The following is a 140735-nucleotide window of genomic DNA, read 5'->3' on the forward strand; positions in this document are numbered from 1 at the left end:
TTAGTTGACCCCTGAACAATGCGGGGATTAGGAGTGCCAACTTCGCATGCTGTCAAAAATCTATGTATAACTTTTGAGTCTCCCCAAAACTTTACTAAGAGTCTACTGTTGACAGGAAGCCTTAATGATGATATAAGGAAGAGAAAATACATTTACTATATGTATTGCAAAGAAATCTACTTATTAGTGGACCGACGCAGTTCAAACTCATGTTCAAGGGTCAGTTGTACTGATTTCGCTCAAAACCTTCCTCTGAACTATGACCGGCTGCTACAGTCAGTCCTCATTCCATAGCCTGGATTCAGACCCGTGGTCTCCCTTGCTAGCTCTAGTGCCACCTTTCACAACCCCTCCGTGTGCCCTGAAGCTCTGGCTACATCAGGCGGTTTAAGGTGGCTCTAGGCTTCACGCATGCTTCTCCTGGCACCTCGAGTTGTCATATGTCCCCATCTAGTGACAAACCTTCCCACTGCAATTCTTTTCTCTATCTCCACACAGCCCTCAAAACTCGACAGAGTAAACACCTACCACTGGTAGTCTGGCTTCCATTTTCCCACATTTTAAGCCAAAGTTTCCTATATTTTCTTTGAAAAATCATCCCTTCCATTCTTAACTGTGTGGGTTATGGGGGCTTAACTCTACACACGGCTCCAGGAGTAGGCCCCGACTGACTGGCTTTAACCTACTGGCATATCCCCTCCCAACCCCTTACCCCCACACAAAATAATTGGTTCAGGGATGGAAACATGACCCTATGCAGGGATACGGATTCTTTCCCCAGTTCATGGTGCTTTAGAACTTGGCAGTGCTAAAGGCATATTTGCTAGCACAAAGAGAATCCCCTTGGGAACGGAGCCTTCACAGGAAGCAGATGTGAGCAAGCTTAGGATGCTATTGAGTGCTAGATCAAGCTGAGCCTGAAGACCAACTTCTCTGACCATTTAAATATGCTCTGTAAGTATTATTTTTTACAGAGTATATTTATTTTTTCCTAAGCATATTTGTGTTAGGTTTTCTGTCCTTTTGAAAACATTTGTATCCCACCAGTACTCTCAATCCAGTAACGTTTCTGGCGGCTCTCCCAGGGCTCTCTCAGCAGGCTCCGGCTCCCCACCCCCTTCTGAGGGCACCTTACAGAGGAGGCTGTGTCATCACATAGAGGCTATTCAGACTTAACAAACATTGGAGGCATAAGGAGACAATGTACAGAGAAGATCAGCACCAGGGAGCAGTAAAGTGCATTGTCAGCACACAGATGTCTGTAATAATTCTACCTCTCTGGTGGACGTTTTTCTTGGCTGCAGTTCTCAGTTCTCTACACTCGCATGGAGCCTGCTGGGTAGGAAGCTTAGAGATGCATGTAGAGCCAGATATTATCCAGAATTAATAAACAAAATTATAATACAATAGAAGAGAAAATGATATGAGTCAGTATTGCTTTATAAAACTTTTAATTATAGAGATACATAAACATATATGTACATTAGGTCACAATGAAAATGTACTCCTTAGTGCAGCTGGAAGTGAAATATGTTTGAAAACCATTGATCCAGCTTCCACCTGAGACAATTCTATAATACAGCATACAAAAGAATAGACACAGTATATGACCCTTAGGGTACTTATTTTGTAAAACTACTTGTTTACTCATACAGACATATATAAACATATGTACTGACACTGTGAAATGTATTTCTTCCTGTAGGTGGTAGCCAAAAAGACTGAAAACCACTGATTTACTTTTCTAAGTGAGGCCAGAAATATTACAAAACGGTATGATTGCCTGAGCTGCAAATGTAAAGAGAATGGAAAAGAGCCCACAATCGCCTCAGCACTGAGAGCTATGCAGGCCCGCAAATATTTTTGTAGAGCGGCTGCTGGGCTTCTAGGCAACAGGTGAAGGCCACGCCCCCGGGCCTGCTCCCGGAGCCACGGTCGGCGCAGGGCTGGGCCAGCCCCACGCAGGTACCTTTGCATCCCGTTTCCACGCCCAGCTCTTCAAGGTGCTCCCTTTGGAGAGGGAGGCTCAACATTCTGAACTGCTGCCCGCCTTTAGCTTTTGGTCTAAAGGAACCCCAAAAGGTACCCTGCAAAGAACCTAACCTTGGGAATCACAGTGATAATCTACCGGAATCTGTGCCTGCTTACGTCATCTGGAGAGTAATAGTAACAAAAGCCAGGTGTCTCTAAAAAGTAGGTAATTTGCGTTTTAAAAAAAAAAAGTTTGCTCTTCTCATGTTTTAAATTGTTCGTCTCTTGTCTTCTATATTTATTTTTAGATCATGTTGGTCTCTAAATGTTTAGCACTTAGAGAGTGTTATATTCCTTTGACTACTTTTAGCTTTATCTTAATCTTCCTTTAAAATAAATTGTTTTAGCTACCCGGCTTACTCTTTGTATCTCATTTAATTTTTCCTTTCATTACTTTCATTTAAAAACATTTATGTTCCCTTTTTCTGCTTTAACTTCATTCACCACTAGGTACTTGAAATTCTAAGCTTTTGATTTTAACACCTAAAAAATTCTATTTCTTTATCTCATTGCCCCTAGTTATGCTTTATAATTTCTGACCTTCTGGTTTTGATTTTTGATCTGTTTAATGTATTATAATATATTATTTTTACTCCTTTAGTTTTACTGGTTCATAAGTATATTTTCTTATTTGTAATTTTAATTGTATAATAAGCATTTATCAAGCTGACAAGAACAGATATGGGAAGCTCAGGTTCTTAACCTCCGTACTATTCAGCCTTCTTAATCTGCAAGCACTTTTGTAACTAACCAAAGAAAATATCCAGTCTGCCTTTAAAATGTTTTTTTTTTTTCTTTTCCTTTTGATCCATCTCCACTCTTGGCAGGGTTACAGGAACTCTCATTGCCTGAATCTTCCCACGTCCTTGTGCTCATAATAAGGAGCAAGGAAAGTTGCGTAAAGCCAGAAGAATCCAGGGTTTTTAAAACAGAGTCAGCAGGACCCGTGGCGGAGGGCGTCCAGGCAGTGTGTCCCCTGGGCCAGCTCCCGCGGCAGACTGTCAGGGGAGGTACTCCCTCCATCTCCCTCCGTTCAGTGGGAGTCTCGTGGAGAAGGCTTCAGAATTAGGGGAAGGCAGTGAGAAAGGGCTCCAATCCCTGCCCTTCCTTCTGGGGGAGAAGGGCGTTCCTTTGAACCCAGAGGCATAATCTGAACAATGTAAATGACTGCGGATGAGAATCTTACCACTTAATACCATCTTGTCTCTGTGAGAAGGTGGATCAAAGAAAAGGTCCAGTCAGGAGACAGAAATCACTTAGTAACCTGACCAAGGAATTAAAACAAGGAACAATTTGCTAGTAAGAAAGAGAACTCAAAAGAACAGAGGGTTTGGCAGGGATCAGGAGCAGCCAACCACCACCCCTCAGACCAAGACAAAAGACCCACCGAGGAAGCCTCCCCTCCCAGTGCTGAGGCCCAGACGTAGTTGGAGAGGGTGCAGCAGGGCTCACTGACAGCAGAGGAGTTCTCTGAACTGTTGGTTCGGTGGAACTTGCTTGAAAATTGCTTTCTGGAGAGCTAGGGGAGCCGTGCAGAGAGGGAAGCCAAGCCTCAGAACTCATGGAAGAGCCACCTGAAGGGTGTGGGGAAAATTGTTTGCGGGGAAGTGCCCTGCCAATAGCACCCCAGGGTGGACATGCCTGAAGAGGAGTGCTGGGGGAAAGCGCCCTTCATGTATGGTTCACGGCAAAGCTGCTGCAGGCAGCTTGCCTGGGGCATCCATGGATGAGGAGTGGTTTGCTGGCAACTCTCTGCTATGAAGCTGCCCGTGGAAAGGGGGCTTCGGGCACGCGCGCGCGCGCGCGCACACACACACTTACACACACTCTGCGGGAGACCTATGGGAGGAGCGCACCAGAAGTAGGAAGAAAAGCTCCTTCTTCCTGCCATGTTCTCCCAGAACCCTCTATCGACAAAGCTTCACGTCATGTTCACTGTAAAGAAGTTCTGCAAAGAGTTCAACTCCATTATCACAGATCAGTAACAAGTGCATTTCGAGCTAAAAGACAATGAATTGACAATGGGAACAGTACACTCCTTTGTTTACTCAGCTTCCATATTCCCTCTTCTACACACATCGAGCCCTGTAAAATAATGACTCAACTCTATATTTTCATCAAACATGATGCTACCATTCACCTTATAAGTGAAGAAATTCTCATCCTTCACCAAAATAAGATGCACAGTCCCTACGGGCACTGTATGCTAGCTATAATTATTCCTCAAATTCCATCAGCATCCTAATGAATATTTTCTTACATAAAGACTATATTGTAAGCTTAAGCACCACCAGCTTGCATCAGATAAAAGCGGGAGAAAAGAGAGAAGCAGCATAGACACATAAACATGTAACAGGCAAAAAAAAATATGTGAAGCCACTCCAGTCCTCGTTTCAGTAGTTGGCATGAGCTGAATAAGTGGTCATCCCGCCTTCCTACCTCCCTCCACCTCTTGCACATTCCCCTTGCTCTCGGGCAGAAGCTGAGTTGGTCAGTTCTTTATCTGGTGGAGTGACCTAAATCTTCATTCAGAAAAGTCAGTCCTCGATCATCCTGTCTTTTTTTGATCGCTGCAGTTTCCCATTAACATTTGCTGTGGTCATGGAACTAGGAAGGAACACCTTAGGGATTCCCCTTGCTGCACAGTCCTCCTTGTCTTCAATGTGCAGCAGCTACTCAATTTCCCTTTGGTAACTTGGATCAATCTCTCCTGCCAGTAGAATAATTCCTAATTCGTGGCATGTTGGTTCAGTGAGATAAAGAGCCCCAAATGGCAGCGTGGAAATTTTCTCTTCAAATCCAATGGAACCACTGTCGTGTCCCCTGAGGAAATCATTCCTCTCTGTACTGGCAAAGCCCAAAGGTGCCAGGACAGGAAGCAAAGATTCTGTGAGTAAATTGTTAGATATAACGATGAAAGGAGCCATTTTGGTTTCTACTCCTTGTTCCCAGATCTATGTGTTCTAGCTGGGGGAGTGGGGCGGGAGGGGGGGAATAATGCCATGTAATGGTCTCCGATTCAAAGCCTATACCATCCTACTGGATCTTCCCAGGTCTGGTAAGGCCAGCCCTTTTCCCTTGGCTACTAGCGGCCTCATTACAGTTGTTTGCCTGTTTTTAGCCTGAGGCTAATTTGCACCTCCAAATGACCCTTTTTTACTTTTGGGCTTCAGTGCTGTGGTGAATCTATAGATATGATAGTTTCTGAATGCCACAGTTACTGGGTATGAGGAATTTTAGTCTGCTCAGCAACCTGGTCACGCTCTCAGGTGGCTGTGGCTCACAGTAATTATGGTCACCTGGTAGAACAAGCAAACCAACCCACAAAGCCTATACCACACTTCGTCAAAGAGAACTTCCTCCTTTCAGAATGTTGTCTCCCAGCCACAGGCATAACTGAGGCTTCAGTGAGTGAGCCAATCAGTGTTGAATTAGACCAGCCAGTTCCAGATTATGGGGTATGTGGTAAATTTGATTGATTCCATGGGCGCAACCTCATTGCTGCACTTCCCTTGCTGTGAAATGAGTGCCTTGATCAGACTCAATACTTTGCAGAATGCCATGATAACGCATAAGTATTTCTGCAAGCTCATAGAGGGTGATGCTGGCAGAAGTTTAAAGAGCAGGGAATATAAATCCATACACAGAATATGTATATTTCAGTGAGGAGCCACTTCTACCCACTCTATGATGGTCAATGTGATCAACCTACTACCAGCCAGCAGACTGGCCCCCTGAGGAATGGGGGCAGCAACCCGGTTAGCGGCTGAGTTTTAATGTAGGTCTCTGCTGTTGCTAAACTAGGCACTCAGCAGCAGCGTTAGCCACATCAGCCTTGTTAAGGAGAAACCCAGCCTGTTGAGCCCGTACATAGTCTTCATCTCCGCCACTATAGCCACTGTTTTTTGTGGACTGTCAAGCAAGCACCGGAATGGCTGGGGAAAAAAGCCAGCTGACTTCCACAGAGTCGGTCACTTTGCCCACCTGATTATTAAGAGCTTTGCCTGCAGAATGAATGCTCTGGTGAGCATTTACGCGGTGCACAGCTATCTGCACGGGGTGTACCCGTCCAGAGAGGATTCAGAATATAAAATAAAAAGAAAACACAGAAGGAAGAGCTGGGTAATGAGGTGATAAGGAGAGATGATAAGTTCGGCTTGGGGTACCCTGAGTTTGAGATGTCTGTGGGGTTTTCAAGCACAGAGGGGCACTTCTGGAACTCAAGAGAGATACTAAGATACAGAAATTTCACTGTAAATGATGTAGAGGTAATAGTGGAAACCACAGGCAGGGAGGAAATATTCAGGGCCAGAGGTGAATTTGACGAGTTGAGGAAGGAACTGTGCAGAACATCTGGAGCGGCTGTCAGAGAAGCACTTAGAGAAAACTGAGAGTCCCTTAGGAGAGAACCTGAGCCAGAGCAGCGCCACGAGGGCAGAGGGGAATGGCTCCTAAAAGTGAGAGTAACCAATGATTGTTCCATATGAGGGAGAGATAGGTAAAATGCAGGCAGAAAAATTCCATCGGATTTGGCCCTTAGAGCATTGTTATCCATACAGAAAATCGTTTCCGGTGAGTGATGAGAGCAGGAGCTAGATTCGCAAAAGGGTTCGCGAATGAACGCGAGGCAGGGAAGCCGAATCAGTGAAAACCACCCATTCACCCAAAACAAAGATTAGGGAATGAAGTAAAAAGAGCTCTATCTAGCGTTTCTATATTAGCCCTTAAAAGGGATGATCCAGAGGTTTTAAGATGAAAAAGTTTGAACATTTTATAAAATGAAAGGGAAAGCACTTCTATGCAAATAGCATCATTGCAGAACAAGAAGAGAGACAGCATCCCAGGGAAGGGACCAGATACCTGCCTCATTCTCTTTGAACAAACTCGTGGGTGCAAGGATAACAGATTGGGGGCGGCAAATTTGTAGGAGGTAAGGAAGGAAATGGAGTTGGTTACCTTCCCCCAACTTAACTGTCAGACTACTAAGTATGTGCTTGTCATGACAGTAAAATCTAAGTTTCTTGGACAAGACTGACGAATATTTATAATTTTGGGAGAACAATAGTGGGAAATGAAAGGGGAAGGAATAGAGCAATCTAATTCAAACGCTCAAATTCCACTTCTTTCCCAAAGTCTTCTCTGCCACTTCCTCTAAAAGTAAATACAGTATTAATAATGCATTTATATAGCAATTAAAAATAGTTCCTTTTAAAATCCCTATTCTATCATCTTAAATGGCACTTGTCATTTTATGCTATGCAGTTATGTCATCTTTTCATATGTGTCTTTCAAGAATTTGTAACTCTTTTAAAAAAGAATCCTGCTTCTGTTTATCCCTTACAGCATCTACTATGCTGGGTAACATATTAACACGGTATTTCAGTAATTCTCCCTGTATAACAAATCATGCTAAACTTAGTGGGGTAAAAACCCAATTTTTTTCAAATTATTATTTCTTACCATCCTGGGAATCAACTAGGTGGTTCTCACATCGGGGGTCTCTCCTATGGTTGCAGTCCAGAAACATCTGGAATCTGCCTCCCTCCCTCAGATCCCTGGAGGTTGACATTGAATGTCACCTGGGACCCAGGATGACTGTGGGCAGGAACACACATCCCTGGCTTCCTCTGGGGATGGTGGCTGCGTTTCCAGAATAAGTGTCCTTAGAGAGCCAGGCAGAAGCTCCATCACCTTTTAGGGCCAAGCCTTGGAAGGCATGCAGTATTATTCTGCCACATTCTATTTGTTAGAATTAAATCACTAAGGCCAGCCCTATTCAAGGGAGGGGAATTTAGATTCCACCTCTTGATGAGAAGAGCGTCACAAGAATTTTCAGATACTACATACAGTAAGTGCTAATTAAATGTCTGTTTAAGCATTGAACGGGTTGAAAAAGCCTCAGAGGAAAAAAAAATAAGAATAGTGCACGTTCTTAAAGTTCCAAACAGAAGTCAGTAATAATGCTAAAGAGGCAATTAACCCATAAAACATGCCACCCATGGCTACCTGTTTGACAGTGAGTCCTTGTAACCTTCTGCACGCTCCTTTTAGGGGATAAAATTGAGCTGTTTAATTTAGGACTGTGTAGTAGCACCTGGGGATCTTGTTAAAATGCAGATTCTGTTCAGTAGGCGAGGTGGGGTCTGGCATTCTGCATCTCTAGCGAGATCCAGGGCGGTGCTGCAGCTCATGGACCACCCACTGAACAACAAAGTCGGTAGCAAGTGTTAGTAGGAGTGGCTGCCTGGCTCCTGTGAGCGCCTCCTTCTCTGGCAGGGGCCCGAAGAGACGGGCAGGCCGCCTGAGCTCTGGATGTGCTTACAGGGCCTCCGCCCTCTGACCAGTGAACCCTTGACACAGTTAATCAGTTCTTCCGCAAGGTTCAGGACTGGAGATAAAGGAAGAAGTAACTTTCCTCTTTCTTGCGGTGAAGCACAGGATATGAGGCTCTGGAGTTACCAGGCATGTGACAAAATCAGTCTCCAGGAGGCATAAAGGAAACATGCAGAGAAGAAAATCCAAGTAACATTCGAGTCCCTTCTTCTCCTAGGACCAGCTCCACAGATTTTATTCTTGTTCTGTTACAGTTGTCCCAATTTTGCCCCGTTGCTCTCCCCTGCCCTGCACTCGCCACCCCGCCAATCCCCACCCTGTTGTCCATGTCGTGGGTCATTCATACTAACTAGGCCCTTCCCCTTCTTTCCTCCCTTATCTCCCTTCTCCTCCCCTCTGGTCCCTGTGAGTCTGTTCCTTGTTTCCATGCCTCTGGTTCTATTTTGCTTGTTTGTTTTGTTGATTAGGTTCCACTTACAGGTGAGATCATATAGTATTTGTCTTTCACCACTGACATTTCACTTAACATAATTGTCTCCAGTTCCATCCATGCTGTCACAAGGGTAGCAGTGACTTCTTTCTGCTGCACAGTATTCCATTGTGTAAATGTACCAGTTTTTTATCTACTCATTTACTGATGGGCAGTTAGGCGGTTTCCAGCACTTGGCTATTTTAAATAATGCTATGAACATTGGGGTGCATAAGTTCTTTGAATTGGTGTTTCAGGATTTTTAGGGTATAATCTCAGCAGTGCAATCACTTTACCAAAAGAAGTTCCATTTTTAGGGTTTTTTTGAGGAAACTCCATACTGTTTACCACCACAGTAGCTGCACCAGTCTGCATTCCCACCAACAGTGCACTAGGGTCCTGTTTTCTCTGCATCCTCACCATTTGCTGTTAGTTGATTGCTTAATGATGGCCATCCTGACCAGTGAAGATTATGTGGGATAGCTTACTGTCCCTCCAGCAGATCCCCCTCTTGGACTAAAGTTGTTTTATTTGAGTTTCTAACATTGGATGCTTAAAAGTCCTGACTAACGTGAGGTGGGGAGGAACAGGGTGTCTTCTCCTGGAAGTGCAGTAAACACTGTGATGGAAGAATAAAGAAATTCAGGCTGGATTGTTATCCAGGCATCCGGGGCCTGCAATAAGAAAGACTGTCCATTAAATCATGCTAAAGGTATGTTTCCAACAAAGTGGATAGACCAGTGAGAGAGAAGACAGTAAGAAACTAATGTTGAAGGAAGACTGAGAACAGCCTCAACCTATTCAAGCAGGAGGAAAAAGTAGAAGAGACAAGAGGGTCTGTGGGTTGAAAATGAACAGCATCAGAAGAAGGAGTAAAGAAACTGTTACCCCAAAAAGGAATCAGTTAAACACGGGAGGGAACAGGACAGTCTTGGAGCACCAAGGCAAATGTTCTTTAAAGAGAAACCTCCGGGCCTTAGTGGAGGTTGCAAACGAGCTATGCAGAGCTCTGTCCGGCGAAGGCTAAACAGCTGCAATCTCCCTGTGTGCCAGGCATGTACAATGTGCTTTGCATTTATGACCTTGTTTAATGACCCCTAAGGGAGTGTCCCATACTGTTCCGGCCAGCTGTCCCTGAAACGTAGCGCAGTCAGAGCTGGCCCTTCCATGGTCAGAAGAGATCACTGAACACGGGTCACACTGTCCGAGCCCCGCCGCCCCCGAGACCCCGTGACTGGGTATTCCTCAGGCAAATCCGAAAGTCCTCTGAAGTCCCTGAGGCTGCAAGCAACCCAAGGAAAGAAGAATGACAGTGACCACCTTGCCACGTTTGAAGTAATTGAATGTTTAATAACTGGTTTCTCTGTCACACCTTCATCTATTCAATCCCATTATTCAAAAGTCTACACAGTTAAATCAACAACTATTTCATAGCATATTCCCAAAAAAAGTAAAATCTTTGCACCGAAAGAAAAAAAAAATTACTCCCAACATGTACTGTCCATGAATTGAAAGATTTTTATATTTACGCGGCAGGTACATGCGCAGGTGGGACAGGCGGCAACAGAACAAGACATGAGAAGCACTTTCTTTGTGATAAGTGCCCCCGGGTAGATGTGGCAATGAGGTAATGAGGCTGATTCCATAAAACAAAAATGGATAACCAACCATTTTAGCCGTACCTTGTGGTATGTTTATAAAATATTTCTTTCACAAGTTAAAACAGTATCTGTTACAGATGGATTTAATTTTGGTAAAATCAATGAAAAAAGTTCTATGTTAATGCAACATTTGTTGTAAAGATTCCAGAAACATATGAGTCAAAAATTCAAATTATGATTCCCACAGTTACTGTAACTCTGCTATACAGCATACATAATGGAAGAAATGTTAGCCACATATACCACAGTAGAAAATACTCAGTAAGCAGAAACACGCTGAGTTATGCTTGTTGAGGGAATCATCATTTTCAACTAGCTGAGGATATATAAAAATTGAAACCATAAATGCATGCATTATTTTATGTACTTCATTCAAATTTTTCTTGATCCAATTTAATCAGCTTTGCATCCAAACTACATTTGCCTTTCATAACTGCAAATGAATGTCTTCCATAATTTTAAAATCCACATCATTTGGATTCTTTTACTCGTGTTGGCTGCCTTTGCAGAATGGCATCCATATACCGTCCCTCCCCGCAAAGGTCAGGACATGTCTGCTGGGATCCATTCTTCTATATTCCTTTTCTCCCTGAAGGAAATTCATAGGGGCAGGGGAACAGAACACCAAAGAGACAAGAATCACACTGAGCAGCTTAGAAAGATAAATAAGTGCAACAGAAGAAGGGGCACTGGCACAATGCCCCTTGGCACCTTCCTAAGCAAAAATAAGAAAAATACCACTACCGTATATTTACAATTCCCAAAGTGGCTGGTTGTAACATAATTTACCTGATCCACACAACAAGACAAAAATAAGACCTTTTGGTTGTTAGCTCTTTGTGACTAAGTAGAATACATTTAAGGATGTGCTTTTATGTTATCATTTAAAGTCTAAGCCATTTAATTGCACTGAGACTATTACCCACTTACTATATGCAGAGGATGTACTTATTATATTGAAGGCAGAATATACTTTATGTAAAAAGATTACGGTTACGAGCTAAACATTTAACATATTTAAGTTTTTTACTTTAGGTATATTCTGAATTCAATAATGAAACAGAGATACACCTGCCTTTTGAAACTCCACCTGGGCAAAATTAATCCTGTGTATTATATCCAGTACCACTTTCCCCAGTTTGGTTTAAATAGAAAGGGCACCTTGCCCAACCTCAGAAGAGGAACCCTTTTATTTGCCAGCAGTCTTTACCATCAGGGCATTTTTCATTATATTCAAACTAAATTACTTTGGTTCAAGAACAGTCATATTTCCTTTACCCCTCTAAGTAGCTCCGCCCCACCACCGTGTTCATGACCTTGTGGGTTTAGAGGGTGAAATGGTTAACCTTTTTGTCTCTTAGCATGACTGCAATGAAGCTATTAGAATTTCAGTTTGTTTTCATTTATGTACAGAAGGATCCTTTTCCATATAATCAGGTAAAAGTTTTTCCTCCATCTATCTTAGTGTACCAACGATCAATGAAAATGAAGACTCAGAGCCTGGCAGAACGCCTCGATATCATTTGTTCTTACCTGGGAGATGACAGTTAATCCTCTGCTTGTAAAAAGTATGACTGACCATTTTACATATAATTAAAGGGTAATAATTAAATGCTAAAAGAAAAACAAATCCTAAAGAATATAAATTTTAGGATGCTTTATTGTAGAGGAAGAGTTGTCTTCTTAATGTTACCTGCAATTATACGACAGGCCTTGCGATGAATAAAGGTTTACACCCAAGTTCTCAGACAAAACATAAAATCCAGAAAGGTATCCCCTGGGACATGAATTGCAGGGTTGTCCCCCCTTAACTGTGAAGAAACAACATCCGGGGCGGATAGCAAAGCACACCCTGAACACTGTTGCCAGTTATTAGATAGTATGAAGATGGCTGGTAAGTGATGGAGATACTGAGCCCTTGCATGTTGCCGGAGACCAAGAAAGGGGCTTATTTGCTGCCTTATGTGACACGATACGTCAGTCAGACATTGGGGCAGGGCTAAAGCGTAAACTCTCCATCCAGTCCATCCACTTTAGGGGACTGTTTCAGGAAAGCTGTGGGTCCAGCAGAGAGCAAGGTTTACCTTAAGCAGAATTAAGAATTGACACTTTGAATATGGAAGCTGAAGCAAAAGTGACCAATTCTAGAGAATCACAGAATGAATGAATGCTTAGAAATATAAAATGATAGGGTTTGTTTCTCTTGAGCAAACAGTATGTGAATTTTCCAAAGGTCTTAAGTTTTCCATATAAACTGACAGCAAATAAGGTCCTAAAGACGGATAGTACCATAGAAAAAGAAACTGATTTTCCAAATTTACTAATAATTAAAGCTACAGAATTCCAGTAGAGACTGACAGTAAAATATTCACACAGTAAATAATGCAGCAAAGGAAAATTTTGGGAACAAGGTAAGTGGTCCAACAAAAGAACACTTAAATAAATGACGGTAGGTTCATAAGAGGGGTGCTCTGCAGCCACCCCCAAGTGTTCCGGAAGACGATCTGAGGGAGGAAAAGGGCTGATAACATACTCTAAAATGGTGTGTTCTATATAGCCTCTATTTTAGAAAAAAAAAAAAGTACATAGAAAAACAGACTGGGAGAGCATACACAGAAATACTATCAGAAGTTACCTCTGCTGATTAGAATTTAATGTCTTCCCTTTTTTTTTTTTCCTTTTCCAAATGAAAGGGGGCATTTGGGAAATTCTTATTTTCAAAAAGAGTCAATGACTATATCCTGATGTCTTTGTACCACCTTTTTAATAACACACCAAAGGAAAAACAGAAATATATTTAGTGCCATTTAGCACTTGAATTAACAATTATTTAAGTTAAAAAACAACAGTTCATCAAATTTACAGTTTCCTTATACTGTTTGCTAATTCACACAAGAGCAATGTATTTTTTAAAAAGAAAAGAAAAAAAAATTTTTATCCACAGTTGTAGTCTTCCATGCAGTCTTCTTTACACATCACCACGTCTAGAAAATGAACTTCATGTGCTTGATTCCGTAAGTTTTGAAGAAAACCATGATAATGAGTGCCCACAAACCCAGAATAAAACCCCCGGGAGGATGCCAGTCTTTCGGCTTTGGTTTCTGCAAAACAAGGATGACATGGTAAATTTAACAAGGGGTAAATAATTCAACAAAGGGCAAAGCAAGACTGATGGAAAATAGAAATTTAACAAGTTGTGTTTCAAGGGGGAGTAATTTAGCTAAACTGTCTTAGAACAGTACAATGGTAAAGACCTTAAACAAGATAAATATCTCTAAGTGGCTCTTACAAATATCAGTTTCAAATGATATTTTGTTCCTCAAAAGGCCTACCCTACCCAATCATCTCTCTCCAAACAAGCTATTCATTAGCCTAACAGTCCTCACTTTGAATTTACATGTTCATTAGTTTGTTGGTTTAATCTGTCTTTCCTCTGTGAAGGGCATCTCATTGTACTCCCCACACCCGCCTGCACAGGGCCTGGCATGTAGGAAACATTTATACGGTATACCGGGTACATCAGTAGATAAACAAAAGCTGCCCGATTCCATTTACTCTGATATTCAACAAATACTTGTTTGGGGCCACTGTCTTCGATCATGTTACTCCCTGGGGTAGAATGTTCCTTATTCCACGATGCCTATTGAAAACTCGCTCACTCAAATGCCAACTCCTCCAGATTTTCCCAGCTGATATATTCTGTTCTTTGATTCTGTAGCTCCTTCTACTTTTACTCCTATTTACTATTATAATTACTTTTATTGCTTATCTCCCTGCAAACTTTCAGGGGTCAAATTCTGGCTGAGCACATTTTGCACGCCCTTCTCCATTCCCGATGCCTTGACACTGAGCCAAGTGTCTTGTATGTTTCCTTGCCCAGCAAGGAACGGCAAACCAGTCTTCCCCCTTCGGTTGTCATTTCAGCAGTTACATTATGGCCCTGGCATTGGAGGTCTGTCACTATGATCTCTTTATGAGTTCTACTGCCTGAATTAGTAGCTATGATTATAAGGATAGTTATGATGAGAATCACATTTTAGAGTAGACTAGAGTGAAGAGAAACTGTAACATGACGTTTGCTTCAGTCATCATGTAAACTAGATCTAAGAAAGGTTCATAAATCTCTTTGCTGAATCCACATCTTAGTTTGGCTCGCCCTTACATAACCAGGCCCCGATGCTCTTCACTCAGCCTTAGCTAATCGCTGTAACTTTCAGGTGGTGTTTAAAGCAAGTCATATTGAAAATAAAAAAGGTGAACAACATTTAAGTTCTATGATTTATTAGAGATTACTTAAATAACATTGAAATTATTTAAATAATAAAAATCTTATTTTTGCAGCTGTAGAAACTCAAGTTACTTGTCAATGAGATGAATTTTCTGTGTTATAATTTCACCATTTGATTTTAAATGGAGTAGCCAGAAACAGTTGCCAGAGATAAGGTGACTCTAGTGTCTTTGGAAGTAACTCCCAAAGATTGGATAGCTATTTTGATCTGTTATTCCAAAGACAGGCTCGGAGAATTCGGGAGGCACTGCTTCCGGCCTCCAACGAGATGTGCCCCACATTTGCTCCACTGATGCCCAGGAGAGGAGCGGGAAGAGAAGCAAAGTGCTAGAGCTGTGGTTTCCCAGCAGCAGACTTTTGAAAGTAACAATGGAGGACTAACAAACATGTAACTGCTTCAAAATTATAATGAAAGGGTGTGTGTGTGTGTGTATATATATATATACACACACATATATATATATCACATTGTAACTTGAACAAGCTAACAAAAGCAACAAATCTCAGCCTTTTAAAACTGCCTGCAGTTGCTATTTTTTATTGTATATCCATGACATACTTTTGATGAACAAAAATTGGAAAATGAATTATTAATTAATTACTGCTTGGACTCTTGGCTTAACATGGCATCTAAGTAGAATACCCAGTGCAACCTCTCCCATCTTCTCTGGAAAACACGAAAGCCCGGAAAAAGACATCAGAAAATGACACAAAAAAATTAATTTAACCTCTAAGGATAAAACATAGACACTTTCATTATCTGAACGTCCTAGAAACCAGGTCTAGAAACAAATTAATGTTGGCCCAGTTTTATGATGAGTACACAAGAGGCAAAGTACCACTCTGCTCTGTGAAACAACAATTCTGTCAGCTCATTCCCTTTTTCTCCCTGTAGTTTAAAGACCATGTCAGAGGCACAGGGCTAGTAATGTTGGTTCACTACATCTGAGAAGCTTCGATATGCACATGAGAAGGTCTGCAGAGAAGGCAAAATACAGGGAAAAAACTCTTTTAGTAGTGCATGTTAAGAAATGTGGTTTTTTTCATATACTTCATCTTTTTGAAGTGCCCCCAAATCAGGTATATGTAGCATCATAGATGATCCTAGTTTAGTTTAGCAAAACCACATTTGATGCCTGCCTGCCAGTCACTGGGAAAAATGTGACCAACCACCTATACTTCAAATGTAGATCTGAGAACGCTGTTCAAATCTAAGTAGACAGTGAGAAGGATCCCAATGCTCTGCTGGCAAACACCAAAAAGTGTTCTAAGAAAGAGGAAAAAACAAAATGAAATCCATGAGTAAAAATACTCTCACATTGAGTAAGAAATATTCTGAAGATACAGAGAACATATCACTGAATAAGATTTAATAAGGAAGTAAAATATAATTTTAGAAAAATTTTATTTGGCATGGGCTTGAATAAAGATGCGCAAGGAACTCCCCAAAATTTAAGTGGTATAAAGACAAAAATAATTCAAGACACAAGAACAACAGGCTAGATAAAAGGGAGCTGGATCACATAAATTTTATAATAGCAAAATATACTGATGAAAACGGTAAGTGCCCTAAACACATCTTTGAGTCCTTCATTCATCTAACTGTGATAGACTGAGAGCAAAAAATGACTCTAATTCTCCCACTTCCTGTGTCCATACCCTTTTACAATACACTGCTTTACAGAGCTCTCATCGAGAGGTGGAATCTCTATACTTACTCCTTGAATCAGCTGACCGTGTGATATCTTTCGGCCAACAGAACACACACAACAGTGTCCTACTTCTAAATCTAGCCTCAAGAGGCTTGGGTTCCTTCAGCTCTGTCTCTCAGACCTCTGCAACCACCACGGCAAAAAAATCTAAGCAAGGCTTCTGGGGAAAAGATGCCATGTGACAAAGAGGTCAGGTCTCCCAGCCACCAACGAGCCAACGCCCAGAAGTAGAAACACCCAACCAATCTAGGGTTGACCACAGATTCATGAGCTCAGACCATGTTCTCATGGGCTGAGAACAGAATTGCCCAGAATTCAGACTAAATTGCCAACCTGTAGAATTATGAGCTAAATAAATGACTGATGTTTAGAGCCGCTAAGTTTTGGAGTGATTTGTTATGCATCAAAAGCTATGGAATACATCCACTGAAGTGACAATGTGGAAGGAAAAACCCTGAAACTTGATTTTCATAAGAAATTTAAGTTCCCATCTACACACTTGTAGCTTCATGTTTCTGCAACAGTGGTGTAAATAAGAACAGAGTGAAGGGCAGCTAATCAACCCCTTGTCCACAATGAACTTCGTTCAGGTTGGGGAGGTCTGTCAAGATAATCCCCTCTGACCCTCATAGAATGAGAAATCCATCCCCATTAACTCATCTGAGCTAAATTTCATAAAGGAGGAATTTCAACAACCACTTGTTGCATCTGAACAGGATCTACAGCCAGCCTCTGTTAAAGCTATCCAGGAAAAATACAGCTATACTGTCTCCTAGAGGTAAATTTCACAAATGTGCTTTGCCACCCACCGCCCTCACCCTAAGGGAACTGCGGGGAAGCTCGCTTCTAGCTCTCTGGTCCAGCCTCCCTTGAAGCAGACTGACTTCACTTGTCACCATGCCAGGAACTGTTCTCACAGAAATGAAGTAGGAGAATCTAGAGACTAACTCCCTTAGCTTCCCCCTAGCCCTCCTCCTCTGCAATCTAGATCTGAGGTCTAGCTCAATTTGGAGTCAGCAATTAGTGTTAATCAGACGTTGTCCCCTTCTGGAGAAACGAACATCTCCCAGGATCTCGATGCACCTTACCCAAGGTAAATTTGCAAAGCAATTATTCTCATCTAGGATAATTAAAAATGAGTTGTTTTCAACTGTGATTTTATTTTTAATGGAAAGTGAAATGTGCTTTTTCCTTAACGATGACTTAATTTTTCTGTGATAAGAACAACCGAATATCCACTTTTAACATTATTAATATCAGTCTGGAATTTCTGGCCAATTCAGACATAACATTTAGGAAGGAGAAGTAAATTTTCATTATTTGCAGATAGTTTGATTAGTCATCAGCCAACTCTACAAAATCAAAATTATTGTGAATAAAGAGCTCAGATATGAGATAAACATATTTTAGAAATATACTTCCAATATGCCAGTAAAAACAAGTCAGAAAATAGAATCGAAAAAAATTACATTCACAACAGTAATGAGAAACATTAAATAACTAGGAATACCAATAGCATGGGATGTAAGGTAAACAATTTATATATAGGGAGCGGTAAGCAGTCCTAAATATCAAAAATAATATGATAAAGCTAATTTATAATGTTGTTCTGATGCAAAAACACCAGTGCAACAGAAAAGAAAGTAGGTAATCAGCCCAGTATCCAAGAATTTAGTATACAATAAAAACTATTACAAGTCAACAGGCAAGGGAATATTCTTACTGGTGCACTAACAATGTATTAACATTTGAAAAAAACTCAGTTCTGTTTCTAACCCAACACTATAAATCAAAATACACTAACATGATTTAGAATTAGGTGGAGAAATATTAGACTATTAGATGGAAAAAAACTGTTTAAATTACTTTTGTACAGTGGCACGTAGGGACACATCACAATGGAAGCCATGTTAATCTTACAGGTGGAGAGCAGTTAAAAAGGAGCTCATGTGGAGGGTACAGCACATGAGTCCCAGGGCCAAGAAGCTGAGGGGACTGTCAGGTGGGTGGCTACTCAGGAAGGACTTGGAAGAGCTGGCTATGGTGGTGAGAAAAGCCAGGCATCGGGAAAGGGTCATGTCCCAGACTTGCTGGAGGAGGAATGTGATAAAAGCTGCCTCCAAGAGGGTGGAGATTTGCATCTGCTTTGATTACTGCAGAAGCCACAGGACCCTGTCGCTTAGGAAATCCTGTTGAAAGAAGTAGCAAGTTTAGGGGTAGTGAGCATCAGGCCAGGAACAGCCATTCTGTGAATGTCCAGCTGTGTGTTGGGACTTGACACAGAAGCCTCTGAGAGCTGAGCCAGTGACCAACCACAGGTGAATGGGGGGAAAAGATATAAAACATAGGAAAATCTGCACAGTAAAGGGCGATACAGAAGTTTAAAGGCAATGAATAAAGATAAGAAGGAAAAGGTAAAGAGATTTTTTAATAAAAACTTCTGAAAAATCTGCATTTTGCAAAGTGTATAAATCAAAAGGTAAATAAATAGGATAATATGACAGAAAAAGGGGATGAATTCAGTACATTAAGATATCCCAAAAATCAGTAACACAAAACATTTCCTGTCAAAAAATTGGACAGGAAAATTAAATTTTTCAGAAAAGAATAATTACAAGTGGCTAACTACATTAGAAAAAATTCAATTTTCTTGATCTTAAAAACAAATTTAAAATGACATATTATTTCTTCCTCTTAAAATTAAACTAGTAAATGTTAATAAGGTTGGTCTACTTTTCAGGAAACTAATTTATTACCATTTTCAGAGGTCTTTAAAATGTTTTTATGTTTATGTTTTCTTTTTTTAATAAATTTTTATTTATTTTTTTATTTTTTTTAAATTTTTTTTATGTTTATATTTTCATTTCAGAGACCTGTTGTACCCCTAGCTAGGATCTCTATATTAAGAAACTCAAAAATAGTGACAAAGATTTCACACAAAGGTTTTCTTCCATGTTACTTCATTATAGAAAAACACAAAATAATCTATATAAATAATGAGAAATATTGTATTTCCACACAATTAGTCATAAAAACATTTTCAAACAATTTTAGTGATTTGGGAAAATACTGTGTAATAATTAGAAAATAAAAGCAACATGTAAACTAAGTATTAAAATATGATCTTTTTTTAATCCTCATCCTAGGACATTTTTTTCATTGCTTTTTTAAGAAAGAGAGAAATATCGATACGAGAGCGAAGCATCTATTAGTTGCCTCTTGTACACAACTGGATTGGGAATCTCAGTGTCTTGACTGGCGATCAAACCCTCAAACTTGCAAACCCGCAACCCAGTGTGCAATCTGACTGGGAATCAAACCCACAAACTTCCAGTTACAGAACAACATTCCAACCACCTGAGCCATACTGGCCAAGGCTGATATTTATTTCTATAAATATTCAAATGAAGAAAATATACTAAAGTCTTAATAGTATTTCTCTGGGAGAAGCAGGATTAGAGGTAATTTTAATCTCTTCTCTCTATACGTAGCAATATTTTTAAAAATGTTTTCTACAATGGATTATGAATGTCTTTATTTTGGGGGGAGGGGAATTTACAGGAAAAACTTGTTTTAAAAGAGACCTCCTAGAAAAATCTTCAAATATTCATTTTTTCCAAATTAGAGAGCTATGGCAAATATTGTTTAGTACTTGACATCTTACTTTAAGAAAAGGTAATAAGTAGCATGACAGGAACATAATATACTAAAGTGCTTTTTCAGTATATATTTAATGATATTCCTGGAGTACAATAATATTGCTATTTTTAAAACAACTATAGGTAATATTTTAGACAATCTAAAATGATTTTACTTATAATTCAGTGACAGATTTGTATAATTAATATTGCATTTTGTACTACAGCTGAATTTGAGGTAAGTTCATATTTAATTATAGCTTCTATTTTAATTTGTGTCCACATTAGAGCTTCTCATAAAATGATTTTGTGTAGTTGTCTACTGACTGCTATTAAATACACTTCTTTTTTAACCTTTCACAGTAACAGCTATAATACAAAGGTGAAAAACATACTTAAACACTGCAATGTGTCATAAGCAAACACTTAAAAAGCTTAAGGGCTACATATTATTTAAATGCCTAATATTTCAAATTAAAAAGATAGGTAGCTAGGCAACGCGGCACTGCCACTTGTGAACAGTATTCAGTCTCCCCTTTCATGTTGCTAGGACAACAGTACCACTGAACTTCAAAACTGTTAACAGCACAGATCTAAGTATTAAAATTAAGCAAAAAGAGAAAACTAGGATTTTTATAATTGTACATGTTTATTGGCAAGCAAATGAAAAATCTCCAAGATTTCAATGGGATCCTTTTCTTAAGATATAATGAGCATATCACTTCAGTTAAACTATATTTTAAGAAATGAAAAAAAAATCCACTAAGGTTACAATGATAATTACTTTAGAAAATAGCTGTTTTCAACTGTTTCGTAAGTGGTAGTATATTTGTATATTTAGTCTACATCCTCTCTTTAAAATTTGTACTCTTCAAATTGTTTTTATTCAATTTATTGGGTTGACATTGGTTAGTAAAATTAAACAGATTTCAGGTATCCATCATCTATATATTATATTGTGTGTTCATTCCTCTCAAGTCAAGTCTCCTTCCATCACTGTTTATCCCTCCTTTACCTTCTTCTACTTCCCCCTACTCCCCATCCCTCTGGTAATCACCATACTGTTGTCTGTGTCTATGAGGTTTTTTTTGTCTTTGCTTAATTCCTCACCTCTTTAACCCAGTCCGCAACCCTCTGCCCCTCTGACAGTTGTCCATCTGTTCTCTGTATCTACAAGTCTGTTTCTATTTTGTTAAATTTATTTTGTTCATTAGATTCCACATAGAAGTGAAATAATATGGTACTTGTCTTCTCCAAATTATATTAATATAAATCAATGCGTGGTCAGCAGAATTCTAAGACAGCCCCCAGCATGTCCTCTCCCTGGTGCATACATCCTATAAAAAAGTCCCTCCCCCACAAGTATGGATAGAACCTGTGCATATGATACGGTACCACTCCTGTGATTAGGTTACATTATATAGCAAAGATGAAGGGATTCTGAAGACGTATCGAAGGTCCCTATCATCAGTTGACTTTTAGCTAACCAAAAGGGAGATTACTTGGGCACAGGCCTTGACCTAATCAGGTGAGGCCTTTAAAAGAGGGTCTAGATATCAGAGACAGAAGTCATAGAGATAGATACGCTAGAAGCAGGCAGGATGCTCTGTTCTTGTGAACCACAGGAACAAATGGCAAGCTGCCTCTAGGAGCTGAGAGCCTCCGTTAGTCCACGACAGGAGAAACTGATTCCTGCCAATAACCAGAAAGCTTGCAACAGGACCCTGTGCTGAAGATGAGACCTGGCTGACACCTAGTTGAAACTTTGTTGGACCTTAAGCACAGGGCTAAACTAAGCTGGATCCAGGCTCCTGAACCATGAAAACTGTGAGATAATAAACGCTTTTAAATCACTAAATTGGTATGTTACACAATTACACAGCAAAAGAAAACAAACAAAACTTGAAACTATTCATTACATCTGATAATTATTATTCGGATTCCTTGGGGATAACAATTAATTAAGATATTAACTAAATACGTTTTTAAAAAGTAAATAGAATAAATTATTCTAGTCTAATTTCTCCTGCTCTTCCAATCTATTCTCTAAGACCCTGATTCAAATATCACCTCCAGGTGAAGCCTGTTCTTATGTCTTGGTAAGAATCTCTTCTTCTCTGGGTACCAATGATACTCAGTTTATATCTTACACTACAGTTAATTTATGAGTGTGGTTCTACTACACTTTGGTCTATTTGTGATATCTTGCCCATTTCTGCACCTTGTCAAGGTCGCAAGCTTTGAATAGAGCAATCAACTTCTTACATATTATTTTCCTCTTGAAAATAAGAAGTGTAAAATAGTCTAATACAAATATTAAATACTAATTTACTAGTTAATGCTCTTGGTTTTATGACTTAAGGAAAAAATAATTTCACTCATCAAATAATGCAATCCACTTGAAGAACCCCTAGAAACATAGTAACCCACTGTCCCCACAAATAAATGGTAAAGCTTCATTTATAAATAGTATCTATCTGTGTATGTTCGGAGGTAATCAGGGTTCTGCTTCTGCCAATGTAGGATTAAAAACTATAGCAATTGTTCGGGCCAGGGGCGCTCAGGTGACTGGAGCTTAATTCCATACACCAAAAGGTTGCAGGTTCGATTCCTGGTCAGAGCACATACCTAGGCTGAGGATTTGGTCCCCAGTCAGGACATGTACAGGAGGCTACCAATCGATGTTTCTCTTTTTCTCACTCTCAAGTCAATAAACATAGCCTAAAGGGAGGATTTTTAAAAAATTAAATACTACAGGAATTATCTGCCCATTCTGAACAGCTAGAAAATCATATAAAAGGGAAGAAACAATGGTTTACAGATTTTGGACAATTTGCTGCAGTTTTCTGGTCCTCAAAGGCATAGAAACAAATACGACGAAATAAATCCTTTAACTGCCCAAACGTATCGCCTGAGGGCAGTTTCCAAACTTTAAGCACAAGGAGCAGGACCCAAACAGAGCAGGACAGTCTTGCTGAGTCGAGGAGACACAGATTAAAATTCCGGAAGGTTGAGGTGGCTGGCATTTGCAGCACAGAACTACTTGAGAGGAGGGAGCTGAACAGAGACAGAGCTCTAGAGGTTTCCAGAGGTTGTCCTTGAATTTTTGGCAAAGTTCTAATCTGTGCATGCATACCAAGGAGCTGGTAGAGGGACACAAAACAAAATACCAAAAGCAATAGGCCAAACAATCCTCAGTATTCATGACTTGCAGAGCAACAGGTTACAATTTATAGTGAGGCTAAATCACAATAAACCAGAGACAGTAGGGCTTTCTCAAATAACAAAACAAAACTAATTAAGTAAACAAACAAACAAACAAACAAATAAATAATCTGCTTTGGATCCACCTACAACAACCTAAAAGCAATCATAAAGAGATCAAACTGATTCTGGAACAAAATACAATTGCTATATGAATAAAACAAAAATCCAAAATGTAGTTGCCAACAAAAAAAATTTAAATATATAGGATCCAATAAAAGAAAAAGAAAAAGAAACAGGCATAGAAAGAAGGAAAATACGACCAATAGCCAGGAGAAAAATCAATCAATTGAAACTGACCCATAAATTAAAAAGATGATGGATTTAGTAGACAGAGCCCTTTGGACAGCTATAATATAGTGATGTAAAGGAAAACACGAACATATGACCAGAGAAATAGAGTATATAAATAAATCTTATATAGGATTTCTAGAAAAAAAATATACAAAATGAAAAAAAATACATTGGATGGACTTGAGAGCAGATTAGACACCACAGAAGAAACAGCAGAGAACTTTTATGATAGCAAAAGAAATTACTCAAAATGAAGCACAGACAGAAAAAGAGCAGGGAGAAGAGTCAGCAGAGCCTAAGGGAGCTGTGGCACCATACCAGTCACATCTGTGCACCGGAATCCCAAGTGGGGAGGGAGAAAATTATCTAAAACAAATAATGACTAAAGTTTTTCCATCTTTTATAAAAATTATAAACCACTGAATCCCCAAAGCGAAACAAGTGTTAAGAAACAGAGAAAACCACACAAAGGAACATCATAATCAAAATGCTAAATACCAATGATAAAAATAACATCTTAAAAGCATTCAGATAACGAGAGATTTGTTCTCACAGAGCACTGGTTAGCAACTACCACATGGAAGCCAGCTGCACAATTTTATAAGCAAAGTTTGACTAGAACACAGCCAGTCATAAGCAACATAAACTATCCATTATGTACGCTCTACTGCTGCTATCACACTGCACCAAAGATGAGTAGTTGCAACAAAGGCCACATGACCCACAAGCCTAAAATATTTACTATTTGGCCATTTAAGAAAGTGTAGACCTCTTCTACAGAGAAACAAAGATAAGAATAATTAAAGAGTCACTGTCTGAAACCACAGAGGCTAGAAGACAGTGAAAAGATATCTTTAAAGTACTGAAAGAAATCCACTGTTAACTGGAATTCTATGGAAAATGTACAAAGTGCAAAAAAAAAATCTTTCAAGGATGAAGGTGAAATAAAAACCTCTTTCAGTAACACAAAAACTTCAAGAATTCAACAGGCAAGAACTACAGCATACCTATACTACAAGGTAGTACACCAAAAACCTATTCTACAAAGTATACCTATAGCAGACCTATACTACAAGAAATGTTAAGCTCTTCAGTCAGAAGGAAAATTATATCAGATGAAATGCAGACTTATACAAATAAATGAGGAGAGAAAAATGGTAAGTATGTATGTAAACAAAACATTTCTCCTCATTTTAAAATTACAAGATAATTGTTTTAAGCAAAAATGATAATAATGTATTGTGAGGTTTGTGAACTTATGTACAATCAAAGCATGTAACAACAATAGCACTAAGGATAGAAGAGACATACAGGGAATATATCATTATAAACTTCTAATGTTATATATGAAAAATATAATATTATTTTAAGTAGACTGTTTAAAGATGTTTATGATAAATCCTAGAGCAACAGCAGCAACAAAGTAGATTCACTAATAAACTAAAAGTGGAGATAAAATGAGATAATTCAAAATATTAAATGCCAAAGGCAGAAAAAGAAACTAAAAACAGATGAAATAGAAAACTAATAGCAATATGGTAGATTTAAAACCAAACAGATTTAATTTATTGGAATACTGACAATTACATGAAGTGAAAGGATTTTAACATTCCACCTAAAAGGCAGAGATTGTCAGGATGAATAAAAACAGAAAAAATTCAATGATATTCTGCCTGTAAGAAACCTGTTTGAAATTAAGACACAGAAAAATTAAAAGTAAGCAAATGGAAAAAGATACACCTCTCCACGGAAAAAGAAGGCCAGGCAGGCTATATTAATTTCAGAATAAAGTAAACTTTAGAACAGGGAATATTATAGAGGTAAAAAGTAACTTAATAGTGACAAAGGGACTGACTCATCAAAGAAATATTCTAGATGTGTATTAATTACTTAAACAGAGCTTTAAATACACAAAACAAAAACTGACAGAACTGAAAGGAAAATTTATAATTGCATATTTCAGCACGATCTCAAAATAAATAGGTGAAATGTCAGTAAGAATATACAAAACTTGAACATTAACAAATCTGATATAACTGACATTTATTTCTTTCTACCCAATAACAACAGCAATAAATTCTTTGCAGGGACACCGTAACAGACTAAATTGTGGTCTATAACACAAGTCTCAATAAATTTAGGACCAAAATCACACAGAACATTCCATACTATAGAATTAAACTAAAAGTCAGTAACAGGAAAGATACTTAGAAAATTGCCCAAACTGAAAATTAAGCAATACATTTCTAAATAACCAAAAAAGAAATCACATAGGAAATTGGAAAATATCTTGAATTGAATTAAAATGAAAATAAATTTCAAAATATGTGGATGAACATAAGACATGCTTGCAATATGTATACCTTTAAATGCTTGTATAAGAAAAGACATTTCTAAAATCAATGATATAAAATTCCACCTGAAAAAAACTAGAAAAAGAAAGCAAATGAAACCCAAAGTAAGCAAAAAAAAGAAAAGAAAAAAGTAAAATTCAATAAAAGGAAAAAGGAGAAAAATATCGACAACCAAAAACCTCCTCTTTGAAAGTTCAATACTAATATTTTTTAATAAATAAGAGAAAATGAAAGAGGAAATACACTAAGTTATACATTCAAAAGATAATAATAGGATAAAAATTAACTTTATGGCAATAAATTTTATAATTTATGCCTTGAAAGTTTAAGCCACAAAGTAAAAAAGACATATTTCTGCAGAGTCTACAAAAATATCCACATCCCTAACGTAGTTTGGAAAGGAGGAGAGACTCAGTCCAGAAAGGGGAAAGGGACTTTCAGTCAGAATGTGAGAACTGATAAAAAATGCCTAAGAAAGAACCTAAGAGTCAAGCAGAAACTGCAGACAATAACAGTGCCTAATATTTTCTAAATGTTTATTATTGCCACACATTATTTTAAGAATTTCAAATGTGTTAAACTCATTGCCTTTAACATAGCTAATATTATTATACCATTTTGCAGATGAGGAAAATTAATAATTGTTACAAAAACTACTACTACTACTACCCATAATCATGATTCTCATCAATGGAGTGCTGAACAAAAACTCCACTCAACAGTAAGAACTTCATATACATTATCTAATGTATACATTATACATAATTTAATTCTTACAACATTGTGACATAGTTCTTACCATCTTATTTTAAATATTGGAAAACTACGTGATTTTTTTAGGATTGAAACAAGGTTTAGTTTGATTTCCAAGTCAGTGCTCTTAACCACTATACAATGCAACTGAACTGCAGAATTCCTTCGTGGGCATGGGTCCAGACGGCTCCTCCTCCAGGCAACGCCCCTCACAGGTACTGTGGGACAACTAAAATATGCCTCACAGGTATTGTGGGACAAATAAAATAAGCACAAGACCAGTAAGCACGTATTGGATACAGTTGGTGTTATGATCTGTGTGTAAAACGAGGGAAGACGGGTTTGGAATAGCAGAGAAGAGGCCTGGGAGTGTGAGGCGTTGGCTCTCCTTCCCATTCGGGGTCAAGGAGCTAACGCAGCATTCGCGAACGCATCTTTGTTCTCAGGCTCCGCTCTAACTGGCACACAGAGACAGGCATGACGGACTGGAGCGGAGAGGTCTTTGTAATCATATGCAAATTTCATAATTTAAAGCAAGAAATATTTCCATACATGTGTTCTATTTTTGTCTACACATAAATGGCAACCCTAAAAACTATGATTTACCTTTTTTGTAATCCATGTAGCAGAAGATATTTTAAGTGCATAACAACAGATATATGGATAATATCTCATCATTTTCTGCACTTTTAATGTGTATATATCTATTTCCTATACATGAAAGTTACACTTAAAACATGTTTTCCTAATAGGTTGACAGATGTTTTCAAAATTCAGAAACGCTATTTTATTTTAAATCTAGAAGAATCCCTGTGTACTGTATTATTATTCTCAATTTTTTCTAGATTTTTCATCAATAATAAATTCACCAAATATTTCCTGAATGCCTGCTATGTTCAAGCCATTTTAACATGAATATGGTTATTCTTCCTTATAAAGTAAAAATGTATACAAACATAGCTTCTTTTGTATTTATATTCATAGGTCATGAAAAAGACTATTCCCAATTCACACTTGTACAGAAAAGTAGGCAAATTCTTACTTCCTAAATAAAATTAAGGTATATGTAAGTTTTATAAATCAGTAATGTTCATAAATATTGATGATGATGATGAAGAAATGATTTCAAGGAATTAGAACAGGGGTCTTTTTTCCTTTCTCCGCAAAAAGGCATAATAAATATTTTACGCTTCACAGGCCATACAATCCCTGTAGCAAGTACTCAACTCTGCCTCCTCAACTACACCTGGCAGTACTTAATTAGCCATAAACAATATGTAAACAAATGGAGTTGGCTGTGTTCTGATAAAATTTTATTTACAGAAACAGGTAGCAGGCTGGATTTGATCCATGGCCCGTTGTTTGTCAACCCATGCTGTAGAGAACTGCTGTTGAATGAGTTCAGAATATGCCACCCTAAATATGCCCTTGATTATTTTGAACTGAAGGTGCTTGAGAAATAGCATATGCAGGAAGAGTTCTTTGACCTCTACCTTTCTACCTAAAAGTAGATCATAAAATTTCCTATGAGAAAGGTGCCTTCACTGTACCAAAAAGAGAAGAACATTCTTATCACCAGAATCTGGAAGCCAACACCAAAATGAATCTATTCAAACCAACCTATTGAAATAAACCTCATCTTCCATTAGTTTTCCACATTCATTTCCTAGTCATTTCCCACAATTCACTGCCCCTAACCCTTGTCCCGCCCCTTTGTCCTGTCATTTCTCCACAAACTCACTGTTTCTTTATTAAAGTACATAAGCTCTCAGTCCTAATTGCTTCTTTGAGTTTTCATTTTCCTTACGGAGACACCCTGTACATATAAAAACATTAAATAAAATGTGTACGTTTTTCTCCTATTAATCTGTCTTCATGTCAGTTTAATTTTCAGGCCCAGCCATAAAAGCTAAGAGAGTAGAAGGAAGATTTTTCTCCCGTAACCATATAGTGATTTTCTTTTAGCCTGTTTATATTGACAAATATATATATGTATATGTGTATATACATATATGAATAAAGCACATACTCAAAAGAAGATAAAATGGTGTATTAAACCTCTAATAACTTCACAGCGCATATCAGCTTATTAAAGATAACCACAAGCCCTACAGTAAAGAAACATATATAATTTGTGTTTAGGCATTTCATTAACTTACACTATAAAGCCCTTTTCAACTTATTAACTGTTAACATCCTGTAGAACTAGTGTTTCAGGTGAATATACTAGGGAAAACTCAGAGTTAAGCAAATGTAAATCCTGTGGCTACAAATATGAATATAAATTTAAATTATACAGTAGAAATATGATATATAAACAAAATTGGATATGTGGAATCTAAAGAACAAAATATACGAACACGCAAAATAGAAACAGACTCACAGGTGCAGAGAAAAGACTGATGGTTGCCAGAGGGGTGGGAGCGTTGGGCTGGCAAGTTGAAAACGTGAAGGAATTAAGAAGGGCTAATTGGTGGGTATAAAACAGTCACAAGGATGTGGAGTGCAGCACAGGGGGTATGGTTAATAATACTGTAATAACTGTGTATGGTGCCAGGTGGGTACTGGAAATAGGCGAATCGCTATGTAAAGCATATGATTGTCTGGCCACTGTGCTAAACACCTGAAACATACAAAGTAGTGTTGAATATAAGCTGATTGAAACATGAAAATTTTTAAAAATAAAATAAACAGGTAAAAGTTTTTAAAGAAGAAATTGGGTATTTGGTGCACAGATTCCTTTTATCGGCTTGTTTGCTTGCTATTTGTATCTTTGACATAAACACAATGAAACAAGTGCATACTCTCAAAACTTTCAATTATTCAAGTATACCACTAGTTGCATTCCTGTTAAATAAAATTTTCTACATGTATTCCCAATTTTACCAATCAGTGGCATGGATCAATGGATTAGTCACCCAATCAAAATTAATGGTTATAGGGAAAGGTCTAAGTGTTGATTTATTCTCTCCTCCCATTAGTCAGTGATTCCTGCTGTTTCTTTACTTTAACTCATTCTCTGCCCCAGTAATAAACTGTGCTCTGAAATACATTATCCTAAGTTGCAGGGGGGGATGGTGGAAGAGGAGAAGAAGAGGGAGTGGACATTTGCCCAGAGCCAAACTTTGCTGAGTATTGGGATGCGCCTGGTGTTCTATATATTAGATTATCTTGTAAAAATTCTTCATTAAAGGTATTATTAATCTTATTTTATATCTGAAGAACTAGACCATAAGAGGTAAGTAAATTGTCCTAGGTAACAAAACAATTAATTAGCAAGCCTTGGTTTGAGCCTAGTCCTGACTCATTCCAAAGACCGCACTTTCCACTGTATCTATAGTGTCATCCTTAAAACAGAATCTTGGATAACTGAGAAAAGTAACAGCCTTTCAAATTTCTGATGATGATTAGCAGACAGAACCAGGATTGGACTTGTTTTAGGTAGCCTTCATTGCTAGAACTAAAATGAAGGGGCAGAAAATATGATGCACTGTTTTCGATTAGACATAAAATTTTCCGAACAGTAGTTCAAAGAACGGGTTGCTGTAAGGGGCAGGAGAAAACTTGTCTAGCAACTGTCCTTTACTGAACAACCGTTTGGTGGGATGCAATCTAAGAGATGTAGGAATTGGATGGATTTTTTAAAAAGTCTAGAAGATCTTCTAACATCGAGATAATATGATTCTACAAAAGCAGTGAGAAATCAGTAAACGCTTACATTATTTTTTTTATTTCAAGACAGTAGGCAAATTTTCTCGGTCTGATATGAGAAATGTCAACTATTTAATTATCACAGCAAGAAATATTCCCAAAAAGTACTTTTAAAATGTATTTTATATTGTACCAAAAGAACAAAAAAAAAACAAAAACCCCACTAATATACCGATAATGAATATTTTTGTCTCCAGTTGTACAACAATTTCTAAATAGGTAAATAAAGAAAATGATTTAAAGAATTACAGTAATGAACTTTTATTTTCCACTTTAAGGAAAAGTTAAATTCCAACTCCTTGTTTTTAGGCAGAATTTTTATAACTGCTTTACAGTGGGTCCCCCAAGAACATCATCACAATGCTTTGATGTGTTCAAGTCTGAAGACGGGCATTCTCTTCTGAAATATACAGTCTGAAAAACAAGTGAGGAAGCCTTCCTCTGTGCTTAACAGAAGTCATTCTTCAGAGACACAAGTTAATTTTGGTCAAATTAATTTTTTTTAGAACGCCATTTGCTTGTACCTAAAAAGGTTATAAACTAAACTTCTTTTAAAATAAATGATCTAAAGTTTGACAAAGTATTGTAGACAAACAAGTCTCTTTTAGTCATGGTAGTCATGATGAAAAATGTTTAACATATTTGCACAAAAACAAATCTTACAATTATTTACCCCATACCCTACTTGAAACATTCCTCCCCGTGGATAAAGTTCCTCTATCCCGTTTAATCAGCAACAGCGCTGCTCCGAAACAGCCCTTTTCTATTTCTATACTAACTGCAGGCAGCAGACTAAGGTTTATAGTCTGTGACAATTAATATTTTATTTTATTTGTAGCAGAAACAGCCAAATGAGGTGTGCTAAGAAAGAAGTAAAGAAGCCTGAAACTCATAAAAATTAATTGTTAAAAAAAAGTCAGTTAAATCTACTCTATCGCAAACTTTAACAATTTTAGGTATAGTAGACAAGAGCTATTTGGCAGGAAATAAATTAATTAGTGCTAACATTTCCATTCATAATTATTACATCTCTCTCTAGCAATCTACTAAGTTTAATAACACTACCTAAAAGTAAATGTTTATTCCACAACATTAAGATGTCTTAATGACACATTTTAAACTAGAAGCCTCTTAATCAAAATTAGGTAACATGGTTATTATTCTGTTTTCACAAAGTATTAATAACCTTGGAGATAGAACTGGTATATAAAAAAGACACAAGAACAAAATCCAACAATTAAATTCCTTGATTAGAGACTGATAAATATATTTGTATGTATATCAATGTAAAAATAACCTTTGAAAGAAATCAGTTCCTATCTAAAAGTTATTAGAAATTGCCCGGCTGGCCCGACCGAGCGCCAACCTGCGAACAAAGGGCCACAGCTTCAATGCCCAGGGCAGGGCGCACGCCGGGGGCGCAGGCCAGGTCCCCAGCAGGGGGCCTCCAAAATGCAACCACACACTGATGTTCCTCTCCCTCTCTTTCTCCCTCCCTTCCCCTCACTAAAACTAAATAAATTTAAAAAATTTTTTTAAAATGTTATTAGAAATTATACTTGAAATATACAGGACTAACTGCCCACCAAACATGACCTGTACAATAAAAGTTAATTCTGAAAGTTAAAAACCTGTTACTAAAGATACAGATTCCTTTATCATAAAATATGACCTTTTGGCATGCATGTCAGTTTTAAAGTAAATGACAATCTCAATGCTTATTGGGAAGCACATTAAGGTAATTTCAGGTCAATTTAGATGACAGATTAAATAACCCCTAGTTACACTATTTTGATCTGTTGTTTGTCAGTATGTAACTACTGCCAAGTATACAGCATGAAGCTGAAGGGTACTGTATTTTAATATGTCTATATCTAAACAGCCAGTTTCTCAATCTATATGAGAAGGGGTCTGCTTGGGATTCATTTTCTTTTTCACCTCCAAGGTACCTCTAAAACTGCTTTTGGTGAATCCCTGGGTTTAACCTCTGTCAAGTTTATTAGGATAGACATATAACAATAACAGCCAATTGATAAAAAGTAGGATGTATTTTCCCCACTTTTTTCTTTTAACTAAAATGGTAAATTACCATATTGTACTATAAATTAAAACCTTCCTACTAAAATCACTAAATGCACTGGGCATGAATTGTCTGGTTCTATTTTCTTCCCTGTATAATGAACTTTTCCTTCCTTTTATAAATTTTCAATCTTAAAGGTAGGTAGAAATATCTAGCTAAGAAACTAGCCAGGGAACACTTCACTTTTCCCTTTCCAGGATCTGGAGGAAGGACCATCACTTCCAGTACTGTTTGCCTCAACCCTGAGAAAGTCAACATTTAATCAAACACCAACACTCCTCCACCAAAGCACACTTCTGCTCCTAATATCGTGGTCTACACTTAACCCTTATGACAAATATATTTACAAAATCTAAGAATACACCAGAAGCTATGTGATACACTTTGATAAAATAGAACATAGAAAATGAAAACATCATTTATATTGGGTTATATATTTGTAACATTTACAAAGTTACAATGAATTTTAAAAGACCACAAATCAATTTAGAACTGCCTTCATGATTATATGAAGATAACCTGTTAATAACATGAAAATACATTATAAATGATATTAACAAGTCTCTTCTATTTATACAAAATGAATTTTAAAAAGAACAATTTTATCATGTGTTTTCAATGATGTACCAAAACTTTTCTGAAAGCCTTTGTCTCAGTAACTAAGATGATAAAGCTGTAATGCAAACAGAGTAAAGTTAACTACTACCAAGATCTTAATCTTAAAAGTAACACAAAGGTTCAATCGTCAAATATTCATTAGAGATTTTTTATTTCTGAATGTGATGAACTCGAAATTACTTGACTTCTGAAAGAAATGTGTACTTGTCTAGTTATTTTTAATTACTGATTGTTTACTTGAGTCATGTGTAGCTAATTCTCAAGTATTCAAGGTCCACTCATAAAAATTAGAGATCAGGGCTCTTTGACATTCATTTTTCTTACAACTTTGTACAAATCACTATCTGGCTGCCCTCAATGGTGAAGAACAGACAAAGAATTCGTACAGGCAAATAGTGAATGAGTTATATACCAGACGTGGTATTTATCATCACAGTTTTATGGAAATCAGAAAAGATATTCCTGAAATCATGTGACACTGTTAGGTTATCAGCATAGTTCACAAAAACCTCTAATTCCCTAATGTTGCCAAACTATCAGAACTAAATATGAATCCCCAGATTAGATGACTACATGGAAGGAACTTTCCTCTTGATTCAAATGAGTATACTATTGGTGAAATTTTAAACAGGCAAGGATAAGCTTTAGCACCCTCTCCTATCCACTCTTGTGCCCATATCCCTTCAGATCTCTCCCTTGTCTCAAGCCCTCATAGGAGAGCCAAGGACGATTAGGGTAGGGAAGGAAATGAAGAGGAGAATTGTAAAGAGGGTGACTCTATTTAGGACAGATTCTAAATAAATGGATACTCATGTGCTGAATATTGAGCTAGCTCTGTTGATGCTTAGTTCTTCTAAAATATGGTTTCAATTAACCATAACATGCATTATTACATCTGTTGACGCTTCATTTATCAAAGTTGCTGGGGACCAGTTCCTTAGTAAACATTTTACAATGGTCATAGGAGGAACTACAGCACAGTAGTTAGAGAAAGGGCTTGAACTCAGGCCTATATCCAAATTCTGGCTTTGCCACTTACAAGATAGATCTTAGGCAAATTATTTAAACTACTCTGAACTTCAATTTATCCACATATAAAATGAGTGATAACTTTTTCAATGGTACTATTTATGATGATGATTATGATTAACTATAAAATATGGTGTTTATAGGTACACAACTAATAAAAGTAGTAGATGAATGTCAGAAACATTTAAGGAATAGAATAAAAAGGAATTAAAACCAATTATAAATAAATATTAGGAGAGGGAGAGGAAGGGATGGAGAGTATAAAGGGGCGGGGGGGAGGAAAGTAAAGAAGGAGGGAGGAAGGACAGAGAAAGAAGAAAAAGTCCAAGAATTTGAACCAATATTGTTAAGGATACAGTGGCATTAAGATATAAAACATAACAGAGGAACCATTTAGTAAAGGGTTAAATTTTGCTTTAAACAATGTGGTAAAGATCCAGGTGGAGCTGTCTTACAGGCAATGAAATATTGTTCTGCAATCCAAGATGGAGATAAGAATATCTGGGGGTCACTGACAAGTGACAATTGAAAACCATTATGGTAGCTTCAACAGTAGGGAGTGCATGCTCAGTAGGAATTTGTATTTACAAGAAAGAGACAGAATCCTAAGGATAGGTTTAGGAGGAGATCAGCAAAAGTTCTTCAAAGAAGGAAATCAGAGAGGTAGGAGTAAAAGCAGTGTATGGTGATTGTCTAAGAGCAAAAAAAAAAAACAAAAACAAAAACCAACAAAAAAAAAAAACAATTCAGAGAGATTAATAGAGCGCAATACCACAAAGAAGTCAAAAACTGGGGTGATATGAAAATTGAGAAATTTTAGTATACTTTGCAAGAACAGTCAGAGTGCAGTTACTGAGATACAAACTACAATAAAGTAAATTGAGAAAAAAAGAGAGCGAAGAAAATAAGAGAGCTAGTTTACTTTTTTATTGTGGTAAAATATACACAATATAAAATGTACCATAGTTAATCATTTCAGTGTAGGCATCAGTGTTAAGTACATTCACACTGTTGTGCAATCATCACCACTACCCATCCCCAGAACTCTTCATCGTCCCAAACTGAAACTCTGCACCCGTTAAACAGTAACTCCCCAGACCCTCTTCCCGCAGCTCCTGACAATCGCTATTCTATTTGCTGTGTCTGAGAACTTGACTATTCTAGGTGGAATCATACAGTCTTTGCACTTTCGTGTCTGGCTTACCTCACTTAGCGTAACATCTTTAAGGTTCAAGCACATATCAATTTTTCCTTCCTTTTCAAGGCTGAATAATATTCCACTGATGGTATATGCCACATTCTGTTTATCCATTTATTCATTCATGGACATTTGGGTTATTTCTACCTTTTGATTATTGAGAATAATGCTGCTGTAAATACTGAGATACAAACATCTGTTTGAATCCCAGCTTTTAACTCTTTTGGGAATGTACTCAGAAGTGGCACTGGTAGACCTATCGAGATTCAGGTTTAATTTTTCTGAGGAAACACCATATACTTTTCCATAGTGGCTGTATCAGTTGACATTTCCATTAGCAGTGCACAATGGTTCCAATTTCCCCACATTCTCAGCAGCACTCATTATTTCCTGTTTTTGTTGTTGTTTTGGTAACAGCCACCCTAATGGATGTGAAGAGGTATCTCATTGTGACTCTGATTTGCATTTCCCTATTGATTAGCAGCGTTGAGTATCTTTTCATGTGCGTATTGGCCATCTGTATATCTTTTTTTGGAGAAACGTCTACTGAGTCCTTCGCTCGTTTAATTGGCTTGTTTGTTTTTCTGGTGCTGAACTAGTTTATTTTTAAAACATCAATAAGAGAAAAAGGAGAAAGTGAAGCTGGAAGGGAAATCAGAATTGAGGAAGACTTTTTTAAGGTCTAAAAACACCTAAGTCAGCAGAGGAGCGTGCAAAGACAAGAGAGAAATGCATAACTGATGTTCCTGGCCATAAGCAAGGTTATCTCTGGTACAATTCACACACTTCTTCCTTTGAGATGAACAGGAAAGATAAAGGCTCATAAAGACACAAATAAGTTGGAAGATACATTCAAAGTAATTAAAGGGGTTTTTGCCTAATTACCTCAATTTCCTCCAGACTTAGGAGGCTAAGTCATAAGCTAAGCATTAAAAGGGATAGAAGTGAAGTAGAGGTAAAAAACGGTAGCAAGTATTTGGAACACCTGCTATGGAAAGTTGGAGAAGGACCTAACTAGATATATCCAGCAGCATTTAACCCAGATGAAGCTGTCACTGTCTTCACTGTTATTATTGCTACTGTTATCATCGTCATATTTCCAATATATGACATGAGAAAGAGACTTGCCCAGAACCAGACAGTCATTAAATGATGAAGGTCAGATTCAATTCCACTACACTACGTTACATCATGCTGTTTCTTAAGAAATGCTATCATGACAGTTTTAAATGTAAATCTTTCTGTCCTAATCTAATCCCTTCTTTTGAATAAAGTTCTAGAGGTAGAATTACTACTATTATTTATAAATAAAAGCTACTTTTTGGAAAGGTTCTACTGACTTCCATTCCCATCAGTAATTTATGCACATGTCCATCTCACTGCCTCGTCACAAACATCAAATACCCTCACCTTTTAAATCTTTAAAAATGTGGCGAAAACTAACACCTGTTTTTATTTTTAGAATACTTAATTACTAGGAAGGTTCACACCTTTCATTTCTAATAAAGAAATTTAAAATATATGAAACTACGATGACAAATGTGTAGATGGACAAATTTTGCAAACTTACATAAGGCTGACAAAATAGTATTGAAATACTGATCACTATTTCCAAACACCATCCCAGTTTCATTAATCCCTTGAAAAGTGAGCTTTTGGGGAGTGACTGTTAGAAGTTTTGATAGCTGAGATTAATTTATAGAAATTTAAAACCATATCACAGTTGATATTAAAAGAATAGCACATGGCCTAAGTAGTTTAATTACTTGCCTTATAATTTGAATGAAAATAAATGAACAGTTATATTATTCTTCAATAGACTTCAGTTTTAAAGATGCTATGATTAGGAAAAGTTCTAAGACAGTTTAAAGCAATCTTAGTCCATAGGCAGGGGAGTAATAGTATTAATATCTGGATTTAGCAACCTTTTGATGAGTTTCTAGATATCGATAATTCAATAGGTAATTTTTTAAAAAGGTATCAGAGACTTTTTTACTTGATAGACATTTTAGTCACCCTTTACATATAATGAATCCGAACTTACTGCAACAGAAAAACATTAAAATGCCAAAATAGCTACAATAAAACAACAGAGTTATAAACAAGGACAGAACTGAAAAATTACCCAAATCCATGTGCACTGCTGGAATTGCAGTGTCCAAAACATCTCAGAGTGTAGAAAAGAGTGAGGAGAGATTCTCAGTTACAGAGGGTCCCCAACTTAAGATAGTTTAACTTATAATTTTTTCTACTTTACAATGGGGTGAAAGTAATAATAAGCAATCAGTAGAAATCATACTTCAAATTTGAATTTTTATATTTTCCCAGACTAGCAATACCTGGTACAATACCCTCTCATGATGCTGCACAGCGGCAGTAAGATGATTTTGCCCAAAGATGAATCTAAGTGCTCTTAGCATATTTATGGTAGGTGAGACTAAGCTATGATGTATATGATAGGTTAGGTGTACTAAATGCATTTTTGACAATGATATTTTCAACTTGAAATGCATTTATTGGGATGTAACACCACTGTAAGTTGAGGAACATCTGTATACTTGTTTATAAATGTCAGAATTACAATATTAAGAGCCTAGGCTACACAAATGAAAGGTTCTGTGGACGCACACTGCAAACAACTACCTGCAATGGTCCTCAACATAAGGTAACACTGCCCTCCATGGGAGGGGAGGAGTTCAGAAACGGTGAGGGCAACTATGTGGTATCACAATGACTGAGGAGTGCCAATGGCACTAGTTTTTGGAAGGACCATGGATGTCAAACATCCTGTAATACACCGACCGGTCATCCAGTCTTGCACAACAAAAGAACTGCCACACTCAAATGCCAAGAGTACCCCAAAGAGAAACAATGGATATATCAGGAAATTATACTAAACAGTTATACTGGGGGAAAAAAAGATCTCTAGGATTAAAGAGGTATAACAAAGCATTTTACAAAATAGCCTTCTATGTTTTAAGCCAGCGCCTGACAGATCCTCTCCCATGCGCTAAATTTTTAATGGATCCATAGCTCTAACAGTAATTTTTTGAGCGGCTTGTCTGAAGGAAAGAGAATAGTAAGGTTACACTGTATCATCACATATACTGTATAGAGGTACATTAAAAAAGATGCTGCAATCTACTAATTGTATAAAATATTAAAGGACTTGCAAGATGCCTTATAACTGAAATAGGGAAATCCAGAGAAAGCCTGGAATATGGATAACAGTGAAAAAAAAAAGTGGACAGATACCTCTGTCAAGGCAAAGCAATCACAGATAAATAACACTTGAGTAAGCTGAAACATACATGGGCATTTTCCCCCCAAATTTATTGAGATATTAAAGAATCTTTACTCTTTAACTTCTACACAGCTGTCACTCCAAGACTTCCCTTCACCATCAGCCTGGCGGCTTCATTAGCGTCTCACCTTGATGGATCAATCTCTTGTATCCTGGATAACTTTCAGGTGTTTTGGTTTTTCTCTCAATGAAACATACCTCCAGAAATTTCTTAAGAAAGGATGAATGGGAAAAAATATTTGAGACTTCAATCTCTCCTGCATCATGATATTTCAAGGATAATTTAGCAATGAATAAAAACTTAAATTGGAAATTATTTTCTCACATAATTTTGAAGACATCACTTCACTGTTTTCTTGTTTTAAGTGCTGCTGTTGAGAAGTGTGATAACATTCCTGTTTTTTTCATTTATTTTTATTTTTATTAAACTTACTGGAGTGACATTTGTTACTAAAAATTGTTTTAACTGTACAATACATAATGTGCATATTGCATTGTGTGTTCATCACCCAAAGTTTAGTCTCCTTCCATCACCATACATCTGATCCCCTTCATCCTCTTCAACCTCACTGCACCCTCCTTTCCTCTGTTAACCACCATACAGCTGTCTGGACAGTAAGATTTTTTTGCTTATTTGTTTTGTTCATTCATGTTGCTTTCTATTTTATATCCAATATATGAAAGAAATCATATGATTCTTGTCCTTTTCCATCTAAATTATTTCACTCGGCATGACACACATACTCTCCAGATCAATCTGTGTCATCGCCAATGGCAGTGCATCAACTTTTCTTATGGCTGATTAGTATTCTACTGTATATATGTACCACATCCTCTTTATCCAGTCATCTATAGGACACTTTTTTTGATTCCATGTCTTGGCTACCATGAATAATTCGGCAATTAACATAGTGACATATATGTCTTTACAAATAAATGTATTTAAAAATTTTCAAATAGATACCCAGAAGACGGATTGCTGGGTCATATGGTAGCTCTATTCTTAATTTTTTGAGGAACTGCATACTGTTTCCTATAGTGGCTGTACCAGTTTACATTCCCACCAGCAGTGAATGAGGATTCCTTTTTCTCCACAACCTCTCCATCACTTGTTATTACTTGTCTTGTTGATAATAGCCATTTTAACAGGTGTGAGGTGGTATCTCATTGCAGCTTTTACTTTTTTCCCTTATAGCTAGACAAGTTGAGCATCTTTTCATACATCTGTTGGCCATTTTTATGTCTTCTTGGGAAAAGTATATGTTCCAAGTCCTCTGCCCATTTTTACACTGGAATTATTATTATTTGCTGTTGAGTTATATAAGTTCTTTATTATATTGGATATTAGCCCCTTATCAGAGTATTGTATGCAAGTATCTTCTCTCATTTGGTTGGTTGTCTTTTTGTTTTGTTGATGGTTTCTTTTGCTGCGCAGGAGCTTCAGAGTTTTATACAGTCCCATTCTCCTATTTTTGCTTTTACTCCCCTTGCCTATGGGGTCAAATTTATAAAGTCCTCTCAGAGACCAAGGTCCATAAGTTTAGGACCTATTTTTCCTTCTGCTTATTTGTTTCAGGTCTTATATTTAGGTCCATTTTGAGTTCACTTTTGTGTATGGCATTAAATAGCAGTTTAGTTTCATTCTTTTGCATGTGGCTTTCCAATTTTCCCAGCACCACTTACTAAAGAGGCTTTCTTTTCTCCATTTTATGTTTTTGGCTCCTTTGCTAAAAATCAGTTACCTGATACATGTGGGTTTATTTCTGGGCTCTCAATTCTGTCCCATAAGTCTATGTGTCTATTTTCCGGTCAATAACATATTGTTTTGATTATGTAGTTTTGTTGCATGATTCTTGTTTTTTTTATTATGGCCTTTTTTCCACCTTGGGATGTTTTAGAGTCTTTGTAGTTTTTACTGTTCTAAAATTTCAAAAGGATGTTCCTTGGTATGGAGTCTATTTGTTTCAAAGTATTGAGCACTTGGTAAACCATTGGGTTTTGAAAATTTTTATTGTATTATTTAATATATCTTTGGTCCATTTTTTTCTGTCCTATTATTTAGTTCTTTTATTAGTCAGATGTTGGACCTCATCAATTATTGTCTAAAACTGGGAAAGGTCTGATAGCTTACCCTGCTTCCAAGGTGACAAGCTGGGCTGGAACAGTTTCATATATTCTGGCAGAAAACATGAGACTCCTGGGTCCGACACAAAGAACTCTGTTACTCATGGCAGCCTGAGCTTCACTTTGTGCCAGTTCTCCCTGCCCCCAAAGTCCCATGGGGATAACGCAGTGGCCTAAACAGACGCTATGCACACAGTAGTTTATGTAACAGACAAGGAACTCCCAGATTAGGAAATCCAAAATCCTGTATAAGAGGCTACAAAAAAATCTGTCCAATCTTTGCCATGGAGAAAGACTTTATCTTTACTACACTAGAGAGCAAACAAATCTGCCCTTTGCTCCTGAGGGAATCATTATTTCCGTTTCCTAAGCCCATTCAGTATACAAACATCTTGGTCAAGATAATTCAGAACAAAAAACTGTCAGTGCCTCTGCTCAAAAGACGTGACTCTAGAACTATGAGACTCAAGCAGCAGTTATTCCTTCCATTTTCCTTCTGTCTTTTTGTCCCTCCTTTTGAGAAACTTCCTCAACGTTGACTTTAAAACTTTCTATTGAAATTTTTATTTCTACTTTCATAGCTTTAATTTCCAAGAGCTCTTCCTTGTTTTCTGAACATTCCTTTTTTGTATAATATCTTGTTTCAGAAATAAAATATTCTCATTTCTTTTTGAGGTGGTGACGGCGGTGGTGGTGCTAGTGGTGGTGGTGGTACTCGTGACGGCTGTGATGATGGTGATGATGATGATGTCATCCTCTGTTCCTGGCATTATTCGTATTTGCTAATTGGTAAATTTCCATTTCCTTATTTTGGTCTTTGTCTTTCATAATGAAGACATTCCCTAAAAGTCTGATGATCCTTGGTTGTATATTCATAGTTAGATGGAAATAAAACACCAATCAGAAGATTTTTATGAATTATTAGCATCACTTATCAACTAGTGGGCTTTCCAGTGGGGCGAACTACCTGAGACTTGGCTATTAAACTGGGGTTGTGCAAATGTCAAAATGTGCATTATTATTCTGTTAGGCTAGTATTTTCAGGGAGGGAGTCTGCAACTGTCTGCCCAGTAGCATATAAGCTAGGATACTGGTGCTCTAAGAACTAAACGGGAGGGAGACACAGGGAGTACCTCTCTGAACACAAACTCTGAGATGCCTGGTGCCTCCTTTTCCAGGATCCTGCAGTAAAAACTGCCTTGTTCTTACAGAACTCCTCCTTGATGGAAGTTCGGGTTCAGCTCTTCCACTCTGAGCTGATTACCATTTGTTCAACTACTTTCCTTCTCATTTTTGTTGCCTCTCACCTACTATTCTATTATCTTACATTTTCATTGTCTTTGGGGGTTTATATATTTATGTCTTTACTGTTAATTTTAATGGGTCTTTTCAGAAAGGAGAATAAGCATGTGTGTTCAATTAGCCATGTTAAGTAGCTCATTAACATATTTTTATAATTTGGTACAAATTACCATATTGTCCCCAATTTGTAAAATTTATACTCCTCTCCAATACTGCATGCTTTATTATTACTGAGTATTATCACTTTCCATATATTTGCTAATCTAAGAGATTTTTTCAAATGGTACTTTATAACTCAAATGACAACTCTTAGATTATTAATGAATATTAACATGTTCTAATCAGTTTATTAACCATATGTATATTAACTTTTAAAAAAGATTTTATTTATTTAATTTTAGAGAGACGGGAAGGGAGGGAGAGAGGGAGAGAAAGATCAATGTATGAGAGAAACATTGACTGGTTGCCTCTTGCATGCCCCCAACCAGGGACCTGGCCCACAGCCACAGGCATGTGCCCTGACCAGGAATCAAACCTGCAGCCTTTTGGTTTGTGGGACAATGTCCAACCCAATGAGCCACACCAGTCTGGGCTTTTTTAACTTTTAAGGCATGCCTGTGTAATTTCTTTGCTCCTTTCCATTGGAGTGTTAGATTTTATACTTATCCTTTTGTGAAAGCTCTTTATATATAAAGATGTTAAATCCATAAGGAAATTATTATTCTATGTTGATATATGCCTTTTCATTGTGATGCACAGTTTTGCATTTTTTACAAAGTTAAATATATCAACTTTCCTTTGTAGTTTCTGCTATTATTTTCATGCTTAGAAAGTCTTTACACACAAATATTTACCAATATACTTTTCTAATTGTTTTGGTATCTTCCATTTTTTGCATTGATCTATAATCATTTAGAATTTACATTTTCCATGTTATAAAGCAAGAATCTAATCTTTTACCCCCAAATACTTAATCATTCTTTCCAACATCACTTATTAATTAACCACTTAATTTCCCACTGATCTGTGATGTGACCTTTATTACTGATATAATCCATATAAATACTGAATTTCTGGCTAGCTAGGTAATCTAGTCTATCCTGCTCAAATCTATAATACACTTAAGACTTACCTACATTTTTTTTATCAGTGCCACTTTGTATTCCTAAAACAGTACAGACTGAAATATTTTAATGTCTGCCAGGGCTAACTAAAATTCATTTTTGACACAAATTTAAATAAAATAAAATAAAACATATTCCTAACTGAGACTAAAAAATGTGTCACATTAATAACAGCTAAATTATTCACTAATTACTGAACTCTTCATTTTTAATTATATTTCTAAAATATTTTACTTGAAAGTTTAAGAAATATCTGTACTTGAGACTACTAACATATATTCCTAACTACATACAAAGTTTTCTTTTTAAAAACCTTCTGTTTCTGATGCTTTTTTAAATTCCTTCATTGTCATTATTTTATAATTCAATAAATTCTACATGGTGCTAATCAACTTTTTATGTTTACAAATTAAAGTGAAATGAATCTAAGTCTTAAAAAAATTATCAGACCCATGCACATGCAATTTTTTATACAAAGAAAAATATACCAAGTTTCTATAAAAGTACCATAATTTACTCACATAGTTCAAATCTTAATCCTAAATTTAAGCTATTTTTAAAAAGTGGTTTAATTTTAAGATTAACATCTGTGACGTAAACAAAATTACTTGTAAGGACTAATTATCAACTTCTCTCCGTACATGTCTCAATAAGACAGTTTTATACCTTCCTTCCTAGTGAACAGATTAAAAGAAAAAACATAATCACCTTTAAAGATAAATTATCAACATAAACATGCTAGGCTAACCAAACTACTTTTTGTGTGTATTTTGTTGTTGTTGTTGTTCATAACATTCTAAGTCCTAACAAACTTCATAAATCTTTAAAAGGATTAGTTGTGCTTTCATATTTAGTAATGCCCCTTACATTAGTAATTGCATATTATGCTTTCCTATGATTTGTTCTTTATTTTATTGTAAGTATACTAGATTCCCTAAATTGTTAATATAATTAATCTTATAATTTGCATACCTGCTTATAAATGTTTAATAAATGCTACCATTGTTGGCTATGAAGGAACCTGAGTATCATAAATAGGTCTGTCAACCAATTAACTTCATCAAGCTCTCTGTAACTTTAAGATCTCTTAACTCTCTTTGCTTCTTAGTATGTCAAAGATCCTTAAATTCAACAATGATCATCATACTTATCTTGTATACAGCAGATACTGTATTTTATTTACTTTCTAATAAAAATACTAAGTTCACCAGCATTTGGGAAGAATTCATATAACTTCAGCTTACAGAAATTAAAGAGAAGGAAATATGAAGGAATAGGGCAAGAAAGAAAAGAAAGTCAGAAGTAGGAGAAAATCAAGAAGGGAACGACAACAAATAAGGAGCTAGTCTTTTCCATTTCCTACTCTGTTTTCTTCCTCTAACACTGCTAGGGCTATGCAGCCATATGGAGAGATAATTAACAGTTGTGCTCTGCACACCAGTAGTCTCAGTGATTAACAGAAAAGATAGATGCTGATCCAAAACCATGTAATGTAACAGTACATCTGAGTAGAGAAACACTGAATACCTCAGTGCCACGAGGCTGTATCAACTACCTACCCCTACTGCCTATGCTGCAACTCCACAGTCCCAAGAAAGAATGGAAGAGGGAGGAAATCCTGGGTGTGAGTGACTTGATTAAATTTCCTTCCATTAGTCAAAAACAGAAGGGGGAGAAAAAAGTTGGTTGGTAAGAAAATAAATCCAATTATAAGAAACTATAGAAAAACATATTTCCTCCACTGAATTATGACTTCTGAAAATCATACACACTATATCAACTATGCTGAGGGACATTTACGTTGTTCCCAATTTGTCGTAGCCACAAGTAAGGCTGATATAAATATCACTGTACTGAGATTCTCATATATTATTTTATATATGTATCAGTAGTACAGGCTAGATACTCATGAATGGAACCACTGGCTTGAAGGATATATATATATATATTAAATATTGAAGACATGTTGCGAGATGGCTTCTACTAAGGTAAAAATAATTCAGATATCTACCAATCTGGTATGCAAGTACCTTCTTCTTAGTATCTCTGCCAGAAAAGGATGATTTTACTTTTAAAAATATCTTCATTGAGATATATCTATAATTCATAGACCATAAAACTTACCCTTTAAATGTAAAATTGAATGGTTTTAGTATATTCTCAGAGGTATGCAATGATCACTATTATCTAGGTTTAGAACATTTTCATCACTCCAAAAAATAGAAACACTCAGCCCATTTAGAAGTCAGTTCCATTCCCCCTTTCATATAAGTCCTAGGCAACAACTAATCTACCTTTTGCCTACTTTGGACATTGCATATAACTGCACCCATATAATACGTGGTCTTTTGTGACTGGTTTCTTTAATTTGAAATACTGTTTTCAAGGTTCATCCATGTTGTAGCAAGTATCAGTACTTCATTTCTTTTTATCATCAAATAATAGTCTACTATATGGATATACTATATTTTATTTCTCCATTCATTAGTTGAGAGACATTTGGGTGGTTTCCAACTACTGGCTATTATGAATAATGCTACTATGATCATGCATGTACAAGTTTTTGTGTGGATGCATGCTTTTTATATATCTAATTGGAATCATTGGGTCATAAGGAACTAGGTTTTACCTTTTAAAGAATTGCCAAACTGTTGTACAAAGTATACTTTTAATTTTTGCCAATTCAATGGACATAAAATAAGTTCACTGAATTTATAATGTGATACTGAGGCTCTTTTCTTTCATTCACTGGTCATTTTTTTTTTTTTGAAACCACTTTTTTCATCTTTTTTTCTACTAAGTTGTTTTGTTTGCCTTTATAAACTTCCAAGAGTTCTCTATATATTTTAGATATTCACCAATTTATTGCTGTCTTCTTTGTAAACAGTTTGCCTTAATTCTAATGCTGTTGTATCTTATGTCATATAAAACATCCCATTTTTATAGAACTAACACATATCTTCTTGGTTTTTATGTTCATTAAGTTCTTCTGTACTTCCAGATTATAAACGCAGTTGCCTAAATTCTCTTCTAAAATTTTTATTTTACTTTAAGTCTTTAATCTATACATAATTTACTTCAGATATAGTACAAATTGAAGATTAACTCTTTTCCTACTGAAATATCATCTTAATCATATTTTAAATGATCAAATATAATGATTTTTTTCCTCCAGATTCTCCATTCTAGTCTTGTAAGCCACCAGTAAGGATTATTTGTTGCTTTTTGAAATCAATTTAGTAGACTTTATTTGGTATTTTTAAAAATAGGAAACTAATAGTGTAAATTATATGTAATAAGAATATCTATTTCAAGAAACATTTCTATTTTTAAATTTGCACAAATACATATATCAGGTGTTGTTATGTATGTAAATGTGTTTATTGTGAATTACAATAAAGAAAACTTGAAATACTCTTCTCGGTTGTGTTCTGTTTTACTGTTTGTGTTCTGAAAGATGGTGAGGCAGGTGCACCTCTCTTTTATACTTTTCTTTGGCAATCATTGGATATTTGTTCCTCCACATAAACTATGTGGTCATTTTTTTTCCCTAACATTAAAAAAAAAAAGAACTTGCTTCCATTCTAATAAGAATTGCTAATTTGGGAATAGCTTACCTTTATCATATTAAGTTCCCCACACCATCAAATAATTTGGTATATTTTTCTGTTTATGAAACCATCAAATAATTTGGTATATTTTTCTGTTTATGAAACATAGTATATTTCTGCGGTTATTATACAAGAAGGGAATCCAAAAAATGAAATATATTTTTAAAAATTGTATATTTATTCTTACATATTTAAACTTCAGTTACCTTCTAAGTACTCTCCATGTGATGCAATACGCATATTGAGACTTTTTTTCCACTGCTCAAAACAGTTTCTGAACTCCTTGATTTCGATGCCTCGCAGTGCTTCTGCCATTTTTTGTTTTTTGTTTCACCTCTTCCACAACAGCAAAATGTTTGCCTTTGAGGACTTTTTTTATCCACAGAAATAAGAAAAAGTTGCTCGGGGTGAAACTGGATATATAGGAAGGGTGGAGCATGGGGGTCATGCCATTTTTGATCAAAAACTGCTGAACACGCAGCACCTGCGGGCAGGTGCACTAGAAATTATCCAACATGAAGTGGGCAACTGCCTCGAAAGAGACTTCAACAAAAAAATGCACTGAAGCCAAACACAGCCTCTCACAACACCAGCTGGTACACTAATACAGGTGGGTTCCTGCAACACCCACCTAGAGGGAGAAGCTTGTACTACAAGGGGCCCGCCCTCCAGAAGATAACGGCAGGGGGGGTTTGCCACCCCCCTTTGTATAGGTCCTATGGTATACCTGTCAAATTTACTCCTAATTATTTTATAGTTCTTTTCATTGTTGTGAAAGAAAAATTTTCTAATTTTCCACTCTGTGTGCTTATTGCAAATACAGAGATGTTATCAGTTTTACTTATATATGGCTATCTCAACTGATTTCTCTTATTAATTCTGTTGTTTATAACTTGAGTCTCATGGTTTTCCTATATATACAACATATTTGATAAGACACCTAAAAAATGGTAAATAATTGGGCAGTATAAAAAAAAGGAATGAAAAGAATCTTGCCTAACTCCTGATAATAAAATGCAGTTTGAATAACATACACAAGAAATTATTCAACTGACTGAGACCCATTCCTCTCTCTTCTGTTTCTCAAGCTGCTCCTCTTGTTACAGCTCCTGTCCTTGCTCCTCCTTTCCTGTAGCTTCTAAACCGTTACCAGGGAACAGCCCTGCCTTCTGATATCCGGGCTGTAGGGAAAAGAGGTGCTCTGGACTCTTGACTCTCAGTGTACCATTAAAAACACATATCCATCCACTCAGATACACACATGCAAGGCAAAATGCTGAAAGGAATATCAAAAAATCAAAACGTCCAGAAAGACAATCAAATAGGAGATATAAGACATACACAAATACCATATGATCTCACCTATAAGCGGAACCTAACCAACAATGCAAAGATGCAAGGAAAATATGACCAGCAACACTGAAAGGAAAAGAAATCAACAGAGACAAAGAGGGAAGGGGTGGGGGGGCGCGGGGAAAGGGAAGGGAAGGGGAAAGTCAAGGAACATATAGCAAGGGCTCATGGACAAAACCAAAGGGGAAGAGCTGAGGGAGGGAAGGAGGGAGGGGGCAAGGGAAAGAGGTGGGGGAGAGGCAGAGACAAATGTATTTAAAAAGTAAATAAATTTTTAAAATAAATAAATAAATAAATATTGAAAAAAATTTAAAAAAAACATAAACAACATTTCAAATAGAAATCATACATGCTCCATATAGGCATAGATAAAGCATGTGTCAAGATTAGAAGAAAAATGGTTTCTCATAGTATAAAAATAATTACAGGTGGAGCTTCCATATATACTATAATAATGCTATAACTTAGATATGTTATATATCTAAAGGTTTTCTGGGATTGGCTAAACCTAATTATTAATATGGTTAAGGGGAAAATTACTACCAAATAATCCACTTGTAAGTGAATTTCTAGCAACATAACTCATGTTTCTTAAAGACCACTTATACAGACAATGGTAACAGTCCCAAAGTTGTATGTCAGTAAAGGGAAATAATAAGTGGAATAGATAAGTCTGGTTTAATAACAACCTTTCCTGATTACCCCCTGGAACAGAATTAATTTTATTCAGTAAAAACAAAAGAAAATGAATCCCTATCATGTAACTTTCTTAAAAGTTAAAATTTTATAAATGCAGGTGCTACAGAATTATAATTATAGTGTTCATAAGTCAGTGCTTAAATTAATACAGTTTTTTATACTGCCAAAAATATAATAAAAATTTTCACCAGGGTTAAAAATGTTCATCTTTGCATTCATAGTGTATAATAGCAAAATGCAGTTGTTACATAATCCAAAACTTATTGGCTCCTTCCTGTTACAAAAATATGACTGACATTTCCTCTGGTCAACCATCTTAAAGGTTAATTCTTGTGTTCTGTTTCAGATTTTATTCCAGGTGAACTGTTCTGGGCCGAATCTATTTACCTATTCTGAACAAACCACAAACTGTTTCATTGCTCACTCTTACTGTTAAGAACATATTGACTTGCTGCCTGCTCTGCTGTTTAATTCATTTATGCTGAGTGTCAGGCATGAAGACAGAATTTAAAATGTGACATTTGCAGGCTGTTCAGTCATTTAGGATCTGACAACACTAGGGAATTCCTGACATATAAATAGAACCTGATTGCCAAGTACAGATAGGCTTCCCAAAGGGACACATTTCTGACCATTTTTTTTGTAATTTCTCCCAAAATTTCAAAATTGTATTTTAGTGTCAATGAAACTATCTACATGGCCAACATTTTAAAGTAAAAGCCTATTTCTTTAAGGAAGTTCAAAGGGGTACATCTTCTAACCCACCCATATCAGCTAAATAAAAATTCTTGTGATTAACAAGGACATACAGAAGGACTCATAATAAAATAGCTAACATTCATTAAAATTCTAAAAAATTCTGACCTCCAAGGACTTTTAATATTTCCTATAATCTATAGATTCTGAAAATTCTGATATGTCAAAAGGCCAAAACTCTTGTCAACAAACCATTTAAAATTCTTAGATTCTAGCCCAGCAGGGCAGACTTTATATGCTGTCAAAATCACAGTACAAAATATTTTTAAATACTTACTACACTGCCTTCTCTAAGATTAGAGTTATGTAGAAGGGATGTAGAGTCATTATAATTAGAAATGAAGAAATTGCCCACATGACATTCAAAATTATACTTCACAAAAGTTGATAATGGGGTAGGGTGGAAGAAGTATGGAAATATTGTTTTCTCATTTTAACTAGTCAAAAAAATTACTCCAAATCATATAGTTCTTTTTCCTTGTCAGTAACAAGTATTATATACAATGGTTCAAGTGAAAGTTTTCTGAAATTAAGTCTTGTTGTTAAGAAATGCACAGAAGGTAATTCTAATTTTACCCTGTGTTTTATATAAGTAAGAATTCTACTGTTACACAGCAAGTAGCCTTTTAATATTGTCCTTAGAATGAGACTTCCAATGCAATAGATGGAGTCTACACAGGAATAGGTGGCCTGGAACGCCTTTCAGCTATGGCACAATGACTCTGAAAAACCTAACAAAAGCAATTATTTTTCAGGTATTAAAATGTTTCTTTCAAAAGAATAAGCTTGAAAGCAAACCTGGTGTATTATCTGAGCTACAGGAAGTTGTTCAGCATATTTCAGGGGTTCCATTAGTTCCTCATCCGTCCAGTCTTCCATAGAGCTGGAAAAAAGGAATTAAAAAACACAAAGCAAAGGTATATATTATTTTTAAATACAGAAAATATTTAAATATGCCAAATATAAAATATATTAAAATATATATTTAATGCTTTTTGAAATAATCAGTATTTATTCATAATCTATGAAGAAGCACATAATGGGCATTTTAAAATGATATAGCTATAAATGCATTTAGATTGCATTTATTTACTATGTAATAAAATTAGCTAACATTACCTAATATTCTCAGGTCCTGTCTTTCATTCTAAGGTTTAAAAATGTCTAAGAACTCTCTTTTCATAGGGTGTGCTTTTTATCATAGTAAAGGTCTTCAAAACCTGTGCTCTAAACAGGTTCAAGCCGCATCACTAGCAACTCCTTCCCTATGTACCAGTCTATCGTCTCAACCACATCCAACTACTGCAAGCCACCCACCAATGAGCGTTGAAGCTCCTTGAATCTGATTTTCTCCATTCTGTTTCCTGTTCTGGACCTTTTCTTTCTTTCTCTCTCTCTCTCTCTCCCCCTCTCTCCCTCTCTCTCCCTCTCCCTCTCTCTCTCTCTCTCTCTCTCTTTCTCTCTCTCTCTCTCTCTCTCATCAATGAACATATCCTCAGATGAGGATTTAAAAAAAATACTGAAATCTTGAATTATCTATCTTGAAAAATAATCAAGCAAGACTGATCCAAGTCTCTAAGACTAAAGTTAAGGAATCTGATCATGAGATATCTGGAATCTCTTCCAGGAACAACTTTGTTGTACATCTGAAATTAACACAGGATAACTCTAAATGTAAACTGTAATTAAAAAAATAAATTAAAAAAACAAATAAAGACAAAATTCTGCATGCGCTTTCAGACTGTAAAGAGCCTCTTAGCTATGTAAAAGGTCTGTTTACACCTGGTAGAATTAGGATAAAAATAATTAATTTGGGGGTACTTTGAAGAGTTTCACTAGTGATAAAAATTTGTCTCTAAATAATGTTTTATAGAAACAGTAAGTATTATAGAATGATGGTTACCAGGGCAAAAGAGGGGAGAATGGAGAGTTATTGTTTAATGGCTTCAATATTGAAAAATGACACAAAGTTCTAGAGATGGATGGTGGATAATGTTAATGTGCATAAATGCCACTTAAATATACACTTAAAAATGATTAGAATGGTAAGTTTTTTGTTATGGGCTGAATTGTGTCCTACTCAAATTTATAGTGAAGCCCTAACCTTGAATACCTCAGAGTGTGACTACATTTGGACAAAGGGTCTTTAAAGAGCTAATTAGGGTTAAGATGAGGTCACTAGGGTTGACCCCTAATCCAATCTGATAGTGTCCCCAGAAGAGGAAACCAGGACACAAAGACAGGATAAGACCCTATGCAGACACTCAGGTACTTGGTCATCTATAAATCAAGGAAAGAGGCCTTAGAAGAAACCAATCCTGCCGACACCTAGGCCTTGGACTTCTGGCCTCCAGGATTATGAAGAAATACGTTTCTGCTGTTTAAGCTACCCAGTCTGTGGCACTTTGTTATGGAAATCCTCGCAAACTAATACAGTATATTTTACCACAATTAAAAATAAAGTAAAATATTCATTGACAAATGAAAACATTACCGTAAAACACTTAACAATGTACATTTTAAAAGTCTATATTTTTAGGTATATAAAACACATACCAAGCAATAAAAGAATATAGAGAGAGAAAGGTACCTTCCAGTCTCTCAAAATTTGAAAGTTTTGTGCTTCAAAGGACACTATCAAGCAATTTTAAAAAAGCAGTCCACTGAATGGGAGAAAATTTTTGCAAATCATATATCTGAAAAAGGACTTCTACCTAGGAAAAAAATACATGGGGGCATGTGTGTACAGAACTGACATATTTGTGTTTTTCTTTTTCACTGCACATCTGTGGTGGGGAAGAATACAATGACAGTCACTACAGCTTGGTGCCAGTGTCTTGATTCCTGGTAAGGTACCAGCAGCTTCAATAAATATCTGCTAAAAAATAAAGATTAAATCATTGAAGTAATTCTAAGAAAATACAGAAACATGAAAAAGACACTCTGTTGTTTATTCTAAAAATCTAAAGTAACATATATTAAGATGGAAAACTTTTTAATCACAAAATGTCTCAGTCAATATAAAGGATTTATAAAAAATGGAAATCTAGCCATCTGAGTGACATTTTTAAATGCCAAATAGCTGTTATGAAAAATTCCAAACATGTTTCTGTATTTTCTTTATTTTGTTGTTGTTGCAGATATAACAATTCACATCTAAACACTTTAGTATGCATCAGCAAAATACAGGTTTGAAAATTTTCTCAATAACCACAGGATATTTTTTTAAAAGTCATACAAAATGCAATTCACAAGTAATCTTGGGTATCTCTACAGACATAGGAGGTTTTTTACTTACTCAATGTTTCACAATAAATTAAAAGTATTACTCATTTTTAATTTCTTGAAAATGTTTGTCTATCATTTTCTTGCTTTATATGTCACTAGAAGTATGATATCAAGCTAATTTTTCTTTCCATTTTATTTATTTTCATTTTTAATTTACTTTAAATTGTTAAATTATTAATTTATTTTTGGTTTGTGGTTTCAAGTGGTCTTTTTTTTATTCCTTTTATTCGAAGATCTAACACAAAGATACAGCTAAATATTAGTTGTTTTAGATCAATTCTCCCAGACACATAAGAGTCCTTTCAATATGGAAATTCAGATCTCCTTTTGTTTCTGAAAAGTTTTTTTCATTATAATTTGAAATGTTTCTGTTCATTTTTCATTTGTTCTTCTAGTTTAAGTTCTTGAACTGAATACATTGGATTTTCTCTATCACGTCTCTCTGATCCATTTCTCTCTCTTATTTCAAGTTACATTTTCTTCGCTCTTTTTCATTTCTGTTCTTTATGTCTTTTACTAAACTTTTGGTAATATCTATCATCTCTTGGGTACCTTGTAATTTAGTTTTCATTTCTGAAATGATTTTTGTCCTTTTTCATCAATTTCTTTGTAGAGTTCAGTCAGCTCCTGTTTCATACATCTTCCTGTTTATCCATTTCAATTTTGAGTATTGGAGTGTCTCATTTTTGGGGTCATTTCATAATACAATTACTTGTTTAATATTGGTTATTCATGTTTGAGTACGTGTTTCTCTGCTTCCGTTTCATGGTTTTTCTTTTCTTTATTTTTCCTTTCATTCTCTTTCTCTCTCTAGTAATTTATGAGGTCACTTCATGATACAATTATTTGCTTAACATAGGTTGTTTGTGTTAGAGTACTGAGTTTCTGTTTTCCTGTTTTGTGGTTTTCCTTTTCTTTTTATTTTTCCTTTCATTCTCTCTTCTCTCTTTTCTCTCCCCCCGCCCCCACCCCTTGTAACTTAGTACAGATGCTTCCTTCTTTTTCTATTGAAGATAATTTGTAATTTTGTTTTTTTAGGGCCAGCAGTAGCTCTTGTCATGGGGGAAGAAGGGAGTTTTTTTTTTACTAAGTTTCTGAGTTCAAGAATACCCTCCTCCGTGACTACACTGGAGTGTAGTTTCTTTAGTAAATGGTACTTGTTGTTATGGTGGCAGAAACAGTATTTGTCTTTTTTTTTTTCATTTATCTTATTTCCTTTGAACACAACTTCAGCTGCCTCTTTCTTTCTCTTTACCAGTGAGTCTCCAAGATACACCCCCTGCCTCTAAAAGGTACCTTCCAGTGTCTCAAAAGTAGTGCTTTCCCAAGACAGTCACCTACGGTCACTCACTTTCTGAAATCCATCTCTCAGGTCCTCAGTAGCCAGGGCTCTGATCTAGTAGTCCTTGTTTATAGTATAACTCAGAAACTGAGAAAACTACCAATGTTAATTTCAATTTATATGTGGCTGCCATCCTGGGGGACCCTGAATTTCTTCTTGCAAAATAGTAAAGTTTTCTTTCTTGAAGCCATACATTAATGCTTTCACTTAACAATTTGAGTCCCTCCTAAAAGGAAAGACTTTATATATTACCTCTTTTCAAGACCCTTCACTAAGAAGATATACTTAAATAATTTAATAAGGGATTAACTTCTGCCTGGAAAAACCTGTGTATTCTTTTTTTAATTTAGCATTTTAACTGTGTTTTTGTAGGAAACAAAAATAAATGCAATTTGTTCATACTATGAAAGGATTTTGGATCTAACACAGTGGTGCTACCATCTCGAATCAAAATGCATAAGTAAGTAAATATTGCCCAAATCCTCTGCATAAGTGAGTAAAATACTGAAAATACTGCTGGTAAAGTTAGTCTTTACAGACCCTCATCTCTTTTGTTTTCTTTTCCTTTCATAGATGTTGGTGTCCTCACAACTCTTTCTTCTCTATGCTATTTAAGCACTCCTGAAATTACCCTATAAAATTATTTACTGTGCCCATACACAAGGCCATCTCTGATTTAGAAACAGGTGAACTTTTTATTCTATATTTTAACACTGAGATTAGATTGTCATGTATAAAATAACATAGATTATTGTGTGCAAAAGGCCAAATAATCTTTTCAATCACTAGCAACGTGTGTATGTATTCAGCAACAAAAAAAGAGGAAAGTAGAGGTGCTGTGCCAAATACAAATGAAAAATTAATATCAATAAATAATTCAAGACACATCATCTAGGATAATCCAAAATCACTAAGAAGAAATTATTTAATCAAAAGCAAACACAGAAAGCTAGCCAAAGTTAGTGTAGCCTCTTAAATATGGTAGCTCAAAAGAATTATTTGAAATTAAAACTACATAAAGAAACCAAATTAATTTAATTGGAGCTTGTTGGAAAATAAAAAAAGGATAGAACAATTCCCAGTCCTACATAGTATTTTAAAAACTGCCCAAGCATTCATATAAGTGACAACGCATATGGCTGCACAAGATATACCTGATAAACCTGGAAGCCTATGACATTCCTGAAAGTTTAAAGACACTCTGAGGAGGAGGAGAAGTCAATTTTATTGGTCAACAGAGACAAACACAAAGTGCTATTACAATTCCGGACAGGTCCCAAGAATTATTGAAGATTATTTTTGTGAAGATAGGTTTTATAGCAATGAGACAACAATCTAATGTATCATCTTACTTGATATGAGATCCCCCTCCTAAATTCACAACATAGCCATTCTAATTATCAAACTAAAAAAAGTTGGGAGAGAAGGTATTAAAACATACCTTTGAAGAAGCATAAGGAAGATGATGAGTCAGAAGAAAGGGACATAATGTGACAATGAAAACGGAAAGTTAAGTCCGAAGGGACAGTTTGCCTGTTCCTGGTTCTTACACCTCCTATTCTTTCCCTGTCTTCTTGCATCAGTTGAGATTTCTCAGGCAACGATGAACAGATGGAATTGTATCATGTACCCCTGATTTATCTGACTTTCATTGAGATGCTTCTAAGATTCACTGTAAACTATAACGTTTGCTACTGGCTTTGGATACATGGCCTTTATTAAGGCAAGGCAGCTCCCTTTTATACCAAGTTTGCTAAGCCATGTTCCTTTTTTTAATCATGAATGATTGATGAATTTTAATCAAATCCTTTCTCTGCATCTACAGAAACAATTACAAAATATGTAATGTGATGAAATATATTAATCTATTTTCTCACCCTAAAAACATTCCTGCAGTTTTCAAATAACTTCTACTTGGTCTTTTTTTTTTGAAGTATTTTAGTTTATGCATTACTAGGTTTGAATTTTATTTAATATTTGTGTATCTGTTATCATAAGTGAGGTTAGCCCTGTATTTTTTTTCATGCTCTCCTTGTCTAGTTTTGGTTTCAAAAGGAACCAGTTCCATCAGATACGTTAAGTAACATACTTTCTTTTTAAATTCTGTTTGTATATGTCATCCCCACATGAGGTTGATATATGTCACAGGTAAAAACCATCTAGCCTACTATTGTTTGCAGTTTGTTGGGAGAGGGTAAATATTTTTACAATTAAAAAAAAGCAAGTTTTTTTTACTTGACGGCTTAACATTTGTTTAATTACCTTTTTCCCCCAAATACCCTCTAAGTATTACTTTAGCCACATTTCAAGTAATATCCATGCCCACTTACTGAAGAATGTAGACAGCACATTTTGGGGTTTTGTTTTCTTATTTAGTCTGACCACATTAGTCTTTCAAACATGGTATTTGGTTTAATTACATTTAATTTAATGACCGATATAATGGATTTTTAACTACTATTTTCTCTTTCCCATCTATTTGGTATTCCTTTTTCTTTCCTTTTTTCTTTTGCATTAACCAAACATTTTATTAATCTTTTTTCCCTCTATTATCAAGATAGTTAGACATACTCGTACCACTATTATGGTAGTTATCTTGGACCACAGAACATCCATTCTTGACATGTTGATCTAATCAAACTGATCACATTTACCATTTCTCCAATAAGAATAGTACTTTACACTTTAATTCCACTTATCGCTGTCTTTTGCACTATTTTTGTAATACATTTTAATTTTACAAGTATTTTAACTCAACAAAAAAAGATTGCTTTTATTTATTTTTTTGTCCAATCAATATTTAAGCATCTGGATTAGGCATTCCGGCCCCATTGAAGCGTCTAAAGCTGTATTTTTAAAGGTCATTCTGACCCCCATAGCGACCCTTTATCAGGGGCTGTGCCCAGGTTCTTCTGGCATGTAGATTAACAACTGTTTTTTCTGTGAAGAGTCAGAAAATAACGATTTTAGGCTTTCTAGCGATACATTCTCTGTCACAACTACCTCACCCTGCCACTATAGCATAAAAGCAGCCATAGACAACATGTAAATAAATGAAGGAATGAACATAACTTTTTTTCCAATAAAACTTTACTTATAAAAACAGGCAGCAGGCCAGACTGGGCCCAAGGACCATAGTTTGCTGATCTCTGCTCTTGCTGCACTCACAATCGGTAAGTATGAACAAGCATACCCACTTCCAGAACTGTCAACTACTCTCACTTACTATGTTCTTTGGTATGAATTTGGCAGTATTTTGAAAGGGAAACTGGTTTTGTGATTGAGTGACAGCTGTGTCACTCTAGACTTACATAAACACCAAGCATTTTGCGTGTTTCTCTATCTACAAGAGAGAAATGACCTACTGCCTGGAACAAACCCAGGTTGTAACCTTGGGCCTACTCCCAGAATCACTATAACCCCGCAGAAAAGTGTCTACAGATTTCAGCTCGACTCTTGAGTTTTTCCAAATATGGAGTTTTCGCTTTCTCCTTATTGCTTCTGCACTTCTCTGATGTCTTTAAGAACATAATTTTTGTCTTGATTTTCTAGCTGTTCCTGGTGGGAACGTGAGCCTACTGCAAGTTTTTTCATCCTATCCAGAATCAGAAACTGTTCCCTACTACGTTTGATACTTAATATTTTCATTATCACTCAGTTCTAAGTATTTTTAAAATTTCCATTGATGCTTTTATTCCAAGAATAACTCAAAAATGTTTTTAAATTTCCACACACATATATTTTAAACAATTCTGTTTGCTATTGATTGCAACAATTATATTGTCATCAGGAAAAAAATGTTCCATAAGATTCCAACATTTTAAATTGGAATCTGTGCTTTTTTTGGGGGGTGGGGCAACTATGGGTCATTCTTAAAAATATTATGTTTGGGCCTGAGGAGAAGGCTTGTTTCTAATTGTTGAATCGATCAGATCAAGCTTGTTAATCATGCTGTTCTATATTCAGTTTTGAAGCATTTGGGCAGATTATTTTTTATCAATTTCTGAAAATGTGATATTGCAATCTTCCATTACAATGGTGAATTATCAACCTCTCTTTAAGTTTGTAAATTTTTAAAAAATACATTATAGTTATGTTATTAGGTAATTAAAAGTTTAACATGCTTTTCTTCCCAGTGAGTTAAACCTTTAACCATAAGTTGCCCTGTTTATGCTTACTCATGCCCTTCCTGACGTCTAGTTTGTCTTATATTAATTTATCTATATAAGCATTTTTTTGGTTAGCAGTTGCCTAGTAACCTTTTATTTTTAGCTATTTAATGTCACTATGTTCTTTGTAGGTTTCTTTTTATCCTAAGATGATGATATCTGTTTTAAACTAAGATTAATTTATTTAAATTTATTGTTACAAGCAACATAATTATAACTCTTTCTTCACACTTTGTAATTTCTATTTTCTCCTTTTTTTCCCTATGTTTCACCTTCACTCCTTTGCTGCCTCATTGATTGTTTAATTACATCTTTTTCCTGTACTGTCTTTTATCTTATGCCCTCTACTCCTATTCATTTAGTGGGCATTCTCCAACTGTAAAATGAATATTTACCTTACAATCTAAAGCTACTAAAACTTACTACGTTCCTTCCCCCCAAAAAGAAACCCTCATAACGCTTGAAAACCAATCATTTCCTCTCCTTATGTACCACTGTTATTAGATACACTAGTACTTTGTCCCATTCCTCAAATTATCATTATCACCATAATTATAAAACAGACTCAGCTTTTGCTTACACTTACATTTTTACTAATTTATGAGCACAGCATTCATCCTTCTACTCACACCTCTCGTCCAGCTCCTCTGCCTTCTTCAAAAAGTTTATTCTTTTAGGTGTTATTTAATTAAGGATGTATTGATTCAAAATACTCTCAACTTTTGTATGTTTGAAAACGTCCTTGCCCTGGCCAGGTGGCTCAGTGGGCTGGAGTGTTGTCCAATACACCAAAAGGTTGTGGGTTTGATATCTGGTCCAGGCACCTGCCTCTGCCTAGGTTGTGGGTTCAGTCTTCCATCAGGGCACGTATGGGAGGCAATTGATCAATGTTTCTTTCTCACATGGAAATTTCTCTCTCTCTTTCCTTTTCTCTCTCTCTAAAATTAATAAGCATATCCTCAGGTGAAGAAAAAAAAAGATAGAAAATGTCCTTATTTTTATTTATTCTTTAGCAGTAAGTTTAGCTGGGTAACCAATTTTAAACTGACAGGAATTTTCTTAAGTCCAGCTACCCACAAATGGACCCACAGCCTGTGTCCTGACCCTTACACAAGGCCATTCTAACTCAAAAATCTACATTTCTGTATCAGTAATTATCCTTTAGGGAGCGTTGCCTGCCATGTTTATTTACCACTTGGGTATTAGCCTCTTACATGTTTTTCTCCCAGAGATTTCCATTACTGACGAAAATGAGGCTTACTATTAAGAGTTCAGCACTGGACTCTTGCAAATACTTACTGCCTCACAGACATGATGGCCTGCCACAAGATAAAACACATGATCCCTGGTTAAAGCATACTGGGATTAAGGTGCAGCTAGAAAGACCATGGGTGAGTTCTATCAGAGGGACTCCACCTGCAGATACTCTTTTTACAGTAAATCTAAACAGGCTTGCTAAGAGAGACAAAGAGTCTAAGCTGAGAGGGAAGCTGCATGTTTGGAACACCAGGAGCAACTATCTAGAAACATGGTGGGAAGTTAAACCTGTAGAGCCCCTTCTATTGAATAAGAGGGTGCCACAACTTCTATTTCAGTCTGGAAGTGCCATTCACCGAACAGTATTTTTTGTCTCCATACAACTATTTTCTTGGTAGCTTAGCTATGTATTTTAAAGTGCACTTTTGGTAATTTACAGAATACCTCGGTATTTTATAACAGAACAGTTTTTCAGAAAAATCCAGTCAGCAGCGATTTCAGAAGTGAAGTCATGTGATTGTTCTTTATTATTACAAACCACTACTCTAACTCATTTGTATTTCTTGTTTTGGAAAATATGAAATGTTACACCTAACTCTGAACATTATAGAGTATCCTTCCATTGAGAAATATTTCCTAATGAAATTTCAACTTATGAATGCCAAAGGCCATTAAAGTCAAGTTGTGTTTTTATTTCTAAGGTAAAATGGGACTTCTCATATTCAGAGTGAACTCATTGACATCTTTCAGGTACTCTTTGCTACTAGAAGTTACGTAATTTCTGATACCCAAGATTTTGCTACGCTTAACTTGCAAAGAATTAGAAAAAAATGAAACTACCCTCAACACTAAAATTCTACAAGATATATTTTAATCATTTTCTGTGATTGAGAAGATATATATTACACTGAAGAGAAATCATTATGAACATAAATTATTTTTAAAGCCTAAGACAGAACTTTCCCTATCATTAGATAAAAATTTTTAAATGTACACATCATGTTTATGCAAAGTAATTAGAGCAGTTACAACTCCTTCTATTACAAGAAGCAAAAATTGAGAGTGGTGTCTCTAAGCCAGAGATTGCCTACACTCATAATTTATTTCTCACCATATAGCCCATTAGTTCCTGCCTCAATACCTTAAATCGAAAGTGCAACTGATTATCCAAAAACAAGCAATCTTTAAATCACCTAATGGAAACCTAACTTACTGTATTCCTACACACCTCTCCCCTACACCCCCTATATGTATACACACTCATATATATACTCTTAACATACATATTTTTGGTATAAAGAAGTAAACATCTTAAAAACTGGATATACTAATTGCAATACTACCCAGTTTAGACTGCTCACCGAGTGCCTGAACCTCTGACTGGCAATGTCATTCAGAACAGTTAAACCAGCCGACCAAAGTCACCCTCAGACAGCATCCGTGCGTAGTTTTCATGTGAAAAATTCAGGTAGTCTGAGATCATATACTTTGAACACTTGTATTTCATCAATTTTAGTTTGTTTTCACTTTTGAGAACCACACAAAAAATATTAACATTAGAAGCTAATACCGTCAGCTAAAAAACAAAGAAAGGCACTTATAATATATAAGTTAAAATGAGGTTGCGCAATCTCACTGAAAACAGACATTCCATAACAATATTAGCTGCATACTTCCCTCAGTGAGAGTACTTTCAGAATAATATGTGACAATTTCATCGAAGTAAAGAAAGTGAGAAATTTAGACTATCACTGAGTATGACAAGAACTTTGTATACATAAATTTCAGAGAAACTTAAAGAATAATAGAATTTGCATTAATGTTTGTTTCCTGAAGGAACATGTTCCCTTTCTCACATAAATATTTAATTACTATTTATACTGGCAAGGCATGGCCAAAAACTAATGTGCTTTTTTACAGTCTCCTGACTTTATTTTTATGAGAAAATTAATTTTAAAATAAGCATCTTTTATTACATGTCCCCCCCTTGCAGAAATATATCTATTGCCTTTGTAGAAAAATATGATTTAAATAATATTTACTGTATCAGTTTAATGAAAACTCACATAAATGATTTTATGTGCAGTTTTTAGATAGTTTGGCTTTATTAAAAATAATTTGCCATGAAGTTTCAAACTATTGATTACCTCTTAGAAAATCATAGTATTCCAATTCATTTAATAGGTATCCCCCAAAATAGGTATCAATCATGAAGGATATTGATGGCAAAGACCTCATGGCCCTCCCATTTTTCTAGGTTCTTATCTGCCCCCCACAATAAGACCCACAGACAGTTTAATGATAACATTATGACATCCAAATGATCATTATAAAAGACTAACAGGTTACAACAATGAATTAAAACATCTAAGATAATTATTGGTAAGAACAAAAACACAATAAAAGAAGCATAAAGCCCTGAAATAGAGGGGCCTTTTTCTTTTTTAAATCAACTGTAGAGGTAAGTATGGAAAGGCCAGAATGGGCAATATGCAGCATGGATGATAAAAATGCAAATCAAGCTCTAAAAATAGAGCTGTAATGCACCAGGTAAAGGAGGTAATTCTCTCACTGTAACCTTTCGCATTGGAAGAGAGGCAGCAGCAGCATGGCCGCGGTGCCTTGTACATGACACGCTCTTAGAAACACCTTGGCAAAGTCTGCTCGTTTCAGATACATTACCCCCAATCCTCCCAATAACGCTGAAGGTAGAGTGTAATCCTTTTCCAGATAGAGTATTAAAAATCTGAGTTTTAGAGATATTAACTAATATGCCTGAAAACATAAAGCAAGAAACTAAACTAAATTTGAACATTTGAACGCAAGCCCATTCACCCCCATGTTCTCTCTACTATACCAAAATGCCTGAGGGATAATTTGGCAGTGCCTTACTTACACAATACTTGAAAATCATATCTGAGATTTGATTTTCTTTGGTAAGAAAGCATAGCACAATTTCAACAAAAATGGCAATTTCTGGAATGGTATTACAGATTTATATTATTAATGTAAAATATCTTCTGCCTCTTGCTTTCCCTAACAGCCACAATCCTAAAGTGTTACATATAAATCAACTTTTAAAAACTTCAACTGAGTTTTCCCCACTGATAAATAAGAGTAGCAATTGAAAAAGATCCTGCAGATTTACCTATTTTACAACCTAAGTTCTATGTTGTTAGGCTTACTAAATCAAGACAACTTACAAATAGAAATTTTTACCATCTCTTTTTAAGTTGATAATTCAATATCAAAAGTCTTTTTCTTCTGTCAGTGATCTGAAGAAACAAATATCATGATTTATTTGGTGATACAATCTACCTTCAATCTTCATCATTAAAAAAAAAAAGTGTTCCATTTGTACAAATGTGTACTGCTACTGCCATCTTCTGGTAAAACACAACTTCCCACTTCTTCATAGTACTCCAAATGAGAAACCTCCAGATATGAAATAGCTACTTTATAATACTAGAATAATAAAAGCAGAATAGCCCTGGCTGGTGTGGCTCCGTGGATTGAGCACTAGCCTGCAACCATAGGGCTGCTGGTTCAATTCCCAATCAGGATACATGCCTGAGTTGTGGGCCAGGTCCCCAGCAGGGAACACATGAGAGGCAACCACATATTGAGGTTCCTCTCCCTCTCTTTCTCCCTCCCCCTCTGTCTAAATAAGTAAAACAAATGAAATCTTTAAAAGCAGAGTAATTTTTGCATATGGCCAAAAATACACTAAAAACAGGATTCTAGCAATAAGTTTTATCAGTACATATACTATGTTCTCTCAATAATGTCAAACACTTACTGAACATCTTACTATATTTGAGGCACAGAACTAAGAACTTTAAAACAAAATGAAAATTAATTTTCCTGAAGTGGAGTTATTATTCCCATTTTAAAGAGGAGGAAATAGAATCAAAGTAGGTTGCCCAAGGTTACACAGCTAGTAACTGGCAGAGGCTCTGAATTCAGGAGCTGAAACCCATGACTCTGACTTTGACCATTATGCTGTAATATCCTCTATAATGGAATATGATAGGCGCAGAGTTGATTTAACTCATTGAGGACATTAAAGCTTAATTTAGTTTACAGCAACAGTATTATAATCAGTAAATAGACCGAGAGTCATAGAACACAGAATCAAAGAGTTAAAAGAAAACTTAAGGGACCATAATCTATTTTTCCATATAATTCAGACCTTTATTTACAAAACATCAATGGATTAAGTTCTAATGTTCTATCTTATAAATAATTCCATATCACTGTGAGATTTTTCAAAACTTAAAAATTTAAGGTTCCATTTTTAGTGTTTAAATTAAAATTAACTTTCTTTAATTCAGTTTAAATTTTAATAAACATTCATTGGAAGTTACTAGGCCTGGTAAACATATTTACTAATTCATATTCAGAGCAGTTTTACTTATACAAAGGCATACAGTACTAAGTTCTGCTCTACTATTTATATACACTCATTCTTTAAAGTCATAAATCAAGTCAATGGGTATTTTTGTTAATTGTAGACGGTGAAATAAATCACTTTTAAAAATCTTCCCATGAAATGATTAACACATTATTTTGAAACTATAACAATAAGAACTTTATGTATGTGTAAAATGAAAGAATGGATAATTAAATTATTAGTTTTTATTTATCAATTAAATAATCACATCTAATTTATGCCCTGAGAGTCTACTTTAATTAAATCCTGAAAAACTGAATAACTGAAGTGACTAACAGTTATAAATAACAATATAAAATAAATGGCCCAATAAGATTCTTTATTTATTTAAAGGTTTTATTTATTTTTAGAGAGAGGGAAAAGGAGGGAGAAAGAAAGGGGAAAAAACATGGATACATGAGAGAAACATCGATGATTTGCTTCTCACACGACCCCAACCGGGGCCTGCAACCCAGGCATGTGCCCTTAACCAGGAATAGAACCAGCGACCTTTCGGTTTGCAGGATGACGGTCAACCCACTGAGCCACACCAGTCAGGGCCCAATGAGACACTCTGGATAATCCAGAATTGTACTGATAAGTAAATTCATCAACTTGAAAAATATAGTATTATATAGAATAGTAGGGGAGAAATCCTGTCATCTATTGTTTGAGCCATTTTGGTGAACCTTTGGTTCATGAAGTTCTGTAATCATATCAATTTACTTCTTAGTAATTTTTAGTGAATAGTTTGAGCACAACGTTTCATACTTCTCACAATCTACTTTGTCCAACTCCAAAACAGATGTTTCCAATGATTAGGTATATTTAAATTTTCACTTCCTAGTACACATTATAAATAGTGACTAGAATTTATGTTAAATGACAGCATAAAGACTGTAGGTCCTTTACATTTTCATATAACTTTTGCTATCAGTTTATTAATCTCTACAAAAAAGGCCTGCTGGGATTTTGATTGGGATTAAGTTGATCAAGAACAGAATCAACTCCCAGAATGCAGTCAATGTAAAAATTAATTATATATTTGAGCAATACATGGAAAGGAAACTTTTTAATATTAATTGAAATACAATTAAAAACAAAAATACTTAGAAATAAATTTAATGAAAATTGTGAAATAATTCAGTGAAATACACTGAAATCTATAAAATGAACACAGATAAATTACAGATCTAAACAAATTCAGAGATATGTTCTACGATCAGGGGACTCAATATTGTTAAGGTGCCCATATTCCTCAAATTAATATATAGAATCAATCCACTGCCAATCAAAATCCCAGAGGTTTTTCTTTTTTATTATTTATTTATTGGGGGCAGGGAGGGTGGTGGAGGGGAATCAACCAGCTGATTCTAAAATTTACTTGGAAACACAAAGGATCTAGAATGGTCAAAAGAACCTTGAAAAATAAAGACTGGTTTAGGACTTAACACATCCTGACTTCAAAACTTACTATAAAGCTAAAATAATCAAGACAGTTTAAGAGTGATATAAACAGACATATAGATCAATGTAACAGAAAAGTCCAGACATAGACCCACATAACTTATGGTCATGTGATTTTCCCCCCCTAAGGCGTTAACATAATTCAATAATAAGGGATTAAATCTTTCCAACACATAGTACTGGAATAACTAGATATCCATATGGAAAAAAATGAACTTCAATGCCTACCTAATACTATACTCAAAAATTAACTCAAAATAAGTCATAGATCTAAACACAAAAGCTAAAACTACAAACCTTCACAAAGAAAATAAAAGAGCCCTGACCAGTGAGGCTCAGTTGGTTGGAGTGTCATCCTGTACCCCAAAAGTTTGTGCCTTCGATCCCCAGTCAGGGCACATACCTAGGTTGTGGGTTCAGTGCCGGGTCAGGGCATGCATGGGAGGCAACCAATATATGTTTCTTTCTTTCTCTCTCACTCTCTCCCTTCTTCTCTCTCTAAAAAATCAATAAACATATCCTTGCATAAGGACTAAAAAAGAAAAAGAAAGTCTTCATGGCCTTGAGTTAAGGTTAAGAATCCTTGCACAAAGGGATTGGCGTGGTGATTGTCCGAGTGTATACATTTGTCAAAACTCAGAAATGTACACTAAAAAGGGTGATTTTCTGTACATAAATTATATCTCAATTTTTCAAAACAAACAAACTACAGCTGCACACAACATAAATGAATTCCAAAACCATAATATTTGCAAGGGAATCAAAACATAATCTTTAGGTGATAGACCTAAAATGAATAGCAAGAAAGTGAATTCCATAAAAGTTAGCCGAGTTGTTAACTCTGAGGCAGTGTAAGAGGGCAGCGATCAGGAAGCGGCCCAAAGGGTACAGCAGCTTCAAGTATGCCGGTATTTTTCTTTCTTTTCTTTCTTCTGATTGTTACATGAGTAGTTTGTGGTACTTCGTTGAGCTACTATTTATATTTTACATCCTTTTAAAAGAAAACAAGCCAAGTAACTCAGGGTAAATTATAAAAGAATGATATAAGAATACATATTTTTCGGAGGTATCTATTTTCATTCATATCTTGGCTATACCATTCATTAGAGGTGTGACTTTCCACAGGCTTCTTAATCTTCCTCAGTCTGTTTATTAATCTATAAAAAATGTATTCTGCTGTTTCTTGGAAATGCCTAAAAAACTTAGACTTCTATATTTTGTAACACTACAATGTATGGATATTTTTATATCCATAAGCTGGAGGCTATTTTCCCTATACAGTAAGGACACAAAGCTGGTAATCTGAGTAATTCTGACATGGATTTATGACTAGATTCTAGAAAGCCCAACTCCTTCAGGAGGGCAGGCTGCTGTATTTGTCTGTACACTAATCAAAAGTCAACCTATGTATACTCAGATGAATAAGTTAGAATCAAATTATATAAGCCAAGATAACTACAGTCAATCCTCACTTTACCACATTTGTTCTTGCAAATATATTAGTAACACAATTAGTAAAAAACATGCAGAAACATTGTTATTAACTCTATGACTATACTCAATATCTAGGTTTCAGAATATATATAAAACAATTATTTCATATAGACACTTCAGTGTTATGTACTAAGTTATTCATCATACCAGGCTTCAGTTTAGTGTACCCTAGTATGCAAAACATGAAATAGACAGTCTGAACAAATTGGTTCTTTTGGTTCTCTAATAAATGTAGAAAGTAATATTTTTTAAAGTATAACTGGCACCTGCCAATTTTAATAGCAGTGACTGTACTGATACTTTTAAATTAAGACCTAAAAAATACATATACATTCTAGCCCGTAATTTTCTTAATAAAATAGTTTTTACAATATCTGATCTCTCATGAATATACTTTTCTCAGAACTGTCATTCATATTTGCATATAAATGGCACCCAGATATAAGATATTTATAGTCTCCATTCGTGAAACATGTTGGGAACTTAATTTTTCTAAATTAATTGGATAACCTATACCAGTGATCATGAAATCATCTGAAAGCAATATACTAAATAAAACATATTTATAAACACTAGAGGGTGCTCTAATTCAACGGTCCTTTGTATCTGGCTTTGATGCTTAAAATGATTTTCTCAACTAAAGATATTCTTCAGCACCAACTATTTTTGCATCTGAAATAGTACATATAGATAATTTATGAGACAAAATTCTTCCAGAATCTATAATAAAACAGTATAATTCCACTGAAATCATTTTTTATTGTACAATTATTATATATTTAAAATTTTGTTAGGTGGAGAGAACAGAAATGAAGTACAGAAGAAGTATAAGATGGTCCTTGACTATAAAGGAAATAAATGCAGAGTTCATATGGTTAACAGAAGATATAGCATATCTTATGGACCTAAGTTCAAGGAAAATTACAAAATGAATTTGGTAGAAGACATAGTAGCTCAATTTCAATTTTAGTTGCTAAGTATTATATAGTTCAGCTATTTTACAAAGGTATTTTGAAAGTCATCATATAAACAGTAAATAAAAGTGCCATTGCTGTAGGATATTGTCTCCTGTCTTAAGAAAATATTGTTTAAGCCAATAGCTAGAAAACTGAAAAAGAAAATCCAATACCTTCAATATCCAGAATAGGAAATAATTAATAAAATATCAATATAAATTTTCATAAAAGATGCATGTTTGCTAGTTTTTTAATTTATTCCTAAAATGTTCATAAGCTCAATTACACATCTTTAAATATTTCAAATTTGAGAGTAAATTGTATGGTGTTGCCTACTGGCAATCAAGAATAGTTCCCTGGAGTATTAGTTTTCAACAGACAGCATTAGACAACCACAAATAACAGAGTTGAATACCTAGGAAAACATATCACCCATATATTTCAAGAAAGGGACTATTAACTGAGACACTATTTAATCCTAACATTTGCCTTTAAAAATGTTTCCAGAGGAAAAAATAGATTACAAATATTTCTAAAATTTACATACCCAAAATCAACCAATTTCTCTCAACCTCTCTCTCTCTCTCTCTCACTCACACACACACACACACACACACACACACATACACACACACACACCCTACACACATGAATGAATGCACACTCACTGCTCACTCACATGCAATCCACTCCCCAAGAAGGGAGTACCTGGTTTATATCTCTCTCTCATTCTTTCCCCTAATGAATTATCAAGAGCCTCCAAAGCAAATCCTAAACAGTGACACCTGTTGATGGAGGGTCACTTCAAATTTACAATAGTCCCAGACAAATTGTTCCAGATTAACACAATGCAGCACTAGGGAAAAGCCAGAGATATAACTGAACCAGGCTCACAAACCACCCACACTCTAGAAACCGAAATACATGGCATTCAAAGAATTAATCAGATTGCTGGAGCCCAAAGAAATTCTGAACACAGAAGCATTGTGTTATAGTCTAGAGTATGTATTTGGCACCTATATTCTTTTGGCACTCAGTCCCCTTTTTATGTTTATCTGCCTTGCATTGGCCAGATTCCTAGGGCCCCAAGTACACTCTAAATACCAGCTGCCAACTTCGCTACTCAGTGTCACATCAATTAATACCTTCTATTCAATAGGTAACAGCATACATAGTCATTAATGTCTGAAATGTTCACATATCTGTCTTTTCAAGAAGGTCTTCTGGACCATTATATACACCTCCATCAAGGGAAAAATATGTCTCTGAGAGAGCCAGTTACAAGGAATATTTTAGTCCTTTTTAGCAAGTCTCAAGTCACACTACTACAAACATTGTATTTTGGAGTTACAACATAATCCTAATCACGATCATAGCTTCTCACTGATACTTAGAGCTTTTGTCCATAAATCTCAAAAGCATAGGACCTACATAAACTGCAAATTGGGTAGAAATGTGTTATTTTATTTACAAACACCAACTTTCACCTCTTACATTACATAAAAATTTACAAATTGTAAGACTAAAATATTCTATTCAAATCTTAATTTAAGAGGAATACCTGCTTTCTATGACTCCTAAATCTGGCAGCAAAGTAAGAGTCTCTGTTGTAATCTCCACTTTCCGGACACTTCCAAAGAAATCAGTTATCAGGACATTTTTAGGATTCCTCTGAAAAAGATCAGTGCGATGTCCAGGAGTAGACACACATAGACTCTTTGGACATACCTGAAACTGGAAAAAATATATAGGAATAATAAATACACATGTGTCTACATAGATATACAACTTTTATTAAATCCAGTAACACAATACAGCACTGTATTTTGATAGCTCTCCCAACCTAAAGAAGTTACTGTTTCTAAAGATAAAAGTTTCACTGCTATTATAGTGCTTGACATTTCAAGAAAGCTACATAGACATAAAAACAGGTGCTAAAAAGGAAAGCTGCCAGGACGGGGGGAAAACATCCACCTTTTTGAATCATATTGATCCCTTCAATCTCTGAGAACTCACACGCTACACTATGACAAAAGAATTGCATTTTTCCTGCCTCTACATCTACCTTCTTTGGGCGGGGGCGGCGGGGGCAGAGGAGGGCGTTTGTCTACCCAGTTGGCTTTTTTTAAACATTTTGTAATCATAAGCCTTCATTCAAATTTTAAATTCAAATAAAAAAAATTACATGGTAGCCCACTATGTAAAAAAAAAGATAAAAGTAGAGGTGCTGTGGCTCACAGGAAGTTCAAGCATAGCCTCCCCGCTAGATATCCCCCTGTTCTCCTGGTGTGGACCTAGGGAAACCATTACACAAATCAAGTAACTTCCTTAATTTATTCATTATGAAAATAAACCCATGGTGCCTTCAGACACGAGTGCTCCACAGAATATAGCCAAAAAACAGGACTTCATTGCTACACAGCTCTAATGATAATTTTTAAGTTAATCTTACCCCCGATATTCCACATCAGTGAATTACCAAGGACAGACATATATTCACTTAGCAAAGAATAAAAAGTACCTAATATTACATACATTTGGTACTGTTACCTTCCAGAATACAAAAATTGAAAAGACATGGTTCTGTCTTCAAGCCTTTAAGTCTTATCAGAGATAAATAAACACAGCAAGGTAGAAAAAAAGTGACAGGTTCTAATTCAGAAAAGAATAAACTTCTTCCAGTTTAAGGATAAGAAAAAAAGAGGGAGTGGGAGTTAAGTTATTTTTCTAAAGGAACAGGACTATTACAGATGGAATATAGGAACATTGCTAATAAAGGTGCAGCCGCAGAGATGAATAAGGCAAATAACCTAGTTTGCCAGAAGCAGGGGATATGTGAAGAAGAGCTCACAGGCCCGCTAGTAAGGGCCCAGGGACATAGCACTTGCCTAACTGTGCAGACAAGATGTAGACAAGACCATGTTAATAGGTAATCACAAGCATGACAGCACAGGGGTGGGAAGGGCAGAGCAGCTCTAATTTATGAAACAGCGCACAACACACTGTGCTAAACGATTTGCAGGTATTCTCATTTAAGCTTACCAATACGTTTGAGGCACATAAATATTATCTCTGCTTCAAACTGAGGCTCAAAGAGATTATGTCATTTGCCTAACATCACACTGCCTTCCCAGTTCAGGAAAGCAATAAAAGGAAACACAAAGAAGAGATCAGGATATAAATTAAGAAGCAAAGAAGGAAAAAGCCTGGGGGAAACTCAAGAAAATAAAATAAGGAAGGATAAAACAGATGAAAATTTGAAGAAACGAAGTAAAAGATAAAATAAACAAAGATAAGATTGAAGTCCTAGGTATGTTGAAGTCATTCCTATAGGAGGAACTTGATGGGCTTTAATTAGGTACCAGAAGAAGTAAGAAAAGCATAGTTGAATGAGTTTGGGAAACACTAAGTATTATCTTTTTCTCTGCTAAAATAATACTTTGAAGTCATTCTTCCCTTCAAGAATGTTTATTTTATCTGATTTTCTTATCCTCAGCAACATAATGACCCATAGGTCCTATAATTATTCATCTTAAATTTCAATAATCTTTCACTTACAGAATCTGCACACTCTAGCCAGCTTCTATGTTTATTACCAAAGACAAGGATCATCTAGTATTTCAGCTTCTGTGTTTTCTGCAGCTATTCCATTTTCCTAGAATATGCCATACTTTTCTTCTTTCAAACCTGAAAATCTACCACTTGCAAGAAAAATTTTAATCACTAATCCCACTGTATTCAAAAGAACCATATAAATGTGTATTGCTGTCATGTCCTTCATTCATTCCATAAACACCCACTAAGCATCAACAATTACTATGTACACATATAGTAATTGTATAGTAAAACCAGTTACTATAGGAATTAACTTCTGTGGGCTATAAGATGTATAAAGCATGATGATGCTTATACCTCTTATTTAAGAAACTCAAAGCCTCGAAGAAACATTACAGTGATAAACAATTACAGAGCAATATTAAAAGCATAATAAAGGTACATAGCAACAGTTACATGTTCATAGACAGAAGAACTGCCTGGAGGATCCAGAAACCTCATACAGCAGGTGATACTCTATAAACGTGCTCTTCAACTGTCACCAGTGACATTATACATTTTTAGGGGACTAAACAACAAGCCTTCTAATTTTTCTGCTCCTGAAGCCCTTAATATGTACTCTGAATACAGCTGATCCCCAACAAATTTTACTATGTACACATAATCCAACAGAAAATAGGTATTATTACAAAGTATCTAGAAATATGTCAAATCACTAAATGAGTACTATTTAACTTCAAGGAAATAGATCATTCTTACTGAACAAGAGTAAAATAATCATTCAACTAAAATTCAATTAAAGAACCAAGTGGAAGAGCCAGATGAAATTAGTGAGCGATTTTTTTTTTTTAAGTAAGTATTACAGAGCTACAAAAATAATGAAATCTTGCCACTTGTGATAGCGTGGATAGACCCGGGGGCATTACGGTGAGCGCAACAAGTCAGACAGAGAAAGACAAATACCATACGGTGTCACTTATATGTGGAATCTGAAAAAGAAAAAAAAAGAACAAACAAAAGAAAACAAAAACAGACTCATATAGAAACAGAGACCAAAGGCATAATTGCCAGAGGGAAGGGTAACGGGGGGAAGAATAAAAAAAGGTGAAAAGGAATACAGTCAATAATATTGTGATAAGTTTGCACCATGGCAGATGATATTCAGAATTAGTGAGGTAATAACACTGTGAGGTATAGAAATGTTCACTCACTATATTGTACACTTGAAACTAATACAACTAATATCATATTGTATACTAACTATACTTAAATTTTAAAAACAGCAAAGAGCAATTCTGAGCAATGAAAACTCATTCGTTTCCTCAGTGTTTCATATATAATTTCAATGGAATTAGTATATTTTTAATTCATTAGAAATTTTAAAATGTGAGGTGCATTTATTGTAAACTTTTGAGACAGCATGTCATGAAATAAAGAGGAATAAAGCCCTGAAAACAGGGAAGAATTTGGTAAGACCTCCTGGGTCTGATTTGACTCCTGAAAAATAGGTAGAATGTGAATCTAAAAAAAGTTCATTTCTGGTACGGAAAAGAGCAGAGCAAATGAATGAAAATAGAAAAGTACCTCAAGGAATAGCAAGTTAACTGGGGTAAATCTTTAGGTCTCTTGTAAAAAATCAGATTCTACTGTAAAGGGAGATTCAGAAGTTTTAAAAGGCCACCATTCAGCATGTGACATAGTACCCTAGTGGTATGGGGAATAACAGACTTAATTGATCATGTTAAGATTAACATACCTATGTGCTATAATCAAATCAAGGAAATACTTACAAGGTCATTCATATTAGTTTGGCTAGCTGGATTAATTTCTTCCAAAAATTCCAAGACATAAAATGTATATCTATCCATAAGGTGAACTCCAATTGCAGGATCAGGTTGATGCTACAAAAAAGCAAAGCATATACAATGGCATATTATTCAGCCATAAAGAAGAATGAAATGGATGACCCTTGAGGATATGATGCAATGTGAAATAAGGCACATGGAAAGGCAGACACTGCATGATCTCACTTACCTGTGAAATGAAAAAATAATAGTAATAAAGCAAGCTCATAGATACAGTGCGCAGATTGGTGGTTGCCAGAAGCAGGAGGATGGGGAATTGGCCAAATGGCTGAAGAGAGTCAAAGGGTACAAACCTCCAGGTATAAAATAAATGAGTCATGGATATGTAATTCGTAGCATGGCAGCTATCAATACCACTGTATTGCATATCTGAACGTTGCTAAGATAGCAAATCTTAAAAAGTCTCATCACACACACAAAAAATTCTGTAACCATGTATGGTGACAGATGTTAATTACACTTATTCTATTGATCATTTCACAATATATACAAATATCAGTCATGTTATACACCTGAAACCAATATAATGTTGTATGTCAGTTATACCTCCATAAAAAAATTTTTTTAAACCAAAGCATAAAAAAAAGTGTATGTCAAATAGCATCATTATATGTTTTAAATAGAATCAAAATTTCCTTCTAAGGTGTTAAAAAGTCTAAGAAATAGCAGATGTACTCATTAAGCATATAGCAATTTGAGAAATAGCTACACATTCCAAAGACAATGTTTACAAATCAGAAGAATGCACCTACCGAGAGTGAATCTTCTCCCACTTGGCTACTAGCTAAAGCCATTATGTTAGGAGAATAAAATCGCTCATACATGGATGCTCCTTGACAAGTATCAATAATAAAGAGTAGCTCATTGTAGCTGAAAGAAAAGTGGTAATATCTTTGACATGAATCATGTTGTTAATGATACACTGACTAATATTTTTACAATATTTCCATAACATAACATGTTGAAGTGATATCTTAGTCATTTCATTAGCTAAAAATTGAGACTTTTCAGTAGTTCCCAATATAAATTGGATAGCAGAAATATTAAGGGTATAATCCTGCCCAGGAAAACCACCTCAACAGGGAGTGGTTTTGTACCCAAACCGTTCCCTTTTCCCTTACCTACACCCCATAATTCAGAATATACATGAATAAAGAATATTGACTTCAACGAACACATATTTGGTATTCATACTGTCCTAGAAACTAATCTACATTCAGCCAAAAATAATAATAATAAAAAATACTCAAAGAACTTAAAATCTAACTGAAAGACTGACTTTTAAACTGCTTAAGTGTTAAAAATATTTGTTGAGAGCCTACAATGTGCCTGACACTAAGCTGGGAATACTAAGCCCTCACAGAGCTTAGCACCTAACACAGTCAAAGTGCTCTGAGAGCACTGAGAAAGGAACAGAGAGGACTCTAAAGAAAGTCAGGTCAGGAAAAGGTGACGTGTGACGTGGGCAATGAAGAGTGGGTGCTATTTTACCTAACAAAGAAAGGAAAAACACGTTCCAGTAAAAGAAAAAGTTTGTACTCAGGCACCTACATGTGAATAAGTATGAATGTTTAGGGAAAGGGGAACAGTGCTGTGAAGGTAGGATTTAGAGTAATTTGGGGAAATGGAGGGAAACTCCTGTCAGAAAGGCAGGCAACGTCAATTTGTAAGTAAAATATCCCAAATAAAGTTTGGATCTTATATCCTGTAAGTTTGAGGAAGCCACCAAAGGTTTTTTGTAAGTGAAAGAATAATATAATAAGCTCTGTATTTTAGAATGAACTGCCTAACTAATGAAAATGAAAGTAAGGGGCAGATAAGTTTTCTCAGAGGTTTCTCTCAGACGCTGGATCTAATCAAACAGCTAAAACACTGCACTTAGAAAATAAAATATGTATTCTTGAATCCCTATATCTAAGCAGGTGATAGAAGGCACAATTAATATGACATTCTTTTCTGAGACAAAAACAGTGGACACGCCTGAGGATCAGAACATCCAAGGTTAAATGAAGCAGTACAATACTGGGCTACCTGGGCATGAACCCTAATGCTGGCACTTTCCAGCTATGTAAACCTTGGCAAGTTGCTTAATCTGTTTACCTCAATTTATTCATTTGTGAAAAAAAGTAATAAAAGCATTTACCTGATGGAGTTGTTAATAACACTAAATCAGACAATACATGTAAAACACAGTGCCCAGCACCTACTATATATTCAATAACTGTAAGTTTTGAATAATAAAACCAGTAACTAGCAAAATCTTCCTCCTCAATACTTTCGTATTTTCTGCTTATGCTTATAATTCAAGGGGTGCGGAATTCAAGCTAAACAGAAAAACTTGAAACATTATCCATTCTCTTCCATCCTCCCCTGAACTCCCAGAGAAATCGAGAGCCATAAAATGGAATTTCTCTTCTCTGTTAAAATTGATGAATTTTGCCCCATCCTGGCCCCTCCCTCCTGTTATAATAGAGGAGCTGCCGTCATCGTAACATTCATGTAGTTCTCCGTGCATCGGTCCTCTTCTACCTTCTTAGGAATCATATACATTCTGCTTATGCTTATAATTCAGTATTTATAATATTGAATTTGTTGAATAGTTGGGTACATATATCTCTGTTCTACTATATTTTAAACTCTTTCAAGGCAAAATAAACATCATATTTCCCTCTGTGCCATATGTTTAGAAGGTAACCCATTGGTGTTTACTGAAGGTACTCAAGTGGAAAGCAGTTCTATTGCAATTTCAAATTCACTTAATAGGTTCATATGACAACTGTGAACCAAAGGGATGCTTATCATTAAATTACTAACAATATATCATTCTTAATGTGAGTCAAGTTATAAATTTTATACTAATTATAATTTCAACATTTTTTTCAAAGAAGAAATAATGTTTTGTTATCGCATTGGGGGCCAGAGGATGTGCAAAAAGTGAGAATAGGTACAAGTTGGAAAATAAATATATGTTCCTAATCCCCCTAAATAATGAGGAACTTGGTTAATGGGACTCTACTTCATCCAAAAAGGATGCTAAATAAGGTTATCTTTTTTCATGTTCTTTAATAACCCTGAGTTCAAGGAACAAGTATAAAGGACCCGTGGACAAAGCCAAAGTCGGGAAGGATTGAGGGTGGGAATATGGGGGTGGGTGGGGCAGGGGAAAGTGGAGACAAATGTATTTGAACAATAAAACAAACAAAAAACAAATAATTAAATAACTCCATTCAGTAGAAATAACAAATATAAATCTAAAAGAAAAGATTAAAGAAAGTCTCATAAAATAAGATCTACAAATCTACTAACCATAGAAAAATTAGGTGTTAATTTATCTTTTGAAAAGTAGTTATTTGCTAATTACCGTCTTTTCTGCCACATTTGTTCAAAAGCATCTGCAAGCTCTATGTTAGTAATTTCTTCAGAGTCTTGAAATTTCAAGAAGCCATTTCCACCATGTCCTTATAAAAAAAGTAAAAAAAGATTAAATAGATACATTTTTAATGCAAACTGCGTACTTCCAAATATAAACATTTACTTCAGTCATGGCAATTTTATATATCATTTGTTACTTTATACTCAAAAATTTAAAAAATAATGTGAAAACAAATTAATTTTATACCAACTAGAAAGAAAATAATGATAGACTACATAAAAACAGCAGATATAATATCTTTAAGAGTTTTTCTATCACTCAATTATAAAAAAGTACATTTATATTTTTTCACTGGCTCCATTATGTCAGAAACGAGCTTCCACAGATAAAAAGTTCTCAAACACCAGGCAAACATTCTTTAGTGAGAAAGGAGTGGAAGACTAGCTAGTGCCATGCTATGCTGGTACTATTCACAGTATTATAACTGTGCCCAGAATGCTATATTATTAGGAAGTGCAGTTAGCACTTTAAAAATGATGTTTTTAGTACTATTGAACACCATCCCAGAAGATTGTGAAATTTAGAATATATTATCAAGCAAATCTGCATGGATTCTAATACTAGCTTATCCACTTAATGACTGTGCTATTTTGAACCAATTACTTCTTTCCATGCCTCAGTTTCCTCAGCTGTAAAGTGAGAAATGTGTCAGCAAGACCACCATTAGCACACCTACATAGCTCCTTTGTACTGATTTTATAAAAGTACCTCCCAAAGGGCAGCGAAGTAGGAAAAAAAATTGTCTATTTTGGTGTCCCCTCTGAATATATGCGGTCCTGTGAGCTCCAAAGTGGTTAGTGGCTATGTCTTTGCGGAGGGAAAATAGTTCTCCCTCTCATTAGACAACTCTATGCAGGGTACACAGCTTGGTAAGTGTAAATACACACTGGAATTCAGCTCCCACTCACCTCTCTACTCAGACACTTATGTGCAGTGCACAATCCACAGAACTGTATATCAGCTCTGAATATCAGCACCTAAATCTTCCAGTTGTTGAGAGGATGAAATGAATGACACCAGATGGTTTAGAACACTGCCTTATGTATAGTAAGCCTCCATAAAGACTAGCTATTATCATATTATAATTATCAACCCTCCTATTCTTTTCTTTGGGTTGGCAATCTTTTTCTATAAAAGGCCAGGTAATAAATGTTTTAGCCCTGTGGGCCATATGGTCTCTGTTGCAACTACCGGACTCTGCTGTTGCTGTGTAAAAGCAGCCATAGACAATATGCAAAACAAATGGATGTGATCATGTTTTAATGAAACTTGATTTCTAAAACAGGGAGCCCTTCCATGGGCCATAGTTTACAAAATCCTATTTTGGACTGCTGGAATTTCTTCCATACAAAAATCAACTCAGAAAAAAAAATGTTGTAAAACCTCTAGTTTAGTACATCAAATAAAGCTAAGCTACAAGACTGTACTTCATCCTAATTGACAGAAAACCTTAAAAATTTCTTATAACTGTTAAACTAAAATAAAACCTTTTCTGACTTCACTTACTCTGCTGAATTAATTTATAAGTTTATAAAGTGATTGAATTTGAAAAGCTGCAGTATGATAGATAAATAAAAGTAAACCACAAGCCCTGGCTGGTGTGGCTCAGTGGATTGAGTGCCAGTCTGCGAACCAAGGGCTTGCCAGTTCGATTCCCAGTCAGAGACATACAGCCCAAGTCTCCGGTGGGGGGTGCACAAGAGGCAACCACACATTGATGTTTCTGTCCCTCTTTCCCTCTCCCTTCCCCTCTGTCTAAAATAAAATAAATAAAATCTTTTTTTAAAAAAAGGTAAACCATGAAGTAGGCGTTAGTAACTGCCCTTCTGTGACATCTAAGAATCATTCTGCACCTGTTTTATCATCAGCTGAATGGAATGCCCCCTGAAAAAATTTTAATACCATTTGATGAACATTCATATTTCCTAAATACTACTCTAAGACAGGGCACTGGTGATAAAATAATGGAAAACACATTATCATTGGTATCTTGGGGCTCAAAATTTAAGAAAGTCAATAAATATCCAGACAAAAACATAACAGTAACTTAAATGCTAAAATAGAAACTACAGATTAATACAGCAGAGCATAGAGAAGAGACTGCACCAGCCATGGAGATGAACATTATCTTAGGGCAGTTATAAAATATATTATACATACCAGGAAACTTCTGAGGAAGAAAACAGGCACTACTATTAATAATTACACTGGGACAAGAGGTGTAAACTAGAACTGTCCCAAGTAACTGGAAACATAGTCTCCCTAGACTTAGAAAGGAAAATCACTTAGACTTAAAACGATAAGGAATAATCAAGTAGGCAAAGTGAACTGAGAAGACATCAATAAGCAAAGGCAATAGCTTAAGCAAACAATATGAGGACAGAAACAGTCCAATGCTTGGAAGGGAATTATAAAAAGTATAAGAACTAAAATTAAATAAATAACATAACTACAAATATTTATTATATATTGCATATAGTATAAGTCAATAAATAATATAACTATATTATGGAAGACTTTATCCATAATAGTATTCAAAGTAGAGACAAAAGACTACAGGAGCTATGTCAGAGGAGTATATTTAAAGTGAATTTTCATGATCTGGTTTCTGGATCAAAACTATATCAGAATTTTAGGAAAAGGCCTACATATCTGCATTCAGGTAATCCTTATGCACACTAAAAACTGAAACTCCACCACTGGAAACCAGAGTTTTAAGAAGAAAAGGGACAGATTTACAATTTCTATTAAATACTTTAGTAGGATGATTAATAGGAGACAGAACTGAAGGCAAAGAGGTTATAGTAGGATACTAAGTAAACGGTAATAACCTTTATTAGGGCAATACTAAAAAGAATAGAAATAAAGTAAGGGACAGCACAATACGTTACACTGTTTTCAAATACTACTTCAAGGTGTTATATATTATGAGAAAAAAAAACTATATAACTATTTCAATCAAAAATCACTTAAGGTATTCAAATTCTCTTTCTGTGCAAATTTCTTGCTGAAAAGAGTAGCAATATATTCTATTATTAAATATATAAATTCTGAAATTACCTGTCATATAAATAAGAATATTGCTTCTATCATCAGAAAGAAGACGTTTTGACCGAGGAGTACTAGGCGGGATCCTCCCAGTCAACACCCGTAAAAAGTTCTCTACGGTTACCTGAAAAAAAAAAATGAGAGAGAGAGAGAGAGAAATATCAGATAAAACAGAACTTAGGGAAACCTGATAATTTGTCTTTACTTTCAAAAATATTCTCCTTTCTCTATGTATTGCTCACCATAATTGTTGTGTCAACAATTAAAAAGAAGAAAAGAAAAATACGGCACTTGCTAACTGTAACACATTTTCTCATGGCGAAATAGCGATCCCCCCTGCCCCCCGCAAAAAGTCATACCCCTTTAAACCAGATTTCCCAACCTGGGATTTCTGCACCTCTGGCATTTTTTGAAAGCATACTTAAAGACATGGAGAATGTAACGCGAATTTAAAGTTATACTGTACATATATAAATTTAAAAAGCAAAAAATCTTTCTAGCTTTCTTGTTCAACCTTTCTCTAGATCATCATTATATAAATGTGTCTAAGTGTGTGTGTGTGTGTGTGTGTGTGTAAAATGTTTTGTTTACATTTTTCCCAAAAGATAGCAAAATATTAAATGTGTTAATAGGACTTCTTATTGACTAACTAGGAAGGAAATTTTTTGGTCTACATTTTATAATGACTAAATAAACAAGTAAAAATTCCAACATTTATATACATTTAATCACTGGACAACATTTTTCAATGTCTTCAAAGGGCTATAGCTACTTGCTAGATATACGACACATAAAATATAAGCTCCATGTCCTTAAGGAGCTTACGGCCTGAGAGGAGATAGATACACTTTTAAAATTCCTTCAGAACAAGTCTGGAAACACAGAAAATTGTGCCTTACTTTTAGTAGGCTTGGTAAAAGAACGATTATCAAGGAAGATTCCATCAAAGAACACTTCAATTTTTAAACGTATTCACAATCCATTAAACTTAAAATGAAGTATAAGGGAGAAAATATAATATAATGCTATTATTCAAACTTACATTTTTATTTTTAATCATATAAGCATAAAAACACTAGAAGCATATTAAGAGTGGTTACCTCTAAGCAGTAAAAATATGGGTGAGTTTTTTTGTTAGGTACTTTAATTTTTTCCACAATGAATGTATTTACCAAAAATATAAAACTTAAAATTTTAGGTCAAATATAAAAAACGTAATACATTTACTATAAAACAAAGTCAACACATGAAACTCTCTAAAATACTCATAAAAACCAAGATAAAATTGTTCTGTCCTAAATACATATGTAAAATATTCACATTGTGATAGTTTTACTCAAATATTGTTTCCTTAATATGAACTACAGAGACAGAATTAGATCAAGGCTTCAGTGACAATTATGCACAAAGTTTAACGGCAAAAAAAAAAAAAATGGCTATTTTATTCAACCAGTATTTTAGAGCTTAAAAGTAACAGTAACTACATTTCAAAAATGTTGCTCAAACAATTTACCTCATAACTTCTATAGTCCACTTCCACATCATCCCCATATACATTTAGTTCCATATTCTTGTGACTAAATACTGTAGCTGGTTTGGGGTTCCTAGGGTTGCAGGCCATATCATCTGCAAGCATCAGAACAATGTGACTAGAAAAAAAATTCCAGAAAATATATTATTTAAATAAAACTAACAAGTTAAAAACAGACACAGTTTGTTGATATCATGTAGCAACTATGTGCATTCTTTTCTTCATTAAAAATAACTCAAAATAATTATTGAGTACCTATTTAAAAGAACTATTGTTTCTTTATGTAGTACAAGTTTTAAAGTAGAGAAATTGGAGCAATCTAGCATGAATTTATATGCAGAATTTGAAGTTACCCATTTAAATTTTTTTCACAACGGAGTATACCTTATGCCATACAAGAAGGGGAAGCTATGGGAGCTACGCTGTCCTCCCCAAACATTTAAAAACAAATTCGTAATGTTTGACATTCTCAGGACTTACACAGTCCACATTAAACTATGATACTCCAAAGAATTTGACTTTCAGAAGCACAAATGCTTACGTACAGGAAACATGCAATCAATCCATCGGCAAGTGCGATCAGCACAGCACCGGAACACATCACCAATCCAATCACTGTTCACTGGCCCCACTCCATCCCCCTAATACCAGCCAACCACCATCATCTCTTGACTAGATGCTAGTAGAAAAGCTCCCCACCCCGGCTTCGTCTTCCATTCACACCTTTTTATAGTTCATTCTTCTTATAACCACCAAGGTAATCTTTCTTACATAAGTCAAATCATCAAACTTTCTTACTTTAAAATCCTCCAAGGACTCCTCACTGTAATTAGAGAAAAATCAAAACTCCTTACATGATCTACAAAGCTCAGTTAATGTGGTCTCCATCTCTCTATCTTCGGCCCCCACCGCCCAATATGCTTGTCTACAGGAAGGGGTGTCCAACCTGCAGCCCACAGGCCCCATGCGGCTCAGGGTGGCTCTCAATGCAGCCCAACACAAAGTCGTAAATTTACTTAAAACATTAGGAGATTTTTAGGGTGATTTCTTGTCTCAATGTTCTTAATGTGTGGCCCAAGACGACTCTTCTTCCAGTGTGGCCCAGAGAAGCCAAAAGGCTGGACACTCCGGCACTGACCTTTCTGTTCTATGAATATGCCGAGTCTTTCCCACTTCAGGGGCTACTGACCAAATTCGACTTCTCTCCTTCCAAACCTTTGTAACATTCTAATCTCAGCTAAGGTACTCTATTCTCATTATGCGTTTATTTTCCACAGGTTATTTATGACCCTGAAATCCCATGCTCTCCCACCAGCACCCCCCGCCCCCGAATATAAACTCTCTGAGGACAGGGCTTTACCTCTCCTGTTCACCACTGTTAACGCTCAGGCTTAGTAACAGAGCCTGACATACAGTATTCAATTAATATTCATTGAGTGAATGAAATATTTTCATTTGTGCATCTATTTTCTTTGAGAGAAAATACAAAATTTCTCTACAATACTTATCTTGATCTTACCATTAAAACTGCTGAACATGAATCAAGGAATTCTTTACCATATACTTGAGCTCCCCAAACATAAGGGAAAAATTAATGTGGCATATGTAACTAGTTTGGCAGAAGATAACAAGAAGAAAATGTTCTGCTGCATATGTTCCAAATGCACTGAAGTTCAGAACTGAATCATTGTGATTTTTCTTGGAAATTGGCTAGATCTGTATTTTGAAAGGGTTCCAACTCTGCCACATTCAAAGATCAGTTATTCAGCTGTTACTGACTCATATTCACATAATTATGAAAGTTTTTCCTCTAAAATTGGAAAATATATCTTCTCTTTTTAATAATTTAAGATGATTAACTTACATTAAGTAATTATTAATCATATCTTTTTTGTTATAATCCATTATTATACAAAAGTGAACTGACCTCCCAATATCAGTATAAATATGAGTATTCCTTTAGGCCGTATCTTTGGTTTAAGATTCAATATCTACCCAACATCAATATTATAAAGCAGCAGTATTTTCAGCTTCAAATCATAAATTCAATCAATGTTTTTCTTACAGATAATTTTATTAGAATCTACTTTTCAATTACAATTTACACAGAATGTTAGTTTCAGGTTTTCCTATAATTTTGAGCTTTAATATAAGTACTATAACCCTCTGTTAACATAATCAATATATCATTTAAAAATAATTATATTTGTGGATAATAAATGAAAACCATGACAGGAAACAGACTGAGTTTCTAAAGTTTAGAAGTCCAACCACACATTCTGTTCACTATTCATTAAACTTAAGAAATGTTCAGAACTGCTTGGTGAAGAAAAAAAAATTCTCTATTGGTCCAAGTGTTAAATTATTTGTATAATGATATTTAAATATATACATGATAGTACACTCCTTAGGCTTATAGTTCTTATAACACTATAAATAAATATAAAATTATAAATTAACAAAACTACCAAGCTAATAAACTCTAAAAACATTAATTCCATTTGAAGGATGATGTTATTTTGCCCAAACTAAATGACTACAGTTATATTTAACAAGAAAAAGAGAAAACATCAGGCTTGGCTCTACAGTTCACTTTTTTCTATATTTGACTTCCACACTGCAAATTATTTTGATGATATAGGAAGTCTGTTCACAAAACTATGTTGTACAAAATGCAATTGGTAACTTCCAGACTCTGTTTACTATTCAGGATATCAGATCTTACATTTAACAACGCCTTTGCCAATAAACATTCTTTGCACACCAGTTATCATGAGTCCTTCAAGTTTAAGGAGTCCAACTTGACTCCTTAAAATGTCTTTTTCACTTGAAAATCAGGTTAGCATCACAGCAGTTATTTAAGTCTTTACTGAGTGGGTATCAAATCACCGCAGGAATTAAGATCAATCTACACTGAAGACAAATTACTACATCCCAATAAATAATAGGAAGTTGTATCTTATTAAAATTTTTTAAAAATCTCGCAAATATATCCTATCAATATAAGAAAATGATATTTTTACAGTTTAGCCATCTTATACTACCAGGTGTGCTGACTCAATTTTCACACTTTATTCACGCCCCTGCAAAACCCACATCACACAACAAAGCATATGTTATTATGGCCTTCTCTCAACACAAAACCCAAAGAAAAAGTGAGCAATGAAATTGTATGAAGTTCAAACAGGGTTTGAATCCAAACAATAAAGTGGTTATTTACATAGGTAGTTTTCACATTTTTAGTATCATGTAGTCCAGTAAAATTTTTTTGAAAATGTGAGGGCAAACCCATATATGTCTACTAATTTCTAAGTCATATGTATTTGCTACTTTACATACACATAATAAGTATTAGTAAAGCATAATATCTTCCTTTTTTAGATGAAAAAGGAAACTAATATTTTCTTCCCTTACCACTCTTTGGATATAATCTAAATAAAATACCTTGGTCATGCTGATATAGATTTTAAAGATCACAAATATAAAAATGAAAATTTAAAACTTCTCAAAAAAGAAACATATGTGGAGGGAAAATGGTCTCAAATACTCTCCCATTACCATGTTTGCCAAACATTGAAGGACCAGCTAAGCCCTGCATCAGGATTGCTCGGGTCCTTTGCCCACCTCCCTGAAATTCTTCCTTGGCCCATTCAGGAACTAATAACCAATAGGTAAAAATACATATATACATTTTAAATAGATTAAAATCTTTTACCACCACAGGCCATTAGAGTATAAAATTTCAAAAACCATAACTTTTCATTTATAATAGACCGGTGTTACCTTAATAAAAGTTTCACCAGTTGAAATTTAAATAAATTACTGGATTGGTTAAGATGTCTTTAAACTGTTCACTTAAAACTGCTAAACAGCCCTGACTGGCGGGGCTCAGTGGGTTAGATATCACTCCCACAAACCAAAAGGCTGCAGGCTGGATTCCCGGTCAGGGCGCATGCCTGGGCTGCAGGACAGGTCCCCACTGGGCGGGGGGGCGGAGGGGTGCAAGAGTCAACCAATCGATGTTTCTCTCTCATATGATGTTTCTCTCCCTCTCTTTCTCCCTCCCTTCCCTTCTTTCTAAAAACAAGTAAGTTTAATCTTTAAAAAAATTGCTATGTGTTCTATAGCCCTGCTACTAATCAGGCACTACTACTGTATAGCATCTTTAGCTACCAGAGCTAGGATCACCAGGCTTCTTTTCGATAACATCACCATTCCCACATAGAACAGTCGCTAAAAGTAAAGCAGCAGATTGAGGATCACAGGGATCTTTGATGCTCTCTAAAGCTCTGGTTTCTGCTCATAGGTGTCCCTTTTGTTTTCCTGACAAATTATTCAGGATTCTCTGTATATTATTGCTTCTTCAGGACTTCAATGACTGCAGGACAAAGCAAATGCAACAAATTTTGTTATATTTTCATTAGCTAGATGCCAAAGTAATTCACTTTTAGGCTTTTCTTTCTCCTCTTCCGTGTCTTGGGGAATCCCCAAGTTAATAAATATCACCACCAATGTACTATGAAACTAATCATAGCAAATCTATTAACTGCAGGCACTAGACCATTAAGATTTCACAAATTTTAACTCGCCAAATGTCACACAATTGGCATTATTAGACTATATGATGCCAGGTACTTTGAACTCACATTATTAGAAACAAAACTAAAAATAAACTACACTGCAGAAATAGGAAGTCAACAACAGCATGCTCACACATTCAAAGTCACATGTGTGTTAGTATAATATGATGATAATTAACATTTACAGAGAACTTGATATACCTCAATATCTCAAGCATTGCAACTAATAAAATAAGCACATTACAAGCATTATCTCATACATTAATTCCAAGATATACAAGGTGGGGCATAAGTAGGTTTACAGTTCTGAGTATGTGAAACAATTTATTCTTGTATTATTATTTATTAACTATTGCATTATTTTCCATACAAACAACCATATACCTACTTTTGCCCCACCCTATTTTACAGGATATTAACCTTAGGCACACTTTAAAAGTTAAGTAACATGTCATGGGTCACACAGCTAATGAAGAGTAGAGTTTAGATTCAAATCCAGTTTCTTTAACATGAACATTTGCTTTTTTATTTTAATTGTATTTTTTCCATTACCACTTAGTCTCCCTATAACCCCCATCCCACAATCCCCACACTGTTGTTGGTGTCCATGAGCCCTTTTTCCTTTTAACAATCCTCTATTACCCAGAGACTATGTGAACTGGCATCAGAAAGAATTTAATGATGTGTTTTTGTTTGATATTGATAGTTTAATCAACTCGGGTGATTAAATTAAGTGCATGAATTCATTATTGCTATTTAATATTTATAGCATATAATGTGACATAAAATAGGCCCTTGAAATTCTAAATGGAACCATCCAGAAACCCTAGCAACCTGTCAAATGGAAGAATAGCACTAGAGCATGTAATTTTCTCCTTTAAACATAATAAAGTATAAGTGAAAGTTTAAGTGCACACGTAAATGCAAAAATGAGAGAACAGAGCTTCAAAGAAAAACAGAAGCTAACGTTCTACAGTCTCCAGCTTCCCAAAGCCCCTGCCTCTGTCCTACAGAAGGCCTTGGGGCTACACCCCCCAGACGGCCCTCCTCTCAGCAGGTCTCTTCAGCCACCAAGCCTGCCATCTTCGCTCTCAATCATCTGCACCTGCAGCCTGCATCTCAGTCTTCACTGCTTCCGAACACTCCCCAACACTAACCAGTCTTCCTGTAATAGGGGAGGAGCAGCCAGCAGAAGTGAGCCACCCACTCTCTTCCCCTTTCCTTTCAAAGTTAAAGTTAGTATTGTGTAGACAAATGTTTCTTCCTGTTGTCTACTGCTTCAGCTTCCCACTAACTACTTCACTGACTTACTCTAGCACACCAACCTCAAGGCTTGGAATTCAAATCTGTGCAGTGTACGACCAAAATTACAAGTTACTATATTTCTCGAACATTGTGGATAGCTCACTGAAACATTCAAAACAAAAAATGCTGCATTAATGAATGCCATTGATTTAGTTTAACATATTTTTATCAGATTATAAAATGCTTAAAATCTTGATATATCACACAGAGTCCATCATAATAAAAATCACTATGTGCGGGTCTTTCACATATTCTCATGTTTAACAAAAATTTGACCTTTGCTAATTTTTCCAGTAATGATCCGTATTAATTTTGTCAGTCTCCCCAACTCAACTACTTTTATGCCATGTGCTTTGGAATCTTTCTTAGCACTAGTAGATTTTAACAATCTATATGTAGTCTCTTTAGCATGTTGTGAGTAGGGTCTTGGGACTTGACCACAATGCCTGAATTACACGTTTTACCAGAAAAATACATGCAAACATCATTAATATGCCTTTGCTGGCATATTTCTATTCTCAAATGACAAGAAAATCAAAAGGTTCTTTTATTTTTCTCTGGGCATTAAGCAACATAGTTTAGATATTCTTTTCATTAAGAGGACCTGGATGGTTTTACTTCTTCTGAGGTATCATTTTTATCGTATTTTTTAAAAAACCTACTTGGCAAAGGAAATATTATAGTGGTGGTAAAGAATATTTTGTTACCACTTCTGCTCTTCAGTTTGATCATAAAAGTCAACTAGGACAAAAAGTAAAGGGGAATATATAAAATGGAGACTACCACAGACAAAATGAAAGAGTAACTGGAATATAATAAATCTCAACTGAAATTCTGCAATTTATTTTTAAGTCAATATAATGGTTTTCATTGACATTATTAGTTTGATTTAACCATTCCATATTAAATTGTGCAGGCACTTACTATATTTTATCCATATTATCAAATTTGGATTCCACATTTCAGTAAGATTATGCAAAAATAAGATTAGAAGCTGTGAGAAAATGGAAACAAAGTTACAAAATTAACCACTGTACCTCATTTCTAGAGAGTAAAAGAGAAAACAGGTTTAAACTCAAAAAAGACAGGTTAAACAAAATGGTAGAACTTCCAAAAATATATTTGAACACAGAATTTTAGTAGCCAAGCAAATTAAAAATAAACGGGGAGATAGAATTCTGAGTAATGAACTTCTAAAATTTCCTCCAGTTCTAACATAGTAGTGATGATTACTAGTATTCAAAATGCAGCTATAACATGCTAGAGGTAATGGGGCTGGGTACAAGGTGGCGGAAACAAATATTTGCTGAGTGTACCGCGGTACAGGCACTGTGCTATAGTCCCTTCAGACACAACTCTCGCTAAATCGAAGCAATCCTATTAAGACTATTATTGTCTCCATTCTAAAGATAAGGAAGTTCAGTGAGGCCCACACACTCTCCATCCACGATTACCTTCTTTGGCACAAAGGAAGGAATACATTGCCTTTCACACCACTCCCAAGTAGTGAGCAGAATCAAAAGAAAACCTTTCATAATTTCTGTATTCATATCAACAAATATTAAAGGAACATCACTTTTCCTCATAAGAACATCATCTTGGTATTTCCATTTTTCATGGTTCAATATTACAGGGCTGAGCAAAGTAGGTTTACATTAATTAATAAATTAACAATACGAGAATAAACTGTTTCACATACAACCATAAACCTACTTTGCCTACCCCTGTATTTATGCTTTAAACTTCCTGACAAATATTTCTTAAATGTTAAATAAACAAATCATTTAATTTTATAGCTATCAACTTTAAGTCTGTTTTTGCCTTTAAAAAACTGACAAATCTTCCTAAAATCTCTTTTCAATTACAGTAAAATCTGACTAAGAATGCTTGAGGAATGGAATTCTGTCTTTTTCAAAACTCACTATCAGCCTGGTGCCTGTCAGTGCCTGCACTGCCTCCACCTGCAACGGACCACCGCCGACGCCTGCCCTGCAGCCACGGCCACTGCGCCGATGTCACTGCCACCTCGGTACCCACTGTAGGACTAAACCGCGATTTTCAACGAGTAAACATATTCCCTTTGTCATCACACATTTATGGAGTTTCTGAAGGACAACGAAGATTACTGTCAAGCACAGCGTAACCTTTATGAGGACAGGAGAGCTGTAAAAATTCATCACTACTTTACCAAGAAGCCACGTAAGAGCAGTTAACCTGCACACAGGACTGTAGAACTGAAATATGCACAGCCTTTTCCAGCTCTGGCCTAGATGGAGTAAGCCTCAGGGCACTTCCTTTCCATTGCTCAATATTACAAATTGAAGGTATCTGCTTCTTGTTAGGCAGTTCGTTTCATTTCTCATTACTCCCAACTTCAAAGCGCTGAGAATTTCAAGTGGAGTATGTTGAAGTTTCTTTGCACCATTTCTGTATTCAATTTTTTAAATTCTTTACTAATTCTAGTATTTTGTAACTAAGTTAACAAGGCTTGAATGAACTGCCTGCCACGAAGTCACATACAAACACATGATATTTTTTTATATGCAATACAACCAATGAGACCTTTAACAAAGTTATTATGAAACTTAAGAAGTGTGGAATCATCGCAATAGTAAGAGTATGTAAAGCAACGTATGGCATTGTCTTATGGAAAAAGAAAGCACACATGTTTCTGACTGGCTTTTAATGAAGGTGCACCAGCATCCAACCAGATTGTTGATGACTGGTTAAGTCTTCAGAAAATAAAAACAAGTTTTACAAAGAACATGGTTGCTGGATTGTTATTCATTGTGTTGCAGCTTGGGAGAGCTCCATGCTTATTGCTCAAGCATTAATGGAAGGCAGAATGAAATATGAAGATGCAATAAAAATCCTAAGACAAAAGCAGCTTGGAGCTTTTAACATAGAGTAACTTGTGTGTTTAGAGAAGTATCACTCTAAAATGGTCTGTGCTGCAGAGACTTCATGGGCCAATAAAATTGGGGTGCCAGGTGCTATATTCTTGGAAGTGAAATTTCAGACCTAGTTACATATTAGCCAAGAAATAACTTGGTGAGTAAGTCTAAATAAGCTTTTATAGGAGCATTGAAAAGCAGTTTTACCAGGTTAAATGCTTGACAGAACCTCTGCTTCTGTTACGATCAACACATTCAGACACTTAGCACAAGATTCTTGCTGTTCTGTATTAAAATGTGCCTATCATTTGTGCCAGTTCACATTTACTAAAATCATGCAATACTGAGTTAAAAGTCTTTTTAATTTTATTGTTCAAATACAATTGTCTCCATTTTCCCACCACTGCTGTCCCCTGCCCCACCCACCCCCACCCTCAATCCTTCCCCACTTTGGCTTTGTCCATGGGTCCTTTATATGTGTTCCTTGATTTGACCCTTCCCCTTTCTTTCCCTGTTACCCACCTCCCTCCTTTCCTCTCGTCACTGTTGGTTTCCTTTTTCTTTCAGTGTTGCTGGTTATATTTTCCTTGCTTGCTTGTTTTGTTGATTAGGTTCCACTTACAGGTGAGATCATATGGTATTTGTCTTTCATCCCCTGGCTTAGTTTACTTAGCATAATGCTCTCCAGTTCCATCCATGCTGTTGCGAAGGGTAGGAGCTCCTTCTTTCTGCTGTGTAGTATTCCACTGTGTAAATATACCATAGTTTTTTGATCTACTCCTTCACTGATGGGCACTTAGGTTTCTTCTAGCACTTGGCTATTGTAAACTGTGCTGCTGTGAACACTGGGGTGCAAAGGTTCTTTTGAACTGGTGTTTCAGGATTCTTAGGGTATAGTCCCAGCAGTAGAATCACTGGGTCAAAAGGCAGCTCCATTTTTAGCTTTTTGAGGAAATTCCATACTGTTTTTCACAGTGGCTGCACTAGTCTGCATTCCCACCAACAGTGTACTAGCGTTCCCACCAACAGTATACTAGCGTTCCCTTTTCTCTACAACCTCGCCAGCAAGTCTACTTTAAATTTATTCCCATGCCAGACTCTTATCAATATATAAGAAATTTAGACAGATGAGGTACCAAAATACCCAGTATAAAACTTACATTATATTTAGTATCATAGAACTAAAACCCTAGGAACTATAAACTCTCTACATCTTACATCGTTTATTCCTTCAGTCATTTCAAACATTGAAACAGAATCTATATGGTTATTTGCTTACTCACTTTGTTTATATCTCCCACATTCCTACCAAGTATACATCAGGTTTGCACAACGATAAATTTCTGTTAGATTTTTCTACCAAGTCATACAGTATACTTAATGTCTCTCTATAAATCTCATTTTATGCAGTTATGGAAATCTCCCTTTCTAGAATATACATTGTAGAGAAGTATGTCTTTAATGTCTCCAGACCCCGGCCAAAAAAAAGCACGAGGGGGAGGGGAGAAGTTTTAGAGTTAATTTAATGTTTGTATTCTTGGGTGCAACTTAACAACAGGTAGGGCTATAACTATTTTAGTAAGATATTGCAATTGTCTTGTAAAGAATATGTAGAATAAATATGCTCTTTAGTAAAATTTTTTAAAGGTAGATGCTTTCTCATTATAGCTAGAAACAATGCTTAATCACAAATTTTTGAAATTCTTGTTCTTTTTCTGTACCTACTAGATGTTGTTTACCAGCTACTACTTGTTTGAAGTGTTCTTTTCCCCCTTCTCAACCTCACTTGCAAAAAAGAAGTGGGCTTCTGCTAGTACACTGAGCAGATATGTAATTTCCATAGGCCTCTTAGGCTGTGTAACTCATTATTTGGATACGTGACAATTTATTTTATTATGTAACTGATCAACTAGAGATGTGTTCTAATGTTATTTATACAGTCTCGTAATGTGTGGTTACAGTTCTGTGGGAGAAATAATTTGTCAGTGTCCATCAGCTTGTAAAAACCTTGTGCAAGAGTGAAACATTTAAATAATTAATGAAATGCAAAAACAGACAATATAAACTACTTTCTTGAAAAAGTATAATCTGCTAAACAACAACCTTTATCAGTATATCGAAGCTAACTTTTGAATATCTATTTTTTATTAAATATAACAATACAGGTGGATAAATGAAGTTCAGGAAACTAAATTAGGTATTATTTGCCCAGAATAAACCTAAAATATAGTTGTAGAATAATCTTCTTAATAAGATATTTGATTGTCCTTTGCTTCCAGTATGGCTGAGAAAAACTGACAGTTCTGGTAAATTAAATTCTGCTTAATAAGGGTTTTACTTTCTAAAATAATGTATCTAAATTTCACGATTTGAAGCCTTGGAGATAGATGTAATCTTAAGTATAAGTTAACGGGTGGGTGTAAAGATTTAATGTCAGGGTACATTTTTACTGAACTGAGTAATGTCCCATTCATACTCAGGTCAAATTCTTGAAAGCCATTAACATAAACTCTGAAATATCTTTCCTCCAAAGAAATAAAATTAGAATCACAAATGTTAATTTTACTTATCATTTTAACACCCCTGAAAGAGTCAGACATAACATGACAGAATTACAACATTGTTTCTATCAGTTCTCCATTAGAAGGCCTCAGAATTTTTTAAGAAATACTTACTACTCTCACCACTTTTCATGGTGAAATGTCAAGTTGGGTCTGACTTATTTTGAGGTTACCACCACCCAAGAGCTTAGGTTTCTTTTCCCTTGGAAGCTATTTACTCCCCTGCCCTTTTCTATTCCCTGTATCTCCATTTCAGCTGAAATTATACAAGTCGGCAAGTATATTCTAGCACCTAAGTCATATGACCTCAAATGCATTAGGATCCTTTTATTAGTTCCCCAATATTTCTAAACCTCGCTTGGAAAAATAAAAACCATTAATGAATGAGTCAGTGCAGATATTAAGACTCCCCAAATTAATTTTAGTCCCTGTCTTCTCTTTCTCTCCTTTGATATCTTCCCCCAACCTATAAATTCCTTCTATCTCAAAATCAAAAATCTGTCTTAGTTCTAAGTCCCCTCAGTCTATGCTACCTTTCCTTTCTCAGCCAACATTTTCCGGTCACTTTTTCTACTTCTTTGCTTTCTGTTAACTCTTCAAACTACTGTAATAATATTTCTACTCACCTGTTTGAAAAGAAACTGTGTGTACCTCTTACACTACTTTTCTATATTAACACTGTTAGCTATTCCCTTGTCAAACATCTCTTGGGTTTCACGGCTCGGCACTTTCCCAGTATTCCCGATAACCCTTCCCTGCCACACCCCCCAGATGTCTCCTCGACAGGATCCATTAAACACTCCAGCTTTAAAGATGACCACACTTGGTATCAACTTCAGTGAGAAGATTAGAGAACAGCAAATGATGTCTGCCAGTAAAACAGCATGGTAGGCTTAAAGGCGGCCCCCAAAGAGGTCCATGCCCTAATCCCCAGAACCTAAGAATCTGTTCCTTTTAAAGGTTAAAAGGGACTTCGCAGAAGATTAAATTAAGAACCATGAAATGAGGAGGTTATCCAGGATTATCTGGGTAGGCCCAGCGTAATCATGAGAGTCCTTGCAAGAGAAAGGCAAGAGGGTCAGAGTCAGAGACGGCGATGAGGCGGCAAGAGCAGAGGGGAAGGAAGACACGTGACAACAGAAGACTCAGGGAAGACGCTATGCTGCTGGCTCTCCAAATGAACAGGGCTTGAGCCAAGGAAAGCCGGCAGCCTCTAGAACCTGAAAAAGGCAAGGAAATGGGCTTACCTGACGACCAGTTTGGATTTTTGGCCTCCAGAGGTAATCTGTATTATTTTAAGCCATTAAATTCACAGCAATTTGTTATAGCAGCCATAGGAAACCAATACAGGGTGAGGCAAAAGTAGGTTTACAGTTGTTCAGCAGCATGAGGTACTTCTCTTCCATGGGAGTACACTCAGCGATCTAAACAGCAACACTTACAACTGTCCAGAACGTTCTCTTTCAAGAGGCTGCAGCTGACAGCATGGCATAAGTGTATCTATGTGTGTGTGATCCTCCCAAGCTGTTCTCTTTGATCTTTCATGTGACAATCTAGGTATGAGGGAATCAGATTTATATCCACTCTGGCTTAGAGTCTTCATACGCCACTGGAGCTAATACCATATGCAGTAACTCCAGAGACATAGTTTTCAGGGTCTCTAATTGGAACAAGCGCAATTACAAGAATCATCACATTCAGAGATACCCGAAGGTATGGCTTTTTCCTCAAGTACTTATGATTTATTTATCACAGTCCATTTGCAGTTATCTAATCAATAAGAGAACATTTTTGCCATAAGCAATGTCGCCTACCTTTATGAAATATCCATGGGAACAGAGGTACAAAGCAAACAAAAGTCAAATTCTTTTGTAAAAGGAGTTTTGTTAACCCTTGACATATACCTTATTATTCTAGTCAGGCTCTCTTAATTGCAAGGAATCACTAAAGCAAGTTCAAATAAGGAGAATGAATATTAGAAAGGCACATGATTTTACAGAAATTTAAGAATAAGGCCTTAGAGAGAACAGAACCCAAAAGAAGTTTTAGATATATCAACATTAAAAATTTGTGGAGCATTACAGATTCCAGAGTTTTGTCACTAACACGACTTGGCTATTCTGCAGGGATCTGCTTCTCTCTCCTTGTCATACTAATAGACATACTGTTCCAGTCCAGCCTGTACACAGGCAACACACGACTGAAAATGGCTCAACTTACAAGCCTTTACCTATTTATGGCCTTGAATTCTTAAAATTCAGACTGTCACAGTAGTAGTAACACTAGTATGTCATTTAATGTTAGACCAATGCAAAGAAAGTAATCAGGAAACATGGAAGGCTGATTCAAGAGATTATGGGATGATGCAAGAAAAAAAGGAGCTGGGAATTACTCCCAACCAGAATGATGAACCCAGAAGGTTCACCTCATGCAGGTATCGTTTCCCCATCTTACTGAAAAGCAGAGGGAGATTCAATAATTTGTCCAAGATCAAAAAACTAGCAGTAGCCTTCTCAGGCCATATTCAGGTTTATTAAAGGCCTGGTGATATAATAGGAAGTAAAGCATGTAAGTACGAACCATAGGCACAGCAAGTGACTGTCCTACATAATAGTGGGTAGAACTTTTGAGTGACACTTCCCCTAGTGACTGTTCTGATTCCTCTGACCCAGATGGTTTCTCACTGTCTATGGGCTCGGGATCACCAAGGTGAGAAACTAGGGAAATAGAGGGGAGCTGTAGCCACTTGCTCATATCTTTATCCTTTTGCATGTTTTGCATTCTTCTTTGATTTAGTAACAATAAGAAGCAAAAGCAACGTGAAGTCAAGCCATCATTCCTGACCATTTCTGAAGTTCAATTACACGGCGTGGTCTGGTTTAATTCAACAAGACAACCGGGATTTAAACTAATGCCATCTGAGTCTAGAGCTTGTACTTTTCTTTTTAAACACCTTCCTGTGCATTACCTCCCCAGGACTTACTAATCTTATGACTGGAAGTTTGTACCTTTTAACCACCTTCACTCATTTTACCCATTCCCACCTCTGGCAACCACCAATATCTGTTCTCTGAATCTTTCAGTTTAGCTTTTTTTAGAACCCACATAAAAGTGGAATCCTACTGAATTTGTCTTTCTAGTTTCGCTTAGCGTAATGCCCTTGATGTCTATCCATGTTGTTGCAAATAGCAGGATTCCTTCCTTTTTATGGCTGAATAACTTTCCATTGCTTATATATCCCACATTTTCTTTATCCATTCAACCATCCATGGACACTTAGGCTTTTTCCATATCTTGGTTACTGTAAATAATATGCAATAAACATGAGGGTGCACAAATCTTTTTGAGCCAGCGTTTTCAGTTTTTTCAAATAAATACCCAAAAATAAAACTGCTGGATCATTCAGTAGTTGAGGAACCTCAACACTATTTTCCACAGTGGCTGTGCCAATTTACATTCCCACCAACAGTGTGCACAAGGGTTTTATTTTTGTCCACATCCTTGCTAACACTTGCTATCATGTCTTTTTGATAAAAGCCATTCTAACAAGTAGGAAGTGATACCTCATTGTGGTTTTGATTTGCATTTCCCTGATAATTAGTAATGTCGAGCATCTTTTTATGGACCTATTGGCCTTCTGTATGTCTTCTTTGAAAAATGTCTATTCAGATCCTCTGCCCATTTTTAAATTGGATTGTTTGTCTTTTGGCTTCTATGTTGTGTGAGTTCTTTATATATTTTGGATATTAACCCCTTATCAGATACATGATGTGCAAAAAAATTTTATAGTCAAATTATTAAAATTAATGAGCTCAGCAAGTTGCTAAAACGATATACAAAACTACACGCACAACAGAAGAAAAATGTACAATATATTTTTAAAAGGTACCATTTACAATATCAACAAAAAATATAAGAGAACGAAAAATTCTACCAAAAATGTTTACGCAGAAAAATTAAAAATTATAAAACTTGGTTGCAAGATGTTGAACAAATAATTAAAGTAAGATATATTTTATGCATAAATTGAAAGATTTAATACCATAAAGAAGCCCACTCTAAGTTAATCTAAAAGTCACTGCGATGCAAATCAAAAGTGAAATGTGCTTTAAAGATGAGAGTAATGACAAAAGTGAGAGGAGCATGGTTTTAAGTACTTGACAACCTGATATGAAAGAACAAGACGCAAGAATAGTAAAAATGATTCTAAAAAATAATAAAGTCAAGAAAATCAGGTTACCAGATATGAGGAAAGTGTCAAAATGAAGACAGTGATGTTGATGAAGGAATAAGCATCACACATATTCAACATCCCAAAACCTTCCATCTACTTACAAATCAATAAAGATATTTCCCCTTTGCGCCATAAAACCCTTCACCATGTCCTTAGTCATGCAAATAGGTTCTAGTTAATCTACACATGAGTATGATGGCCATGCAAAAATGCTCCTTTTACCTTCGTCACTATTCTCTTCCTCAGAGCACTTTTCAACTTTTTAACTATTCTAAGTATCCATACTCAAACATTATTATTTATATTTTTATGGAGCGTAGAGGAAAAAAAAACCATTGAGAAGTGACAGGAGACAAGAACCAGAACATTCAAAGGCATTAGTTAATGTTATCTTGACAATAACTACAACGATATATTGCAAATTATTTACAAAGCACGTTTATTACAGTTCTAGTCCTTTTGTTCATAAAAAATAAGGCAAAATCATAAGAAAAATAGTAATAAAATATAATTTTAAATATGTATTTAATTTAGAAAATTTTATAAACTGTAATGATTTTTAAAAATCACTGAATTAGCTCACTGTACAGAGTACTCTACAACGTGCTACACTGTGACCCAAAGGAAAGAACAACATACAGGCAGGAAAGGCGAACACAGTGAATATTCTAGGTGTTCTTGGTGGGATACATAGTAAAAAATGCAAATAGAAATGGGAGTAACTAAACATTAAGTAGCAGATGTCGTAACAAAAAAATGAACATAGTATATTTGAATTAACAAAGCAGTAGTTAAAGACTAAAGGCTGGTTGAAAAATTTGAATTTTCTAGAGAGGCAACAGAGCCACTGAAGATTCTTGATCGTGGGAGTAAAAAGACAACCAGTGTCTGAGAAAGATAATTCTAACAGCTGTGTGTAGGATGAATTGGAGGGGAGAGAGAGTAGAGACAGGGAATAAACAGCTACAAAGCTGCTGAAATACAGAAGCATTTATTACAGTTGCAAACATGAAGTAAATGAGGAAGTACATGAAATATGAACTAATACAGATAATAATAAAAATTATGGAAAAAATAAGAAAATGGGAACATGGGAGAGGCATTTCTTATACTTATTAAATTAACTATTTTCATAACACCTCAGTACTATATTCATCATGTAGATATGTTTTTTAGTTTAATACAGTATTAAATAATTGGTGTGCTTAATTATACCAACCTCTATAGGAATGCCATAAAACTAAAATGAGATATTTTTTTAAAAATTTCTAATTCTAAATACCACATAAATATTCACTGCTATAATTTCTTAGGGAGGAAAATAGTTATGATATAATAGAGATGCTCCAGTCATAAAGTCTAAAGACCTGAATTCAAGTTCTGTTTCTATTATTTTATACTAGCTTTATGGACCTTAATTAAGTCATTTAACCATACCAAGTAACCATTTTTAACATGTAATGTGAGAAAAAATACAATCTCTCACAAAGACCTCAAAGAATAAATGAAATAAATTATTATAAAATCCCTAACACAGTGCCTGAATTATGAAGGATAATGAATGTTTGGTACAGAGCAGGCAGAGGAAGAAGCCAGAAACAGGGGTCCCCTTTGGCTGACCTCATAAGAGAAAATGCACAAGTATTTTCAACAAATCTCATAATCATGCCCTTCTCCACATTATTTTAGTAAGTACAAAAAAATCCAGAAGTATCTTATTAATGTTCTACCTTGGAAAATACCTTCTTATATACACAATCTAATCCACATCAGCACAAAAAGCAATAGTCAAAAGCTATATTACCAATGTAATTTTAAAAATAATAATAGGCAATTAGTAATTTTTCTTTTTAATTTACAAAAAAATTACCAGAGTTCACATTTAAATTCCAATGTTTATTACTTAAGAGAGAAGTTAAAACAGACAACAGACCAAAAATGAAAAGTATATCCTAAAGGAACTTAAACAGTAGGAAGGTAGGGAATAAATAAAACTGAAGTTAACATGTCCTAGGCAACTCTCTTATCTACTTGTATCTGATAGAAAGAAATGAATTTAAAGTTCCCTGGTGCAATCATCCCACCCATGGATCTCTAATGTTGGAATTGGGAAATAGTTTATAAAATCAACTATAAAGCACATTTAGATCAATACAGTTTGAGAAACAATATTTAAAGAAAATATAAAATTGCAGTATGTATAAGTATTTCCTGTCTAGTCAGACCAACCAGGTTCCACTTGGCAAAGGGACTTTAGCATACTTTCATTCATTTATCGAACTATGCACAATATAACAAAGAATTCATTGTGAGGAATTAGAACCAGCCTGAAGAAATAAGACCAATACATACAAAAAGATGCCATGGTACAAGTATAAATAATATATTATTTATGCAATAAGGACCAAGAAAGCTTTAGAAAATGCATGGATTGAATTTGGTGGAAGGACAAGTAGTGTAAGACAATGACAGAAACTAATTCATGGACTAACAAGAAGAAATTGAATTGAAATTAAATGATCAGAACACTGTATTTAGAACCAGATTGCAAAAATCTTGCAGGCTACCATAAGGGATTCAAATTTTATTTTGCATACACTAGAGTTTATAAATAAGGGGAGATGAAGAATGAAAAGTTTAAATTAGGAATATTAATCTCACATAATGATTAAAATGTAGAGTAAGGGAAAACAGTCCAAAACGTTGCTGAATCTAATTACAGAAATAGTTTATCAGACATTATAAAAACTCGCATCCACCCAACTTGTAGTAGACGTAAATCATATTTTTTTTTAAAAAGAGACAGATCTCACCTACCATAATACTCAAAGTATGTTCCACAAAGTAAAAATGAGGTAAGAACAATGATTCTACGAGTATTCCCTCAGTCGATTCCTACTGCCTCTCACAGCTTAAGCATCACAATTCCAGTACTAAACATAGTATATTTTTCATACCCTAATCCTAAGTGAACCACTTCACCAAGTACTACCCCAAAGAAAACAGTATTCTGCTCTAGCACTGGAGGAAAAACTGGCTGTGTTAGATTTGATGAAAGACAATACTATACTTTATGTACTATTTAAGAAATTTTATAGAATAATTTTTTGCTGAATCTTTGATACACATACTGACTTTAAAACTAATCCCTACTTAATAATGCCTTTTCTCTTCCTCATTTAAGCATAATAAACATACTGGAGGCAGCAAAACAGGAGTTTAGTTCAAAAAAGTTACGTGAGGGCAAAAAATTTCCTAAAAATAGTGAAATGTTCCAGGAAGCTAAAACCACACAAATACCAAAAAAGTCTCTGTGGTTGAGCAAGGTTACAGAAAGCATGGGCACAGAGTGCAAGACACCTGTCACCCATGGAGCTTAGGCATAAAAATGACAATAGGCAGGAGGGCAGCTGCAAAGGTCTTATGAACAGGTCTTTTTATTTTTACCAGTAACCAATAAAATCTTTTCTCCCCGAGTCAATTTTTTGAAACAGTATCATAAAATTATGGAAACACTTATGAAAATGTCTTTTATATCAGAATAACACTTAATAAAAATCAGACTAACACAATTTCTGCAATAGAAATGTTTTTACTTTTAAAGTACAAACTTGTGTTTGCTTTGCCTGATGACGTATGTCCCAGTCACATGTTTATTTAACCAGTACCTACTGAGCACCTACTATGTGGCAGGCACTGTTCTAGATGCTGGAAATACAAAAGTGAAATAAAATATAATCTTCATTCCCTTCAAGGAGTTTATAATCTAGTAAGGGAAACATACTAAATTAGTATAAATTAGCTTCTATGGTATCCTGTATATAATCAAAGTATAGAAGCAAAACCATAGAAGCAAAAAAAGGAGTCAGGACATGCTTTTTGACCTACTACAGTAAAGTGAATTTGGAAGTCAGGTAAAAGTTAAAAGCTGTGCTTCCTAAACTTGGCTGTTTATCAGAACCACATACACAGCTGATGTCTGGACCTCACTGCGTATTTCCTAAATTAAAATCTTCAGAGGTAAAGCTGAGAAATCAGTATTTTCAACATGCACCACAAGTGATTCACAATCACAGCCAGGTTTAGGTAACACTGAGCTAGAGGTATAAACAACCATTCCAGGCAGAGAGAATAGCTCAATCTAGTCAGAGTATGTGAAATACAGACAGAAGATCAGAGAGAAATCGGAATAAAAGTCGTGAGATGACTAATGTGACATTTCAAGCAGGTTCTATGGAACTATCACACTGATACGAACTTTCAAAAAAATGAATCACATGTGACATGTATTTTAGTAAGTGATTTTCAACATGAACTAATTTCTCACTGAAACGTCTGGGAAAGCTAAATGCAAATACTTTGCATTTCAATACAAAGGTAAAAAGCTCCTTCAAAAAAGCAAACCAAGTTTTTTAAAACCCAGATTTCTACTCCTAATTGTCATTAAATATAGTGACCAATCGTTTTTCTCAGGATACATACTGCAGTATGACAGAAGTTATAATGCCGTTTTAACTTGAAGAGATTCCATAATGTATAAAATAAATTCAAACTGTACTTTGAAATTTACTATTCTTAATGATTTTAAGTTTCCAAGGTGTTATTTCATAATAATTTCTTATTTTCTCAATAAAAATCCACTTATATTTTTATAGTTAATTCCGGTAGAAGTAGGACAAGTTACCAATAAGAGGAGTATTCACCATAATAGGTGAAAAGCCAAATAGACTTTTTTCTTTGATTTCTGTTTGTTAAATATCAAACTGTTTAAATCCCCAATTCATTCCCCAACAACGACTTTATAAACAGAGATACAGACAGGCAATTATCTGAAACAAGAATAAGCTTTTAAAGAATATTCTTCAGAAACCCAGGGACAAACTTACTAATTATATAATATAAAAAATATATCCCATAGTTATATTCAACTTCTAAAAAGTTCATCTAAAACTTACTTCAACCATTTAAACATTTCCTAATGACTTACAGAGCAAACAAAGATTCGTTACCAAAGTGAAAACCACTGCCAAACCATACACAGTAGCTCCCAAGAGGTGAACAGAGGGTAGGAGCAACAAGAGTTAAAAACCAAAGGATTAACCCTATGACCTACTAAGGAGAAGCAACTGGCAAATCATAATTGGCTAATTACAAGAATGATTAATACCTGCATACCTGATTTAACAAATCATCCTTTCTCAGACTTAATTTAATGTACTTTTTAAAAAATGGTAATATTATAGAGCTGCCTTATTTTCTACTTAAATACAGGAATTAAATTATAGTTCTTGTCAGCTTCTTAGGTTAAAATGATCTATTCACATGAAATAGAACTGTTTCCTGAGTTATTCACTGCTTTTCTGCTCCTGCAGCACTTTCTTCACAGCTCTATTTGTTTTCATGCAAGTACCTGAATTCTGCAAAAAAGGTGCCATTATTACCACATAAAGCTGAGGAAACAGGCTTAGCATGGCCAAGTGACTTAACCAAAAATCACCACTAAGTCCAGACTTCTAGTTCAGATTTGTCTGACTGCTAGTCCTTTTCATACTGCCTCACAGGTAGAGAGGAACACAGGACTAAATAAATCAAAGTTAAACTACTGAATTGACTGCAGTTTCTTCAATAACAGCTTTCGTAGTCGCAAAAGCAGATCTATCATATCTAAAAACCAAATATAGAGGACATGTATCCGAGGGTGGAGGTTCTGCCTAATACCTGAACTCTGTCACATAATTAGGAACTATCCCATTTGATGAGTTCTCAGAGAGGGCAGAGTCTACTTCCTCACACAGAAGCCAGCAATGTCATACACTTGTTCTTCCGATCACGCCCTCCAACCCCCGGAAGCCTGCACATGAGCACTTACACCACGCTGTGCCAATGACATCCCTCCAAGGGCTCTATACTAAGAGCTAGAGACTCTTAAGATGCTGGGACAGGAAAGGTTGGATTCCGGCAGTAGGCAGCAGTATCAATATTAAGTTTCCAAAGTCAATGGCAGGAGCTATGCAGTAGCTAAGTGCAGACTTCAGCAATTCGCTATTGCGTTATTGTCACTGGGCTGGTTTTAAGTCATGATTTAAGATATGTCTTCTTTGCTATCTAGTTTTTGTCATTCTTAACTATTTAAAGCTACAGCCTTCCCATCAATTTGGTGTACTAATCAATATGCTTTCAGTAAAGTCCTTTTCTACTTGAATCAGTCAGAATTGTCTTCTGTTGTCTGTAATTAAAAATACACACTGGGGCACTTAATGATTAAATAAATGATACTAAACAATTATACTTTATCAAATCTTTTTACCTTAGTATTGATTGATATTTATATAATTTGCCACTATGGTCTTAAACAAGTTACCTCAAACATGATGGTATGTTCTAACAACAATAAAAAAATTTCAAGTTCCCTTATGTTTTTCAGAAGCAACACAAAAATACAAATATAATAACAATCATCTAAGGGTGATTTTCATTGAGATTCAGAGTTAAGTTTTGTTAAGAATTCTTACCTGTCAGGAATACCTAGCCGCTTCACACTTCTATAAACAGAAAGAGTATTTGCAACATGTCGATAATTAAACCAGAATCGGGATGTACACACCTAAAGTGTTAAAAAAAAAGTATTATTTTTATGAATCAAAACAAGTCACAAAATTACAGAATAATTTCTCTTTAGGAAGTACATAGAGATGCCTAAAGAAAGAATATATCATAATTCAAGCTTAGAAACAGTAGAGCACATAAAGAATTATCAATAAAACCAATTTCTCTAGAAAGAGGTCTTTCATAAATAGTATTAAATAAAAAGATCCCTCAGCTTAAAAGAAAACAAATCTTTGGGAATGCAATCAAATAGTGAACCAACTCAGTTACCCTCAATTTATGTGATTCTATAATGTTCCTGCTTCTAAAAGATTAAATTCTTCAAATCAAAGACAGTGTACATAATCCCTTCACATAATAGAAAAAAATTAGCTACCTTGGGTTCTATAATACTTCTTTTGCTCTGGAATTCTTCCTAATTTTAGTTGTAAAAAAATGTAGAGACTAGAACACAACATACAAAACAGTTTTTTATGTACATAAGAGAATGCATTATAAAGCTCAACAACTAGAAATAATTCATGCTAGCTTTACACTTGAAAAAAAATCACTAGTAGAATGTTTTGCAATTATTTTTTATATTATGATATAGTAAATTCAGTTTCTGAAGTGACACAAAATGGCATTTTAAAAAAAAGAAAGAAACATTCCTAAAAATGGTATCAAAGGTACTAGAAAATCTAACAGCATGCCTCAAAAGTCAGCCTCTTGCGAATCCATTCCCAAAAAGGCAACAGAGACTGAGGTCAGTTGCTTGAATTCCTCTCCCTACCTCGTTCACATTCTTATTTTATCCTTAGTTCCCCAATCTTCCTCCTTTCCAACAAGAGTTACTGGCTTTGAAATGCTACACATTCTTTGCTCCCTTCCTTTTTCACAAAAATCAGCTCCCTTTCTTGCCTCTGTATTTCCTCATCCTTTCTTCCAGTGGACCCTTTTATGCATTTTTCATTAAGTCAAATTTATTGCGTCTTCTAATCATGTAAATATCATTAAATTAATCTCCAGTAGCAAAATTATTCTCCAAATACTTTTCGAGCACAAGAAAAACAAAATCAATTACATGTAACCTATTTGGGAAATTAAAAAGACAAATTTATAAATCCAGATAAATTGAAGATAATTCACACAACCAACAACAACAGAGTCAGAAGAAAAAATAAAAGCCAATAAGCACAACTTTCTAAGAATCAAAATAATGCAGATTAAAATAAAATTTAATTTGTTGCCCACTGTTCAAAAAGAAAAGATAAAAATTAATAATACACAGTTGACCTGAGATTATAAAAAGAGGTAGAGCATTTTCAGAGGGCTATTGTGCTCCATGACTTCCCAGCCTTATGCCTACGATTTCATCCTAAAGAGAAAATCAGTCAAGTTCACAAAGATGTATGCATATGGATGGCCAACACAGCTCTGTTTAAAATAATGAAAAACTTAGGATCCAAATGCTCATGAACTGGAAAAGACGATCTATTCATAAAAAAGAAAACAATACAGGCTTTGGAAAAGATGATGTATCTCCATATCTACTGGCAGAGAAAGATTCCCCAAGATATACTGCTATGGGGCTGTAAAAGAGCAGCTATAATCCCAGTTATATAAAAATCACCTATCTTTATGCTTATATATGAAGAAAGAGAAGTTTAGACGAATAGTCACCAAAATGTTGATTTTGGCATATGGGACATGAAGACATTTTTCCTTTCTTTTTTCACTTGAGGTGAAATTCACATAACATAAAATTAATCCTGTCTTCTAAGCTATTCTGTATAATTTGAATTTTCTACAATGATCATATACTTTTGCAAAGAGAAGAAAATCTTTAATAAAAATAAAACAGCCTAAGTAGAGAGTATCTATAAACTAATATTATAAATAAGAAATATAACTACTAGTTTCCATTATTAAAATAACCCAACATCTTACATAATGCTTCCTTTAACAACAGCACCCCTAGTTTATCTTTAGTTATTAACACATTGCCACTTGACAGATATATGAAGGCAAAGAATATTGCTAGTGGATACAGTCAATTTAAAATACAGCAAATCAAAATAAAGAATTTCTAGTATAAAATATAATAAATTTTATTTTCAAAAATTTGATTCACACGAAACTTTCTCAGAGGCATATCTACGGTGAATAGCATGGTATACCTTTATAGAATATACTTACCAAAACAGCCCAGTTGTTTGTGTGACCACTTCTAAAGAACTGTTCTGTTTGATCCTATCAGTCAAATAGCAAAAGATTAGAAGAAAGCCACATCTCCGAGAATAAAGACTGGTAAATAACAGGTAAGATTCATGAAGTTTTCACAGCTGTAGTAACAATTAGTCTTCATTATGTAAGGTTATAAAGATTCTAGTTTTTTACTTTATGAAGGACCAATAAAGTTTTATTTTTTTGTTAGGGGGCATTATTTGGGGGACGGGCTGTTTGATTTTAAACATTTTGTCCCAGTCATCTCTTCCTTACATGCTTTTAGTTTTCCATTCAGTCTTCAAATTGTGAATGACTTATTCCAAATCTTGATTCAACACATAACAATTAATACCATTCCTGTTGAAATTTCATTCAACATTTATTCATACTCTGTGTGGGGTGCTTCCAATTTCTTCATTTGAACTTATCAATATAATTGACTGAGTACATTATCTAGCATACTGCCATGTACCATTTCACTAATATGCTAAGGTGACTCTGAATTATATTTGCTGGCATGGAACATTAAAAACCTCAGCAATCCAGATACCTAATTCACATGATTTTTTATATCTTAAAATAATAATGACTGTAAACCATAATGACCTCAGATCTGCTCTTAAGCAATATTAATTACTAGACCAGTAAACTGCCTGGATTCAAATCGTGGCCCTATTACTTACTACCTGTATAAACTTAGGAAAGCTGTTTAACTTTTCTGTGACCTCCATTTCCCCATCTATAAAATGGTAATGTTACCTGACTCACAGAATGTAGAAATGGTGACTGGAACCTAGTAATTATATAACAAATGTTAGTTCTTTTATTTTCAGCTGGCAATAAAATTTCAGGGAGAATGAAATTAAAAATTCCCTCAAATGTGTCATATACATATACATACACACACATCCTTCTTTTTAACCTTTTTGAACAGCTACCTAAATGCTTTAAAAAAAAAAAAAAAGCAACATGCTATAGGAGGTAAAGTCTTGGTTTGGAAATTTTAAGATTGGGCTTTTAGCCCAGGTTATATCCCTCACCTGGCTGCAAGACTGGGGTAGGTCATTTAGCTCCCTACACTTGACTCTCCTCATGTAGAAAATGAGAGCTGAATGTCCCTTCCATCTCCAAAATTCTTACATCATTATGACTTTAGCGAAAAATTTGAGATGGCACAACTCTTTTGTGATTGTTTAGACAATATAGGCAGTGTAAAGTTACTCATTCATTCTCATATAGTTGGTATCTGACACCTCTGATGCCAGATATCAAGTATCGTACAGTGATAAAAAAATCATTGAAAATCATTTCTCTCAAGAATCCCAGGGTGCAATAAAGAAGACAAGCGTGCAAATACATTACACTACAATGTAACATTCATTCATTCATCATTTCATTGGGCCCCATGTGCCAGTCACGGTCCTGAGTGCTCAGAATAGAATGATGGGCAAAAACAAGCACAGTCTTTGCCTCCAAAGAGGCTATTATCCAACTTGCTAGACACATTAAGCAGATAAGGACACCCTAAGAATTCTGTAAAAGTAAGATACACCCTATCATGAAAGAGTGTAACAGGTGAAAATTACTTGATTTGGGGGGTCGGGGATAGGGGGAGTATTCGGGAAGGTTTCCCTAAAGGAATGACAATTGGGTTAGGATCCAAAAGATGAAAAAAAGAGGAAAGATAGTTCCAGATTGAGGAAACATGGGCCCTCATGGCAGTGGGGGCTTAAAGATTTTGAGAAACTGAAAGGAGATTAGCATAAGCAAAAGTTTGAAAGAGAGAGACAACTAGAGGTGTAAGCAGGGGCCAAAGTAAGCAGGGCCTTGTTTATGGGTCGTAATAGAGATTGTGTTCTTTATCCTTAAAGCAATATTGAGGTACATAAGTGACATGACCAGATTTAAATTTTTTTTAGGTTTTTTTTTTAAGATTTTATTAATTTTAGAAAGAGGGGAAAGGAGGGAGAAAGAAAGAGAAATCAATGTATGGTTGCCTCTCGCATGCCCCCTGCTGGGGACCTGGCCCACAACTCAGGCATGTGCCCTGACTGGGAATCTAACCAGTGACACAGGTTCGCAGGCCTGCACTCAATCCATTGAGCCACACCAGCCAGGACAGATTTGCATTTTTAAGTTAGTCTAGCTGCAGCCTGGAAAATAGACTAGAAGGAAGAAAGAATAATTTGACATGTACTGATTAGGGAACTATTGCACTCCAAGTAAAAAATGATGGAATAACACATAGTACAAACCATACATAGGTTATAATCAATGAGTGCTATACTACTAGCTTAATGTACAAATTACAACAGTAGAATCAAAGGAAATGGGATAAGGAAAAGTTCTACAGAGGTTATGCTTTTACTACATCTTAGTAAATGGACAGAAGGAACAGTAGGTATAAAACATGGTAATGTGAAAAAACACTGTAACAATCAAAAAAGGGGGAAGGGGGCAAGTAATTGTATCCAAAATGAAGTATACAAGATAAATCACAAGAATAAAGGAGGAAAATAGACTTCCATTCATATTTACATTATCTCAAAAATATGCTTTATAAATATTAAATATATATTAATTAGCAGTAATCCATGAATATATAGAGAGTGCATATTGAGCAAAAGGATATTTGCTCAAAACCCTTTTAAACTGGTGGGGATTGTATTTAAAAAGTGTGGAGTCCACTAATCTATGGTCAGGATGGGCTCCAATAAGAAGACGAAAAGTGGGCAGAAGCCAGATCATAACGTCAACTTTATTCTGCATGCAATCGGAAAGCACTGAAAAGATTGAATCAGAAGAATAACGTGATCATGTTTACATTTTATGAAGACTAATCTAGCACCTAAGTGAAGGAGTCTGGAAACCGGGCAAAATAAGATAAAGTAACTTCAGTAGGCTACTCAAGAAATGGCCAGGCCTGCATTAAGCCAGGGGAATTAAATAGGTAAAACCAGTTTTAAAAGTATAGAACACAGGTTTGGTTTTGATTAAAAAGTGGGACAAAGAGAGGAGTTGATTTTTAAAACCGCAGGGTTCTAGCCTAGGAGCAACCCCATAGAAAATGGAATAATAGACAGAAGATAAAAACTATGGACACATTTTCAAATGTCTGGACTACCCAGGCCCCTTAACCAGCTTGATATGCAGGCCTGAGAATGATGCTAGAGATCCAAACTGTAGAACAGGACTTTGGTCTGATCAGAGTGCAGGGGACAGTAAAATCTTTATGAAAGGCCAGAACGCCCTGTCAACCAAAAATAAAACACCGTACGCACCTGACTCCTAGCAAAGGGGAGAGCTGAAGTTTAACAGCAGGAAAGTAAGTGCTGGCACCCTGTGCTCACGTTTCACCTGCTAGGGACTACGCACTCGTCGGGGCAAAGGCTCAGGCCCTTCCCCGTCCCAAGAATTTGATTCTTTTAATTCACAGTTTTAAAAGGCTAAAACAGACCGACAGTGTCCGATCCCGTCCTCTGTGACACCCTCCCCACAGTCCAGTCGGCCTAGGAGGAGACTAGGAACTCCAGGCTTCCCTCTGCTTCTGTGTATCGGACATCTGCTGGGGCGCTCACAGCCACGACAAAGCTGTCCTCCCAGGGCCCGATCGCTCAGGGGGGCTGACTCCTACCTCGATCTGACTAGTGGCCAAGCTGCCGAAGGACAAGAGCAACAACCCTGCCAGGGCAGTCACACCCCAGCTGAAAAAGCAGGTAGAGCCCATTTTTGCGGGCTTCAGTCACCCGCCCTTGGAGGGGGCGGAGCGAGTGCCGTAAAGCAGCGCCGCGGGTTTTGCGGAGTTTTTTTTTTTTTTTTTCCTTTCTTTCTTTGCGACATCAGCCTCACCGCGGTGAGGGTGGACCGCTGCAAGCATTTTTACAAAGCGGGTCTCTGGAGTTGGAGTTTCCCAGATTTCTGGGTGAAGATAGAGGGTATTGGTCCTTCCTCTTTACTGCATTTTCAGTTTTTGCATTATAAAATGGTTACGTTGAAAAAATTTTTTGAAAAGTGAGGAAGAAAAACCTGTGATCCCATGAACTTAAGAAGCTAATTTTTTTTTTTTGTTTTTTTTTTAGTAGAGTTGCCAACTCTTTGAACATATGAAGCAGAAATGTGGTGGGAAGGGCAAGCCTGTGGGCAGGAAAAGATAATTAATTGGATCAATTGCAAATGGAAAGCTAGGTGGGCTGCTGCAACAGATTTGGGGTCTATTATTGAAAGTATGAACATGTAGAAGTTATTTACATTTTTGTTTCTTATGTAATTGTGGCACTAAAACTTTTCTTAAAAACAGTCTGAGGATTAAATAAGATCATGTATGTTTGATATGCATTCAATTTTAAATTCTATTTTATCAAATAGCATTACACAAACATGTGTTTATCCAGTGTCAGTGTAAGAAAGGTCCAAACTCGTAAGAATTTTTTAGTTTATTTGAGCCAAACTGACGACAATTGCCAAGAAGCAAGATGTCAACAGATTAAGAAAATGCTCCAGAGAATGGCAATTTTGCACCTTATACATTAGAACAGTGGTGAAGGCAATAGCAGGGCGAGGAGGTATGGAGAGGAGTGAAGGCAGTCAGAAGGTACAAATTTAAACCTCCACTTACAAGACAAATAAATCTTTGGGATGTCATGTACAGCATGGCGTCCATCGTTAACAATACTGTATTGTATACAGTAGGCTCCCTTTATTCATGGTTTTGCTCTTTGCAGCTTCAGTTACCTCCGGTCAACCATAATCCAAAAATAGTAAATGAAAAATTCCAGAAATAAGCAACTCAAAAGTTTTAAATGGCATACCATTCTAAATGATGAAATCTCCCGGCGTCCCACTTCATCCCACAAAGAATGGGAATCATCCTTTGTCTGGAGTAACCACATTGTAAATGCTTGATGATCAGATCGACTGTTGCAGTATCGCAGTGCTTGTGTCCAAGTAACCCTTAGAGTAGCTTAATGCTATGTCACAGTGTCTGCATCGTTCATCTCACTCCATCTCATCACATAGGCACTGTATTGTCTCACATCACAAGAAGAAGGGTGAGTACAGTACAGTAAGATATTTTGAGAGAGACCACATACACATAACTTTTACTACAGTATACTGTTATAATTATTCTACTTTGTTATTGTTGTTCATCTCTTACTGTGCCTAATTTATAAATTAAACTTTATCATAGGTGTGAAGGTATAGGAAAGGTAGTATATTTAGGGTCCAGTACTATTTGTGGTTTCTGGCATCCACGGAGGGTCTTGGAACATACCCCTGTCAGATAACAGGAGACAGCTATACAGTAAGTCCTCACTTAATGTCATCATCAGGTTCTTGGAAACTGACCTTAAGTAAAATTATGTCAAACAGGATTAATAATACCAGCCCAGTGATTTTCACCATTTTCATCTCTTGACACACATAAACTAATTACTAAAATTCTGTGGCACACCAAAAAGTACATTTTTTGCTGATCTGACAAAAGTAGGTACAATTTTGACTTACAGAATAATACTAATAATAATGACTACCTACCCTTTTTGCTCTGAAGTTACTTTCTAAAAAAGTGAGGTTCCCAAACTTGTATTATAAGGATTCCTGCTACCAAGAATTAACCAGTCAGACCCAAACTTATCAAGCAATGTGACCAATAAGATGCACCTCCATTGTATGGTCTGTACATTTGTGGTTCAAGACAGGGCAGTCACACTGGACAGCTATTGTCATGTTGGCTGTCCTCATTTTTTCAATTTGACAAGGGGAAAAGAGGTCAGTGCCTCTGACATAATAGTCAGGTATTGCATGTTTTAAAAATTCATGAGGCACACCAGATCAAAATCTCTATCATAGCCTAATCCATATAAACAAGAGCTAAATTCTTGTGGCATATTTCTGGTCACAAATAACATCACCAAACTTCTACACAGAGACCCAAAACACTTCAAATATTAAACATTGATATAATGTGAATGACACATTCATTTAAGAAAGGTCACTCAAAACAAGTAGGATGATTACTTTCCAATCTGTTTATTCCAGTTCATTCACAGGTGGCTGGAGCCCACTCAAGTGACTCTGGGTGCAAGGCAGGAACCCACCATGGACAGGATGCCCTTCCATTGCTGGGTGCACTCACACCCACAGCCACATTCACGCAGACTGGGACAATGTAGATGTATACCAATTAACCCCACATGTACATCTTTGGGATGTGGCAGGAAACCAGAGAACCCAGGCAGACATGGGGAAAATGTGCAAACTTCACACAGACAGTAGCCCCAGCCAGGAATTTATTTTTCCCCCCTAAACAATGTTATAATGAACTGATGTTGAATGAAACAACTTTATTCAAGGACCTGCTGTATTTGAAAGTTGCTAAAAGAGTAGATCTTAAAAGTCCTCATCACAAGACAAAAAAATTTAACTATGTTGTGATGGATATTACATAAACTTGTTGTAATCTTTTTGCAATATATACATATATCAAATCATTACCTTGTACACCTAAAACTAACACAATGTTAAATGTCAATTTTATCTCAAACAAAAAAGAAAATTATTAACCAGAGTTGGCATTGAGACTAGAATTCAATTCAGTAATTCATTAAGTGAATAATTGACTTAGCAACTAAAAGAGAAAACGAGCATTTGATTATCAGATCAAAATCACGAATCTATACACAACCATGGCTTCTCTAGTACAAGTTTTTATACTTGACCTGCACCATAAGTATACCATGAAGTCTACCCATGCTGTTTTTACTATTGTTCTTCAAGTAATTACTCAGAGTGGTTGTATCAACTCTAGTGTTAGATCACTGTTGATTTTTTTCTCTTTCCTCTTACCTATACCCCTACTATATGTTCTTTTTCATTCTCTTTATCTCTCTCCTCCTTTCTACACCAAGGACACCATTGTGTTATTTATTAACTCAGTGGATATTTATTTAGCATCAGTTATGTACCATATATTGTGCTAGTCACAGGCAATAGAAGAGAGAGCAAAAACTGATCAAAGTCCCTACCCTCATGGAGCTTACAGTCTAAGAGAGGCAGACATTAATAATAGAAGCATTTAAGGAAATGTAAAAGTCTAACAGGAGAGTTCCTAGTAGGGGGTCCACCCTTAAAAGAAAAAACAAAGCAGGTTTACCTGAAGAAATGGAGGAGCTAAAATAAAGATGGCAGCAGGGGAAGAGCTTTCAAGGCAGAGGAAACAGCTCTTGCAAAGTACCTACAGAAGAAAGGAGGGTGGCTTTTGAATGACTTTGTGCTTGCAGTTCAAAGAACAGAAGACAGAGTGCTGCAAGAAGAAATTGCATTGCCAAGCAGGTGCCACCTCCCTTCAAAGTCTTGAAGGTCCAGTCATGGAAAGCTTCCGAATAGTAAAGCTCATGCTGGCTCCAATGAGGAGAATGGCTGCAGGGAGAGCATGTAGGAGGTCATTGCTGCAATCCAGACACCGGTGGCCTGGACCAGACTGGTAAGAGTGGAAGTGATGGAAAATGGAGAGAACCAAAAAGGACTTTAAGATTACAAACTACAGAACATAATGATGAAATATATTTGGGAATTAGAAGAGGGGACAATTTCAAGAATGACTGTTGGATATCTGACTCTACAACTGAATGCATGTTAGTGCCACTTTTTTTTTTTAATCTAAGAATCACAGGAAGTAGATCAGGTTTAGGATTCAAATACAAATGAAGTCTGGTTTAAATATTTACCCAAAGTGATTTGGAAAACAAACTTCCATAAACTTATTATAAATTCTTTGGTGACTACTGAGTAAATGTTGACACAAAATGAAATGAGTGGAAAAAATAAATTTAATCAGGATCAGAACATGGCACCAAAGAGAGATTTTACAATGTGCTTTATACCATATAGTTTCATTGCCACAGACAAGTCTGTTTGCTGCAAGAATCAGCACCACAAGTTTTTGTTCAAACATTTTATATCTAACAGTCAAGTTGTTTCTTTGAGCAAGATAAAATTCAATAAAAGGAAATTAGATGTATGATAAAATACAAATAGAAATAAAACAATTAAAATAGAGCAAAAGGGCTTTCCAGTATATTTGTATCATTTCCTAGTACTGATTTTAATATTGAACCACCTTAAATTCTATTTCAGTTTGGCCTCAAATATTTTTCTTCTCTTCTTCCAGTAAGCCATTTAATAATACTTTTGTGTTCTGCTGTAATCAATTTCCATCTCATGACCTTCTCATTAGCTTCAGAACTAACTCATAATAACATTGCTACAATTCTGGAGTAGAGCAACTGCCCTTCAAAGTCTGATCTGTTGAAATCCTGTGTTGTCATTAAAATGCCACAATGACCTAGACAGAAAGTCATGTTGCACGCTTTAGTGATGAAAAATTTAGTATCTTAGTAGTAGTGCAATCCTCCCTTGTTGATCAAGAAGTCACTGCTTGTATTGGTATAAAGCTATTTGATAGAGTTCAGTGCTCCATGAGCTAAGAATTTCCTGCAAGTGCAATTGATTTTATTCAGTTGATTTTTATTCAATTGTATATTGCTTTTGTTCATTAAGCATTTTGTGAGATTCTCTGAAGTCCCAAGGACATTTCATAAACGTTTTAATTATCACATGTTTAATAAAGCATGGGACATCCTGAAAGGCCTCTCTTAGGAAGATTCTGGGTGGATGCAGAGGAGATGAGTTGTGTGTTTTATGGAAAATTGCTAGAAACATACTGTGGTAAGGAGAATAATGGCTCCTGAATTAAGTGAATGTCTTGGTCCCTAGTACCTGCGAATATGTTACCTGACATGACAAAAGGGACTTTGCAAATAAGATTAAGGATCTTGAGTTGAGAAATTATATTGAATTATCCAGGTAGGCCCGATGTAATCACAGGGGTTTTTATAAAAAGGGAACAGTTAGAAGGTCGGTGAAGGAGAGGAGATGCGATGACAGAAGCAGCGGTCAGAGTGATGAAAGGGCACCAGCCAGGGATTGTAAACAGCTTCCAGAAGCTGGCCAAGGCGAGGAAGTGGCGTCTCCCCTAGAATCTGCAAAAGGAACTCAGCTCTCTCGACACATTTTGGGCTTCTGACCTCCAGGACTGCAAGCTAATAAAGGTGTTTTGTTTGAAGCCACTGAGTTTGTGGTGCTTGGTTACAGCAGCAGTAGACAACCACCACAGGTGCTTAAACTCGTAGTAGTGGTTATCCCCTGGGATCTGAGAGTGGAGACCAGGGCCCTACAGGACTTTTATTCTCTACTTTCCACTATTATTTCAATTTTCTGTTTTAATGAATTTATATATCATTCTAAGCAAAAATAACTATTAAAAGGAAAACTAGATAATACTAAGTGAATAGGCAGTATAGAAAATTGTATATGGGATAACTTTTAAACCTTGTAAAAAATAGGCAAATATAAGAAGGCCGCCAACTGAAATACCATGATATTTAAAAACAAAACAAAACATTTCTTTGGCCTAATGCCAAAATGTATTACGAGAAAAATAAACATGGGACTATATCACCACCCAGATAACTCCAATTCACTTTTTTAAAGCATAAATTAGCCCTGGCTCGTGTGACTCAGTGGATTGAGCACTGGCCTGCGAACCAATGGGTCACCAGTTGATTCCTAGTCAGGGCACATGTCTGGGTTGTGGGCCAAATCCCCAGCAGGGGGAGAGTGAGAGGCAACCACATGTTTCTCTCCCTCTCCTCCTCCCTTCCCCTCTCTCTAAAAATAAATAAATAAAATATTTTTTTAAAAATAAAGCATAAAATACAGTATCATGCAAAGAGTAAAAAAATTCTCTATAGTATAAAATGGAAGGTATAGCTCTCCTCAGTCCTCATCTATAGTCCCTCTTTCCAAAAGTTACCATCTTCATTGGTTTATTGGGTAACCATCCATGCAGGAAAAAATGTTTATACTGCCATATAGTATCACTTTTTGAAAAGTACATGTCACATATACTTAACACAGTTTTCCCTCATTTCAGTTCATGGTTGTACCATGATGGACCTAACCAGCACCTTCTTGATGGACAGTAAGATCATTTCAAGTTTTTTTTTTTATGTTATAAGTTTTAGTCCTGAGTATTGAGATTCTATTGAACATTCTATTTTCATTTATCCATTCATCTCTCAAAAGTTATTTATTGAGATTCTACTCTGTGCTAGAGAATATGTTAGAAACTGAGAATACAGTTGGGAATAAGACACACACACAATCCCTGCCCTCATAGTAGAAAAGGCAGGGATTTGTGTGTGTCTTAAAATTGTGATAAATTCAACAAAGGAGAATTACAAGTGACATCACATAGTAGGGCAGCCTAGCTAGTCAGGGAATGCTTTCCTGAGAAATTTTACCTAAGAACAAAAGATAAATGAGAATTTACCAGAGATGGGAAATAAATTTTTCTTAATTTCTGAAAAGAGAAAATATCACTTTTATTATCATAAATAATGATTACTTTTAGTGTTTTTTAAAGGAGTAACTAACATTCTTCCCTCTCTTTATATCTGGTAACAGCTGCTCACCGATGGAAAAGGTTTGCTCACTGCTTGATTTAGCCAAATTTAATTCACTCTCAAATACTTCAATCAAATGAAATATTTAAGTTAATAAATTGAAGCCACTGGAAAAAAACATAGAATAATGGTTAAGGAGCCTTCTTGTACAAAGTTTGCATTAAGAAACTATTAGCTATATTACCATTTGGTAACCAATCTATCAAGAAGAGATTGTGAGCCCTGAGCAGGTAGCTCAGTTGGTTAGAGCATCATCCCACTATGCCAAGGTTGTGGGTTTGATTCCTGGTCAGGGAACGTACAAGAAGCAACCAATGAACACATAAATAAGTGGAACAGCAAATCAATGTCTCTCTCTCTCTCTCTCACTCTCTCTCTCTCTCCCGCTGCCTCTCTCTCTCACTCTCTTTCTGAATCAATAAATTAAAAACTTTTTAAAAAGAAGAGCTTGTAGAATGCACTTAATATTGGTCCTGAGGGAAATAAAGCCCAGCTTCTTTGCCAGTTGAAGCTCTATTTTTATCAGATTAAAATTAAGGAACACACATAAAGGAACAAAAGACAAAAAGTATTTTGAAATCACAAAATGTATTACTAAAGGAATTTTTTTTCTCAAAAGAATTCACAAATGAAATAACTGGATATTAAAAAATAAAACTCCAAATTTTTCAACATTAAAATTTTATAATTTTCAGGTAAGTGGTAATTTCCCACACTATAATTTGATATTACCTTCTGAAGGTGAGAGAGGAGAATAACATCTCTATACTAAATGTGCCTTAAGGATGTTCGTAGTTAAGGATTAACATTTCTAAGAAAACTAAAGGAATAAAAATAGAGAGAGCCTATTAATAAATACCATGGTACCAAAATTGTTAAGTAAGTCAAATATTATCAATTTTGAGTGATACTTTTTATCTGTTTGCTTGTTTGCTTCTCAGTACACTTAGATGTCTATAACATTTTGAATGGTAACGTTCTTTAAAGAGAATCAACATAAATGTGCCTGTGTTTAACAAATAATATATCTCAGTGTAGAAATGACTTACAATAATGATGATATAGTAAGAAATTATTTTTTGCAATAGATTTATATGAACTGAAGTTCAAATAAGAGAAACTATAAAGTTGTCAGAGACTGTCATAAAAATAGAAGACTAAGTCAGATATTCTTAAACATGAAATAAATAAAATATTTGGATCTATAGTGTATTGAATAGTGTCCTTTCAAAATTTATGAACACCTAAAATCTCAGAATGTGACCTTATTTGAAAAGAGGGTCTTTGCAAATGTAATCAAGAAAAGGCTCAAGACGAGATCATACTGAGTTCAGGTATATCCCAAATTCAGTTACTTATGTTCTTGTCAGAGGAAAGCACACGGAGACACACACCCGGAGAAGAGGAATGTCTTATAAGTTACATCTAAAAGCCAAGAAATATCAAGGATTCCTTAGCAGCCGCCAGAAGCTAGAAAGAGGCAAGGAAAGATTCTCCCCTACAGACTTCAGAGGGACCACAGATAACCCTGCCAACACTTTGATTTCAAATTTCTAGCCTCCAGAACTGTAAGAGTAAATTTCTACCATTTTAAGTAACCTAACTTGTGGTAATTTGTTATGACAGCCATAGGAAATAATACAGGATCTAACAGCTATTTTCATAACCAACCAACATTTTTAATATTATGCTGTCTGCATTCATTACTTCCCCTACTTCTTTAACTTCTTGTATTGTAGAACTAGAAACCAACAAAGAACAGTTCATTTTGTGATGATTATAGCATTCAGTATTTATTCATTCAATAAACATTTGAGTATAACATAAGTAAGAATGATTTTGCCCTAAAGCAACAGTAGCTCCCACCGAAAGTGATTCAAGCCAAAAGGATATTTAATTATCTGGTAAGATCAGCAGTCCACTGAAAGGTGGTTTCAAGGTTGGTTTGCAAACTCAATGATGTCTTTGACTAAGACCCTTCAAAGACTAAGGGTCTTCTTGTTCTACCATCTCAGAATATTGGCTATAGGACTCTGACTTGTTTCTTGTGGTAGCATCTGGTTGCTGATGCCTCAAATGTCATATACTTATGTATCTATAAAAAGAATCTTAGTAGCTTCTAGCAAACTTTCCCTTGTGTCCAGGGCTTGAGCACATGCCCATATCCAGACCTATTAAAAGAGCACAGGATTGTTAGGACTAGCCAAGATCCATCACTATCCCAGTAGCTGGTAACGTTGTATTCAGAAAAAGAACCAGAGTTCTGTGAGTAAAGAAAGAACAGGATCGTTTGGCAAAAGATACACATACTTAATTTGAGGAGGCACAGCCAGGTTTCTCTCCGAAATAGATGCTCCATCTAAACTATGACAGCAGTGCATGAAGATCCCTATGCCCCCACACTGGGCCTTTGACTTCTTTCCCATTTTAATAGTGTTAAACTGAAAGCTGAATTTCTCTTGGTATTAATACTTTTGAGCATGTCCTCATATTCATGTTAACTTTTTGGATGTCCTCTTTTGTTTGAGAACATCCAAACCTAAAAACTCAACTAAAGTTGAGTTTCCTATTCTTTCCTTGTTTATTTGCACGAGTTCCTTACAAAGTACAGATATTTAATCCTTTCATGGTTTTAGATATTTCAGATATGCTCTCTCTTTCCTGTCATTGGTTTTTCAACTTTGTCCATGTTGCCCTTTACTGAAAAGAAATCCTTAATTTAAGAAGATTAGAGTATTCATATCTGACATTTAAATATGATAAGATATATAAAATTCTTGGCTATGATAGCAAGTACAAAGTAAGGGCTTAATAAATAAATCTTAGATATTATTATTATTGCTATTGTTATTGTTATTCATTTGACATTATTTTCCCCAGAGGAGTCACAACTATTTTTTGCTACCACAATAGCTTACATGTATTTTTTATTGTAGCAATTGTCATACTGTCTCTCACTGTGGAAAGTACTCTGTGAAGCCAAAGACCATCCATGCCTTATTAATCTTGTGTTCTCATGACATAGGACTTGCTAAATATACTCAACAAATGTATTTTGAATAAATATATAAACAAAGGAGGTGATTAAAGAAATTTAAATAATGAAGAATACTGAGGAAAAGACTAACTCTTAGAAATCATGGGAAAGTTTTATATTTCAAAAACTAAAACAGGAAAAAATATTTGTAAAAGACACATCTCATAAAAGATTATTATCCAAAACATATAAAGAACTCTTTAAAAGTCAACAATAAAAAAATTAACCAAGAGGGTCAAAATAGTGGCGTAGGCAGATGGCTTGCCTCCTTGCACAACCACATCAAAATTACAACTAAACTATAGAACAACCATCACTCAGAACCATCAGAAATCAAACTGAATAGAAGTCTGACAACTACATAATTAAAGCAACCACATCCGTCCAGACTGGTAAGAAAGGCAAAGACACAGAACAAGCTGATCTTACATCTACATGTGGTGGATAAAAATTTGGGAGGGATATCTTGGGAGCAAGGGGTTCCAGCACCACACCAGGCCCCCCAGCCCAGGTTTCCAGTGCCAGAAAGTCTGCATAACTTCCGGCTGCAAAAAGCAGTGGGAAATTGAGCCAGTGGAAGAAACTTCTGGAGTCCCAAGCAGTTCCTCCCAAAGAACCCACACATGGACTTACTCAGACTCACTCCCTTTGACTCCAGAACTGGGGTAGCAGCTTGAAAGGCATCAGTGGCACACAGGGAGGAACAGAAGTGTCTAGCATCAAGGCGAGAGCTGGGGGAAAGCTTTCTTCCAGACGGAAAGGTGAGCAGAGGCCATTGTCCCTTTTCTGAACCCTCCCCCCACAGAGCCACAGACCCAGCAAGCTGGTGCCATATCTGAGATTCCATCGACCTAGCTAATACAGTCTGTCCTGCCCTGGAGATCCCCAGAGACTCTGTCCCACCAAACTTATGGGCCCACCCAAGCTGCTTTTCTGTATGAATGGCTGGTCTTGGCTCATGCGTCACAACTTCCTAAATCTTCTCAAACAAGCAACAGCCAGACTGAGTGAGCCCCCAACCCCCATACTTCTTGCTAAGAGGCTCCAAGCCTGGCACTAGCAGCCATCAGCCTAAATTTATAGCTTGGCTTCACCTGGGAATCTCCAAGCCCAGCACAGGTAGCAAACAAATCTGATTGCTTTATAGCTCATTTAGAGTGGCCCTGGGAAGAACACAGGTGGGATCTGACCTTAGCTTGCACCTACCTGGGAAAGTCCAAAGCCTGTGCACTCAGTAGACAGCTACAAATCACATCAGAGCACCACCACCCCGCCCCTGCCCAGCTGATCCTCCACAGAGGGCAGAGGTTGATGGTCAGTGGTCACAGCCAGTCCTTGCAGCTGGCCTGGGTAAATCCTTCCCATTGACTTGACAACAGCAATCAAGGCTCAATCACAAGAAGAGGGTGTACTAAGCTCACACAAAAGGCACACATCAGGTACCAGCTTGGATAATAGGGGAGGCTGTGTCACTGGACCCTACAGGACACCTACTATATAAGGCCATGCTACCAAGACATTGAGTCAAAGCAGCTCTACCTAATACATAAAAACAAACACAGGGAACCTGCCAAAATGAAGACACATGGCCCAAATGAAAGAACAGATCAAAACTCCAGATAAAGAGCTAAACAAAATGGAGATAAGTAATCTATCAGATGCAGAGTTCAAAACACTGGTTATAAAGATGCTCAAGGAACTTAATGAGGACCTGAAGATCCAGTCAGAAACAAAGGATACACTTATTGAAATAAAGAACAATTTACAGGGAAACAACAGTAGAGTAGATGAAGCCAAGAATCAAATCAATGATTTGGAACATAGAGAAGCAAAAAACAACCAATCAGAAAAACGATAAGAAAAAAGAATCCAAAAAAATGAGGATAGTGTAAGCAGCATCTGGGACAACTTCAAGAGGTCCAACATTCACATCAAAGGGATGCCAGAAGGAGAAGAGAAAGAGCAAGAAATTGGAAATCTATTTAGAAAAATAATGACAGAAAGCGTCCTAATTTGGTGAAAGAAATAGACATGCAAGTCTGGAAGCACAAAGAGTCCCAAACAAGATGGATGCAAAGAGGCCCACTCTAAGACACATCATAATGAAAATGCCAAAGGCTGAAAATAAAGAGAGACTATTAAAAGCAGCAAGAGAAAAGCAGTTACTTACCTATAGGGAAGTTCCCATAAAACTGTCAATCAATTTCTCAAAAGAAACTTTTCATGCTAGAAGTCATTGGCAAGAAATATTCAAAGTTGTGAGAAACAGGGACCTACAGCCAAGATTGCTCTACCCAGCAAAGCTATCATTTAGAATTGAAGGGCAGATAAAGAGCACCCAAACAAGAAAACAACTAAAGGTGTTCATTAACACCAAACCATTATTATATGAAATGTTAAAGGGGCTTATTTAAGAAAAAGAGTAAGATCAAAATTATGAACAATAAAATGGCAACAAATACAAATTTACTGACAATTGAATCTAAAAAACAAACTAAGCAAACAAGAACAGAGACAGAATCATGGATATGGAGAGTGTTTTGATGGTTGCCAGGTTGGGGGGTGGAAGATATGGGGGAATGGGTGAAGAGGCAAGGGGATTAAGAAGTAGAACTAGGTAGTTACAGAATAGCTAGGGGGATGTAAAGTATAGTATAAGAAATGGAGTAGCCAAAGAATTTATACACATGACCCATGCACATAAACAATGGTGTGGGAATTGCCTGAGGGAGTGGAGGGTGCTGGGGGCAAAAGGAGAAAAATTGGAACAACTGTAATAACATAATCAAGAAAATATAATTTAAAAAAGAAAAATTAAGAAGTGATTGATACTTGATAAACATTATAAAATATTTTAGTAAACATGCTATGTAGTTAAATTTTTGTTATATCCCTTAAAAAAAAGAAAATGAACAACCATATTTAAAAATGGGCAAAAGACCTGAACAAACACCTCTCTAAAATATATATGAAGATGGCAAATAAACATATGAAATAAAAAATGTTCTACATCTTATGTCATTATGGAAATGCATATTAAAATAATAATGAGATACCACCACACAACTACTAAAATGGCCCAAATCCAAACACTGACAACACCAAAACTGTCAAGGATGTGGAGCAACAGGAATTCTCAAATATTTCTAGTGAGAATACAAAATGGTACAGTTACTTTGGGAAGCTGTTGGGTAGCTTCTTATAAAATTAAATGATCTCTTACTACATAATCCAGCAGTTGTGCTCCTTGGTATTTACCAAAATGAGCTGAAGGCATATGTCCATGCAAAAACCTTAACACAGATGTTTAAAGCAGCTTTATTCACAATTGCCAAAATTTGCAATCAACAAAGATATTTTTCAGTAGATAAATGGATAACTATAGTATATCCAGACGATGCAACTCATATTATTCAGCATTAAAAAGAAATAATTTATCAAGCCATGAAAAGACATGGAGGAATCTTAACTGTATATTACCAAGTGAAAGAACCAATTTGAAAGGGCTATATACAACCAATATATGATTCCAACTATATAGCAATATGAAAAGAGCAAATGTAAAGAAACTTTTAAAATAATCTGTAATTATCAAGGACTCAGGAGAGAGGGATGAATAGGCAGAGCACAGATGATTTTTAGGGCAGTGAAAATATTCTATATGATACTACAACGGTGGATACATGTCACTATACATTTGTCCAAACTCACAGTATGTACAACACCAAGAGTGAACCCTTATGTAAACTATGGATTCTGGGTAATAAAGATGCATTAATATAGGCTCATCAATTGTAACCACTGTGGTACAAATATCCATAGTGCAGGAGGTTGTGTGTATGAGTGGAGGGCAGAGGATATATAGGAATTCTGTACTTTCCCCTCAGTTGTGCTGTGATCCTAAAACTTCTCTAAGAAATAAAGTCAATTAAAAAAATAAAATATATCAATAAAATGGATGAACCACATCATTGTTACAAAACAAGAAAAAACAATTGGCAAGGGCCAAATTCGATGAACTAATCTAAAAGAGTGACATGGTATGTCGAAGAAGGCAAAATGAGTTCATTATTAATAAGAAAAATAAAGGACCTTTCAAAATAATTATTCCATGTATTACATATGTTTATTTTAATTGAGCGTTGTTTTAACTACTGACATTTTTAACTACATCAGCTAACAAATAGCAAGATGTATAGGTTTTAATTGCAAATAAACAGAGCAATTATATGGGACAGTCAGCCAAAAGGAGAAAAGGAGGAAAGTTAAAGGACGTGGATAATTCATAAGTGCTTGATATTTACCTAGACCTTTTATTTTAGCTATATATCAATACTTGACAGATTCATCAACAATGAAGAAATTCTTTGAAACATAAAATTTTCACCAGCTTACAAATTCTTCCCAGTAATGACCCTCAACTTACCCAAATGTCACTATGTCCCTGCAGAGTTATACTCAGCATTTTGTATAGTTTCCTTGAATCTATGTGGATGAGGCAATGTTCATCATTTATACTTAAGGAAATTGGAGGTTTTGATTTCAGTTTAATAGATTTCAATTTTACATCTGAAAGAAATTGATGACCATAATTTTTAAGAGGCTGTGAACTCCCTCTGGAGAATTTTGGGAATATTGTAAAGACTGGATCTTTATAATGTTTTTGGCAGTAAGACCTCTTCAGTTGTCATAAAAAATTATGTGATTCTATATGTACACCTTAATCTTTCTATTTGGGCACTTATTTTTCTTATTGTCTAAAGAGCATACCTAAAACATGGAGCCTCTTCCAAGTCCCCCAAGACAACACTGATCAGTCTTGACTAGAAATGCTTTTCTCAACTTCTTATTTGGTGAGTTTCTTAGTTAGACCTTAACAATCTTACATACAATGTTATCACCATGAATTACTATTTATGGAGGATAAAACTGAACAGACAAACTCCAGAGCCCACCTTTTGGACTCTCAAGTCTGTAATAACATAGTGATTAAAGGTGCAGCCAATGAAGTCTGAACTACTTGGGTTTTGGTCTCAGCTGGACAGTGCTAGCTCTGTCTCTTTAGGCAAGTTACATTAATTCTGCTAAGCTTCGGTTTTCTCATATATAAACTGAAATAATAATAATGCTTACTTCTTGAGATATTGAATTTACGAGTGTATGCATGCTAAAAACCTTAGCATGGTGTTTGATATATAACAAGTACTTAATGTTAGTTGTTAACATTTCCTTCCCTGCCTTCAGCAAGTTCTCTAGTTCATTCTCTTCCTGCATCAATAAAACACCAAATGGAAGATCTACAGAAAATGACTGTCAGCCTGACGTGTAACGGCTCTGCAACATTTACTTCCATTGCCTTCCTGAGCTTTTTCCATAACTTCAATGAAATGTTTTCAAAATTCAAATTAGTATTTCTAATATTTATATCCATGGGAATAGTAAAATAAATAGAGTTAAGTTGTAATTCATATTGCCAGACACTTCTCCCTGAAGTGGCATATTCTGGAAAAAAAATAAACAAAATTTTTCACAGGGGGTATGCGAAAAAAGCAGAATTTATTTATAAAAAATTGCATATTTATTCTTACATGTTTAAACTTCAGTTACCTTCAAAATACTCTCCATTTGATTCAATATGCTTATCGAGACATTTTTTTCCACTGCTCAAAACAGTTTTTGAACTCATCGATTTTGATGCCTTTTAGTGCTTCTGCCATTTTTTTTGTTTGTTTCACCTCTTCCACACTGGCAAAACATTTCTTTTGACGATTTTTTTCATACAAGGAAACAAACAAAAAAAGTCTCTTGGGGAGAGATTGGGTGAATAGGGAGGGTGGGGTATGGGGGTATTGCTGTTTTTTGTCAAAAACTGCTGAACAATCAGTGTGTGTGGGCAGGTGTGCTTGTAAATTACCCACCATGAAATGGGCAAATGCGTTGAAAGAGTCTTCAGGAAAAATTCATTGAAGCTGAACACAGTCTTTTACAACAAGGCCAACTGGTACACTGATACAGATGGGTTCCTAGAACACTCACCAAGCAGGGGAAGCCTATACTGCAAGGGGCCCTCTCTCCAAAAGATAATCCTGGTTTTTATGGGATCCCCCTCATAAACAAGATATTTGATAGAATTTCTAATTTTATCTGTCAGTTCTGATGAAAAAGCCTAACCTTTCCATGTATGGTTTCCATGTATGGCTTCTTTGCCAATAAGAGAGAAACTTTTTAAATAGAGAAGTATCCATCAGTGAAAGATATGTAGGGTTATTATGTCAATAAATTTCTATAACTGTATCTTATTGTTCCTGGGGGAAAAAAAACAAAAATTACTTTAGTTCTTAAGGACATCATTAGGTATAGACATATCAGAACAAATTTAATCATAATAAAATGCATTTTTGCTCCTTTCATTTTATGTCAGTGCCACAAAATGAATATAAACGTTTTGTTTACATTTTATTTCTTTTACAGTTAAAGCTTTTTTATTATTTGAGGGCTAAGTTCATTTTCAAATAAGTAAAACAAATTTTCATATCCCCATGTGGCTCCCTCTTTTATTCATTTGTTCTTAAATATTATTAAAAAAAAAAAAAAAAGAGCCCTGGCAGGTATGGCTCAGTGGACTGAGTGCCAGCCTGCCTGTGAACCAAAAAAAAAAAAAAAAAGGTATTGAGCCAATTTTAAGTCAGGTGCAAGGATTAAAAGGAATTTTTAGACATTAGAAAAGGTTATCTAAAATTGATTTTGGACACTTTAGAGAAGACACAATTCAAGTAAGAGTAAGTACTTTCTGGCTAACTACTAAATCACAGGCCCTCCAGATAAAAAGTTGAATAACACAGTTCTTAGTTGCAAGGGGCTCATTCTTTAGGAAGGAGGGCAGACAGCAGTCCTGTTAATAAATTATAGTGTAACAGAGACCTAGGGCTATAGTAGAGGTTTATCTAAATCCTAGTGGAGTACAGAAAAATTGTTAACTCTCAATTAACTTCTCTAACCTCAATTTCTCCATTTGTGTAATGGAGACCAACATTATTTCTATCTCATAGGGTTGTTAAAAAGAATGAATGAGATAATTACTGTGAAATAATGAGCACTGTGGCTAGCATACTACGTCCTCACTAAATTTAATGGCTGAAATTATTTTTGGTATTGCTATAACTATTATTAAGTAGAGTCATGGAGGCTTTCACTGAGCAGGCAACATTAGAACTGAGTGTTCAGAGCTGGGGAGAAAGAGCAAGATTTTGCCTCTTTGGAAAGGGTAACAGGCATTCCAGGCAGAGGTAAGGACATGAGCCAAGATACAGAGTCAAGAAAAGCCGTGCCGTTAACTTTTAAGGAAGTACGAGCCACCCAAGTAACTGGAAAACAGTAGCGTGGGTCCACGTGTGAGAAACGGTGCTAGACTGTGAAGAACATTGTCCCAAATGCTAAGTACTGAACTTCATACTGTGAACAGTACACAGCCATTAAAAATGTTCACGTAGCAAAGTACTATGATCAAATTTATGGTTTAGGAAGACAGAAATAAAGATAAATAGTGATAGTTGGGAGGCTACAATAATAGTTTCCATGAGAAAAGTAATAATAGCTAATACATAATGCTTAATGAAAGAAAAAGAAAGAAAAAGAAAGAAAGAAAGAAAGAAAGAAAGAAAGAAAGAAAGAAAGAAAGAAAGAAAGAAAGAAAGAAAGAAAGAAAGAAAGAAAGAAAGAAAGAAATCTGAGTTGTTAGAATTTGGCAAAAGGAGACTAGTTGCATGAGAAAAGTTTGGAGAAGTAAAAAGAGACCAGTTTGTGAAGGACATTTAAGATCATGGTCAAATGTTTGATATAAACCAGAGCATAATGAGATGGACTGAAGGGTTTCGAGAGGAGGAGTGAATTGGTGCTGAGGGAAGAGAGGAGCAGTAGAGGATCCTTTCAGAGTGGGTGATGATGCTATTGTCATCACGGATGGCAAACACAGAGAAAAGTGAACTAGGGTTGTGGGGCCTAATAGGGACTTTGATTTAGAACATTGGAGTCTGAATTACTTAGAGAACCTCCAAGCTAGAAACATTGGTCTAGACTGACCTTACTAGTAGAAGAGGCAAAGGTAGGTTTCAATATGTGTGCATCATAAGCTGGTGTGGAGTCAATGGTTCCATCACTCAGGGTGCGCCTGCAGATGGAGGTTTGGGCAAAGAAAGATGGAAAAACAGCCTAAAAAGAGGCAGTCATTGAGGAAGAAAGAGGACCAATAGGGAGAGAGGGAAGTGGGGGCAGGGGTAGGATTTGGGGAGAATGCATGCAATAAACATCAAGAAGGAAGAGGCCTAGAAAGAAAGACTAAATTTGGGAATTTAGGTCATTATGACCTTTGCCAGCGAAATTAAAAATCGTTTCTTATTTTTCCCAGAAACCCATCCAGAGTCTGGCGAATCCAATTGCTGTAACAACCAGTAACATTACTTAAATGCAACTGTTACATATAGATATCTTTATATTTTGTTTCTGTTTATACGGTTATAATTGTTCATTATTTCATTTCCTGGTATTGTTTTGTGTTTCTCCTACTAGCTGGGGAGTCAGCTGGGGGGAAAAAAGCCTCAGGAAGGAATGTAAGCTAAAATTTGAAACAGATTATGTTTTCTATAGGTGGAATTGGGGCAGGGATTTCAGATATCTGAAAAGAAACAAAATTGCAGATGTCCAAAAGCAAAAAGTGCCAGAGAGATGGTAATTAGACCAATTTAGTAGGGCTGACTAAGCCTTCTTTTATGACAGTGGTAGTAAAGCTAGAAAGCTGGTTGGTGACATAATGCGGAAGAACTTAAATGCAAGATTTAACATGTTTGAATCTTCTCTTGTAGGTAATGAATCCCTGAAAAGTAGAAAGAAAGAGACAGGATAAGACTACCACTAATCTGAGGATGGTGTTCAGCACCCTGCAGGCCACAGGCAGGCTCATTGGCAGCTCCTTCCCAGCTAGGTAGGGGGCCAGTGAGCACTGGGATCTATCAAGTGGAAACCTCATCAATCAAATATTGGCACACAAAACTGAAAAACAAATACCCTAAAAGACATTCAGGAATACTGCCAGGCTAGAACATCCAAAATCTATCGCTCATCTCATAAGCAAGATAAAATGTGAGAGTCAAGGTACAGAATCAAAACAGGGTAAGAGTAACCAAGAGATCTGAGGGGAAGGACGTAGCAGGAGGAGGCTAGGCTAAGTCAGGGTGCAGGGACTGAGGTTGTAAGTTGCCACCGTCCAGTGCTGAGAGTCAGGATGGGATGGGGTTGCAAATATAGGAGGTATTTCGAAGTAAGAACACATGAGATTTGTTGACTGTTTAATGCCAAGAAGAGGAGTTTTGAATATAGTGACTATGAGAATGATGTTGCCATTAATAGAAATGAGGAGAAAAATGGGGGCTAGGTTTGAAAGGTGACAGCAGGGTAAAGAATTTGTTTTTAGACATGTTACTTTGAGGTGAGGATAAGTCCAAGTAGAAATGTGAGATTAAAGGTCAGGTGGAGGTAGGCACTCTTTGTATAGCTATACCAGATGAAGGTGTTGAAATGCATGGAATTTCAAAAGAACAGAAGCTAAGAAAAGAGAAAAATCCAAAGCTTAAACCAGAACTTCTCTGTTTAAGACAAAAGGAGGACGGGAGAAAAAGGAATTCATGGAAGAGGTAGGAAGAAAATTAAAATAGACCAATGTCACACAGTCTAGAGGGGAGCACCACATAGAGGGAGAGGGTCACTAGGTCAGAGCAGACGCTGTGGGATAACAGCCTCGGGTGCTCACCAGCGCGGCTCCTACTCCTCTCTACACCGCCCCCCTCTGCCCATTTCCCAACGCGGCCGCCGCTCAGCCGTCGCTCCCTCCACCTGGCCAGGGCGGCTGCCTCCAGAGGATAGTAGGCACGTAAAAAACCGGTCAGCACTTATATTTCAAACTCCAAAGAAGGTTCTTAAAACTAGTAAGTTTTTGAGTTTTAAAAGGCTGAGCTCTGAAAGAACTGAGGCCTAAAATAAAAGAGCCGGCATAACATCCACCAACCATCCTCTGAGAAGAAGAGTTTCAAGAGCGAAAGGAGAGAGCTTAGATTCCGGCAGGTCCTTACGAGTGGCCCTATCCCTGCCCCCTCTAAGAGTTGGTCCCACCATATGAACATTGAGGGAGGGTCCTATAGAGGGCACTTGTGTCTGCTTCGCATCTGGAGCTCTGAAGGTGAAGCTCAAAGAATCCCAAAGAAGTGGAGTGAGCCACAGTGGGTGAAGACAGTGGGACAGATAAGCCCAGTGACAGCACTGGGTTGCTCACAAACTTAGAGAAGTGGGGGTGCAAAGGCCACACCTTCTCCTTGCTTCAGAGAATAAAATACATAAAGCAGAGAGCCAGAGGCCCAAAGGGTCTGACAGTCCTTAAGAGAGATCCCATCTGCAGACACCAGTGTGGACTATGCGAATAGGAAAGCGCATGCAGATCCAGTGCATGTCAAGCAGGAGTGATTACCAGCCACCCCAGAGAATTCCAGAGCAGAGTTCTCAGCTTATTCAGTGCCGTAAGTCCATGTATGGTCCCCCTCCCCCCAACTCCTGCTCCCTCTCTCTCCCGCTTTGAATAAGATACCAAGTAAGTGTTGGGAAACGCCCGGCCTGGTTTCAGGAGCTGTAACCCTGCCAACAGGCTGGAGGGCTCCAAGGCTGGAAATAACCAGGAGGCCTTGGAGAAACAGGCTCCTGAGGAGACTTGGCCTGTTTCCCCGGGGCATAGCCCCTGCCCCTCTGCTTTGCCTTGGGATGGTCCTTGTCAATGACGGGTAACACCCCTCGAGGGAGGGGCAACCTAAGACAGGTATTGGCCAATAAAGGCAGCAGATAAGAAATTGGGGGACACAGAGAAAGGGAAAAGGGGCCCCCTCACTTCTCAGCTTGGCTTGGACACAGCCAGAGTCCTCTTTGCAGCCGAGAAGCAGTCTCCTTATCTCTTGGTGGTTCCCTCCCCCGGCCTGGCTCAGGCTTGAAACAGTGCAGGAAAAACAGCCTTAAATCAGATCTGGCAGTTGCCAGGGTAATCAGGCCTAAAAGTAAATTCTTTAGAGTGTGCTCTGTTCCCCATATCTCTGGCCAGCTCATGCTGCGAAGGACCTTCACATTATTTACACCCCTTACCCTTTATCATTAAGGTGCTTGCCCTTGTCTTCATTCTCTTTTGTTTAGACGAGTTCCCTCTCAGACCCATATAATTCAGTAAATTCCTGTCACTTATTTTCTTAAAGGTATCTGTTCTCTGTGAAACTTAACATACTAATGTAACAAGTGTACGTATGGATTCCTGTCGCCTAGCCCACTGATAGGTTTTTCAATAAAAGCCTTGGAACAAAGGGTGACGGTGGCTTCCCCAGGAGGGGGCTGTGCCACCCCCTTCCCCAGTAGGAGGGAAGTGGCCCGTCCGCTTTCCCGGCAAACAGAGAAGTGTTTGCGACGTTTTGTGTTTTATCCCCCTCATCCGCGACAACCCCGCGACGGGCTCAGCGTTTCAGAGCCCCGCTCCCGCCTCAGCTGGCCCCCGACGGTGGCCCTCGGGTTTCAGGGAGCGCTGCGCTCTCTGCGGCGCTTCCCCGCGGCCGCCGCGCAGGGCGACAAATAGGAGAAAAGAAGGGCCCGCGCTCTGAACTAGACAACATTTACACCTAAATGACTGAAAAATTAGTTTGCCAGAGTTTACAAGACAGCGCTTTCTTCCATCCATCAAAAACAAAAGCTAAAAATAGAGATTTAATTTATTTATGGGAAAATAAAGTGAGTCATCTTCTGCACACATTAGTTTGTCTCTGAAATTTGCACCTGCTACACATACAAACCTGGCAACTATTTTGTTCCTTAATTACCATCTTCTACTTTTGATGCAGATAAAGAGGGCACAGAACTGTTGAGAATTAAGGGTAAGATTTGCTTATCCTTAACCCAAGCACCCTGTGACAGGGCCACAGGGGTTACATGAGGTTATGGGTATTGGAGAAAAGTACGTTTTTTATTCGTTGTATATAATTAAATGATATATCCATGCAATTTTTATTACTTCTCTTCTAGCAACAGCTAGAGAAAAAAGTCAAATGCAATACATACAGTTTAAATATGTCAAATACCATTCAATTCCTATTCTAAGAATGTAGAAGTGGAATGTTCCAGAAATGAGTCAATTAATTGCTTTTGACATTACTTGGACGCGAGATCAGTTTTTACCCAAAATGATGTATCAAGGGAGAAAGTGCTTCTAAAAACCCATTACATTATTCCAAGCTGCTGGTTGTGAGTGAAGGGTAGTGAAGATGCATTTTAACAAAAACAACAACAAAAAACCCTTTACAAAGAAAATCTAACTTACGGGAGAAAATAAGAGCAGTTTGCTACTTCAGTACCATGCATTTTCAGATTTGATCAACTTAAGATGTAGGCAATCCTGGCTTTCTCAATCGCCCCCACCATATTGCAGAGGTCAAGGGGTGAGCCTGACAAACACTTGGTGATGAAGACAGTCTTTGGCTCAGAACTCATGTTTCACAGAATTGCTGAAATCTATCAGTGTTGCGCCACAAAACGTTCCAGGACCCTCAACTCTCTTTTACCATACTGGTTTGTTTGTTTTTTTGACTTACCAAACAGGGGACTTACTGAGAGGTTCAGGAAGTCTCTGTTCCTTGATAGTTGCTTATTAGTCTTAGTCCTAGGGAGTCATCATCCAACCAAATGGGCTTTTCTCTGTTTTTGATAAGTTCCTTCAAATGCCCATTATAGAAAACCTATCGTGGGTATGTGGAACATTGTTTTACATCTAGAGCCTTCCTGGAGTAGACAATGTGCACTAATTCTAAAATGCAAAAGACATTTCCACTTTAAAGATCCCAAAGAATAAATATTCTCCTAACACAGACTCACGATTGACCAAAGCCTGGAAAGTTTATGCCCACAGAGGGGACTCTTGGAATAAGACGGCCAGGCTCCCAGCCTCCGCCTTCCCGTGTCAGCAAAAACAGAGGGAGCCCTGTGCCTTCTGGAAGTCATCATCACACTCCCGTCTTTTCTCAGTCTCTTCTCACATTTCCTTCACCTTCTTGCTTTATTGTAAACCTGGCTTTCGTCTGGGATCCTCTCATGTGGTGGCTGTTTTTCCTCCATATTCCTGGACATAGCGGGCCTGCAGGTAAAATGAGATGTGGGGCAGATGTCCTCCTTGCTTCACCTCCAGGCCGTTCTCCTCTCCTCCTCCCTAAAATTCTCTGACTTTGAATCGCATACCATCTGACCGTACCACACATTACCTCTTTTTTCTTGTGGACATCCACCAGGTTTTATTTAATTCCTGGCTCACTGTCACTTTCTTCAAAAATGTTACTATCTTCATAGTCACTTCAAAATCCAGGTGGATGATTCTTTCAATAGTCTGGCCTCTAAATTTCTTTACCTCCTCTACTCCATGATCTGTTCCATCCCCTTACATCAGCCACTCATTCTTGTGGTACATGTTTATCTGTGTTATTAACAAAAATTGCAACTGTTCCATAATATGAATTTCCAGCAGCCAGCACCCCGCCACCACCAGTTTTTCTGGCTGTCTTAGAAAAACCTATCTCCAAATATCTCTGACCATATATCAAAACCAACAATTTATGATTCTACCAGCTTTTTACTTTCCCTCACCTCATCTCAGGAGCCCACATCCCTCTCTATCCAACTTCCATGTTTAATCATTAAAATCAGTTCTCTTGTGGTCATGCTCACTTCATCGTATTCCAGCAAATAGCATATATGTGCCTGAAGTCTTATCCCTGTTAAATCCAACTCTCCATCAACAACATACTCAAACCCCACATCTAATCCAACATGCCTTCAAAATACAGTCTGACTACAACTGATTTTTATCACCTTTACCAGCCACACCCTAGTCCAAACCACTTTCCTTCTCGCTCTCTCTCTCTCTCTCTCATTGTAATAGCCTTCTGATTTTCTGCCCTTGACCTCTAGACTCCCTTCTCCATACATAGCCATAGTAAGACTGTTAACATGTAAATCAAATCATTTCACTCTTCTCTTCAAAAAACTCTAATCCCTTCCATCCCACCCAGAATAAAAGCCAGACTCCTTACAATGACCTGCCATGGCATATGGATCAAATATTTGTACTAAGTAAATATTTGTTGAAAAAAAAGAATAAAGAACTATTCTAAAAGTATATCCATGGTATCTAAGGGTGCCATCTTTATGCTTTCCTCCTTACACAGTTAAGAGCTTCATGTTCAAAGTGGGTTACACTTGACACACCCTCCAGACCATTAGTAGAAAATTTTTCTTAATTTGACTTGAACTCGGTGAGATCAAGAGCAAAGGGTTGGGTCCTGGCTGGGCAGCTCACTTGGTGATAGTGTCATCCCCGTACACCAAGGTTGTGGGTTTGATCCCTGGTCAGAGCACATACAAGAATGAACCAGTGAATTTTCTCTCTTTTCCTCCTTTCTCTAAAACCAATGAATAAAAAAATTTAAGAAAGGGTTGGTTATAACCAGCTCTTTACTTACTCTAATGCCTTGCACAAAGTAGACATTTGTATGCATATATTTGTTGTGTGCACCATAAATTACAATGTGTGAGGGAGGAAAGGATCTACATAGAATTAGCAAACCTGCCCAGGTTAGCCTGAGAAATTCAGTAACCAATATAAATAAATAAACCCCTGCTGCTACTCATTCTAAAGGATACTGCCAAAACATGTTATGTAACAAAGAGCTTCATCAGAAATCACCTGCAATTTGGATTGTCTACTGTGTGTGAATTTCCAGTTGGGAACCATGTCTAAAATCTCAGTTTGGTTTCTCTGGTTTTGATCTTTTAATCTGTGTAGCGCTTCTTTCCAAACTGGCAGCACACGAGCTTCCTGTACCTCAGTGTCAGTTGCTTGAGAGGATAAGTGCCTTCCTCTTTGGAATGACCCAGAAGACTCTCCAAAGTGACTTTCATCTCTGTCAGGTACTCTGCATTTTACGTCAAACCATCTTCAATGAATTCCTCTCAAACATGCTGGAATCTTCCAGTTACTGTTGTATGATATAGCAACACGGAGACAAACAGATAGAAACTTTATTTTATATAGGTAAAATAAAAATAAGTATGCTTCCATATTTATAGTTCCTGGGAAAATAAGACTATTAACAGCAATAACCCTTGGCAATGGCGAAGAGTGTTGGCACAGATATTGAAAAAGCAGCATTTTGTTTTTCACTTCTATACCTTTTAAAGTTTTTAAATCCCCTGAGTCTATGAGTTTATGAGCTCAAAATCAGACCTTCCAGCCTGGCTTATTAGTCACCTGCTTCTCAGCTTGCTTGTTCTTGCAACCTGGACTTCTCTCCTTGTCCTTCCAGAGTGTTTGCCTAGGGCTCTCCTCAGTTTGGTGAGGAAAAAAAAGTTCTATTTTATATATATTTGAAAATAGCTTAAATTAAGGGGAAAACAGTATAAATCTGTATAGAAAGTCTACAAATGTACTTTGTTTCTGTGTTGGCGTGTCCAATGGTTTCATTCAACCACTTGACAATAATAATAACAGCCAGCATTTATTGAGCCTGACCCAAGTACTTTACATGTATTAACTTACTAAATACAACAACTGTCTAAGGTAGTAGGGATCCTATCCACAATGTTCAACGAGGAAATTAAGACACTGAGAGCCAGAGTAACTTGCCAAAGAGCTGAAGAAACTTGCTGGAGGGAGCAAAATCAGGATTCAAACGCTGGCAGTCAGACTCTAGAGTCTCTCTCTTTTCACGGTCTCTTTTCATGCAAAAATTTAATTTTTTTAAAATAAAAAATGAAGAAATGAAAGGATGGCTTTAATCTACTTGGTCACATGTTTTTCAAAGTGAAATTTTGGCTAGGCAGTTTCTATCCTGCATGTTATTTTATTGTGATTTTTTTCTGCTTTATATGATACTTAGGGAATTATTTTTACTTTAGGAAAGTGTGTATACAAGTTACAGCAGGTGTCTGCTGGCTAGGGTAATAGTTCCTATTCTTTTGGATTTCAGAAGGATGGTTGTTGCTGCAGTACAAGGAAGATACTATGTCTAGCAGTACTTCTTTAAGTGGGCCTTCTCTCTCATCTTTGAAAATTAAGAGTAAAATTTTTGTAACTTTGGAGGCTTTCTCTTTACCCTGCATGAATTATGGAAATTAGGTTTGATGCCTTAATTTCAAGTCTTACGTGATACAAGGTCCTCTCTATATCTGTCCTGTGTCTTTACTCAGATACCTACACATGGGCACAAAGTTCAAGCCTACCAGTGGTTTCCATGAAATAAAAATAAAATAAAACCATTGGATGGTAATTTTACTGAGGAGTTGGTGTGGAGCAAGCAGCATCTGTTACCTGTTATCAGGAGTAGAAGCCTAGGCACTTCTGCTCATTGCATCTTGGCATCGGAGGCGATAAGGAAAGCGCAGTGCGGTCCAGCACAAGCGATGGCGCTTTTCTGATGAGGAGAAGAGATCGACTCCAGTGTGAGCATCGGTCTCCCACAGCTACTGGATCCCTCTCAGCAGCCAACACAGGGCAACGGGCCTGCACAAATCCCTCCTATGCTGCAATAGGAGGACCTCGTCCCTTTCCCACAGGGGAAAGATACAGACGTGGGGCTGGCCAGGTGCCATATAAGACACACTTCAGCCAAAGAGTGCACACTGAGGCTGAAACAGGGAAAGACATTCCCACACAAGATGTAAATCTAGAACAGGCCGTGAGTGTTCATCTCTTGATAAAAATTAAGTGTTCCAGGCTCAAGGCCCATTTTTACTCAGCCAAGAGGGAATTGAAAGACCGCCCTATGTGCGGCTGAGACTGCCTTTCTCAACATTGAGAAACATCACAGGGGAATGATCTCTAGCTACCACATAATGCAGTTCAGTTCTCGGAGGCCTAGAGTAGGTTCGGGGTGGTGGTTTAAGCAGGAAGGCAAGGGTTGGAGGAAAAGGATAAGGGAATGTGGTGGGAAAAATGGGATTTTAAGGTTAGAAATGCTTGTTTTTTCCCTCCTAATGTGAAACCGAATATGTCATTACCCATCACATCTGAAAACATTGAGTTAGTAGCAAAATAGGGAAGAAAATAATCATTCTAAGGAAGGTTCTAAATCACACTGCAAAGATATTAACTGATGACATTGATTTAAAAATAATGATTGTGTTTACTATAGTAAGCAAGAAATTCAACCAGAATTTGTAATTACATAAGTTACTTACTGGTAGTTTTGGTCAAGACTTCACTTTTTTTTCTTCCAATTTTATTGAGATATAATTGTAAGTTCAAGGTATAAAGCATAATGATTTCATACATGGCAATATTGCAAAATGATTACTACAATCAAGTTAGTTAACACACCCATCTTTCACATTATTACTTTTTAATTTTGCTGTGAGAACGTTTAATATCTATTCTCTTAGCAACGTTCAAGCATACAATGTAGTATTGTTAACTATAGTCACCGCGTTGTACATTACATCCCCAGAAGTGACTCACAACTGGAAGTTTGTATCAGTTGAGCGCCTTCACCCACTTCCCGGATTCCCCAGCCCCCTGCCACCATCAATCTACCTTCTAGTTTTATGAGTTCAGCTTTTTCTGATTCCCTGTATAAGTAAGATAATACAACATTTGTCTTTTTCTGTCTGACTTATTTCATTTGGCATAATGTCCTTAAGCTTCATCCATGTTTTCCCATAAAGTGGGATTTCCTTCTGTTTTATGACTGAATAATATTCCATTATAATACGCCACATTTCCTTTATCCATTTCCTTATCTATGGTTCATTAGGTTGTTTCCATGTATTGTCTATTCTGAAGAATGCTACAATGAACTTGGGGGGTGCAGATACTTCTTTGAGACAATGATTTCATTTCCTTCACATATATGCTGAGAAGTAGGATTTCTGGCTCATATAATAGTTCTATTTTTAATTTTTCTGAGGAACGTCCAAACTGTTGCCCATAGTGGCCATACCCATTCACATTCCCACAATAGTATACGAAGGTTCCCTTTTCTCCACATCCTGGGCAACAGCTGTCATCTCCTGTCTTTGGATAACAGCTATTCCAAGAGGCATGGCATGGTATCTCATTGTGGTTTGCGTTTTGTGTTTCCAAGATGATTAGACCATGTGGTCTAAGTGCCACCATTTCTCACCTGCATTATTGAAATAAGCTCCTGACAGCTCTCCCTGCTTCCAGGCTCTGCTGCCCACCGCTGTTCTCAACACAGCAGCTAAAGTGATCCTGGGTGAGGAGGTGCCAGGGAAAAGTTGGAGTTCTCAGGCTTCAGGTCCTCTGCTTCCTCTGGTCCCTGGGAGAGGTCCCCTGTTCAGCTGCTGCTTCTCTTTGGGCCTCTGGAACCCAAAGTCTGCTGCTGGTATAATTCATGATCTGGAACCTATTGGCTTGGTCAGGGACCAGTCCTTCTCTCTGACTAATTAAGCCTCAATTCACGCAAGAGAAAGTAACAAACATTTCCTCCGTCCACTGCCCACGTCTACATGGCTGATTTCATCTTTCTTGGATGCAACCTCTATTCCCTCTTATGAACATATTCACCTTGGTAGTGGTGGAGTTGTTGTCCCCTTTCTGTGGCTATCACCCCTGCTCTGGCTTCCAATGGACTGTCCCAGTATGGAGTGAGCGAGGCTGCCCAGCAGGCCCCACTGGTAAAGTACTCAGATCCCTAAAACTCCCCTCGGTCAGAGGTGGTACCTTATGAGGTGGGGCCTGCTCAGTGGGAGGATCTCTCTTTTGCCTCCTACTACACCCCTGTCGTGGGCGGGCTCTCTGCCTCAGCCTGCAGCAGTCCCCAACGAGCCTCTTCCTCACCCCCATCTCATAGACACTCTGTGGTGCAGGTGAGGCCCATCCGTTCCCAGGTGTGCACCGTATCTCTTGGGAGCAAGAGAATTTTCAGAGAGAGTGCCAGTTTCGGGGCCCCCTGGCTTACCACGGTCACATCTTCTCTTCCTAGTGTTCCTTCCGTCACTCTAACTGCCCAAGGGCAGCTCAACAAGCCATAAGTCAGCAAACAACCCCCAGGCTTTGAGATGTTAGTCTGTTCTTCTACCAGCTACCCTGCAATCTTTACAAGGGAGTTTCTTGGGCTGTCTTCCCTCAGCTTCAAGTAAGAAAAACATGTGGCATCTCCCTTTCTTCCTCCATGGGGAAAAGAGGAGATAGCCCCTAACCACTCCACTCTCCCAGTCTTCCACATCCTCTGTCTGTCTCACTGGTAAAGATCATCAATTCAGTTTTCCCCTTTCATGTGGGAACAAACCAGAAGTCTCTTGCCAAGAACGGGGCCATTTAAAAAACAGCATTGGCAAATATAGTAATTCTATTCTCAGAAAAATGTTATCCTTTTTGTAATCCCTGCACTATGTGAAATGATCCAGAGCTAGAAAAGATTTCAGCTAATACTTCGTACTGCCCTGTTACTCATCCACCATGACACCAAGATAGTTAAAATTCAAGACATTTCATTCATTTTACTCTAACTCTTAATGTAGCTGTGTTTTTGTTGTGTTTTGTTTTTTATTTAGCGGGTTCCATACTTTATTTCTTTCTGTGTGGTGAAGTTCCCATTATAGTCATGAAGAGTTTAAAAATTTATAAAATGAACTTTTTCTGATCATTGTTACTGATATTATTTAATGAATAATTTTAATCAACTACTATTTATACAAAACATATATTTTCACTAAGCAAGTACAGAATCATAAAGTTCAGGCCTAAAAAAAAAGACTTTAGACATTAATTCATACAAATGTCTTATTTTATAAATGAGGAAACTGAAACTTGGAAAGGTTAAGTAATTTGGCCAGTGTTACATATTGCTAGTTAATTAGCAGACTTTGGTCAGGACTTCCTAGGCTTTTAGAGCACTTATAAATATTAAAGCTGGAATTGTGTAATTTTTCATGTACAGTCCAACTTTCCCCACCCTTGACACACCAAATCATCTGTCTGTTTTGTTCTCTGCTGCATCCCCAAGGACTAGCACAGGCTCTTGCACATAATAAGTACTTAATAAATATCAGTTTAATAAAAGAATGAATGAAAAGAATGACTGGATGGCTTCAACAAATATGTATGCATATTCTACTATGATTTAGACACCAGTGTTTGGTCTGAGAGCTGCAAAGGTAAGTAAGACAGGGTCCAGAAAAGAGGTAGATACAGCAACCAAGGGCTATAGGAGCCTGAAGGAATGATTCACACTGGGAGCCATGTTTATTCTTCTCCTGGACTGGGAAGACAGCCCTTCATCAGCTCCTGAAGGATCCAGGACATAGCTCTCCACTCAAGGCCTTGTACACCATTTCCCCCTGGGCAACCGCATGCTGCGTTTCTGCTCTATTTTATTTTAGAAGAGTGGCTCATAATAAGTTAAAAATACACCGATGTGTCCACAACTTCAGAGGAACAGATGACTCACAGTTCAAATCCCATGAAGGGAAACGATGATAAGTCAGCTGTGAACTTACCGGTTCCAGAATAATATAAGGTATTAGTCTGCTGGGTTCCATGAAGACACTGGTGGAATCTTTTCTATAGTTGATTCATAGTCAAGTGTAAAATTTATTTCCCAGTCTCCTTAGGATCCTTTTGATGTTGCCATGTGGTCCTGCAACAGCAGTGAGGTGATGTAACTGTCAAGTCAACTTCTGTTTACCTTCAAGAAGGGAAGCACGGGAGAGAAGTAAGACTCCTCCTCCTTGTGTTCCCACCCAAACTTCCAGTCTTGGGAAGCCACAAGGCCATGAAGAAGGAAGTGCTCTTAGCTTATATTAAACACTTAACAAATTATTACCAGTCTGTTCTAACCGCTAGTGAGAAAATGTAAGTGCCACTTAAGAAGAAGAAAACACCCTCCCCAGTGGCATCCGTTGACCCACCCATTAGATCTACCTCCTCTTTTTCAGAAGGGTGCCAAGGGTGGGGTCTGCCCAGTACCCCTGAGGTGAAGGTGAAGAGGACTCTGCTGGGTGTGAATAGAGCTGAAATAGAAAGCAGGTTTATACAATTATATCACCAGTACCTGACATTATCATGGGTCAGCTATTTCAAACTGAAATGCCTCCTGCGGACAGTTGGCAGGCCGTCATCCATGGGTCAGTTGAATAATACAGGCCTTTCGCATAGACTGAAATAAGT

At 36.3% G+C, this 140735-nt stretch overlaps 1 protein-coding gene across 1 annotated transcript; it reads right to left on the reverse strand.

The window, feature by feature from the left end:
• Positions 1-10194: 10194 nt before the first annotated feature.
• On the reverse strand, positions 10195-109693 carry PIGK (phosphatidylinositol glycan anchor biosynthesis class K). The gene is made up of 11 exons (XM_054566866.1): positions 109566-109693; positions 105902-105955; positions 103630-103721; positions 81526-81661; positions 80025-80136; positions 76893-76989; positions 74284-74401; positions 73457-73567; positions 69673-69845; positions 50505-50589; positions 10195-13595 (listed from the first exon to the last, which is right to left on the reverse strand). The coding sequence occupies exons 1-11, from the start codon at positions 109656-109658 to the stop codon at positions 13479-13481; spliced, it is 1188 nt and encodes a 395-aa protein (XP_054422841.1). The 5' UTR covers positions 109659-109693; the 3' UTR covers positions 10195-13478.
• Positions 109694-140735: the final 31042 nt, after the last annotated feature.

Source organism: Pteronotus mesoamericanus, unplaced genomic scaffold (genome assembly GCF_021234165.1).
Source record: "Pteronotus mesoamericanus isolate MK-2021 breed Mesoamerican mustached bat unplaced genomic scaffold, CSHL_Meso_final contig_181, whole genome shotgun sequence".
Taxonomy (NCBI): Eukaryota; Metazoa; Chordata; class Mammalia; order Chiroptera; family Mormoopidae; genus Pteronotus; species Pteronotus mesoamericanus.

What these genes read in the sequence shown, in the direction of transcription:
- PIGK (XM_054566866.1), bottom strand. Translation starts at nt 109,658, where the DNA reads ATGGGCTCTACCTGCTTTTTCAGCTGGGGTGTGACTGCCCTGGCAGGG. An exon ending in TGGCCACTAGTCAGATCGAG is followed by an intron (nt 105,956 to 109,565) that starts GTAGGAGTCAGC and finishes TTTGACTGATAG; the next exon opens with GATCAAACAGAACAGTTCTT. An exon ending in CAAACAACTGGGCTGTTTTG is followed by an intron (nt 103,722 to 105,901) that starts GTAAGTATATTC and finishes TTAACACTTTAG; the next exon opens with GTGTGTACATCCCGATTCTG.